General features: G+C 48.1%; 2 protein-coding genes across 2 annotated transcripts; one reads left to right on the forward strand and one right to left on the reverse strand.

Annotated features, from left to right (window-relative positions):
* Positions 1-3,941: 3,941 nt before the first annotated feature.
* On the reverse strand, positions 3,942-11,397 carry LOC142776813 (uncharacterized). Its single transcript, XM_075881168.1, has 2 exons — positions 11,095-11,397; positions 3,942-4,414 (listed from the first exon to the last, which is right to left on the reverse strand). The coding sequence occupies exons 1-2, from the start codon at positions 11,183-11,185 to the stop codon at positions 4,047-4,049; spliced, it is 459 nt and encodes a 152-aa protein (XP_075737283.1). The 5' UTR covers positions 11,186-11,397; the 3' UTR covers positions 3,942-4,046.
* A 2,617-nt stretch (positions 11,398-14,014) lies between these two features.
* On the forward strand, positions 14,015-114,442 carry LOC119175747 (max dimerization protein 1). Its single transcript, XM_037426702.2, has 6 exons — positions 14,015-14,194; positions 14,384-14,471; positions 15,272-15,301; positions 88,534-88,648; positions 104,186-104,369; positions 113,930-114,442. Exons 1-6 carry the CDS (start codon positions 14,140-14,142, stop codon positions 114,064-114,066), a joined length of 609 nt encoding a protein of 202 aa, XP_037282599.1. The 5' UTR covers positions 14,015-14,139; the 3' UTR covers positions 114,067-114,442.
* Positions 114,443-144,179: the final 29,737 nt, after the last annotated feature.

Genomic DNA, 144,179 nt, shown 5'->3' on the forward strand with positions numbered 1-144,179 from the left:
CACACACACACACAACCCCTGCGACTTTCCAAATATACCACGTATTCGCAGAATTTTTGCGGCAGCATGTTCACAAAGCAAAGGTGCACGTATTTATCTTGATAACAATTTTGGGACCTCAGGTTTGTTTACTGACCCTCTGACTTAGCTCCTCCCCGCTTTACCTGTTTTGCGCAACCTATAGACACCAAACAGAAAAATGATTTTTCGCGTGTTAGTAAAGTAAGTTGATGGTCCCCAAAACACCGTTCTTCGCGCGAAACGACGCTTGGTGAGGAATAAAATGCGCCTAAAGAAATTGCGGAACAGGACGTCACCTTAAGATTCCCGCATCAAACGCCGTGACGTCATAGATTTTGAGGGCGTCTACTAGGTCTTACGTAGTTTCTGATCAGTAAACATGAAGTACATCTGTGGTGCCATGCAGAGGAAATACCAAGTTTCAGAAAATGTCGTCGATCCCATGTCGCGAACTTACGTAAAATACATTTTGAAATGAGCGAGACGTCACGCATGGAGGTTTCAGAGGGAAATTTAAAATGAAATGGCATTAGAGTTCTCAGAGGACAGTTTATCAATCTAAATCAAGTCATTGTTTCTCTTTAGCGCCCCTTTAAAGAGCTACACAATTAAAAAACGAGAACTTTGTGACAGCATTCACTAATTATTCATTTCACTTGCAACTTGCTTAGTGCAGTTTTTTGGTATGGTGACATAGACACATTGGTGGGAAGAAATTAGATTTGGTTTGGCTGTAAAAAGTTTTCGATCAGCAGAAAAGCGAGGCAGCAGACATTGTTCTGGCCGGCGCTGGTTTACATTCGGTGCACTCAGTTCAAAAAAGACCGTATCGCTGTGTGGTGGCTGACGATTAAAAACCGCAGCCTGACACATGTGGCCACGACGGCCTCGTGGTATACTTAAGTCACTGCAACAGTGTTTGCGAATCAACGAATCTCTACACCCTTAAAAAATAGTACATGTTGCACATTTTGATAAGTACTTGCGTACTGCGTATGCGAATGCAAGATTTACTCTAGTCAGCTCCAGGTCCGGACAGAACTACAGTTGCTATGATAAAAATATTCTTCAAATTACAACCATGCGGCCTTTGGAACACTATGAATTATTCGTTAAATTACGCCAGGATTTAACATGACTTGAATTTAGCAAAAATAATTCTGATCACATAAAAAACAAGGATTAGGCTATAATATCGAAAACGAGTGAAATTTGGTAAAATGCGTGGAGACCGGGGGTATAAAATAATTACAATCTCGATGGCGGAAAATTTATTAAATTCCGATAAAATTGGCTTTAGAGTAGGCTTTGCGATGTGGTGTGCTCGCGCATATTTAGGAAGCCGCATTAAACTTGCTCGCAAAAGAAGGCAACATGCTATTCTGGTGAATTTGGACAAAGCCAAACATATAACAGTGTCGAACATTCAGTGTTATTGGAGATCCTACAGAGTCGGGATTTTCCAAAGTAGATTATTGCATGGGTGAGAGAATTTTCGAAGACAAGATTATTTTATCGTTTTAAGGATGACTGCGTATCGTCAAAGTTCAAACAAACTCCCCGTGTATAGTCTAAGGAGCCGCCTGGTATCTAATATTAATGAACATATTAATTGGTTCAATCCCCAACTGCCAGGACGTGCAAGTATATGTGCATACAGATGATAGTGTCTTCTTTGCAGCAGATAGTGACATAAATTCTTGATATAAAAAAAAACTACAGAGATATATGAACATTCTAGAACTATGGCTAGAGAGAATTTGCATACCCTTAAATGTAAATAAAAGTGAAGTGCTAATAGTCCCATTAGCAGACCCATTTCAATGATTTTATTTTATAAACAAGAGGTCATTCCACAAGTTGTGCCGCTTAAATATTTGGGAATCAGTGTTGCAGAGTTGCCACTCCGGAATCGGAATGGCTCTGGCATCATTCAACATTTTTATTACGTCGTGATGGTATCGGAATGGCATAGGGACAACGCTTGCAGGAATGGAATGGAATTAAGCGCCTCTTGCACTGAATTGAATGGGAATAGAATTACGTCTTTTCTTGAAAATAGAGCACGTTTTCCTGGACACTCTGTTTGTCAAACTTTGCACATTAGTAAGTCGGAGTCTCGAATTTAACAGTAAGTACCCCTAGGTGGGGGCGTAGAACCGGCAACATGGTAGAAGCACTCCCCGGTTTTCTACGCAGGCTGTCTGGGTGCATGGTTTCTAGGCAGCGGGTGTTGTGGTGTCGATTTGCGGCAACTGTGCGACACCGGGGTCTTTGTCGGATGACTGTTCAGTGGTGCCTCTGGGATCCGTTCCGGACGAGGTGTGCCTTGTGCCACCTTCGATAAATACACATACCTGACTTCTGTACGCCAACTCTTGAATAATAGATTTGGAATTTGACCTTTTCTGTACCTCAAGTAGACAACAATGTGCACCCGGTGACTCTGCCTGTCACCTGTTGCTACAAATAGTCCGCAAGGTCATTTTGACGGTGGGGCGTGGAACCGGCAGCATGGCGGAAGCGCTCGCTGGTTTTCTACTGCTTACGCAGGTTGGTGCTCTTGATATCTTTTCTAAGGAATCATGCACTGCCTTGCCGATTCCACCCCAAGTGCTGTTTTCTATGTTATCTTCTCGGTCACGATCGGGAAGAACGGAATCTAAACGTTAGTTCATCATTTTTCGCAGTTCAGCGCTTTATTTGTTGTTATTGTTTCTGTGTGGCGGATATATTGAAGTTAACCCAGGGTCGCCTGATGCGCAATTTTCTAAGCTTCTTGATGGGCAAAATAAAATGATGTTGAAGTTAAATTCTATCGAGGAAAAAAAGAACCAATTCACCCTACATGTCACAGACTTGCAGGCTCGTATTCTTTCACTGGAAGCTGAGATTGGCAAAGTCGATGACGTACGTGATACCGTTGGAAAAATAGCTGACCAGCAGCAGGATGACCAGGCGGCATTGACGGCTCTTACACGAGGAATTGACGATATCGAAAATAGGCAAAGAAGAAATAACCTGGTCTTTCGTGGCTTTGACAATTCAATCGCGAACGAGACTAACGCCAAATCTGAAGAACTCATTGTAGAACTGTGCAAATGTAGGCTTAGTGTCGTAAGCCTGAGTCTTGAGCTTACGCATCGCATAGGGACATACACGGCAAGTAAACTACGTCCAGTCGTAGTAAAATTCACCTCCGATAAATACAGCCCATATGTGCATGTATGATCACGAACGCTTACAAACTCAAAGGCACCAGTTACACTATATCTGAAAATTTTTCACACTCAATCTTGGAAAAAAAGAAAAAAGCTATGGGACTGTGCGAAATTGAATAAGCAGGAAATAAGCAGGAAGGCGAGAAGGTGGTTTTGAAGTATGACGCGCTTCATTTACGGTGAAGACGTTTTCAGTTCGATAATTCAACGGAAGAGGTAGTCCAGCTGTGACCTTTTGATAAGCGTACAGCAAGGCTGCCTTTAAAATGTTCTATAATAAATTGCAGGATAATTAAGAATAAGACAGATAATTTTCAATGCCTGCTGCGTCCTCTTCAGCCCACGGTTGCGCTGTTGGGCACCGAGTCATAGTTAGATTCTTCTGTTCTTGATTCTGAAATCTTCCCGGCAACCTAGCATTGCTTTCGACAAGATAGAAATTCTCATTGTGGAGGTGTTTTTACACTAGTTAAGAATAGCATACCTTGAGTTCATTTGCAGTGCACACTTCTTGATGTAGAGGCAGCCTTTTGTCGAATGCAGATGGAAAACGGAAAATGAATGGTGATTGGTTTTTACTGTCGTCCAACTAGCGTGTCTCATGAGTAGTTTATCGAGATGTCCGACTTTATGGAGTGTTTAAAAAACGACCATGTCTTGGTTGAACATGGTGGTGTACGAGCCAATGGCATGGTTCAAACGACAACTTTATTGCCGATAGTGACGGAAGAAGGCCAGGCGGGTGACGTCACGCTTACGGAAGAGCGACAGGTTGCGCTCGCTACCACGGCCGTGCCAACTCGGTCACATCTTTCTTTCCTTTGTGAAATATTGCTCTGGCATGGGGTACCGGCGAGGCTTGCGACGTTCCCGAGTACTTCTTCGTGGAAGTGGTGGCTCTGGAACTGCACCCGAGCCTGGCGAGCCTGGGGAAGGTGCTACGGTAGTGTCCGGGCTTGGTAGATCAGCAACCTCCCGGAGATTCTCCCGTGTGCGTCCCATCTCTCGCCCATCTACCAGTACGGAGCGTGGAGCTCCCGCCGACCCAGCAACACGACCAGTGATCCCGTCCGTGTGTGGGTGTCGTACAACAATGCCCTCGGACTGGGCTCGAGGGCGCGCAGGTCCCGAGCACCTCGACTGTCGTAAACCCTCTGCTTGTGGCGAATCTCCTGGAGGCGGGAGTGCACCTTCTTTCGTTTCATTTCATTTCATTTCATTTCATTTATTTACTCTCAAGGCCGAAGCATTACAGAGAGGAGCAGGTATACATCGTACAAAAAATCGGGAAATACAGCCAATCAAAATATATGCGCACAATGGCGATCTGAAAACCATAAAAGAAAAGATAGACTGCGTGATGTGAAGAAGAGGCAGGGTGGTTGTAACAACAATGTTCAACATGGTTGCGTCTTTGAATGACACGCGCACACAAAAAACTAATAAGAGAAAACACAGCGTGACTTAAGTGGCGAATTTACGCGAAATGGTTAGAGAGGGCGTTTTTAAACAAAGTGAGGTCAGTGATAGCAGCGATCTGGTCAATGGTGGCGGCTTCAGAGGGCAGGAGGAAACCGGGAGCTGTGTTCTCGTCTGTTGACCCATCAGCCTCTGCACAGGTGACATCAGAACAGCATCATGTGGAGTATTGCGCAACTCAGAGCTAAATGGAAGTCTGGGCTGTTATACGAACACTTCTTCAGCGGCGTTTTTGCTTCTTTAACTGCCCTTTCGCACATGCCATTTGCGCGAGGGCGATAAGGGCTTGACATCACGTGGGTGACTCCTAGTTCGTGCAAAAATTCACGGAACTCTTGGCTACTAAAAGGGGGCCCGTTGTCACTACAGAACTTCACTGGTAAGCCGTGGACAGAGGAAACCTTCGCGCACCTATCTTTCAAGTGCCCGGCTGTTGTGTATCTTTTATTCAAACTCCTTTATTTCAAAATAAAAGGAGTAGAACTCTACAATTGAGGCAAACTATTTACCACCGTGATAGAATAAGTTTGAATAATTGATTGATATATGGGGTTTAACGTCCCAAAACCACTATACCAAAGACGCCTTAGTGGAGGGCTCCGGAAATTGGAACACCTGGGGTTCTTTAACGCGCACCCAAATAGGAGCGCACGGGCCTACAACATTTCCGCCTGCATCGAAAATGCAGCCGCCGAAGCCGGGATTCGATCCCGCGACCTGCGGGTCAGCAGCCGAGTACCTTAGCCACTAGACCGCCGCGGCGGGGCGTGATGGGATGGGATGCTCTAACCACTGAGCTATCACAGCGGCCTTCCCTCCATCCACTTTTTTTTGGGTTTATATGTGGTTAGAGCATCGAACGCGTTATTCGAAGGTCGTAGGTTCGATTCCTGCTCACGGCTGGTTATTTTTTCACCCACCTTTCTTTCTTCTTATTTACATTTCATTTGTTCTAATAACTTCCCCTATACACTCCTTGGCATTACTGTCTGTTAGATCTCATATATATATATATATATATATATATATATATATATATATATATATATATATATATATATATATATATATATATATATATCTTCACAGGGATGGTCGGGCGATATCGTCCTTGTGCAATTTTGTTTAAACATGGAAGCAACAGAACGTCATTTTTTGTCATGCTGCCGTTACAGATTACTATACTAAGAAATTGACTGGTTGTTATTCCTTTCGCTAGCCTTGCGCTGAATGTCACAATTGGCAATATACTTGACTTTGGTGCTTCGTCTCTGGGGTTCAGCCACAGAAGCGCTATTGACGCCGTTTGCTTTCATGAAGCAAAACAAATGCGGCTTTAAATTCCTACGTGTATAGGTATCATTAGAAATGTAATGAGCTAACTAAAAAGAGAAGTTTCAATTTTACTGTAGTTAGTGTACTTTTTATTGAAGATAAAGATAAAGGCTATACTGTCTGATCAGAATGGTAAAAAAAACTATTGCACTCTTTTTGTGTTTAAGTGTGTTTTTTTTTCTTCGTTACCAATATCTTTTACTTGAAATCTCTAAAAAAATTCATATAATGAATTCTTAGCCAACCCTCTGAGTGACTGTGAGCCGTGATAGAGGCATCGTCATCATTATCATTCTTTAGAGAATTTCAATATAGCGGGTGTGAGCTATAGTAGGAGGAGAACAAGATGCCAAGACGCGGCCAGGATAGCGCGCCTGTTACTATAGGAACCACTGAAGAAACCTAGAAATCTCTATTACGGCTATATGCGACGGAGGATGGCACTACTGAAGCACACGTATTGTGATATTGTTCATGCGCTGCCATTTAGACTCAGTGTTAGCCACTTCAAGCCCTAATGAAATGTGAATAAGCCGACTACTGCAGGATACACAAGGCAACGGTCACGTACATTTTGGGCAACATACGCGTACGTAGTGAAATATATATATATATATATATATATATATATATATATATATATATATATATATATATATACATTAGCCCAGGTATATAAAAGAAGTTATTACACTATGGAGTGTTTCAAATCGAATATGTAGTAGTAGGAACTGACAGCTTCTTGTCTTGAGGGTCAGACGTTAAAAAATTGCGTATTTGTTTCGCAAACATTGGCAAAATTGACACTCTGCCTCTGATGTTTCTTTAAAAACTGGGGTTACATTGAAAGCCAGTGATTGTTAGGTTGCGGGCAATCATGGGGGTGACCATTTCTCGTGGCCTCTGGTTCGTCTAGTATAACCGATTTGTTCATTTTTAAACTGCAGTTACATCTTATAATGTTCTTAGGACTTTCATTTGAAAACAAATTGAAAAAAAAAACGAGTGCAATAGGCAGTGCTGATTAATAATCAAAGAGGCCTGATCAGAGAAAGAATGTCCAGCTATTGTCATTCCTATCCGATGTGCTGACGCACAGTGCGGAAGAAACGCGTTCTTCTTTGCTGATGTGCGTGTAGAGTTGTAAACAGCATGCACAGTACCGATGACCTCATGTATACAGAAAGTCAAATGCTGTAGAGGCGTTCTGTGCCGGAATCAAAAATGCCAACGGCGGAGTGTGTACGCGGCGGAGTTGAGGCAGTCAGTGACTCAGCCTCTCCGCGACCTTTTCGATTCGCCGAGCGGCTGTGCGATATTGGCATTTGAACTAGCACAGGCGGTAAGGGCGGAACGCACGTACCGTAAGTTTTTCGCGTAGTTGTACAAGCAACGATTTTAAAGATTTTCGCAGATACCCCGTACCATGCCAGAGAGAGAATGTAGGAAAGGTAGGGAGGTTAGACTATGTTCTGTTTGTTAACCTATACACGTTGAGAGTGAGGAATAAGGGAGTAAAATAGAGAGGTGGAGATGGACAATACACATCACACACGCACTGCAGAGTGTCACAAGGGGGTCGCTCAGTGATGTTGCCTTCAAAAATTGTAAAAGGCCTCGAGTGGCTTTCTCGGCTGAATGCGAGACCATGCACCCCGGATCTTTTCTCCCCGAGTAATATGACTATCATCCAATTTTCTCATGGCACACTGGAGAGTCCGGTGACCTTGTTCAAAGTCCGGAAAGTGGCACATGATAGAAACCATGGGAATCATTGCTGTGGAGGGCCGGTGGCTTTGGTGTTATTTTTTATTGAGCGAAACGTTACAAACTGATCCTAAAGATATGTACAAATGTATGCACTGACATATGTTGAACAGTCACATAAGCTTTATAGTAGCAGTTGTTTACAGTCGCATAACGATGCCAAACAGGATGAGTATTGCCAACATCAGAACCGGTAAGCTTATATGTATGTAGCTCTTGTGCTTGCGATGATACATACACACACACATATATATATATATATATATATATATATATATATATATATATATATATATATATATATATATATATATATATATATATATATATATATATATATATATATATATATATATATATATATATATATATATACCCCGGGATAGTGCTACGTAGACCAACTTCAGCTCATGACGCGTAAGTGTGCAAGTGACGTTAACACGATGTGACGCCCGTACCATAGGAGTTCATGCGTAATTGTATAAAACTAGGAGGTAGCCAGCACTGCAACCATGCACAACTGCCGTTTACCTACATTATTCGTGCCCCCGTTAAGTCACGGGATCGAATCCCGGCTGTGACGGCTGCATTTCCGATGGAGGCGGAAATGTTGTAGGCCCGTGTGCTCAGATTTGGGTGCACGTCAAAGAATCCCAGGTGGTCTCAATTTCTGGAGCCCTCCACTACGGCGTCTTTCGTAATCATATGGTGGTTTCGGCACATTAGACCACACGTATAATCATTACTCGTGCATAGGACCTTCTTCAAAAGAAATTTAAAAACCTGGCGTGGCTGTGTGTTAAATACTTCATTGCCACGTAGAATGCTTGGGATCGATTCCTGCTTGGACCCTGATATTTTTAGGGGCGAAGCTCCTTAGGGCGTGGGCTGTGCGTCCCCTGTAGCCTGTATGTAGTCACCTCTAGCACCTCTAGTTTAGTTCTTGCAGTGTTCACTAGATGGCGGTACCGTCTCCTGTATGTAGCCACCTCTCGTTTAGTTCTTGTAGTGTTTACTAGATGGTGGTACTTGTAGCTGATGATGAAAAGATGCAAGATGTTATAAACTAGAAAGCGGTACTTGTAGTTGATGAAAGACGCGAGATCTTATAAAATAGGAATGATGTCACATATGGCGCGTGTCATTGGTTGAAGGCAATCGTTCGACTTAGTGCGGCGACGTACGCTAGGGGGAGCGATGTAATAAAATCGAGTGGGCAAAATATACAGAGGATTCATGGTTTACCAGGTTTAGCTCCGGAGCTTCGCCCACTCATCATCATTCACTTCGTGGATATGGCGGAATTTTTTTCTTTGCATTCGTCACGTTAACGTTTCCGATATCAATTTTTCTTAAAGCTCTCGCATTTAAATTATCTGTTCTCACCGTTATACAGATAAACTTTCAATCACCTGGGCGCATAACCGGATACCGCGGCCAGACGGGCATGTGCCACACGTGTCTGCAGCAAAGGTTCTGACGACGTAAGCGATGGGCTTTTCACGTTATTCATATCATGACCATGCAGGTGAATTCTTCGAAACCCTCCCACACTAATTTTTGTCTACCCCGTGTTAAGCAGGCGATCACGAGGGCACCCTAACATAGGCGGCTAGATAGATAGATAGAAACGCTCAAAGTGACTGCAGTTTGCTGAAGAAACGCTTCGAATTCAAAAAATTTTGTAGCTATAGATAGATTGATTGATTGATATGTGGGGTTTAACGTCCCAAAACGACCGTATGATTATGAGAGACGCCGTAGTGGACGGCTCCGAAAATTTCGACCACCTGGGGTTCTTTAACGTGCACCCAAATCAGAGCACACGGGCCTACAACATTTCCGCCACCATCGAAAATGCAGCCGCCGCAGCCGGGATTCGATCCCGCGACCTGCGGGTCAGCAGCCGAGTACCTTAGCAACTAGACCAGCGTGGCGGGGCGTTTGGTAGCCATACAACTGAATAAAGTTATCGACGTATAATTTTCCGTCATGTGGCAGTTGCAGTATTTTGTTATATTGAATATGAGTGGTTGAACAAAATGAATTATGCGAAATTTTAAATATTGGCTTTAGATTCAAGTGCGCCTCGTTACGTGGTAGGGGGCATCCCAAGAAAGACGGATCCAACTTGTTGTGGTAACGTACTTGCATACTGCGTGGTGATTTTCTCCGGCGTTTAAGGAAATCCTGTGAGATATGAAATGATAAAACTGCGCAAGCGTATTGCAGCGTTCTCGCGCGTGCTTCGAGCCAGAGAACCGTGCGCGTAAAGCATCATGGGACAATGACGCTTCCCTGCCTTGTGACCGCCGTCAACAATGCTGATGCACTGGGAAGCCGATGCCTGGCCTCTCTTTTCGGCACGGCTGCTTCCGTCGAAGAACATTTGAGAGCTCTGCAGTGAATGTGCGCGGCCAAGCGGTTTTATTGTTTCATATCTAGAAGGATTTCTTTCATAGCTAACTGAAGAAAATCCCCAGCGCCCCGCCGCGGTGGTCTAGTGGCTAAGGTACTCGGCTGCTGACCCGCAGGTCGTGGGATCGAATCCCGGCTGCGACGGCTGCATTTCCGATGGAGGTGGAAATGTTGTAGGCCCGTGTGCTCAGATTTGGGTGCACGTTAAAGAACCCCAGGTGGTCGGAATTTCCGGAGGCTTCCACTACGGCGTCTCTCAATCTAATGGTGGTTTGGGGACGTTAAACCCCACATATCAGCAAGAAAATCACCAACGGTAACGTGTAGTAAGCTGAAAAAAAAGAGGGGGGGGGGGGGTCTAGAATGTCATCTAGAACGCCACGAAAATCACTTGGCGCTCAAGTGAATATTGAAAAAAAAATTACAGAATTCATCTCGGTTGATAGGCTAATAAAAAGCCATTTAAAGTATACCCTAACGAGTGTCATTTAATGACAATCCAGATATCACTCGTTTAATTCGTTTGCAGTTAACCATACACTAAATACTTGTTTCTAACGTGGAACACTCTTCATTTATTGTGCACTGTGGCAGGTTCGGTGAATAAAGCCAGTCGGGCTAGCTGAGAAACGTTATTCTCTGGAGAGAAAAGGAGGTGAGCGTTTCATTGCCTGAAAATATATATTTAAAGAAAAGGACACGAAAAGGGGGATTTTAAGATACACAAAAGGTAATCTTACAAACAGCGGCGGTTCTCGTTAACGAGGGGAAACCTCTACGAGTCTCAACAGTCTCTCGGGTGCTTGAGTCCAGACGCGCGAGGAGATAGATACGGCTCACCAGCGGTTCATACCTTTCGACAGTCCAGCGGTAAAGCTGTGGTTGTTGGAGTGCTCGGGCCCGTAGGCCGACGGCTCGCTCCCGCTCTCGGTAGATGACACCATCTGCTGCGCTGTCTTGAGCTGGAACACTAGGCCGTGCCAGGAACTAGCTTCGATGGCGGTCGAATGGTCAACTGGAGCCAGTGGTTCTCGTCGCCGGCTTGGCCTGGACACCTCGGTACCTGCACGCGATGAGCTCGTGCGCCGCAGCCGCGTTCTTTTTTTGTCTTTTTTATCCTGGCGCAACCCACTTGCGCCAGGAGTTCATCGGCCATGAAACGAACAATGTCTTGTTGTTCAAAAGCAAATGTTAATAATTGCGAAATGTTAACTTTTTTAATGAATATGCTCGATTTTGGAATTTTTTTCAATGATGAACTTACCATTCTATTCTTCGCGTCGAAGGAAACCCCCGTTCTTCCAAGCCCCAGCACGATTCTTCTTCTTTCTCCTTCTTCGATGCCGTCGCTCTGCTTACTTGCTTGATCCTTTCTTTTGTGGCTCTCACCCACCAAGGGGGATTGGCGAAGAAGCTGGTGGTTAATGCAAGTCACTACTTTTAGGTTATCCAGGCTAGGGGAATAGGATTACCTTGTTTTGACTTTGTGGGATTAATTTTGCACAATGTGAAAAAAAAATGGTAAGAAGAGAAATAAAAGAATTTGTTGAATATCTGAGGTGTATTCGTTATATAAAATTCTTCTGAAGGTTGAATCATTACAATGTAATAGCTAAATGGATCTTGCTTGCTTGTTCCTTTCTTTTGTGGCTCTCACCCACTAAGAGGAATTGGCCTAGAAGCCGGTGATTAATGCAAGTCAATACCTTTAGGTTTTCTAGACTAGCGGAATATGATTACTGTGTTTTGACTGTGAAATTATTTTGGCGCAATGTACAAAAAAGAAAAAAAGGGGGGGGGGGGAGAAATAATAAAATTTCTGCGATTTTGTGTTTTTCTTCTTTTTCAATGGACAGTGTTTGCCGCACTGGCGCACGTAACACATTGTCAGTAGTCCATCTTGCCGCGCCGAATTCGAAAATCACTTCACTCATAACATGCACACATACATTCTATTGCCGAGAGTATTATATATATATATATATATATATATATATATATATATATATATATATATATATATATATATATATATATATATATATATATATATATATATATATATATATAGAGTATTTATAACACATGTTCAGAAGTCAGGCAGAGCCTCGTGATTAAGAGCCATATAACTTTTTTTTCAACATACCTTTTTTGACGACGAGATCGCTTCTATCGTTCTTCAAGTCAGGATTGTCTAAGTGTGTATTTTGTTTATTTTTGATAGCTCCGAAGGTTCTTCGAGCGAAGAAGCATTCTTCGAGGTAGCAAAGAGCGCTGACCTTGTTATATTTTTCTGCTGTTGCTTAAAACACCGGCAGCATTTTATTTTCCCTTCGATTTACGCGTAAACAAACGCAGCTGTTCTCACAAAGTTCATTGGACGCCATTGATTTCCGCGTCATTGTTAGGCATGTTTCTTAAACCTGGCTATGTTTTCAGACGCGCATGTCCGACCCGCCTTGCATGGTGGCGTTCCCAAAGCGTTTCGAAGAGCCCGCGCGCGTGTCACGTGGTTTAGCTGAAACTGGCTGCGACCAACGGCAGCGGTTATTCAGCTAAGCATTCAAGCTGGTTATTTCGGGCGCGCGCCGGAGGGCTGCTCGAAAGGCAACCTTCCCAAGGTCGGCTTCCAGGCCTCGCGGCGTGCGAGCCTCGGCCGAGAATCCGAGCAGCGCGCGTAACGAGGAGCGGTCCGACTGTGCGATCGGCGAGCTTCTCCCGTAGCCGCGTCGTCCTGTATCCAGGGCCCTAGCACGCGGTACGTGGCGCTGGCATGACGACAAAGGCGCGCTCCTATTTGCGGAACCGCCGCCGCCGCCGATTGAGACTGCTTGGCGTCGACAGAGCGCCTGCTCTTCCAAGGTCGCCGCCGCGGATGACGTCGGGTGCGGCCGCAGCTGTAGCGCGATAACAACATGCAACCAAGGCGACAAAGCAGCGCGTCCCGACTGGAGGTGCGGTCACGCCGCCGGCCGCAGCGGTCGGAGAGGTGACTCCCTTGACGAGGTGTCATCGGGCCGTTGACAGCGGTGGTGCGTTCAACCTGGCGACCTTGAACAGTCGGGCCGCCGTATGGGCAGCATCCAAAGCGATCACTCGCAATGAATGTGAGGTTTTGCACTTGGGCGCATGTAATGCACACGCGCCCGCTTTACCTTCAAAAGTTTCAAGCAGCGCGAGAAATGTCGTAATATGAAGCACTGTTGTTAATTTTGCCAAGAAAGACACTGCTCCACACCACCTTCTTCCTGCTGTACCGAAGCGCCGATTGGATTATTGCGAAGGCTACTATCGCATGATTTCTAGACGAAACAAAACAAACAACAAGTAAAGCATTAGGTACTGTCAGTACGAACATGAAGCGAACTCGCTCAATTGTAGAGAGACGGATAGGTTGCGTGGTTATGTGTATTTTAACACTTAATGATCATCGACGACTGTGACAGTTCACGGGGCGCAGCAGCGCACCGCATCGATCGCGTCGAAGGTTGGCCGGGCGAGCTCGCGCCGGGACGCGGCAGCCATGGCCAAGTGTAGGAGCAGCTCCTATGCGAGACAGCTGTATTTCAGCTGAGGGCGTGGAAACCACGTGGCCATGCGAGCGTGGTGGTGCCTTATAAACACAGTCGCCCATTGGCCGCAGCGCTTCGGAAATGGCTCGGCGCGTGCGCGTGCGGCAAGAGTGTGTTCGGGAAAGCTCGGTAAAGTTCGGGCTCCGTCGGAGCGAATGGGTGAGCGCGTGACGTCTCGCGACGTCAGTTTGTTTGCGGGTGCGCTCGCAAGAGGGCTTCGTTCTCGCGCGTTCCAAACCGTCACCATCGCTGCGTCGGCCACGGAGGCTGCCTTCTTTCTCGCCCATATTTCTTCGCGAGTGTGATCGCTTTGGTTTGGATTAACTATGAGCATCCACACGTTGCTGCAAGCTGCTGAATATATCGAACGGCGAGAGCGGGGTAAGTATATCTTGTACAGCCCAGCCGATCTAATTTCTGCTTCGCTGCCGATCTCCGGAGGGCACACGTTAGCTTCCAACATGGACGCCAACCGTTTTTTGATCAGCTGATTTTGACACGGGGCGTGCGTGCTTACAAACTTGGTCTCCTGAGGGCCGCATTTTTTTCTTCTCTCAATTTTTCTTGCAGAAGCCGAGCATGGCTATGCGTCCACTATGCCGATTCCTGTCGATCTCCCGAAGAAGAAGCCGAAGGCGAAGAAGACTCAAGGGAACAGGTCAGCAGCGCACGGCGATGTTTACCTTCTCGCGGCGCAGCCTATCCTGGAGATCGCGTGACGGAACGCCTATCCCTTGCTTGTAGGCCCCTTCATTGCAATTTCTTAAGCGCGCCGTCGCATCTCCGGGCCCCAGGTAGCGAATCAATAACAGCGAGCCCGGCGCAACTGCTCTTACGATGCTATAGGCGCCTAGAGTGACGCTGGCGCCCGTAGCAACACGGTCGGAGTTGCAGCTGCCACCAGCAGGCTTCGAGTGGCTGTCACCTGAGCCTCGGTGTCGGAAAAGTGAGCGCTGGTCTCTGCTGTTCGCGCGGCCGTTCTATAGTAGCGTAAGCCTAAATGTCATTAGACCCCGATTACGCTAGGGTTAGCGGCTCAGCCGAAGTCGCTGATGCCGAGTCCGGGCCTCCAAAATGAGCGCGCGCCTCTGCTGCTCGGCGTCGAGCCCTGTCGCAATTCGCAGATGTACGCTTGGAGCGGCGCTGGTTGCCGACTGCTGGGTCACATGCCGTCGCACCAGCTGATCAGCCATTGCGGAATAAGCTCGGAATGCAGTCACGTGAGTGCAGTGCGCTTTTAGAAAGAACGGGATAGGCTGGGATCGACAACGTTACGACATTTGTGCACTTCGTAGTCGGTCCTTGCTAATGGTGTTGTGAGCCCTGCTCTGCGCTACATTTTTTTTTGTAATGCAAATAAAAAGCATGCACGATTAGACCCTGTAAAAACTTAGGCATTTATGTAATTTAGCGATGCGCACTTCAAACTCACACTTTCATATTCTTTTCCTTCCGCAGGACCACCCATAACGAGCTTGAGAAAAACAGGTGAGACCAAGTTTGTGCTCCTCGTATGCACGTGAACCGTTATACCCCTCTCGTAGGCGTACTGTACATAGTGCTATAAACTAGCTTTAAAGTGTGGCTTTGGCTCGCTGCCAAAAAAAAAAAAATTTTCTGCCAACAATTTGACAGCAAAAAAAGTTCGGTGACCTCCGGTTCGCAGCTCCCCTCTGACTCTGTCCAACTTGTGGTTTATGGGGCGAACTTGTGCGTGTCAATCTTCAGACGCGCTGCCGGTTTCAGATCGATTCAGAGTGCACTGGTGGTCGCATGTTGTTTTGATCGGCTCGGGGACTTGTTTTTATTGGCGCGCGCGTATTACGGATTCTGCGGTCGTTCCGAGGCTTGCTCCTTTGAATGACGAAGTCGTCGAGGAGGGAAGGTATCGCCGGCGGCTTGGTGTGGCGCCAAATGTGCACGAGCTCGAGAGCGTCCAGCATACTAAACCGATTTGGGCAGGCAGTGACCGCTGGAGTTGACCTTCAAGCTTTTGCGTCGGCGTGCTTGGGGGCGGGGAGGCGCGAGCTGGGAATGTAGCTCTATTTATACGGGCTCGCCTGCGGCGGACTGTGGCCATGCGAGCAGGTGTCGCAGCCTGGTGCCAGAAGCGGCCCGCGGTCGGGCGACGGCCACGCGCGTCTGACCTGGTCGCCAAACCGTGGGGCGCTCGTGGTCCAACCAGCTGCGCGTGGTTTTTGGCCGGCGTTGCGCGAAATGTGCTAGGCGACGAGCTCCATCGATCGGCGCTCTCCCTGCGCTGACGCTTCTTGCGACGCTCAAATGCACTCGGCGTGCACGCTGTAACGTGCTCGAGATCGATGCTATCAATTATTGCGGCATACGGGCTTTATGTGTGCTCCGCCAGCTGCCGTTTCAAGGGCGTCCCTGGCTGTGCATGCCGACGCGCAGGCGAGAATACTTTGCTCGGGCGACGGCGCGCGCTGTTCGTTTGCTTCCGCTGCATAGCCGAGGCCCTGCTGTAACAGGCTGAACGTCCTCTTTTTCTTTTTTTTTTTTTTTGCACGTTGGCGCCGTAGTGCGTCCGGTCGTTGCATGCGTTGGTGTTTGTACCGCGGCGAAAAATCTGCGCTCGGTGAGCAAGTCGGCGGAATGCCTTAGCACTGCAACAAGCCACTCTGCGCCAGATGGGATCTAGGCGCACTTCACAGTAGCTGTAACGCAAGAAACGATTACCGTTGAAATGTGCTAACCAAGATAATTGCCCAGCTACTTTTACGAGTGCTTACTCAACACCGCGTTTCTCATGTGGGTCTTTGTGGTACTCGCATGTGATTGGGTCCGCCAGATTATTTCGTAACAGAGCATGATGTACCTAAATTACGTACGGAATTTCCAGCCTTCTCTGGGCGCGCCACATTGAAGCAAGTCGTGTACATGTATTGGCCTGAACATTTGCACCGATTGTTTTTTTTTTTTCCTATTTGCAAACTTTGAGAGGTTATGGACCGCTGCTAATTTCTACTGCCTTTGTACTACGCGTGTTTGTGGCGCCTTCGCCATCAGGTATGTTTTCCCGGGGATGGGCGATTCACTTGCCACGGATCAGTGCGAAGGGTGCATACTTCTGCTAGCGGGATCGTGACGTCAGCCGTTCTTTGTTAATAACGCTGAATGCGTGACTGATTATGAAGGTAATACTCATCTCCGCTGTAGCGTGATCACTGGATGTTTTTTTTTTTTTTTGCAAGTCGACCACCCGTGCAGCATTGTTTTCCTTGGTAGCTGCAGCCTCTGCTCTTCAGCGTTGCCTCGGGATGTCGTGAGCTTAGCGTTAAGCTCAGTCACCCGATCTCTTGGTTGCTTCATGGAAACTTCTCGCGCCATGCTTAATTTTTTTTTCGTTGTTGTCGTTTCAGCTTCGTGCGCGTTGCGCTGTTACTGGCGTTGTACGCGGGCAATGCGGTTCACCGTTTGCTTGAGCACGCATCGTTTCCCGTGTACCGAAGTACGGAGGAGCAGGACGCGAGGTGAATGGCATTCTGGAAGGCGTACGACAGTCGAGCACTCAGACGTACCGCAGCGCCAAACTGAGGCTGAAAGCGGAAAGGCGGGTGCCGCGCCGCGGTGGTCTAATGGCTAAGGTACTCGGCTGCTGACCCGCAGGTCGCGGGTTCAAATCCCGCCTGCGGCGGTTGCATTTCCGATGGAGGCAGAAATGTTGCACGCCTGTGTGCTCAGATTTGGGTGCACGTTAAAGAACCCCAGGTGGTCGAAATTTCCGGAGCCCTCCACTACGGCGTCTCTCATAATCATATGGTGGTTTTGGGACGTTAAACCCCACATATCAATCAATCAATCTGCGGAAAGGCGGGTGTGGGATCGGTGCGCTGCGGCTTTCTATAGTGAGTGCGGCATATTCGCGTAAAGCGCCCGGAAATCAATCGGACCGTTAGCGTAGCCCGAAATTTCCTGGCTTTACACTCGGCCTCAGTTGAGCGTGCCGATGGGAACCCAATTCGAGTACGTCGCCGTGCCAATAACTTTCCAACTCGGATGAACCTCATATTGTCACATTGATGCGAAGCCACTTTGTTGGTAGATGCTCCGAATGCATAGCACAACTCGCTTGGTAATGATTAAAACAACAAATATTGTTTGGCTATTTCAGTAAAAACTTGTAGCTGGGCGAGTTGGTTCGTAATTCAGAGTAAACTGGTGTGCGTAAATACAGACGAGACAGTGCAGATGAGACAGGGACATCTTTAAAGTGTCGCTGTATTTGCGCACACCAGCTTACCCGGAATTTGGCTGCTTCCTTTACCAAAAATGACAGCGTTGATTGTTCCCTATATCTGCCTTCATGATCGCGTCCAGCTGGTCTCGGGTTCACAAGCTTATGTAAAACTGTCTGCATAATTGTTGTATAATTTTAGGGTTTATTTCTTTTGTTGTTTGTACTAAAATATGTACCCACTCTTGCTATGTCTTGAAATCGAGACAGCAGTATGTATAAAATAAAAGAAATTATGTAGAACTCTCACAAGCATATGTAGCTTGGTTTCTTAATTTGTGTTGCTTCAAATTGCAAAGGCCCTAGGCCCATAATCTCTAAGCTTTTTTTTTTTCCTTAAAAGACCTTCCTGCAGCAGTTGACGGCCTTTACTGTACTCATATGTAGTACAGTGTAAGGATTGCTTGAAGTTTTTTTTTATTTTGATCGCGGACATGGTCAAGGTGCGTTCAGTTTCTAATAGCTTTGCCTAATTACTCTGACCTTTCAATCAGGGTGCAGCTTTTGTAATTTCTGAGCTTCAATTGGGAGGACGTGTACAGGCGATGTTACCAGCTGTGCCCCCTTCACGCGGCAAAACATGGCGGCTCTTTGGCAGCTCGTGTCCGAGTTCTCAATCACGCCCTGACCGCGTGATTGGTGCCGATCACGAGGCGATCTCGCGTGCCGCCAGTGACCAGTCGCGCTCGGGTTCGTTGTAGTTTACGCTATCGATAAGGCCTAGGCCAATGGCAAAGCGCCTCAGGCCCGAAATTGTCTTTTTTTTTTGCGTGTCTTCATTCTCGTTAGTCGGCATTTACGTTCAGCTTCGGTATTGGCGAGAATTTACCGTCAGGTACGAATATAGCGTAATGATTTTTCTCAATGCGATCATGTTGCAGTCTTTGTGAGGTGGTGTTCACGACTGGGCTGCACGTCGCTGCTTTTCGGTTGCGCCTCGTGCTGCACAATGCTCGCTTGCTTTGTGCCGCCAGCGTCGAGAGAAGCGCTTTGATTAGTCGACGCCGGCGTTCCCTTCTTGTCGTGGTTGTGAACGCGTGCTTGGCATGATTCCAAGCGGCATCAGTTCAGCTATACTATGCGATGCCGTGTTTAAAGTGCTTGTTCCGCGTGGTTAGAGGGCGGGCGGCCACAACAGCCCGTTTCAACTACTACTGTCGCTGTATCGAAATGTATACGTATAGCTCGGCAGGCAGATTGAGTTCGCCGTCGTTGTTGTTACTTTTAATGCGACCACTTCTCGCTACCATGCTGGTCCATGGTCAGGCCGTAAATCTCGCCTCGATGTTTTGCGCCCCGAACGTGTCGTAACGCGTAAGAAAGTCCTCAGTATTGCGTCGAGCTGTACACAAGGCGACGCCTTTCATCACGTAGCCGCAGTGTCATAAAATTGCCTCAAACTCATCGTAAATTTCACGCTTCGATGACCTCTTTGTTTACTACGTCAATCTCTGCAGAGCCTTCCGCTGCTGTGAAAAGAGGCCTCTGTGGTCGCGTGTGCGCGAAGACTGCATTTTCCGAGATATTGCAACGCGTAATATGCATTCCTCTTTGATAGCACATATTGCGTCCGCAAGCATGTCAGTAAGGCATAGGGAAACATACTTACATAAAGAGTGGACACTTCCGTAGAGCCGTGCGGCCCAAGTACTGCGCTACTTTCAGCGCCACGAGTGGCTTGTCAGACCCGATAATGCCATTTGCATAAATAAAATGACAAAATTTTTTCTTTCCGATGCTGGGATTTGAACTCGTACCCTCATGTTCCGAAAACGAGTGTCTTTACCACTAGGCTACACACCCATTCGTGTACGAACGGAATACATCTACAGCACATCTAAACCACATGAATTTATACCCTATTGGCAAAATAAATGCAGAAAAACAACACTTTCTAGTCAAACTTTACTGATTTTTGTGTTAAGGCATTAAACGTCCTCAATGGGACACGTTGTAAACCGGATGTGGAAAATTGTACAAATCAGTAAAGTTTCTTCTTTGCAAAAATTTGATGCCAAACTTATGTTTTCATTGACCTCCCGAGGCGGCTATTATATGCCGGGACAGAAGAGTGCAAGCGAGCATGGGCGCGCTATCTAGCAGTTGGTCAGAGCCTATCTTGCTGGGCGCCCCGCCGCGGTGGTCTAGTGGCTAAGGTACTCGGCTGCTGTCCTGCAGGTTGCGGGATCGAATCCCGGCTGCGGCGGCTGCATTTCCGATGGAGGCGGAAATGTTGTAGGCTCGTGTGCTCAGATTTGGACGCACGTTAAAGAACCCCAGGTGGTCGAAATTTCCGGAGCCCTACCCTACGGCGTCTCTCATAATCATATGGTGGTTTTGGGACGCTAAACTACACAAATCAATCAATCATTTATCTTGCTGGGCCGCGAAGAGGCTCGAGTTGCCACTCTCCATATAGTATGTTTCTCTATGAGTAAGGTGCAGCCAAAAACGCCGTCTTTCAGTTGGCCATTTACTGCTATCAACTGTGACGTCGAGATATCCATCGTGAGCGACCTTCCGCAGTCGTTGAAGCAGTATACCAATCGTCAGGTATAGGTACCCTGACGCACAGCGTCTTCTTATCGTTTCCTTTATTGTTCTTTTTTTTTCGCTTCTCCGTTTTCCGCTGCAACTGTTTGCGCTTGTGCAACCGAAGTCATTAAATCTAGCCGCAAGGTAGAATGTCACCGATCGAGTCCAGTTTTCGGACCTCCAATAATTCTCGCGAATGCTCTGCGTGATGACTTTGGCGTGACTACCGCCACGTTTACAGTGGCGAGAGGAAGTCGTTGCTAGGTTGTGCTCCAGGGGCCCCTTGTTTACTTGCCCCACTAGTGGCTTTCGCGAACTGCAATCGCCCAAAGATCCCTCAAAAGAAAAATTGAGATTCTGTGAATGTTACTAGCCATTTTCCAGGAAAAAAAAATAGTTGCCGCATTCTATGTTTGCACAACATTCTATGTTTTATGTGGAAGTGCTTGACAAGGTGCAATGCAGTGACCATAGAATGGTAAGGTCTCGAATTCACCTATAGACTTGAAGAAGAAATGGCAGAAATTGATATGCAAGAAGTCAGTCAATGAGCTAGCACCGAGAGGGAAAGTACAGGAATCCATAATCTCGCTTCAGAACAGATACTGGGCTCTTGTCGAGGAAACTGGCTTTAGCGTTCATGTAATGAATGATAATTTGACGAGTATCATTACTGAGTGTGTAGTGGAAGTTGGAGGTACGGCAGCCAGACATGACACTATAGCAATCTGTCCCAGGAGGCGAAGAACGTCATTAAGAAAGGTCAAAGCATGAAAGCCTCAAAAACGTATAAAATAGAGCTTACAGAGACTTCAGAGTTGATTAATAAGCGTAAGGTGTTCGATGTAAGAAGGTACAACATGGAAAGAATTGAACATGCTCTAAAGAACAGAGGAAGCGTCAAAGCGGTGAAGAGGAAACTTGGGATAGGCAAAAACCATATGTATGTACTAAGGGACAAGGAAGGCAAAGTAACCATTTTTATGAATATGATAGTAGCGGAGGAGTTTTACGAACATTTGTACAGTAGCCGGGGCAATCCCGACCATAATCTAAAAACGTATAGTAACCCAGATGACATCCCACCTTTAATGACAGAAGTTAGAAAAAGCCTTGGAGGGAATGCAAAGAGGCAAATCTGCTGGTGAGGATCAGGTAACATCAGATCTGCTGAAACACGGAAGACAGATTGTGTTATAAAAACAAGCCATCTAGTTTACGAAGTGTCTCCTGAGGGGGAAGGTACCAGAATCTAAGAACAACGTGAACCTCATCTTAATCCATAAGAATGGAGACGACAAGGACTTGAAGAATTACAGGCCGATCAGCTTGCTCTCCATCTTATACAAGCTATTTACTAATGTAATTGCTAACAGAATTAATGCAACATTGCAATTCAATCAACAAAAGTAGGATTTCGAACGGGCTACTCAACAATCGACCACATTCATACTATCAGTCAGGTGATAGAGAAATGCTCAGAATACACCTAACCACTATACATAGCCTTCACAGATTACGAGAAGGCATTTGATTCAGTAGAGATATCAGCAGCCATGCAGACACTGCAGAATCATGGTGTCGACGAAACATATATAAACATCCTGGAAAAAAATCTGTAGGGGATCAACGGCTATTATATTGCTTCATAAAGAAAGCAACAGAATACCAATAAAGAAAGGTGTAAGACAAGGGGATACGATCTTCGCAATGCTATTTATCGCGTACTTACAGGAGGTATTCAGAGGCGTAGAATGGGAAGAGTTAGGGATAAGTGTAAATGGAGAGTAGTAACCTGCGCTTCGCCGATGACATTGAATTGCTGAGTAACTAGGGGGACGAATTACTATTCATGATTACTGAGTGAGACAAGAACAAGAAGGTAGGTCTTAAAATTAATCTCCAGAAAACGAAAGTAATGCACAACAACCCCGGAAGAGAACAGCGCTTCGAGATAGGTATAGCAGTGCACTTGAAGTTGTAAAAGAGTACGTCTACTTAGGACAGGTAACCGTGGCGCCGAACCTAAAAATGGGATGGAGTACATTTGGTAAAGATTCTCAAATCATCATTGGTAGATTACCACTATCCCTCAAGAGAAAGGTATAAAACAGCTGCATCCTGCCGGTACTTACCTATGGACCAGAAACCAGGGGGCTTACAAAGAGGGTTCAGCTTAAATTGACGACCACACAGCGAGCGATGGTAAGGAAAATGATAGTTATAAGCGTTAGAGAAAAAAGAGGGCAGAGTGGATCAGGGAATAAACGGGGGTTAAGGATATCATAAAGCTGAAATCAAGAAGATATGGACATGGGCCGGGCATGTAGAACGTAGGCAGGATTACCGCTGGCCATTAAGGGTAACTGTCTAGATTCCCAGAGAAGGCAACTGGGTGAGGGGGGAGACAGAAAGTTAGGTGGGCAGATGAGATTAGGAAGTTTGCAGGTATAAAGTGGCAGCAGCAAGCACAAGACCAAGTTAACTGGCGGAACATGGGAGAGGCCTTTGTCCTGCAGTGGACGTAGTCAGGCTGATGATGACGACGATGAGTTCGCGCACTTCCTAGCTGGTAGCGTTATCTTTTGGAACGTATACGGTGCTGTCTACGGTGCTGTCGTATGCAGATATTGAAGGCTTTATGGTCATTGTTCAGCGAAAAGACAGACCTTCGATTGACTGCTCGCACAACTAAATGCTGGAGTCAGCCTGGGGTGTCTGTGCTTGTTAAGATGTATGGGATGTATTTTCGACATTTTGTACCTTAATTTTCGCGGTGAAAGTTCTTCATCGTATGCACATTTTAACGACGAAGGGGCCAGCCGTGAAAGACATTGGTGTCTACGAGAAACTTCTTATATCGGCTCGCGCTGCTTGGCGACTGTTAATGCCACACCTGCTCCGCGAGATCAGCGGGCGCTTTGTTCTTCGTCTGCCTCGCTGTCTAAGCACATGCTCCTCTATATCCCGGCGCGGGTTGCAATAACTCTAATGGGCGCGACAATGGGTACAGAGACAGAGAGAGTGAAGAGAGAAATTCCAGGGGAAATAAATTCTTCGTGAGGGGTGATTCGAACTCGCGTACCTGTGATGTGAAGGCGAGCGTCTTGACCACTCGGCTCCCTTGGCACGTATAGTGTAGTACGATATAGACACAATGTTAGTGAGGATGCACTTCTTTCTTTCATTGTATAGTGTTGCAAGGAAGAGGGTTGTAGTAAGGCTTAGCACAGAAGGAGAGAGAAAAAAATGGAGCGATAGGAAGGTACAGAGAAACGACAAATGCACCGACCCACACACAGGGGAACTGAAAGTAGAGCAAGAGAAAGAGCTGGAGAGAAATCCGAGGAAATAGATGCCAAAACGACGTAATATATACTAAAGCAAAAAAGTAAAATAGAGGAAGAAAGAAAGTTCGCAATATGGCCAACAACACGTATGAAGGGCCCATCAGATTCGCTGTCTCTAGTACAAGGTACGCTTTTTTTAACGAAGTATTTATGCATTGAGGCACACCACTTGAAGGCCCGCGAGCTTCGAGACGCACATCAAACGAATTTTGACGGTAACAGTTGTTCGTTCCATTAGCTTTCACTAACTGCGTACTGTTGCGCCTTTGGGTAGCGTGGTGCGGACTCGGGCCATCCGAGTCCCCGGAGAGGACGAGTAGAGAAGCCGGAGAAGGAGAAAAAAATGTTTATATACAGTATTTACATGGTAGCGTGGTACAACATGAAAAGAGAATCACACACGAGCGCCTCTGCGCTAGCGTTTTTATACATCGTCCGCCTTCCCAAGATCCCTTGCAAAGAAAATTTATGCGCAGGATACTCCAATGAGATCGTCGTCTTCCTCTCCGTCCCCGAAGAGGGAAAACCAAACACCGCCTCCCTCTGAACCTAGGAAAGGGGCAAGACATGCCCAGTTCGCTGTTTGGTGAGGGAGACCCCACGCGGCAGCGTGGCACCACAGCGAGATGACGTGGAATCCCATGCGCAAAGTCGCTCCCTGATGCAGCCAGGTTGACTCAAGCAAGGCAGAATACCCCGTACAGCTGCTGGGTCGACGCTGCTTCGGAGTGTTGCTCTCGGCGGCTGACAAAAGCTTGGCCAACGACTTTTGTGTCAAGAGGAGCCGGCGACGTGGTTTTTCCAGATTGTCCGCGTCCGTCGCCGTCCCGGTGCAGGGTTGACTCATCAACAGCTGCCAGGTGCCAGCAGGTCGCGAAGACCACGTGGAACTTGGGCGAGGCACAACAGCACCCCCGCCGCCAGATGATACATCGGGAGGTCGAGTTGTTCCATGCAGCTCGGCCGGGTCGATGTCGGCGACGTTCCGGCAAGGCTCTTGCTTTCTCGAAGGGCCTGGTCAAACTGGAATGCTCCAAGAGCTGGCCTCTGCGCCCCGCTTCGGTGAAAAGTGGGTGACAAGCTCCAAGAAACGACCTTTGTCAGCCACACACAATGCGACAAGCACCGCGTGCACGCCACTCTCATCGCCAGGCCTCCGATTTTACAAAGCAAACATCTTATCTTAATAACTTAAGCTCAAGGAAACAATGTGCATACCAATCGGGACAAGTGTCCAGTAACTCTTTCATACGTAACTCCATTTGGAATCGAGATAACATTATAATCAAGCTAAACAAGCAAACTGTAGAGCTCGGGACAACGAGGGAGTCAGTGAAAAATTTCTCTACGCCCTCACTGTAACACATTGAAAAAAAAAGTACACATAAACTAGGTAAAGGTAAACAAAAAAATCAAACAAACCTTCCGCGTCTTTTGACGAGTCAAAACGCTCGACTTAGGGCGTCTGCATTTGTATGAAGGCCACCTCTCTTGTAGCGCACCTCGAAATTGTGCTGCTGCAGTGCTATGCTCCATCTGAGCAAACGACCATTCTTAGGTGACATTTGGTGTAACCAGGTTAGTGGAGAGTGATCAGTTTCTATAATAAACTTAGAGCCAGCAACATAGCAGCCTAGTTTTCGTACGGCCCAAACAATGCAAGCACATTCTTTTTCCGAAGTGCTATAAGCCTCTTCCCTGCTGCTCAATTTGCGACCCAAATACAAAACCGGCCGCTCCTCTCCGCTCTGGTCCGTCTGACATAGCACTGCTCCTAAACCGCGTTCGCTTGCATCACACTGAATAGTGAAAGGTTTTGCAAAATCCGGTGCCCTCAAGACGGGTTTCTCACTCAATGCGTGCTTCAGCTTCTGAAAAGCGTCTTCCTTTTTAGAGTCCCATTGAATGTTCACAGGTTCGGTCTTGCGTAAACTATCTGTCAAAGGGCTGGCAATCTCGGAGTAATTCGGGACGTAATGCTGATAGTAACCTGTGAGGCCGAGGAATGCTCTCATCTCGGTCTTAGTGCTGGGACGACGATAACCGACCACCGCGGCTACCTTGAGTTCGGACGGTCGACGACGCCCATTTCCTACAATGTGCCCTAAATAGCTTACTTCAGCACAGCCCAAATGACATTTCTCTCTCTTTACCGTAAGACCTGCATTTTTGACCCGTTCCAAAACCATCCGAAGGTGTTCAACATGGTCTTCCCATTTGTCCGAAAATATCGCCACATCGTCTAGGTAAGGCAGCGCAAATTTCTCGAGCCCGTGGAGAACCTTATCCATCAGGCGGCTGAAACAATACGGCGCGTTCTTGAGCCCAAAGCTCATCATCAAAGGACGAAAAGTGCCCAGGGGTGAGATAAAAGCAGCGTATCGACTCGCGCGCTCTGTCAAAGGGACCTGCCAATACCCCCTAACAAGGTCTAACGTAGAAATGTATTTCGCCTTAGACACTGTCTCTACCCTCTCTTCAATGTTAGGAATAGGGTAAGTCTGGTCGACTGTTACAGAGTTCAGGCGGCGATAGTCCACGCATGGCCTTGGATCACGGCCCGGAATCTCAACCAAAATCAAAGGCGAGGTGAAATCACTGTCTGCTTCGATGATAACACCTAGGTCGATCATGCGGCGAATTTCGGCCTCTAGTACCTCTCTCTGTCTAGGTGACACCCGATACGGCTTACAGCTGATCGGCTTGTTAACCGTCAGCTCAATGTCGTGCTTAATCACATCCGTTTTGCCTGGCTTCTCGGAGAAAACGGTAGCGAATTTCTGTACTAAAAGCTCTAAATCTTCCTCTTGAGCCTTACTTAGGGTGTTCCCTGTGTCTACCCTATCGGACAATGTGCTGCTGACCGTGCCATCGGAAAGACAAAGGATTTCCGCGCCCTCATCCTCAGGAACATTGAGTGCAAGGTTTACTACTGCTTTTCGTCGCATGTAGGGTTTCATTAGGTTACTGTGATACACTTTGGGGCATTTCCGGCCCCACTTTACCTCGTAGTTGGTGTCTGAAAGTACTGACAACACTGTCGCTGGTCCCTCCCATTGTACGTCCAGCTTGTTTTTTCTTGAAGGGCACAACAGCATCACCTCATCGCCCACTCTAAAGACTCGCTTTCGAGCTGACTTATCGTAACGGGCCTTGGAAAGCGCCTGTGCTGCGCGCATGTTGCTCTCCACCACTTCGCGTGTAGTCCCCAGTCGCCCCAATAAATCCAGTACATAGGAAACCACATTAGGGTCCTCCCCATATCCAGTCCATGACTCTCGTATTAAGTGCAGCGGACCTCTCAAGTTCCTGCCGTAGACAAGTTCAGCCGGACTAAAACCCGTACTCTCGTGTGGGGCCGACCTCAGAGAAAACATCGCAGCTGGTATACACCCCTCCCAGTCACTTTTATGCTCAAAGCACAAAGCTCGCAAAACGCGTTTCATGACCGAGTGCATGCGTTCCACAGGGTTCGATTGTGGATGGTGAATAGAGCTATGCGCGATTTTTATCCCGCAGCGTTCTAGGAATGTAGTCGTAAGGCAGCTTGTGAACACACTTCCGTTGTCACACTGTATCTCCGAGGGAAAACCCACCCGAGAAAAAATAGACAACAATGCGTCCACCACGCATACTGAACTCAACTCTTTCAGTGCGATTGCCTCCGGGAACTTGGTGGCAACGCACAGCGCGGTCAGGACGTACCGATATCCTGATTTAGATGGAGGCAGAGGCCCCACGATGTCAATCACGAGCCGACGGAAGGGTTCTGTGACTATTGGCACTAGTTTCATTGGTGCCTTCCATTTGTCTGTTGATTTTCCTATCCGCTGACAAGTGTCGCATCCACGGACAAACATCTCTACATCCTTCCAGCACCCGGGCCAGTAGAACTCCTGAGCCAGCTTAGCTTTCGTTTTCTTTATACCTAAGTGGCCCGCCCAGGCGTTGCTGTGGGCCAGGTCGAGAATGTTCCGCCGGTATTTTAGTGGAACTACCACTTGGTTGTAGACCCGCCCTTTAGCGTTCTCATACCTGCGATGCAACACCTCGTTTTGGGTGTAGAACGAAACGTTCTTCCTAGAGTTACCTTCCTTATGTATGGCATCTAGCAGCATAGAGAGTGCGAGATCCGCCTTTTGATCGACCACTAGCGTTGCACGGTCGGTTCTGGCTAGCTGACACCAACTGGTGGACGCGGGTGTTAACACCGAGCCTGTCACCAAGTCCTCGTTTTCGGGCGTTAGAGATATTTCCTCGCTGTTGTCGACCATAGCCCCAGTTTCCGTCTCGACAACTCGCATGGCAGACTCATTTTCCGTCGCAACTACCTCAGGTTTTCCTACACTGCCCTCGGACGTCTGTTCCCCAGAGGGTGAGCTGCTCAGCTGTTGCGTCAGCTCGCGCGCCTTCGAACGGGTAAGGGCCATGCAAGCTATTTCGGTGGCAAATGATTCTCCACGTGTTTTTAACATTTCCTCAGACTTATTTGAAAATAGGTAAGGGAAGTGCTCCGGAAGGTTGGCTGAAATTGCTGCTTCCGTACACAATTGGCCGAAAGGGCCCTCGATTACAACCCTCGCTATCGGTAGGCAGACGCTTTGCTTTTCTGCCACTTGCCGAATCCAGGCACACTCTCCTATATAGTCTTCGGAAGATACGCAACTTGGATGCGCTACATCCATTGTGGCCGCCGAGTCCCTCAATACCCTACACATTCGGCCGTTCACTGAGAGTGTCCTCATGTAAGGCTTCAACAGCTTTAAGCTATCCTCTGACTCCTGAATTGTGGCAAATGCCATGTGCCTCTTACAGCTCCTGGCCATGTGGCCCTTTTCTCCGCAGCTGTAGCAAACAACTGGCTTCCGCGCTTCTAACGCATGCGCTATGTCACCAGGCGCCTTTGAACCTGATGAAGGTGCCGCCTTAGTCCCCTCACTGTCCTTTCCCTGCTGATTGTCTAATAACTTGGAATTTTCGGGTTTCCAGTTATTTCTTGCAAACCTCTTGCGTCCCTGGTTTCCCGACCAGCTTTCTACCTTTTCATTTTTTTCCGAAGTTCGTGGTGTATTGCGGAGACTACGGCGTGAGCAGTAATCTTCGGCGAGTTCTGCTGCCCTGTTCATGTCTACGTCTTTCATCCTATCCTGCACCCAAAGCCTTACCTCCTCGGGAATTCCCCGGTAAAACTGCTCAAGTACCATCAACTCAATGACCTTGTCATGGTTGCCATAGACTTGCGCGCTTTTGAGCCACTCTTCAAAGTTGGCTCTAATTTGGTAGGCATAGTCTGAATGAGATTCGTTGCCCCTCTTAGAGTGCCTGAACCGCAGGCGGAAAGCCTCTGTCGATAGGCGACATTTTCGTAGCAATGCAGCCTTTACCCTGTCATACACCTCGGAGTCCTCTTTATTCATTCTTGCGATAACATCGGACACTTCGCCTGGTAGTACGCATATCAGTTTTTGTGGCCAAGTCTCCCTACTAAACCCTGCATTTTCGCATGCTCGCTCAAAATGCACGAGGTATAATGCAATGTCGTCACCCGCCTTGAAGGTGTGGATTAGATCCTTTATCTTTGATTCTCCACCCCCTGAATTTTGATTTCCCACGGACATACGGAGCTCCAGTTCTTTCAGACGGATTTCATGTTCTTTATCCTCGCGATCCCTCCTTATTTCCTCCTCTCTTTGTTCACGGGCTAAGCGCTCACGCTCCTCTTTCTTTGCCAAAATGGTTTCTCTGGCCTCAATGGCCTCTTCTAAACTCACTTCCTCTTTTCCCAAGTGCTCCAAAATTTGTTGTTTTCTTTTAACCGAGCCGACCGAAATATTCAGCTCCTGACAAATTTCGAGGAGTTCTTGGACCTTAAACTTCTCCATCTTAGATATGCACACCGTTTCTCTTCTAAGGTAATTTTGCCCACGAGCCACCCAATTCTTGGTCTGCGAATCAAAATTTACCAAAATCACCCTACCACGTTACCGACCATCTGCGCTAACGAGTCTGGCGAAAAGAAGAGCAAACACGCGGCACTCACCACTTCGATGCAGCCGACGCAGGCGAATCCCATAAGCTGCCAGCCACTGTTGCGCCTTTGGGTAGCGTGGTGCGGACTCGGGCCATCCGAGTCCCCGGAGAGGACGAGTAGAGAAGCCGGAGAAGGAGAAAAAAATGTTTATATACAGTATTTACATGGTAGCGTGGTACAACATGAAAAGAGAATCACACACGAGCGCCTCTGCGCTAGCGTTTTTATACATCGTCCGCCTTCCCAAGATCCCTTGCAAAGAAAATTTATGCGCAGGATACTCCAATGAGATCGTCGTCTTCCTCTCCGTCCCCGAAGAGGGAAAACCAAACACCGCCTCCCTCTGAACCTAGGAAAGGGGCAAGACATGCCCAGTTCGCTGTTTGGTGAGGGAGACCCCACGCGGCAGCGTGGCACCACAGCGAGATGACGTGGAATCCCATGCGCAAAGTCGCTCCCTGATGCAGCCAGGTTGACTCAAGCAAGGCAGAATACCCCGTACAGCTGCTGGGTCGACGCTGCTTCGGAGTGTTGCTCTCGGCGGCTGACAAAAGCTTGGCCAACGACTTTTGTGTCAAGAGGAGCCGGCGACGTGGTTTTTCCAGATTGTCCGCGTCCGTCGCCGTCCCGGTGCAGGGTTGACTCATCAACAGCTGCCAGGTGCCAGCAGGTCGCGAAGACCACGTGGAACTTGGGCGAGGCACAACAGTACATATCTCTCGGCTCTCACTCCGAAATGAATCGTAGTCTCTGGCGCGCGAGAGGTGTGGCTGTGCTCGTTTCCTTTCAGGTTTCATTTTCGTCAAGGCCTTACTTGCTGGCCACCATCACTATAGTCGCGCTGCCTTTTGTGTGGCGCGACTATAACTTTTGCACAACTTCCGCTACTGTGACCGATAGGCGGGTCACGTCGGGAGAGAAACCTGGCTTTCGCATTGCAAACTGCCGTGTCCCTGCCGAAGACCGCCCTGTGGCTTATAAAAAAAAAAGTAAGGCAGGGCGTTGTGTGCTAAATAAACGTACGATTACGAGTTCATGCCGCAATTAGAGACTGCCGGATAATTTTTTTTTTGCTTTGACTTCTCTATCGTGCATCCTAAGTGTAAGTGCAAGGGAGCTCTTGCGTGTTGTCCCAATCGAAATTTGACCACCGTGGCCGGAAATCTAACCCGCGACCTCGAACTTGGCAGCGCAACATTGGAGTAGCCAGGGAATTTCGGTTACGCCTCTTCAGCCCGCCGCCTTAGCCGCTAACCTTCGACCACGTCGGTTTCGGTGATCGAAAACATCAGCAAGGAGCATAGTGCTTTCACATAGACGCTTGACAAGTGCGTTAAATGCATTGTTAGATGGGGTAGTGGACGTTGTAAAGCTGGTGCGGAGCCAAGCAACCCTAGTGGACGTTGTAAAGCTGGTGCGGAGCCAAGCAACCCTATACACAAGTTGCCTTGCGAGACCGAAACTGTGACGTTGCCGTATTTACCGAGGGGGCGGTATTCCGTATGCAGTGCTTGCTTTTCTGGGTTCCGTTCTTGCTTTTTAGACGGGGAAACAACAAATTTCGTCCCGAGCATGTTTCAGAGGGCAGGCGCTCTCTTTTTAACACCATCGGCATCTTGCCATCGCGCTCCATTAGCGCGCACTGCAGAAACAGCTGTCCGGGGGAAAAAGGAAAGGACATGTATCGCCTGGGAGTGACCGTTCGATCTCGAGCAGCAGGGAAACAGCCCGGTGGAAGCGGTCTTGGTGACAGACGCTGGGCGACGACTGACAGCGGCCCAGATTCGAGCGAAGTCGTCCCGGGTCGACCTCTTGCGGCCGACCGTCCTTCCTCGTGGCCTGCTTCGATGTCAGTTTCCGGGTCTTCGCGGAGAAAGTCGTTCCCGGAACGAGGGCGCAGCAAGGACTCGGCGTCATACCCGTGGTTGTGGAGTGCGGTACTTCCGAGGCATCACAGCTCGGGGCCCGCCGCTCTCCCTCGTTTACCTACTTCTTCGGTGTACTTGAGCTATCTCGTCATTTTCTACCGCGCAGGGCGCACATAAGGAAACTTCGTGTTTTACTTGCGGCAGAAGATGTGACGTGCACATTTTCGCTCGATTGTACAGATCTGCGGTACGTACTGAGCTGCAACTTCTGTCGAAAGAAATGTAGCTTTTTGTCCGACCATGGTATGCCGGAGAGTACTTAGTCCTTGTAACTGCATCACCTCTCGAAGCTTTAGCGAGAAAATGAAGTAACTGCCGCGATTACGGGAACCACTTTGAACCGGGACGCCAGATGAGACGTTCTTATACGTAATATTGCGCGTTCTCCGCGAGCAGCACTTCTTCGCAGATGTTGTGTTCAGTTGGCTGCTCACTGCACGTAGCCAGGTGCAATAGTGCGCGAGGGAAACTCGATAAAATGCCGGCGCCAACGTGCCTTACCCAAAGCGACGGAGTTTACGAAAGACGAGCGTGCTACGTGTACGATTGCATGTCGCGCGCATTCCCACCCGACAGGCTTTTGACGCGCTGTGAGAAATGGCCATTCTTTCCCCGCTGTGGCTCTCGGCCCGGGAAGAGCGTCTCTTCTTTTTTGGCCCCCGCTGAGCTGTCGTTTAGCGCGCTGCTCCAATTGCTGCTGCCCTTTTCGTCGCGTGTGACGCAGGAAAAGAAAGAAGAAGCAGAAAAAAAAAAAAAACAGCGGTGCTTCGCTGCTGTGCACTTGACCCGAACTGACTTTTATTCGTTCGGCGGGAGCGTTGACTCCCGCCGAACGCGCTGCTGTCATTCACGGCGGGCGATTTACGGGTGCGTTGACACCCTCGCAGCTCGCTTCCTGCTCGTCGTTGCTGGATTCGGAGTATTCCAACAGCCGTCCACTGCCTTCGCGTGGTCGTGCACGTTGCATGTGTGCACGTTATGGGCGATTCTGCAGACGAGTCGCCGTTTTCCCTATAACGTCTACCGAGGAACCGTGCACATTTTTTTTTTTGGCGTGCAGTTCCGCGACAAAGCAGTGCGCCATGTTTGTCCTAGCTTTAGTCATTATATTAGGGCGTTACCCCCGTATTCAGGAACGCTGCTTGACTCGAACTTGACTTGCCGCCGACTTCAGTGGAGCACAAACGTGCTTCCAACGCGCTGTCTTTACGCGTTACCGAGGCAGCACAAACGCACAGACACGCTTCAAACGCGCTGCATCGAAGGCGGCTTCAAGTCAAGTTCAAGTCAAGGAGCGTTTCTGAATACGGGGATTAGTCAACCGTGGTGGTAGCTTACGTTCGAGGCATAGCGCATCCAGGACGGGACAGAGAAGAAGACACAGAACACATACACAGCGCTGTGTATGTGTTCTGTGTCTTCTTCTCTGTCCCGTCCTGGATGCGCTATACCTCGAACAATATGAATAACCAACAAGCCCGCCGTGCAACCTTGGTAGCTTACGGGTTGGCCCTGTTAGGCTTGAGGGCGTGGGTTCATTTCGCGGCCACGACTGTGGCGTTCCGATGGGGACGAAGTGCGGCGACACCCGCGTACTAAGGCGCTTAAAGAAAAAAAAAAAAAACTCCAGGTGGTCAAAATTAATCTCGAGTCTCACGCTGTAACTGTATACGGCGTGCCTCCAATCTATCGCGGTCTTGGCACCCCGCAATATTTGAAGTGTTTTGTTGCATGGTGGTACCCATTCGTTAACGGCGTCGCCGGAAAGACCCTTCTTGTATTACGCAGCCTTTACTGAGGGTGGAAGCGTAGCCACGCCACTGTATGCCTTCGAACGCGTCGAATGCGGACACATTAGGCTCGAGAAAAAAAAAAAGAAAATTCCAGCGAGTGCGAAGAATCGTCCGAGTTGCTTAGCCCGTGCATTGAGAGGAAGCGTCCCCGAAGAATCGGCCGGCCATTGTTCGTCCAGGGGCCGCGGAGGGAGAGGCCGTCACGGCCGCTGTGACCGAACCTGTTCTCCTCTGACGTCAGCGTGGCGAGCCTCCCTGGAGCGCGCGGGACCCGGCTTGCCGGCCTCTCTTCCTCGAGTGGCGACAGGTGTCTCGTTGACGTCACGAGATGTAGTGCTGGGAGAACGCTCTCCCCGCTATATTTCAAAACACTCGAGCCGTCGTCCTCGCTAGTAGCGCACTCTTTATTAGTGCCGTGTGGCCACGTCATTGTTGTGGTTCCATGAAAAAAAAAACAAAAAAAAAAACAAGCATCATGGGAACGTTCCGTAAAACCTCCTTTACGGCTAGTTCGAACCTTGTACTATGTTTCCCGGATGTCGAAAAAAGCACGGCGTCTTCTGATGCTGCTTTTGTCATTGTGGCGTTACTTAATCTGATTTTGTTTTTATTAGTAATTGCGTAAACAGGCTATTCAAACGTGTAGATTATCTTAGGATCCTAGAATGCCAGCATGCGCATCATTTCCAGGGGAAGTCCAGGATTATCTGGGATCAGGCGCTGACAAGCTATCGTTCCATCGAGGGATGAAATTGTGTAGTGCATATAGATAGGGTGTTTAGGACGCGCTCGCCATCAATCTGCAGCGCCATCGTACACGTTTCTAAAGAGTTCCCAATCCGTGCGAAGTCGACAAAACATTACCAAGGCTGGTCGCTGTACGCCACGCTGTGCTAAGGAAGCCTTTCGTTGAATCTTTCGGGTAATTTTCCCATATTAGGACATGTGCAGAAGTAACCTCAATTTTTAGTCCATAGTTCGACGGAACACCGTCTGGCGAGGGGCATACATTTTTTTGCAAATTAACGAACACTGGCGAAGGCGGCAACGAAATATAATTCACGATGTTTCGAGACCACTACGGGTGTGTTGTCCACATGCAAGCGAATCAAGTTGGCCCCTTCCGTTATATGCGTAGTGGATGGCGCAGTGACCTGGTATGGGGCGTCGACTGGATTAATGATGATTCCGAAAGAAGGCGGGATGACGATCGCTGTATTTTAATCAGTGTTGTGGGCTTTGTGAAAATGGTGTTCAGCTAGTATACGTTGGCGGTGGTATGTCCCTTAGTTGTGCTTTTGATGCTCCTTGATACGTTGTTTCAAGCTGCTTTCTCCAATGTATGATGCACGACAATAATAGTATCTGGGGTTTTAAGCTTAACCACCATATGATTACGAGAGACGCCGTAGTGGAGGGCTCCGGAAATTTCGACCACCAGGGGTTCTTTAAGGTGCACCCAAATCTGAGCACACGGGCCTATACAGCATTTTCGCCTCCATCGAAAATGCAGCCGTGGCAACTGGGATTTGATCCCGCGACCTGCGGGTCAGCAGCCGAGTGCCTTGGCCACTAGACCATCGCGGCGGGGGCATGATCCAGGGCAGTCTTGACAAGGTATACCTCATATACCACTCCGGGATAGCGCTCACGTTCTAATGGGACCTTAACGCGGAAGTGCTGGCTTCTTGACTTGTGCGAGGGCACGTGTGCCTTGTACGTCATTACTCTTAAAAAAAAAAAAAAAACTTTGCAAGGGTTTTGCTTACGCCGGGACCACATGAAATGGGTGCTGTTTTCTTGCATTCGGTCGATTTGCTTCCTGGAGGTTCTCTGGAACGGCGTTCGTGTTGATGTTGGCGAAGGTGTATACCTGTTTGTGAGGTCGTGCTTTACTTTAACTCATTCCCGCCTTCGTGCTTGAATCGTCTGAGCAAAGCCGGGGCGTGTTTAAAACATTAATTGAAATTCAGCGAATGTCATCGACACGTAAATATCAGTCATCCTCCCCCCTTATTTTTGAATCATTATTAATCCAGTCGGCGCCCCATACACTTAATTGGACACGTGGAAATCTACCCGATACCTATACCACATAATTGCGCCATCAGCTACCCACGTACATACATGGCCCAACTTCATTCACTTGTAGGTGAACAAGAGACCCGTCGTCATAAATTATTTTTTGTTGCAACTTTTATTTTGAAAAAAAAACGCCAATTTTGATGTAACTGTTCTACTTTATAATATACCCTTCTTTATTCTCGAATTCTGAAAAACTGTTGCCGCGTAGGAAACAGGATGACCACGAAACATTGATTACTGATTGGTTTCCTGATTATAGCTGCATGGTCATTTTTCGCCGATACTGGTGAGTTGGAGCTGTGACCTGGCAGGCATTACTTTTTTTTATTTTCTTTCTATAATTAACGCACGTAGCTGTTCCCTACGAATCGCATTGACAGCGTGCGAACTACCAGACATACGTTTGGTGTAAAACTGCATCATGAAACCGTGTTTGCTAGTGAATGACCTTTCCCCCTTTAAATATAGCCGAGATATGGCACGATAGGACAGGTTTAGCAGCTTAGACTGCTGAAGTGGCACTAAAGAAAAAAAAATGAGTGTTATGATAAAATGACCGTTCGCAGGACCAAACGAAGAGCTGTTCTTGTTCAATTTTCTAGTTTTTTATCCGCAACTAATGACAAATGTTACTAGTGTAGATTTGAAGTGGCCGCCGCAACCCTGGAGTGAGCACTCGTATTTCGCCAGAGCCAGATCCGTCAGTGGAACACGTGAAAGCCTCCGCGTGAGGTCGCTCCGGAAGTTGTTTACGCATATACGTCACTAAACTGGTACCGGAAACGACTCTTTTTCCCGCTCTCCACGTTTGCAAAGCGTGCATTTCGACCACGCAGTTCCGGAAAGCAGGGTGGATCGCTTTCACATTTTAGGAATGTAAACAAGTTCACGGGCTTTCTAGACACCGTCTCAAAAAACGCCGAAGAGCTGCCCGACTGCACCGGCACCCCGCCGTGGTGGTCTAGTGGCCAAGGTACTCGGCTGCTTACCCGCAGGTCGCGGGATCGAATCCCGGATGCGGCGGCTGCATTTCCGGTGGAGGCAAAAATGCTCTGTAGGTCCGTGTGCTCAGATTTGCGCGCCCCGTGAAAAAACCCAGATGGTTGAAATTTCCGGAGCCCTCCATTACGGCGTCTTCCATAATCATTTGGTGGTTTTGGGACGATAAACCCCACATATCTATCTACTGTACCTGAAAATGACGGCAACGAATTCTCGGAGTTGCGGCGAAATCCGTCTCTGCAAGAGGGAGCATGCGAATCGCTCCGTGGCCGAACGGGTTGCTCCGAATCTACCAGCGGAATGTAGATTCTCGGCCTCGGATGAAGAAAACTTGCTCCCGCTCGACGAGTGGAATTCGCCAAATGATTGACAGCAGGGGAGCGAGAAGTTGTTAGCTCCGAGAACTACATTTCAACCCGGTCGGTTACAAAGGAACACGTCGAAATCAACGACGCCACCCTGACGCACCGGCGTCAGGATGTCATCCCGAAATTGTCGAAACTAGAAGGAACCTCCGAACTTCATTTAGACGTATAATGAGGCTCTCACTTCAATGCGCAAGTTTTCGACGAATATACTTTGCTAGTTGGGGTATGCGGTGAATTCGCCGCATATCACAACTAGTCATTTTGTAACTATGACATACAGTCAATTGACAACCCAATCGTTCTACTGTGCAACAAGATTCATGAAGTAATTGAATATGCTAGGGAGACTAAAAACAATACAAAATTTAGGAAGCGAATCACGACTGTAATAATCTAAACCTACTCGTAGGGTGCGCATATTGAAAATGGGTAATGTAGGAAATATATTGAATAATCATTGTTTTTCATACTACACTCAACTTGTAAGTACTTCAATAATATAGGTTAATAGTGCTGATGATGCCTTTTGTATTTATCGCTAAGGAACAGCTTTGTTTGAACAACTGACTGACATTTCCCCGCTTATTGTAGTGTTCCTCGTTTATTTATTATTTATATGTTTGTGTTGAATATTTCTATGTAATGTAAATGTGAAGAAAGAAAAGTGTATGAAAAGATAACTTGCCGTGGGCAGGAACCGAACCTGCGACCTTCGAATAACGCGTTCGATGCTCTACCAACTGAGCTACCACGGCCGCTATCCCCCCCCCCCCCCCCCCCCCCAACCACTTTATATCTGTGTAGCGTGTCTATAAAACAAGAAACGTCATGTGGTGGTATGTTTAGGGTCTTGTTCTTGCTTATGGAGCTCGACTACCGACCCGAAGGTTCTGCATTTTTCACGGTGGCGACGATCCCCGAGGCCGTGTATTTATATATAATAGGTGCTCGTTAAAACAAAAACAAAAAAAACCCTGGGGGTCGAAATTTGCGGAGCACTCCACTATGGCATTCATCAAAAATCATATCGTGCTTTAAGCCCCAGTAACCATTATTATTATTATTATTATTATTATTATTATTATTATTATTATTATTATTATTATTATTATTATTAAAGAAGAAGGGATTTTATAAAAAAGTGCTACGTGTCTATGCAAGAGCTGCATACACATTCTATAGCGGTCCTCGGGCATCTTGTGCCATATGCGCAGCAGTGAAATATTTGATGCACGTGTGGCTGATGGGAGTCGCTCCGATTCATCTTAGTACCTGTATGGAGGAAATAAGTGCACACAATCTGTTCTACTCGAATGTAGGCCGTTTCAATGCGGGCACTGCAGTGTGCGTGTTTCCGTGTCGCTCGCTCCTTGCGCAACTTGAGCGGTGCCGTGTTTTCCGCTGATGACGCTTCTTCTCGACAGCAGTTTAAAGAGCTCTGGCTATTTGTTCAGGCGTACGCCTTCTTCAAGGCTGTTCATAGACCCCAGCGGTGCAACCGCCTTCGCGATACGTCTTGCATCCTCAAAGACTTTCCCAGCCGCTCAGTGACCTCCGAGCGGTTGAACTGAACCGACAAACATGTCGGACCAGCGTAGCATAACGTGACTCGCCTACCTTGCGCTCTGCTATCGGTGCCTGCAGGGTTTTTTTTCTGGCTTCCATCGAGCTTTCATTTGATTTTGTTGCTCGAGCGGAGTATAAACGATCCCCTTTGCAAGCTTCGGTGCGTGCTTCGTAATCGAAATGGTGCTAGGCTGAAGAAAAGACGACGGCCGATGGGGATGCCAATTTGAGTGCTGGACGGGTTACACGCGCAAAACAAAAATTTGATGATTATTTTGTTCAGCTGCTACGCCGACTTAAGTCAAGAAGGAATGAAATCTATACTGACGGACCTCTATTCTTGAATCTGGAGGCGGAAATGTTGTAGGCCCGTGTGCTCAGATTTGGGTGCACGTTAAAGAACCCCGGGTGGTCGAAATTTCCGGAGCCCTCCACTACGGCGTCTCTCATAATCATATGATGGTTTTGGGACGTTAAACCCCACATATCAATCTCTATTTGAATCTGCGTTGGATTCCCATCCACGTGGGCCGTGTTATGATGTGGGCGAAAGACAAAAAGCGTCCGTCTAGCCGTATATTATGGTGCACGTTGCGAAAGTGAATGCGGTGGCCCACACCACGGCTTGCCTCGTAACCGTACGGGAGAGGTTTGAAGCTACGAGTGAACAAATGGAGGTCGCGCAGCTCCAGCTGCGGCCACGGTCGCCCCTCGGCGCAGGTACAAGAACGAAGGCCTGCTCGCAGTGCCACCAGCAGTCGGGAGCTTTCGATAGCGCAGCTTCGCGTTACGTGGCATCGCGTCGTGTATGTTGCCTTTCCGGTGGTTGTCGAAAAGTGCGCGCTGCGGGATCACCAAGCCGACTGCGCTGCGATGATCGGCTCTGCGGGGGCCGTGCGGCCGGCAGTCGTTCCGCGGCGTGGGTTTCGCACGCGCCGCTGCCGGCGGGGCTCCTCGGCCTTGGCAGTGCGCGTGCGAGGCCCCGAAGCCGAGACCCGTCAAGGCCGATCCTAATTACGCCGAGCCCACGTCGCGGAAGCGCTCTCCTTGCTGTGCATTCGCTGCTGGCGCCGCCCACCCCCCGTACTCGCGCTGGCCAGCATGGCGTCGTTTCGGGGAGCTTGTACGGTGCAGCCTCCAGGAATAGCTGGTGCAGGCTGCCCAAGGACGACGTTTGCCGAGTCCCTTCTTCACGCCGTCATCGGTGGGCACGACCGGGGTGCGCGCGTTGATAATGCACCGACCTCCGTCACGGCGTGTTAACCTGTCACTAGAGAGAGAGACGCGCATTGCTTCGTGTCACAGTTCACCCAGAAAACAAAAGAAGCGGACTCTGCAATGGTTGCGCAGTTCTTGTGTACCGATGCTAGTTTGTCATGTCGTAGAGGGTTGACGCCGTTCCATGTGTGAGACGGATGTGCTCTTTAGGAACACTGTATACTGCGTACTACTTTCCCGTCGAGAACGGTCTGGTAGCGCCCGTTTCCTGATGTCATTTCGTAATCCCCCCATGGTTCGTCACCGCCAGCAATCTATGGCGGCAGACAATTGCGAAAAAAAAAAAAGATTTGTATTTCATAATTTGCTTATGCAGTCTCGTTAGCCAGAGCAGCTAGAGCGATTTCAGGTGGTTTTACTCTGCAAAGAAACTTCGATTCAAAGCGCTGGCAGAGCTGCGCGTGACATAGAAATGAATACAATCAGGCCATGCACCACAAGCCTACTGTGTCCGACTCTAGCGAAGCCCGTTGAGCGGCTTCTGTTGTGCATTGTGCCTCACCACCACCGGGCTCGCCAGAAGTCCTTTTTTTTTGGCAAAGTGATATGATTGATTGATTGATATGTGGGGTTTAACGTCCCAAAACCACCATATGATTATGAGAGACGCCGTAGTGGAGGGCTCCGGAAATTTTGACCACCTGGGGTTCTTTAACGTGCACTCAAATCTGAGCACACGGGCCTACACCATTTCCGCCTCCATCGGAAATGCAGCCGCCGCAGCCGGGATACGAGGCAAAGTGATATGTGCGCGTCCTACTTTTTTTCTTCTTTTTGCAATGCCATAGTCGAAGCTGCAGATTGGAGAAGAGGGTGCGTTTTGGCGCTGTACCTTCTTCGCGGTTGCATGTTTTGCCGTCGCGGTTTCCGGCAGATAACGATCGTCGCTATCTGGAGAAGCGTCTGTAGCGGGGGCACCGCGTGGCACGTGCTGTTCGGCGATGAGGGCGGCTTGCTTAGAAGGGAGACCGCTTGTACACCCACGGTGACTCTGCCGGGTGGCTACAGCCCCGGACGTTACCCTCCCTGGCTAAAAGTGGAGCCGATGCAGCCGCTGTGCGAACCCTCACTGGGTTTTCCCTGGCACCTCACGAATGGCCGTTGAATAATGCCACGATCGCTTTTTCGTGTGAATTTCTGTATAATGCCTATAGACCAGGTTGGAATGCGCTTGTAGTCAGCCACATTTGTGCAACATTGATTGATTGATTGATTGATATGTGGGGAAAACCATCGTATGATTATGAGAGACGCCGTATAGTGGAGGGCTCCGGAAATTTCGACCACCTGCGGTTCTTTAACGTGCACCCAAATCTGAGCACACGGGCCTACAACATTTCCGCCTCTCATTTGTGCAACAGCACTTGCGCATACATTTATTGAAATGCTGCTTCGTTTGGTGGACCAAGAGTACAACAGCGCTAAAGACGGGGCAAGAACTGATAACAACCAACCAAGCTCGATTGTTAGTTCATCGCCGTGTATGTGACCTCTTCTCGTCCGGTCTTTAGCGCTGTTGTATTCTCCGTGCAGCACAAGCCAGCCCAATCAAGCACGCTTTAAACCTTCACAACGAAATAGTCCTGCATCGGTCTCTTTCATTGTACAATCTTCATTCCTCATTACGCGTTGCGCCCAGCAATTCAACCCGGTGACATGGCAATCATGTTCAGGCAAAGATAATCGAAAATGAAGTTATGCGGTCTTTGTTTTTGGGAACCTAATGCAGGTGGAAGCACTTAATTGTAAACCGTCTGAAACTGCGTGGCTGTGTCCTAGAAGCAACCAAATCAAATCATTGGCTTAACGTCCGGAAGCGAGACGTTTGTGGAATTAGAGTTGGCGGATAATTTCGAGTGGGTTTCTCACGTCCATATTCGACCTTCATCGGCCGGGAATTGAGACGGCGATCTTCTGGCCGCACAACGTCGTATAGCGGTTGCTGCATGTATATGAGCGAGCACATCGGCGGTATATGTGCATATGTCTTCAACCAGGTGTGTTTTGAAGTCCCAGGTCAGCAGCATGGTCGGCGAGATTTGGTTGTTTCGAGCGCACCGCCATAGGAACTCATTTAGAGATTAACTTTGAGATGGGCCTTGTCACTCTCTGGGAAATCCCTGCAATCCTGCTCGTTCGGAAGCGTGTTTGCGGAGGGGCCTCGCAGGCGCCCCTTTCCCGGCCGCGTGGCCAACGACCGACCCCGGAGACGTGGCCGGACCTGTTCTTCCGGACGCTCCCTCGCCCCCGCCATTGTTCCGGCGGCCGCCCCTTCTCAGGCCTCGCGAAGAAAACACTGGAAATGGCTGGGGCACGCCGCTGCCTGATTACACGACAGTTTATAAGAGAGTGCTCTAGGCGGGCCGCCCGTTCTGGGAATGGCCTCACTGCAGCCGAGCTCTGGCCACCGAGGGGCCCCCGGAGAACGGCGAGGCGAACACAACAGTGTACATACGTCCGCAACGCGCTCCGTATATACACTACGCCAGGGCCTGTCATTGGTTTACGTTGCGCAGCGTTCGAAACGTGTACTGCACGTGAGCGGGAACAGGATTCGGCCTTTGAATGTTGCTTCGCGCCACCTAGTAGTGAAACAATGAGGTGCAATTAGCGATAGTGGTCGAAGCGACACTTGGTAAAAGCTTGAGACAAGCCGGTGCTTTTACGACGACGAGTTGTGGTTCGGGGTATTTGCGCTTGGTGAACTTCGATTTTTTTCTAAGGCGGTGCACACCGAAGCATCGTGAGGGACACAGACGATGAAGACGACCGTCTACTGCCAACTTAAAGTTTATTTGTTTGTGTTGTTTATCCTGTGCGCTGCTGCTTCAAACATGGCTCACCAACTTGCCGATCAATACATATTGAGGAACAAGAGAGAGAGAGAGAGAGAAATAACCGTACCATCCTAGTCGCTAAACTGTAATCACACACACACACACACACACACACACACACACACACACACACACACACACACACACACACACACACACACACACACACACACACACACACACACACACACACACACACACACACACACACACACACACACACACACACACACACACACACACACACACACACACACACACACACACACACACACACACACACACACACACACACACACACACACTTGCCGCTGGCGTTTCCAGGAACTTAACACTTCGCATGCTTTTGCGAGCGATCATTCAGACATCTGCCGGTTTGACACACGTAGCAACCACCACAGCTCAAAGCTATTGTACACACGACGGCCCACACACTATCCACTAACCCGTCGCGGTGCTCCATGTCGACGTCGGGTGTGCGGTCGTCCTACGTTGTGGTCTGGCTTAGCAGCGATTACAACCTCTTACAACCACTTTAGCTGCATTGATTATAACCTACTATACCTGATAGGCTTGTCTGTTTGGTTAAGCTCTAAATCGAGGGCAACGCAGAAATTCGCGCGAAGTGTTCGCTGCCACAACCACCGTGCGGCTGTCGGTCGCCGCCATCTTGTTTTGTTTTGCTCTCGGCAGGTCGAGATCTCGCGAGAAAGCCGTCGGTAAGGTACGCAACGCCCGTAGCGGCACACTGTAGTAGCGGGTGCAACGTAAGCGCAGCTGTGCGCATCCCCTGCGTGCATCTCTCCTGTTCTCTGCATGCCCAATCTTGCTCCCTCTCTCGTTGCATGCGCAGGACCGTTGCGCGCGCTAAACTAAAATTCTCGGTAATCAGCAGATGTAGCTTTGTAGGTTATGCGGACCAGGTAATTGGGTAAAATACTGTCCGGTAGAACGCACTCGGGTGGAGTCACTATTAAACACTGAACGCATAGTTTGTTGTGCTTAATTCTGCAGCAGAACAATGGCGTCGCCAGCACGTGGACAAAATGTTGCTCGTTTTCACGAAGTGGATATACAGTATATCCGTAAGATGAAATTACTTTTGTTCTCATCGAGAGAATGGAAGAAAATGGTTGAAAAACTGAACTGCAAAATGCCGCCATCATCGTACCTGCCTCAGCTTACACTCTTAGAAAAAAGTTGGTATATTCACTAAGTACTAGCCCGTCACTTGTCACAGAATCCACTAACCAGCTAGTAAATGCAGCTAGTAAAAGTAACCATAGTGAAAGGCACTACCTCGTTGGGCTCGTAACCAACAATAGTCCAAATACTGACAGGCTGGGTAAAAGCACTACGTCGTTGGGTAGTTAAAAGTACTACCTAGTTAGTAAGTGAATAGTGCTGACTCGAGTGCTTAGTTCATCACTAAATTGTTAGTAGCCCCCGCAAATAGATGTTTACGCCTATTTTGTTAAGCTTTCGTGTGCGTGGTCATATCAATATGATTTTATTACAAAAGTATAGGGAAAAATGAATTGGCATTGCCCTCGTAAATTATTAATGGCTTTTAATTACGTGATGTAACTATACTAGGGTAAGTGTACAGCACAGCAACATACTTATAGAGAATTGACGACATGATCATATGATCAAATCAGATTCACATATGTGTGATCATATAGGAATCCCATATGGGCTCGTATGAGCATATGATATGCTCATGTCCATATGATCATATAATTCTCATATGTGATTATATGCTCATATGAGTGTCATAACTCGTATGAGCGGATCACGAGAACACGCATGTAAATGCATGCACATGTAAATCTTTAGGACTTGGACATAGCAGAAATCTACTGTAGCAGCAGTTTGAAGACTATATATACCCATGCTTTGGAGCGCACACCGTGTACTGGTTAGCAGTCACAGAATGTTTAAGATAATTGTTGTTTTCTATGCGTCATCATGTCCCCTTCAGTTTACTTATGTGTGTGCCATAACGTATCATGAAACTTCTATTCCAAGGTAGTCAATAAAGTTAGAGCTTGCCTGACTTTTGCTTATGATGTCACTGTTACGGCAAAGTGTGCTGCGGCGTCTACGAACGATCCGGCAATGTAGGTGGTTTAGTAGTTGCTTAGCTCAAAACACCGAGAAAGGTTCCCTGGTTAGTAACGGCTAAAATTACTAGCTGTACTAGCTGGTAGCTACTAAAAGTACGCCGCGAAGGTAGTAAAATGTTCCGGAAACTAGTAAACACACGCGTTTACTAACTGATTACTAACTTTTTTTTTTCTAAGAGTTTAGAACTAGCGAGTGGCATCTTCACAGGGTGATGCGGCACAGAAAGCCAATGAGAAAGAGGAACGCGAGCCGTAACACGTCCGCGTCCAAACGCGCCGAGTGTTATGCTAGCCGAAAGGGAGGTGGGTGTGAAATATGGGAGGAAACATTTTTTGTTCCCTCTTAGCAAAAAACGTTGAAGCCACGATTAGGGAATTCGCAGCGGTCGTCGTGTACGAGGCCTTGGTCGTCGGCACGGCCGCAGAGGTCGCCTGCAGGTGCACGCCCGGCCCTCTCTCGTGTCGACTGGGAGGGAGGTCGAGTCAAAGAGGGTCGCCGTCCGCTTGGCCCTGCAGCTGTGCGGCGCAGAAGGGGCTTTGTTTTGTTTTCCTTTGGTTTTTCTTCTAGTACACTATACGTTTTTGTCTTTTTATGCGCAGGCGCGCTCTTCGGCGTTTGGTTTTGTGCGCTTTCGAGGGGGAGCGCCCGCCCTGAGACCCCCGCGTGTTTGCTTCAGAAGTGGCCCCACTGTTGTGTGCCGTTTTTTGCACGCGCACACATTGAACCAAATGTCCGATCAAGAGCTTTGGCGAACCTGAAGGACGCAGCTTAAGCACCTTGTGTTGTGCTTTATACATAGTTCACGCTTAACTGACTTTAAACAGAACAGGTCTTAAAAAAAGGGCCTGTTCTGGCGCCGCTGTGTGTGGCCCGGTTCGGCTATACACTCGCGTGTATATCGGCTGCCCCCGTTCGCTCGCTCGGTGCCGCGCTGTGCTTGGCTCTTCTCGCGAGAAAGTAGGTGGTGTCTACCGGTGTGCAGTATTTGCCTTTCTTGTTCGCGATAAGTGTTTCCAACTCTTATGAAAATATCTGCGGTTGCATGATTCTGACCGCCGACGACACCTTCACGCCAAATGTTTGACCTCGCGTGGCGACGCTCAAGTATTGGCGTGAAAGTAGGGTGGCTAGTGAGGGTAAACATAGGCGATGAGCCAGGTTATAAGACCTTGCGCATGGACCACTATACTGGATACTACAGCCTGCCTGCTGTACCCGTGTGTGTGCGCTATATTGGGGCGAATTCTATTACGCGTGGTGGCCACAGATAGGAATGCTGATGGTATCAGCACTTCCATGGACAACGGGGTGACATAGCCGTATAGCCGATGGCGTCCGCGGGGTGCGCAAGCCCATCTCTGCTAATTATGCTTCGAGGCCGACGACGCACGTGTTCGGTGGGATAGGAAAGGGAAAACGCGATGGAAACGAAAAAAAAAAAGAAAAAGCACGGCAGATCCCACGTACTCGGTAATCGATGTTATGCGAAGCATGAGTAGAAAAGGGGACTGTGTCGTAATATTTTTTTTTTATTGAGCGAAGCCTTACAACATGGCGCAAAACATATGCACAGATAAGTAGGCACATACGTATGTTGAACAGTTGCATATGTTTTATATAACCAGTTGTTTACAGTTGCTTAACGATGCCAACAGCAACGTAAGTATTAGCAACACTAGAAGCGCCCATGTAAGCTGACATGTAGCGTTTGCGGTTGCGAGGACGGTAGCCCTGGCTAGTGCTGCGTAGATCAAGTTCAGTGGGTAGGGCTTCAGAATGCAATTCACGTTAAGCCGACTTGACGCCTGTATCACAGGGGTACATATGTAATGTTTATAAAATTATCTAATTTTGTAAACCACCAAGTTTCATCATAATTACGAATGTTTGTGGTCGTTTTTCTATGTTCTTCCGAGACCAGGCGTGGCTCTCTGACAGAATACACGATTTCTACAAAAAATGCTTGGTTTCGATTCCTTCATGGACCCGGATGCTTATTATTTCCATTCGTCGCATCAACACAACCGATGCCAGCTTCTTTATTGTTTTTTGTAACTTGTCGCGTTAAAATTTCCTATGTCTGTTCTCGCAGTTTCTGGGTGCACATAAACTGTCAATCACCTGTGGCACATACGCGCAGTATACCTGTGGCACACCTGCCCGTGATATAGGGGTATGTGCCGCGAATCATATTCGCCAAACTCTCTTACCCTCCCACACCAATTTCGGTTTACCCCAAGTTAAGGGGAGGGGGGGGGGTCACAAGAGCACCCAGACGTAGGCGGCTAGATAGGTATATAGATACGTGGACGCACGCTTAAAGTGTCTGCAGTACGGAAAGAAATGCTTCGCATAAAAAAAAAAAAAGTTTAACTCTCGTGCGCCCGATCGCATGGGATCTATGGAATAATTTGTGCGCAGATACTATACACCGCTCTCTATTGATGGAGATCCTGAGTGACCCCTTGAACCGCATTTTTCGACCAGTGAAATATAGTTTAACGAAGCCTGAGTGAGCGTATTGTTACCACAGTGGTACTTTGAAAGGCGCGCGTGAACTGCGCATGTTGTGAAATCGATTTCCAGCCTCTTTGCCCAAATAAAACCGAGCTTTCCTGAAGCGGATGTGGCGCGTAGAACGACGAACTCTACGGGGTGCATTATACACTTCGCGGGGGACCGGTGGATTTCCTTGCTCCCGCATTTCAGCTCAAATCGAACTTTGAATACTTGGCCCGTGGATATGGCGTTGATATACTCGTGCGGGGTTCGGTTCGTTGCTCGTATGCAAGAGCTGTATACGCTGCAGCTTAAGCTCCTATAGGTGCATGAGCTGTGCGTTTGTATAATAAGAGATGAACACAACTCGCATCTCGGTCACGCAGTCCGAAACACTTGTAACTTGTGGGCGTAACCATTTATCTTACCCGTGGTAGCTCAGCAAGTGAGCTTGCCTCTGCTAAGGTCGTGTGTTTGATACTGGCCGCGTTTCGAACGCGCCAAACCGCAGGTGGCGAAAAGTAATCGTGGCTCTTCACATACACTGCCTCATTGCCTCATCGCGCTTTTCGACAAAAAAAAAAAAAAATGTTTTCTGAGAAGAAACAACGCTGAGCGTTTGCTACGTGAAAGGCTCATCGCATGCAGCGCCGAGCTCCGTGCGTTTGTAGACGTCTGCAAAAGCTCGCATATCGCGTTTCCTCCGAAAGCCGGTGCACGCTTGCTTTGGCGACAAAGTAAACTCCACTTATGAGATTGCGCCACCAGCGCCACCATTAGTCGTCGACTGCGACCTGCCATCGCCGCGATTTGAAAGCGAGCCTTCTGCTTACCACATGCGCCGTTGCACATGTTTCCGCGTTGTTTCTGCTGTCGATGCGGCGCCAGATTACATGGCGTCGAGTTCGTCGGTCGCCGAAAGGCTTATTCGCTCGCGGGGCGCTGCTCTCTCCCGCGGTGCGCTGCACCACGGAGCGCCTGTCGCACTACGTGCACATTTTATTCGCGGCGTCCACAGTGGCTTGGAAGTATTTCGTCGATCTAATCTTCTGGCTGGTTCCTCACCGCGGAGCACGACCACACAGCGCTGGGCCCTATACCGGCTCGGACATGTCGTTAACCGTCGCTGGACGAACGACGTCACGGTCGACGATCGCGGCGATTTTGCTCACCGTTGGCGAGGGAATGATGCGCGAAGCCCATACATAACCCGTGGCTTAGGCACTGAATCGAAAGGATCTTAGCCAGATGCGGTACTTTAAACCCTGCGTATTCCTGACCAACGTAAAGGACCAATGCTAAGTTGTCTCTCTCTCCATTTTGAGATCGCAAAGCTTTTTTTTTTGAGTTACGTAAGGCTATTTCGTGACAACGACATTATTGTCTTGGGGATAGCGAATCGTATAAATGTTACACACAGTTGAACCTATTCATAACGGAACACTGACATGGCGAACGCTCGTTTATAGCGAACTGATTGCGAACTTTGTTTGGTCGCGCCTCACTTCAGTGACATTTATTCTTTTTTATAACGAGTGCCGCTGTGGTGGTCTGGTGGCCAAAGTACTCGGCTGCTGACCCGCAGGTAGCGGGATCGAATCCCGGCTGTGGCGGCTGCATTTTCGGTGGAAGCGAAAATCCTGTAGGCGCGTGTGCTCAGATTTGGGTGCACGTTAAAGAACTACAGGTGGTCTAAATTTCCGGAACCCTCCACTACGGCGTCTTTCGTAATCGCATGGTTGTTTTGGGCCGTGGAACCCCACAGATCAATCATTATTCAATCTTTTTATAACGAATTAAAAACGCGGGTGTCGCTGCGATGTCGGCTTTCACTACGAAATATTTTATTCACACGAGGCTCATAACTTGAAAGTCGCATCTAAAAGAAAAACAAAATAAACGTTGTACCACAATTCATTACCACTTAAACAAACCTGGTGGTTACGACGAGTAATTAGTTTTAAAAAAAAGCAGCGCAAATTTTGCTCATCTATCCCAAGTGCCGAAGTAGGAAAAGCCCTCTCGTGTATGGACATTTATTCTGCGTGGTGCTGTGAGTGACCAGACAAAGGTCACATCCTTCTTGGAATAAATCTAAACGCAGGCCTGTGTTGACGAACGACTTTGTGTTGTAGCCATCGCACCTTTTCATGTTGTGGCCTATTTAGCTTGAAATGCCACTAGCCAACAGGTAAGGATTATCTCGTTTATAGTGAGCTTTAAAAAAAACAACAGCAAATTGCTTTGTGTCTAGTATTTTCGCGCGCGCCAGACTTGTTAGAGTTCATTTCTATCTCTATACAGTTTCACCGAATGTCGGATGTGACGAACCAATTTATAGTTCCGGTGCTACTTCGGTATAGCGAGATTCGACTTTACAAGAAAAGGTTTGTGACTTGGTGATCTGATTTCTAGAAATCTCGCACTATAGCGATAGTAAGTTGCTGGCATCGGCCGAACCTTCGCCCGCCTTCTTCTTCCGAAATTGATGGCCTGTCGGAGCAGTTGGTCGTAGCAGCCTCCAATGCAACGCGGTGGCTTTCTTTCTACATCCGGCTTCCCCCGAACGGAAGCACACTGCCGCCTTTTCAGCGGTGGTGCACCGACGGAACTGACACCGCCAGCGTACGTGACAAAAGACCCTCGTTAATGGACGGGAGCCCGGGAGTGACGAGAGAGACAGTTATGCGCGTTAATTAAAAAAAATTATTGGTTTTACTTGCCTCAACGGCGATATGATCATGAGATGCGCCATAGTGGGCGACTGCGGAACAACTTTCGCCACCAAGGGTTCCTTTAACGTTCACCTGAGCCTAACCCCCGTACTCACAAACGCTCCTTCACTCAAGGACTCTCCTCGACTCGAAAAAGTCGATGGGAGCGCCGTCTCTTGGCGGGTCAAGTCACTGCACATCGGCAGTATTCTGCAGCGATTCTTGAGAAGCGCGCCGCAGCGTCAATTTCAGTCGAGCAGCGGCGCAGTGCTCAATTCAGTCAAGTGAAGGATGGAATTAAAGTCTAGGAGCGTTTCTGAATACGGGGGCAAGTACACGCACTGCATGCATTTCGCCCATATCTGAAGGTGGCCCCTCGAGTTGGGCGCAGTGCTGCGACTTAGTTAACCGTCACTCCACCGCTGGTGAGTCGCATGTTTGCACGAAAGGACTGACCTTATAGAGAAACGTAATTGTCAGACATAACTTAACGCGTTTCAGTTCGCGCCTTCTTCGTCGTTGTGGGAGGTGCGACCCGCAAGCTTGAGCGCACGAGGGCGTGTTAATTAATACGAAAGCCTTAATAGCTTTCGAAAGCCTTAATAGTTAATAGCGGGCGGCCTTTCCACTGTATAGATACGTGGCCGATTGGAAATGCGCTGACAACGAATCACTCGAGCGGCTTGCTTTAAACCGTAGCGCGAAGTACTCTCGGTTCACCAGCAGTGAAACCAGGCTGTTCGATTCGCGTCTAATTCACAGGGGTGTGCGAATAGTCGAAAATTTTGAATGTCAAATCGAATAGCGTTGTATTCGATATGGTGTCGAATCGAATCGTGCACAAAAAGACCGAATAATTGTCGACTATATTTCTAATAATAAGCACCTATGAAAAAACCACAAATTAAATTTCGAACAGAGATGACTCTTGGTTTAATAAGCCGTTTACAAGGTGAACGTAGCCCAATGCGTTACGGGACCATAGACGACATATTAGCGGATTTTAGCTTTTATGTATACTTCTTTACGTTAACATGTTACCGGATGCCGGTTTGCGTTTTTCAACGCATGTTTTTCAACGTCTTAGCTACCATATGTATGGGAACTAAAACACTGGAAAACATGCGTTCCGGTAAGACGGCAAACGCAAACCGGTATCTGGTAACACGTGAACGTAAACAAGTATACGTACAAGCTAAAATCCCCCTTTGAGCACAGGAGGGATGGTGTTTTTGCTTAAAATTAATTCCAGTGTCGCTGATGCGAAACATTCATCAATCCACTTTATTCGTCATATCATCACGTTATTCATAATGATGCTGACTCATGGATATTCTTTAATATTTCTACATCAGTTTCATCTGACAGCTTTTGACAAAGTGCTGTGACTATAATAAGGTGGTGACTATAGTCACTGCTTTATCTTTACTTGCACTTAGAGGCTGTAGTTAATACTGTATACGAGCTTGCTTGAGCTTACATAATTGTGGTATTGCTTTCTGTCGGTTAGAATGAATCGCGATGTTTCCTTTGTTGAAGCTTCTGAATATCTGCTTTAAATAAAATTTGGCGGCATTCTCGGGCTGTTCAGAAAATGGCTAAATTGCCATTCTTGGGTTGCTTTGAAAACGGCTGCCTTACTGTTCGAACACAATTTCAATAGTATTCGACGTGGTGTCATGGTCATGTGACTTGTATTCGGTTCTAAAATTGACTCTACTCGCACACCAAATTCATCATCGGCCAGCTGCCTATAGATTCGTGCGACACCACTGCGGCGGCGACGGGCTGGTCAGCACTTTCGCGCGTTGTATTTGGCGGGTGGAACTGGGGCATCCCGATGGGCCGGAGCGTGGAAACCTGGCTTGTCGAGCTGTTTTTTTTTCCCGGTTGTGCGGCTCTCTGCCAGCGCGTCTGGTCTAGTTCGGGGGCTTTTTTGAGGCCGAGAGAGAGACGCGCCCGGAAGGTCGCACCTCTAGAGCCATGCTCGTTGCGTCATTTCCTCTTCGAACGTTGGGAAACTTCGCCCCGACCTGTATTCTCGAGCAGACTGAATATATATATATATATATATATATATATATATATATATATATATATATATATATATATATATATATATATATATATATATATATATAGTGGGAGTAATAATTCAATGGGCCAATTAATTTCGTGAAGGTATGGGATATGGCACAACGGGAGCGTTGTCAACAAGGATAAATATATTTATTTCCCAACAGTTTCGGGAGGGGTCCTCCCCCTTCATCAGGGGATGAGATATACTGACATGAAGGCGAGAGGGACGCGGCAGCAACGAAGTTTGGAAGTTCATGTCAGTATAACTCATCCCCTGATGAAGGAAGAAGCCCTCCCGAAACTGTTGGGAAATAAATATATTTATCCTTGTTGACAACGCTCCCGTTGTGCCATATCCCATACCTATATATATATATATATATATATATATATATATATATATATATATATATATATATATATAAGATTTATGGCGGCTATCTTTGGCAGTTAGACGCTGAAAGTGATTAAGCACGTTCGCAATCTTTGTGATTGCACTTTACGAAAACCATCATCAAATGCTTCAAGCGGCCTGGCTACTGGTGCTCAACGTGGCTTTGCTTATGCACGCGACAAGCGACCGGGTGCGATGGCTAGAATGGAACTATAGTATACACCGAGTTCGAACCTTATAAGCAAGACAACCGTTTGTTAGGTTCGGTGCCCTTCACGCGTGAAAGTGAGTTGAAATCCAAGAGAACAGACTTTCGGGCTAGTTCGGTCCTCATATACTTGGTCTGTTAACCGCGTTGGCTTCATCAAACCACAATTGTCTTCTTAAAGCGGCTCTCGGCTAAGGTGAAATAGCTGCCTTGGGTTGAGCAGCGATGCCAGAATCCCTGACGAAATATACCAGGACGTTAAAGTTTGGCCTAACACCAGCGACACACACTTGTGTCTGTGTAGGAACGTCAACTATCCGAGAGACATCGCGAAAACGAGTAAACGCTATTGGATGGCGCTTTTATGTAACCTCCCTTAGTGCGACAGCAGCGATTGCGGTGGCCTGAGCTGACATTTCTTCTTAATGTTGTAACGGGCCTCGTGGCCTATACGATAAGTCGCACCGAGCGGAATTGAAAGAGCCTGCTTATCACACGTGACTGACAGGACACAGGACAAACAACTTTATTTGGTCCTGAGAGGCAAGGCAGCGGGCCAACTATGTAGGTCCCCACCCAGCCTTTGGCTAGTCCCATGTCGGAACAGAGAGGCCATGCCTCTCCGCTCGTTCACGGGCCCTCTGGACAGCCTGAAGCTGGACGTCTTGTCTGGGGTCTGTGATTGCCGTCGTCCAGTCTTCTTCTGTTTTAAAATCCTGTAACGCAGGGCACTGCCAGAGCATGTGACTCAAAGAGCAAAATTCACCACAATCTGGGCAAAGTGGATCAATATCCGGATGAAGCATGCTCAGAAGACTGAGACATGCGGGAACGAACATGTGCACGTTCTGCTGCGCGGGAAGTGCACACGGCTGAACCGCCGTCAGCGCCGTCGGTGCTGCTACCGCACGCAACTTGACATTCGCATACCCTCCCCCCCCCCCCCCGCACCTTCCTTTTGTGAGATAAGTGGAACTTGGGGGGAGGGGGGGGGGTAGAGTGCATTGCGAAGTCAGGGTGTCCCTAAGGGAAGCGCGATCGCGTAGGCTGCCTTCGCAAGGCTATGACAGCGTCCTATCTAGCGTTGTCCTTGCCGGCGAGGTGTTGGTTAAGTTTGTCGGCGTTTGCAGTTTGGTTTGGCCAACCGCGAAACAGGTTTGCCTTGTGTACGCCGGTCACTGTTTATAAACAGAGATAGAGGGCGCTCTGCAGCGTGACCCGCTCCCGAAGGAGACTTCCTGAAGGACGCCGCCACCTCGATCCTTCGAGCTAGGTGTATACCTCGACGAAACTGATTGTGCGACCGCGTCGCGATAAAGCTTTTTTTTGCCTTCGTCAGGACCGCTGTGTTTTGCTTGCGGAAAAGGCAGCAGGAAGCGGCATGAGTGCCTGGCGCAATCCACCTGCGTATACCCAAAGGCCGTCTCCTTACAGCGCTGTGCGCGTTTCGCCTTGTGACATTATTCGTTTGATCTCATCGGGGTCGTGATCAGATAAGAAGCTACGTGTCTCTCACGTCAACTAAAAAGGAGAAAAAAAAGTCGTCACTTGACATTGAAATTATGGAGGCCTTCTTTATCGCTGGAAGTGACAAATGCGTAAGCACGCCTTTGCTGATACCGCTTCCCAAGGAGCTGCATTTTTTTAGATTGTTTTAGGTAATCGAACCTAGTCGTTTCTTTAACAGAGCACTGTTGTTTCAGTTTCCGGTCTGCGTGCACGCCTTTGCCGACATATGTTAGGTTTTTATCGTTATTTACTATCGAGAGGCGTCACGAAAATGAGTAAATGCTATTGGATGACCCTTTTATGTAACTTCCCTTAGCCCCGCCGCGGTGGTCTAGTGGCTATGGTACTCGGGTGCTGACCCGCTGGTTGCGGGTTCGAATCCCGGCTGCGGCGGCTGCATTTCCCATGAAGGCGGAAATGTTGTGGGCCTGTGTGCTCAGATTTGGGTGCACGTTAAAGAACCCCAGGTGGTCAAAATTTCTGTAGCCCTCCACTAAGGCGTCTCTCATCATATGGTGGTTTTGGGACGTTAAACCCCACATATCAATTAATCAACTTCCCTTAGTACGACAGCAGTGATTGCGGTGGCCTGAGCTGACACTGTACATTTTTATTCGTATGGGTTTCCTTCCTTATCTTTTGTTGTGATCTACAAACACGTGTAAGGCTGATGACTATTCATATTCAGCCGCTTTGTCCTTGCGTTTCACGGTTGAAGTTTTGCGCCTGTCGTGTGTACTCGCCTTCGTCCGTGTTTTCTCGCGCTACCCAAAGATGTGTTGAACATTGAACGGATCGTGTGGTTGCATGGGGTCGAGTGGATTAGGAAACTTGGCATTTTTGGGGGCGAAGCCCTTTAGGGCCTTGTGCGGCGATGTGTCGGCGTCCACACTCGTGTATCACAACACCTGCGCCGTCCGTCTGTCTGTACGTTCGTCCGTGTGCCCGTCCATCTGTCCGTCCTTAATACTAGTCGGCGAGCTCAGCGTAGACACTCTGCACCTTAAAGGGGTACTGACACAAAATTTCGGGGCCGAGATAGCTTGCGGGGTTGATTTTCGTGAACATTCGTATATCATCTGCAAGATATCAACGGCGAATATAGCTTGGAAGGTATTTTAAATTAATTTTGAAGTTTGCGTGAGCGACCGACTCCATAGCGCTATAGACACCCTCGCAGGTGACCCCGAGGTGACCCCCTACTTCCCACACGTCACCACCCTGCGGTCAACAAAACAAGTTATGATGACGTCATAGCCGCCATTTTTCTTTTGCCGCGTTAGTTCCTGAAGTCCATATTTCTCGGTGGCTGGTTGCGAATGCGTGGCCGTGGTGCACGCCTAGAAAGTTTTTTTGTTTGGCGACATTCCAGTCCCGTTTCCTATTCGAAGGTATTTCTTGATGCGGACCGTGCGGTCGTGCGTCACACTTCTGTGTGCTGACGTAGTCAAGTGTGTGCTGACGTAGTCAAGAGCTGCACACGCTAGGTGGCGACAGTTGCACCCAGTTTTTGGAGCTCTCTCAAACCGAAACTGAAATTGATTGATCATTAGGGGCTTGTAATTATCTGTCGCGTGCTGCAGCAAACGATGTGTCGTGTCATGACTAACAGGCTCCCAGCAACGCATTGCAGCACAAAACGCGAGGCCAAAGTTTTTGTGTCAGTACCCCTTTAAAACATATAGCTCCGCTCTCTCGTTATCATTCCCGTCATGGAGATGCGTGGAATTTTTACGGCGAAAGCTGTGTATAGCTGGGAGAAACGAAAATCCCTTCGGCAGCGGTGTCACGAGTGGTTTCCATAGGCTGTGTTATCAGTTACGTCGTATACAGCGTCGTACCCGAGCACGCGCGCCATTGGCTGCGTTGTGAGTGACGTCGTCCATCCAGTCGCAGCCGTGGCGCCGAGCGCATCACTTTCTTTTGAAACCGTCCACATGGGTATGCCACGGACAACCCGGAAGTGCGTCGGAAGTGGAAACGTGAGAGAGTGTGCATTCGCCGGGCCGAGTCTGGGCACAAAGAAAGGCCCACGAGGCCGAGTGCCGGCAGCAGCTGCGTATACCGATGATCCGGCAGCCTTCCAAGCCGCGCTAAATCGCGAATGCAAGCGATAGTGGTGGGTGATCTTGCACAGACCACACCGCCGAGTTACCTGGCGATGTCAAACGCTTGTGACGCTGTTGCGGCGTCAATGTGATGATGATTGCGGGAGCCAGCTTTTGGCGGAGCTTCTCCAGCGGCACATTGCATGGCTTCGGCTGCGACGTCTGGGACTGCCTGTGGTTCGAGAACGACCACTACGATTGATGTATTGCGGAAAGCATTGTACTCACCCATCACCGCGATCATGCGAGGCTGAATGTGCGGCACGTGAAATAATATGCCCAAGCCAAATGTGTGTTTAACCTCATGAAGGAACACGAACATGTAAGTAATAATTGTGAAAGGCTGCAGTGGCACGTCGGGTTGAACCCACTGCTCTAAACACAGGGGCCGCTATTTTCAGCTTTCGCTGGTTAAAGTGGTTCAGACACGACATTTTTTTCATTTGTTTTTGCGTCAAATGATAGACCGAGCACCTGAGAGCGTAGAAAACGTACCGGTATGTGCGAGTGTGCCCTGAAAAGTTAACTACGGCACGTTTTTAAAATCTAGTTTCTGTTCCTACTGTGCCCGGTCGTCACGATGTATGGATGGGTGGATGTGGCTGTACCCTTTAGATCGGGCGGTGGCTATAGCGCCACCTAGCCGTAATACTTAGTGAACTAACCATTAGATTTATCTTTTTATATATAAGCAGCACGACATAGTATGAGCAGCGCCACCAGGCGGTAGTGTATCTAGGCGCAAGTTTTCGTGACGTATACCCTCGTCAGCGCGTCGCTCCTTCGATCGTCTGCTGCGCGCCGCACGTGTGGCAACTGTCACGGCAGGGAGGCTCTACGTTTGTTTGGATGACGCCACTTTAGTGCCGGACACGTGGTGCAAATTCGGATGCGATTTGCCGTACGGCTGTGCGGACAGCCGCATCCGCGCGGGGGCGTGGCAAGGGACGCTATACTGGTGCGGTGCCAGTTGCAGGTTTGTTCCTCGCCGATCGCCCTGGTATTTGTGGATATCGCGGTTGCCACCGGCATGAAAAACGTCGGATAAACTGTTTATGACGTGAAATAACTCATGGTTGAATAAAATGATGCTTGAAGTGTGCTGTTTTTGCTATGAAACGTTCGTTTCCGAACCACCGACGACATATCGAACCGTGATGGCAAGCCGTTTCGCAGGTAAACAAACAGTGGCGCCGGCCGTCTCGGCGAAACCTTTGCTCTTTACATCGAGGTCGTCGAGAAAACTAGTTGCGCCCCGCCGCGGTGTTCTATAGTGGCTAAGGTACTCGGCTGCTGACCCGCAGGTAGCGGGATCGAATCCCGGCTGCGGCGGCTGCATTTCCGATGGAGGCGGAAATGTTGTATAGGCCCGTGTGCTCAGATTTGGGTGCACGTTAAAGAACCCCAGGAGATCGAAATTTCCGGAGCCCTCCACTACGACGTCTCTCATAATCATATGGTGGTTTTGGGACGGTATACCCCACATGTCAATCAATGTGTTTTTTTTGTGTTATTCGCGATTTCAGCTCTGTTTTGTTTGTTCCCTTATCAATCTGCGACGTAAGTAAGCAGTTGTGGTTGTGCGTCGGGACCCGTGGTGTTAGCTTTTCTGCATGGTGTACGCAAAATTGAAATTTTATTCCGCAACGAAACCATGTTACGAGGAGGGCAGGTAAGAGCTATGAGAACAGCTTGAGTAGCCCTGACCCACTACGTCAACTTGCGATGCGGGTTTCGGGCAGTTAAGTACGGGGCATTTGGTACGAACAGAACGAAAGGCGAGAAGTGAAGAAAGCTTTGCGTTTTGGAGAAACGAGTGAATAAAGTGGGAAGTGATGATGCTTGCTGCATAGGTTGGCGAAAATTGTGGAGCTTACTCAGCCTCACACATAAAATATATTTTGCCCTTAGCACTCTCTAGGAGTCAGACTCGCCGAAATTTTCGTGAGCCGGACTCGCTCGAACTCAAGCACACCAAAATATTACTCTCTCTGACTCACGACTTGGTCTGAGTGAGTCGACTGAGTGAGTTCGCTGACCTATGGTTTGATGTATGCATAGAATACTCGTATAACGGAGATGTGCGTGGAATCTGTTTTGCCGTAAATGGAATAGCGCACACTCACTTAAAAGGGGCGGAGTGAGCAAGACGACACAAGCGCTGGTGCTCTCTCGCTTACTTATTTGTCCCTGTCGAAGTCTGCGCTATGCCACTTACGTGTTGTGTACCAACAAATCCAATCCGCTCTGCTTGATTTTTATTTTCCTTCGTGCTATCCACTCCGGAGCAACGGTTCAGCGTTCTTATATTTCGAGGTCATACGATAGCTGAATGGTGCAATGTCCATGCAGCTGTTCAATGGGTGACCGAACGTGTTCGTTGGACGCTAATTCGAACGATATATATGTTGGGATAACGTGCCGAAATTGATTTGTGGGGTTTAACGTAAAAAAAAAAAAAAACGCTATATGATCATGAGGGACGCCGTAGTGGAGGGCTCCGGAAATTTCGACCACACTAATCGGAACATGGGCCTACAACAATTTTGGCTCCATCGAAAATGCAGCAGGCGCAGCCGGGATTCGATCCCGCGACCTGCGGGTCAGCAGCCGAGTACCTTAGACGACCGCGGTGGGGCGTGCTCGTCGTACCCAACGGTGCGGCTGAACGCTTCTGCGTGCCACTGTGCCGCCGCCGCCGCGACAATTTCACATTGGCGCTCTTGGCCAGAGCGTCCACGTGCACAGATGTCAGCGCCACGAGTCTCTGCGGGACCTAATGAGCCTGCTGCTCCTCTTGGGGCCTGAAGTTTGTTTCGGACAGTAGCTGCTTTCCCACGAGCACCGGAAGTACTTCTACTTACTTTTATAGTGCGTGTTTTCGACTGCGCAGGCAACTGTGGTTTAGGCGAACATATTAAGCAATAAATAAATAAATAAATAACGCTACTGTCTGCGAGTGCAGACCCGCGCTGTCTTCCGTTGCCTTTATACTGCGGTTGGTTTCCGGTGCTTGACACCTTCCGTTGGTCTTTTGTCGCGACTTGAAAGCTTGGTCTCTGTGTGGCCCCCTACTAAGTCCCCCCCCCCCCCCCCACTTTTTTTTTTCTTTTCGTTCGTATTTCTCGGGAGTCATTGTGTGCTTAGGAGCGCAAAAAGTTAAATAAAAAAAAGGCAGGAGTGGGGCTGGGGAAGTCTGCGCTGCTCGGAGGAAGGAAGGGGAGACATTATCCCCCCGCTCCATGCAAAAGAACTGACTGCTGCTTGGTGGATCGCGTTTTCGAAGTGTCTGCAGTGGCGCATTAACGGTTCGTCAAGGAAGTGTGGCAGCTTGTGCTAGTTGGTATGGCATGACGATAGTTATATAGCGCGAGAACAAAACGAGCTCGTGTCCTTCGTGTCCTTCTCGTCTCTGTGTCGTCGTTTTGTTCTCGCGCTATAACTATCGTCGTCAAGGAGCTTTTGCCACATGCATGTACGCATGCATTTACCTTAACCAATGGAGGATATCACGGCGTCGCATGTGGGTGAACAATGAAATAAAGAGAAATGTTGCTCTTGTCTGTCAATTTGTTGCAGCGATGATGCACGCCCGTTATCGGCAGTGAGCACTGTGCGTTGGTCAGTTTTACTAGTGCGCCGCCAACAAATCAATTGCGCTAGTGCATGTAGCACGTTTGTGTTGGCAAAGTGTGGGCAACCCCCGACAACTGACCGGTAAATTCGGGAAAAGTGAGCCCAAGGAAGGCCAATTTGGAAACTCTTTGGACAGCGAGACACGCAAGTAGAGGAGATAGGAAAGATGGACACGGTCGCAGGAGTCCGGCGAGAGCTGTTGTCGGCGTCAGGAGATGGCGTATAGGGAGAGCCCAGTCGGCCAGAGCTGCGCTGTCGTCGGAGATCGCTGGGGCACAACCGGTCGGTTCGGAATGGAACTTTGGAACTTCTTTCAACTTTGGAACTTAGGAATGCAGCGAACTTTTGAACATGCACACGAACTTGATGCGCTGCAGAAAGCGGACCACTGCCCCGGCGCCTACAGTGTATAGGCCGCGTCTTGCGAAAGTGATGGCCATTTCCCCTAAATGTCGAGCTGGAAATGAATGTCGCGTGCCCCGTGCGCGTCGATCATTGGCCCTAACGGTCTGCGCACGCGCGCCCCGCGTATAAGCTCCCTGCCTCATTGTCAAAACTGGCCGGCGCGTAGCTGTGCCATGTGCGCGCGTTGCTCCCCTCTTTGTGTCAGGATTCGCCGATGTGAGAACCGCTCCGACGGGACGAGCGCTCACCCGGGGGAGTTGTTCGGCTCCGTGACGTCAGCGGAGGGGGAAAACAAAATCGATCTGCTTGGCAAGCGGACGCTTCCATCGGTGCTCGGCTTTCTCGTCATCCCCCAAAAGCAGCCCGCGGTGTTCGCTTTTGAGTACCGCGCTGTGTGTCGCTCTTTGTCAGCGCGGGCTGCTTTTGACACGCGCGACTTGCGTCGGCGGCATCCCGTAGGAAATGGGGTTGGCCATTGCGCTAATTTGCATTCGCTACGGCTCTTCTGATGACTCTCGCGTGGTGCAAAAATACATAAATAAATATGTATAGTTGGCAACGCATATAGTTCATATAAGCAGAAGTTGCAGCAAGTGCTGCATCGTCAGTTCCCATATACGTAGTGGGTTGTGTGTGGTGCACCGACTCATCGGACGCATTTCTGCCCCCCTTTTTGGCATGGCCTTGTGCACCGACCAAAGGACATAAATACGGCAGGCCAGTTGTATACAGCGCAAACCGGATGTCGCAATAAAAAGTATTTCAATAGTGCAGTGGATGTGCTGATGCCGAGGAATTGTACATACTTAAAGAGTTTCGCGTGACAGCTGTTTCGCACGCCGTCAACTTCCGCCAGTTTTCTCCGAACTTCGGTCCTACCGACCGTCATGCCCCGAATCCGCGTTGACTTCTTTCGCTGTGCTGCAATCTAAACCTGTGCGCCGGTACTAAAATCGGTGGCGGCGGTGCGACCGGTGTTTCCACCTTAATGTCTTAATATTTACATATACTGCAGTCTCAGTTTTTGACAAATATCAGGAGTAAAAACACATGTTCAGCGCCTTGAAAAACGCAGTTTAACAAAGGGCACGTTTGTGCAATTTTATGAAATGCGAAGCGTTTCTCTCCCCACTGCAAGCACTATTCACGTCTACCTACCTACCTACCTACCTACCTACCTACCTACCTACCTACCTACCTACCCACCCACCCACCCACCCACCCACCCACCCACCCACCCACCTACCTACCTACCTACCTACCTACCTACCTACCTACCTACCTACCTACCTACCTACCTACCTACCTACCTACCTACCTACTTTGCTTCAGCAGTGTTCCTCGCTAGTGATCGCGAGATTTTATTCGTGGGAACAGCATGCAATGCGCGTACAAAAGTTATCGATTTGAACGTTATATGGAACATGACGGTGATGATGAAAGCCTGTTCATAGTCTCTATACAATTCTCGCAATCAAAAAGTACTAAAAAAGCTACGAAGAGGCTAGCCTTTTTTTTTTTCTGGAAAGCTGCATCTTCGCTCTAAAGGATTCGTCCGTTGGGAGAATGAAATAAGCCGGTGCCTCTTCCTTGGGTTGCGTTCTCCACTACACTCGTTTAACCACAGCTCTTGCAGGCTATATCTCCTCGACACGTATGTCTTCATAAAGAAAGCATGTGTGCAATGTGGACGCTAACTGTTTAGCGTATCAGGAGTTTGAGCTTGTCGGCCACACTCTTATTTTCGCCTGCGCAATCGGAAACTCCCAAAATGCAGCGAAATCGCAAGTTCATCACGCGCGATCATTGTGCGAGATGGGGAGGAGTTGGGGGCGAAGGCATGGCAAAGCAGGGTTGGAGACAATTCAGAACTTGTATTTCTCGTACATCGCTCCTTCGAGAGTATGTGCCCTAATCATGCCACGTGAATCGCCATTTGGGCATCACGAAGAGCGTCAAAAAAAAAAAAAGAAACACCAAGAGATAATAACGCGCTCAGTTATGTATCGTGCAAACACAGACACGAGAGAGTAGTCAAGACGCCGCAAACACCGCCTTCAAAATCTTAAAGCTGTGGTGAAGGAGGTGAACTGATTTATTTTATGCCCACGGTCCCCGTTCGGGTTAAAATATCACTAACGGCGGCGCGCTGCAATTATTGCGCGGCGGCGCGGTTTTTCTCGGCATTTCGGCGGCGGCGCGAACGGCGTGACCAAAAACGGCCGGCGCGGCCGCGCACAGCTCTATTGCCGAATAGCGTGAGCCTCTAGTGGATCTAACGCCTCTGGACTACTAGTCGCCGTCATATGCGATGCCTGAAGCTGTGTTCGAACTCGGCGCAGCTGCTTCGCGCAGCCGTGCTTTTAACGGCCGGATGAGCTGTTGGTTTGTACACCCTTTTCGAGGTGACTCTTTCGAGGTTTTTTCTGTGCTTTCTTCGACGCGGGGGCGCGACCCGTTTTACGCCGCGCAGCGCTTGTGGCTGCGTGTCTGTCGAAACGGGGCCGTCCAGAAGGGCCCGGGGTCGGCGGCACCATGTCGTTGGCGTCCGCGCCAAAGCAAACACGTCGGCTGCTTATGTAAGAAGTGGTGGTTTCGCTTTTCTGCCGCCGCGTGACCTGGAAACGGGGCTTCGGGATCTGCGCCAAGGCTGCGCGGCCCACGCCGGCTCTTTTCGCGTGCGAGGGGAGGGAGACGTGGCTGACGGCGAGCGCCGGCCTCCGGAAATGAACCGGTTGGCCCTGGCCTTCCCTGGCTGCTAGCAACGCCTGCGTCATCACCGCCAACAATCCTCTCCTAAAAGGCGCCTGGCAAAAGCTGTCTCAAGCCGGCCTCCGAATTCGAAAGGGCCTTTAGGAGCACTTCTCGATTGACGGGGTACTTCAGATGCTCTGTTGTGTATGACCGGCACGACGATATGTTCTCGTCGTTTGCCAGCACCATTCTATGGCTGACTAGCTGCTGCAAGCGTAATGCCGTCCGCTTTGCCAGGTGTTAATGTGGGCGCGTCACTCAGAAGACGTTGAATCTTTTACTGGAGCAGGACACGTCTACTGCGGGCCCGATTGTATCAGTGATACATCTATAATGTATTTCACAGAAATGCGGTTTTTTCAATAACTTATTGCCCTTACCATGACGCTGTACGACATATGTTGGCTCAGGTGGCTGGATCGAATCCCGGCTGCGGTGGCTGCATTTCCGATGGAGGCGGAAATGTTGTATGCCCGTGTGCTCAGATTTGGGTGCGTGTTGAAGAACCCCAGGTGGTCGAAATTTCCGGAGCCCTCCACTACGGCGTCTCTCAAAATCATATGGTGGTTTTGGGACGTTAAACTCCACATATCAATCAACGTTTGTTGGCTGTGCACGCATGCGCGGAATCGTCTTTGTTTTTCCGGTGCGTTTCTTAGACTGTCATTAAACAGTTGGTAGTTGGCGCTGGTCTTTCTTCTTTTCTGCTCTCCTCGTTTCACGATATGTTTTTTTTTTTTGCGCCTCATTCATCTGCAGCTGACATGGCTAGAACATTTTGTAGTCCAAGCTGGGACTTGTCCAACACGTGTTCTTGTCCAGCCGTTGGAGACTCGACCGTCCGTGCGACGGTTGGCGTGTGCACCCGAGGAATGCGGGAGCGGAAAGCGCATGTCATGCACGCTGCATCGGCGTTGCTATTGTGCCGAAGGATTTTTGGCGGACGCTCATTTGGCCCTTCCTAATGGCGGCTGCCGGATCTCGTGAAAGCGGCCCCGTGGGTTGGTTGACCTATGGTTTATCCTTCTTTTGTCGCGGGTTTCCGTCCGGACAACGATAAGGGTGGCTCCTTTGTGGCCGCTCGCTTTTTCCGGGCCGCCCGCATTGTTTCGACAGGAGCTCCGGCGAGAGCCCCGAGTGGGTCCACCGCAGGTGCCGTAAGACGTGGGTCGCTTGATTGCGGACGCAAACGAGCGTAACCGATGCCTCGACAAAAGCCTTATTTTTCACGTCGCTGGCAACCGGTTCTGGTCCATGGAGCAGCGGCGGCAGCGTGGGCCGTCGTCGGCCTGAGACGCGGTTCTCCGCCCCTGGGCGTCAGAGCCCTCGCCTTTGACCAACGGGATGTAGACCGATGGGCTCATTGCTTGTCCAAAAGTGTCCCCGCATTCCTTACTGTATATCTAGCTGCGCCACTAATGAGCGGAGTTGATTTATCCGCTGTACGTACGCCCTTGCAGGGAAGGATACCTAAAGCGTATTGATACGTCGTTGATGGTGCACTCGAAACATTTCGCATCGGTTACTCCCCCACAGCCAGTGCTTTCATGACGCCTGGCTGCGTAAGCGAAAAGCCTGTTACTGTTCCTCGCTGTGTGCCTCGCTGTCCATGCAATTAAATGCAAGGAGCAGCAAGGTCCTTCTTGGGCGCCTGCTCGCTAATTGAGCCGGTGGCAGCACGCCCCTGGGACTGGCCGTTGGATTATGTGAGTGGCTGGCGTCTCGGGGCCGCTCCGACCAGCCCGCCTAATCCCAGCCCCAGTTATTATGGCCTTGTCATTGAACAGCGAGGACGTCTTAGCAAAAGCCGACTTCTCTGCGGAGGCCGGGAAGACTTGCGCCCCGCAACTGTCGCACTCACCGCCGGCAACGTGCTTAATCTCTTCGTCCGAGCGTGCGTCTGCCGCGGAGCTCATCAGGGTGTCGCGGATCTACGTCTCGGCGCTGGCCGGTAGCGCTCAGAAATGGGATGATGCTTGCAGTGTGACGGGAGTGTGGATATTGGAGAGGTATTTCCCCATGTTTCTGGAGTTGTCGCGGTTGTTTGAAGCGTGACATTCGTAATAACGTTGTAAACGAACGTCTTTTCAACGGCTATAGAATGTTTACATGATAGAAATGAAACCCCGCGAACGAGGAGCACGGTTTGCGTATCCAAAGTGTCAATGTAAGACGAGCGATTCATAGCGTCGTTTATCTGGCCGTAAGACGGGGCTGCCAGAAGTAGCATACTAAACTTATTAGGCGCTGCGCACAAGGGGTGGTATATGAGACTCCCCTAAGCTGCTGCAAGTCCTACATCGGTCGAACGGGACGTTGGATCAATGACTCCAAGCCGAAATTCGGCTAAGTTGGACTAACTACAGTCGTTAAACCAAACAGTGACTAAATGCGCGATAGTGCGTGTCGTGCGCAAACGCGCGACAATTAAGGTACCAACGGGGAGGTAACTGCGCCGCGATTGCCTTCTGTCGATGCTGCACTGCAATGCTCGGCCCGGTCGGCTATAACGAAGGCGAGTTATATCGGCTATGCGCCTCCGTGAAAGCGAAAGACGTGTGTCTGTTTGTGTGTCCAATAAACTGCGTTCTTAAGTGCAAATTAAATTCAAATAAACAAAATATACTCCAACAATTTCAACAAAACAAAAATTTGAACAAGTGCAGGGTCGCCATTTTTTTTTCATTTGTCCTGACGGTTAAACTGTCAGTCCCACTGGATCATTCTATACGAGGACCAACATTTAAACCAAGTGGAGTAAGTGCAGTTGCCCTGAAGTTAGTCCAAAATTGGTTCAAAATCTGTGGCACCCCATTTAGTTCCCTAAAGAACTGTCACACACTTCCGGTGAGGCCCCGCCGATCTAACATCGACGTGCGGCAGACTCGCAGGCTTCCACTTTATGCTTCGGCCTGCGACGCCTGAAAGGCCTCGAAGTGGCACATTTCGAATTTATTTGCGGGTTGGTCGACCCGTGCGGGGTTGCACGTGTGGTGATGTGTGGGCCTGACCGACGCACTCATAGAGCAAACACAGAGTTTGATTACACCTAAACAAGCATTTAATCGAAACAAGGGCAAAGGCAAGAGTTATCAAAAACAACAAAGGAGGAAAACTGATACGCGCGATAGAAACAACAGCTATATATCAAAATATGCTCTAAAATAACACTACAACAGATACGGACTAAAGACAAATATGCGGAACATTAATAAAATAACAACAAGATGGAAATCAAAGGAGAGAGACACTAGAAATTAATTACAGAATGATCATGGTGGCGCTTTAGAATTTAAAAGTGCGACGCAGCGCACACTACAAATATTTAAAAAAAAAGGCTGGTTAAAACAAGTTTACGGTTTAACAAAAAAGTCACAATAAAAAGTTCCATACGGACCAAACCAGCCCTTGGTGCACGTAGGGGAGTTGACGGGTGCCGCTGAAGGTCTCGCCGGCTTGGTAGACGACGAGGGTGCCCGGAATTGCAGCCGTCTCAATACGTTGCGCGGGTCACTCCGTGCTCGCCGCCTACGCGAGACTCGCGACACCGACGACCGCACTTGTTGCTGGCTGTACGTCAACTGCTCTTCCGATGCAGTTCAAACCTCTTCAGCGGCGTCCACGTGCTCCCATCTCATCTGGGAGTAATTTTTCCTTGTTGAGACCGCCGGTTCCCCTTCCGGTCAGGGGCAGGGAAGACGAGCCGGCGCCACGCTGGGTCGTTATAGTCGCCGGATGTCGTCCCCCAACACAAAAGCGCCCTTCCTTGGTAGGTGGGGCCCGCGGATGCTCCGAAAATTGGAGTCGTTTGTGACAAGAACCAATGGCACACTTTAGTCCTTTTGGGCTTAGAGTGTATGGCGAAGCTTGCACTAATTAAGCCGCGCAAGGCTTAAAACTGCGAGAGTGGGTGATTCGCAAGTCTAATCTATAGGTGCTTGCTTTACATTAGCTAGGTGCTCGAGTCCCTTCTGAGCGAAGAGACGCTCGTGTCCACAGACCTGCAGTCATAGAGGCGACAGGGATGATGTCAGAACTCCGGGTATAGAAACTCGTGCCCAGACTGAGCGATCGCACCTTTGCGATTGGTCATTGAGGTTCTACCCCTCTTCGGTGCCTTTTCGCAGCCACCGTTGCTTCTCCCGTTCCCTGTCGTTGTGTACGCATCTTTGGCTCGCCGGGTCATCCATTTGTTGGCGGGCTGTTGGCTTCCCCCTTTTTTAGTGGTGAATCTACCCGATTTCTGTGTGTACCACATACCCGTTGATGACGCGTGTCTGCTTTAACGGCTTCGTTGTTAAAAAAATAAGAACTTAAAGGGGAACTATGTCGCAGCGTCAAACATTTCAACAATTTGTATGTTTGACGAAGACAGTTAGTGCACTCATGAGTCGCTGTCTCTTTTAAAGAATTTTTTTTCATCTCCTCAAGCCTCCATGATCTTCCCGTTAACTTGTGTGCTGTTTCCGTTTCAAGGTATTCACGGCTTTTACTGTCTGAATAACCACATCTGTAACTTCGTTCGCCGTTCTGTCGAGAGGCATATAGCGCGTGACAAAGGGTGCCGATCTCGTGACCGAGTCTCTTCAGTTGGTTTCAAATGGATTAAGCATATACAGTCCTGTCTCGTGATAGTCGCCCTTCCTCCCCCCCCCCCCCCCCGAAAGAAAGATCCAAGGAATAATTCGAATTAATATTGCCCCTTCGAACGCTCGTAGCTGACTCAAGGCAGGCGGCCGAAGCGAGCAGACAGCCTGCATGCACATTTTGAGTTTTTTACCATGCACTGAAACAAGTTCTCCTGCCGATCGCCAGTTCCTTCGCCGTATGCCCGCGACACGTCCAGAAGTGAAGTTCGCCGACTGGGCCTGTGTCGCTAACTGCCTGGCAATTCCCGCGTAGCGTTTTACAGCTCTACTAAAGCGCGCCGATATAAGCGCACTGCCGCCGTTCGAAAGCTGCGCGTTCGCGAAGCTGTTTTGGGTTTTTTTTCGGATGGGCGATGCCCGCGTCTGGGTGGCTCGAAGGAATCTCATCGACGAAAGGGGCGGCCACATGTCGTGTCCTAAAAATATCCCTGCGCACCCGCCAACTTTTAGGCTTATATAGCGTTACGAGCCATTTGCGCACCGCGGCCGGGAGCAGTAAACTCGGGAGGGTTGAATATGTGGCCTTTCATGTCCCGAATCGGTAGACGAACAGCGAAACGACGCTCAAGTGACAGGGCACTTATTTCATTTGGAGCACGGCTGGGGTTCACCGAGCCTTGGGCTGAAACCGGTTTCCAGGCACGATAGCCGCCATGCAGACAACAGCGCACTCTCTAGGTGCACAAGTCCATATAGCTGCGTCAAGCGTGGCGTGTAAGCAGTTTTTCAAAAGAAGCATTAAACATATTTTCTGGGTGTTTGACTATAAATATAGGTGTTTGACTGTCCGCCCACGCTATCAAAGGGACATCAGCGGTTTGTGTGTGGTGGATGATAAGACTTGAATAGAACAAAGCTTTACGCGTCGCTGTAAGCACAAATTCTGCCTCGATTCAAGCCTCGTCGTTTCATAGTCACGGGTGTAGTTTCTGTATTACGTAATCGACGTGCCGCCCTTCATGCGCGCCCGAAGCGCCCTGTTTGGACATCGGCTCGTCGAATTAATGACTATTCATTTTTTTGTACTTTAAGAAATGAGTTTGCTAAAAGTTTTTGACGTACGAACTTTCCGCATTATCGAATACCTTCAAACTGGTAATTAATAACTAATAAATTGGTTTTGGTTAGTCACTTTAATACAACTGTACTTGCGGCACGTTATTTCCGCTACGACGCAAAATTTACATGGCGAGGAAATTTGCCACAATGTTTAAAGAAATCTGTATTGCCCAAGAAAAAAAAAAAACTCTCTATAATCAATGCAAAAGTTTTATCGCTTCTAGTGGCAAGCCGGTTCTGCATGAATGATGTGAAAGTGATGTCACTTATGTGTGCCTGCTCGCCGCCTGGAAAATGTTGAGGGAAACGGCGAAGCACACTGTATATACCTGCAACCCAGCGTTTTACTGTTAACCGAGGAATGGCTGACATTATAATTGACACTGCATGACGACCGTGAAATTCTAATCTGCAGGCAAAAGTATGGTTCGAGAGTGCGGTTTGACCATTTTAAGGTCTGAACATAATAATAATAAAAGATAGCAGAGTGGGTCAGGGAACAAACCGGGGTTGAGGATATCATGGTTGAAATCAAGAAGAAGAAAATAATGGACATGTGCCGGGCACAAGACCGGGTTGATTGGCGGATCATGGAAGAGGCCTTTGCCCTGCAGTGGGCGTAGTCAGGCAATAAATAATAATAATCATCATATCTTGGTTTTTACGTCCCAAAACCACGATATGGTAGAGAGACATCTTAGAGTGGAGGGCTTCGACCAACTGGTGTTCTTGAACTTGCATTGACCATGTCGCCTCGATGGAAATACGACCGCCGCAAGGCAAGTGCTCGTGTAGGTCGATCAAGCGCTCGAAAGCATCCTTGTAAGCCGCCCGCGTGTGACGTTGTCTGACGTGCTGTTGGATCCTGTCAAGCGATTCGAATATCTGCTGTCCTGGTGCAAACGCTCCTTGCAGCTTTTTTTCAGTCCTATGTAAAGGCCTGAAGAATGGCCATTCAGCCCAGGCGATCGTGCCATATGCGAACGATCGAAGCAGCAGCGGCTTGTTCCCGAGGGAGCGTATAGCCAGTTTGCAAACAAGCCGGAACAGCCGACGGGCGTGGCTGTTCGCGTCGGTTACGAAAGCGGCGGACCGCGTCAACGTCGCGTGATTCGGTATCGGCGTGACTGCGCGCCTTCTCTGCTTTGTAGTCGGTTGCTCGGGCGGGGAGCGCACCACTTCGGTTTGTTTGTTTCGTCGGCTGCGTTTTGTGTTCTTCGCGTGTCATCTGGCGTCGCGCCAGGCTCGCTTGAGGCTTCGCCCTGCTCGCTACAGACTGCGTGTCAACGTCACGTAGTGGCCACGTGATCGGCGTGTGAACCCAAGTTACGCGGACGGCTGCCGCGTGTGAACACCATATCCCTTATCTCCAGCAGCCTATCGGCGAAGAGGGTGGCGTATAGTTAGCGTCGTGCAGTCTGCCCGGCGGGACAGGGAAGACCGGCTGCGGCGCTGGGGGCGCCTCATCTCGGGGGTCTTGGATCCTTGCCACGCTTTCCTGGGGAGCGCTATTCTCGCGGTGTCCGATTCTTGGACATGTCAGATTCGCCGGAGCGCTTTCAGTTACACACACAAAAAAGGGGCGATTTGTCACATCATGGCGTGCTTGACCACGTCGGCGTGAAGTCCCTTACGTCGGCGCACTGAACCTGTTAGCACAGCCCAGCGTAAAAAGAAACTAAGCGCATGAAACAGGACCTTTAAAATCTGACCGTGCGCATGAATGTGTTGAGATGTTTGAAGAGCGATGCAGGGAATGCGTACAGACCTTCTGGGGCGTCGGGTAGGCGGCCACGTTAAACCTAATTCAAGGGCTAACGTCTAACTAAACAGTCTATAATGCACGGCCTCCGAGAAGTGCGTCCAAAAGCGAATCTCGGGGGGCAGCATTCGTTGTGGCGAAACGCATTCCGTCATTATAATTATGAATTGTGCGTGGCTTAGAAATGACGTTGCTGAAGAAAGACCGGGAACAGGTAGCGCGCTCCAGCCACCCAGGGGAGGCCGAATGGGACGTCCAAGGATCGCTCACCGCGAGAATAGCTCCCCTGGTTGATAGTGCCTATATTTCCTTTTCATATCTATGTGTGCTATCTGCGTTATGATGTGCGGTATGCAGAACACTTTCGATTACGACGCCATTCGGATGCTGACGGTGGCATCGTCCTTGTTACAGCCTTTGTCGAGGTACTTCGCTGCGTCCCCACTTTATATTTTGGTTATGAAAATTGATTGGTCTGGTAGATGGTTGAAGCATAGAGTTTCCTAAATATACACTATATAGATGCAACTCTGGTGCTAGTGTCTATGAAGCTGCAACGCATGGCGCTTCAGTGAGTACGAGATTAATGGGTTGTGCGCGAACTTGTTTAATATTCGTGATTTCGGCTCTGCTTTTCTTTGCGTGGCTTGCAGCTGTTTTGTCACGAGAGGACAATCGGCAAAGGTTTAGCAGTCACGCTTCACTACCTTAGCATTTTAGGCTCACCAATTCAAATTGGGTCACGAAGTTCACAACGGTTTGTTCTTCTGCTCGAAACAAAACCAAAACACTGCAATAAACGAAGCCGCAAGTACGTTCGAAGCCCGCAAGCATGAAGACTAGGCCAATCTATCTACTGCCTATCATTACCATGATCGCTGGACGATTGTAGCGCCAGAGTCCTCTCTAGTTTTTTTATGAAACTGAGGCATGCGCCTCGTACATTTTCATTATTTAACTTTGGTGAGCCTTCGTCAGGACGAAACGTCGAAGAGTGGTTATCTGCTGCAAGCGCTGCAAAAGATCAACGGCGACTATGACGTCAGCATTGCTAGCTGGGCTATCTCGGAACGCGGCTGCAGTGTTGATGTCGCAGGAGGTTGGTGGTCCCCTAAAGCGACATCAGGGTTGCGAGGTGCGGCGTATAGCGCTCGATTGCTTGCGCCAAATCCTGCGGTCATGTAAGGGATTGTCATTCAGATATGGTGCATGCTATATGCGTGCTCAAGAAAATCGATCTCGCAGGCTGTCGCAGTCGCGGAATTTCGTGACACTGTCCAGGGAGGCTTTTTTATAGAAAATAATTTCCGATGAAATTTGGTCCCTCCTGAACACGACAGAATTGAGCTGCGTTGTACAGTGTCTGCAGCAGGCAAGCTTCAAGGGCCCCTAAACCACCGAGCTGGACGTCGAAACTAAATTGTGGTGGGGCAGTTGTGCGCGAGTGTACAATGAACACAGAGCCGTGATATTTTTTTTTTTCGAAGCTGTGCCGTAATAGCGGAGTTAGATGCTGTTGATTATGGAAACGCGGCGATCGCTGCCTCCGCTCTTTCCTTCGGTACCTTCTGCTGGTATCCTCTCTCGAAATGCTTTACCCTCTCGCCTAGCGCTCCTCAGCGTGTTTCTCCTCCGCCCATCACGCGGGTTTTTTTTTTTTTTTCTCCTTGACTTACCCTCCCGCGACACACACACACACACACACACACACACACACACACACACACACACACACACACACACACACACACACACACACACACACTTTTTATTCGTATTTTTTACTACTCCTATATCTTTCCTCTGTTTCCTTGCTTTCTTTTCACTCTCACTATCCTTCCGGTGCCCGTTCCTTGGCGCGTGTATCGGTAGAGGTGTCCTCAAATGACAGTGATTTATCGTGGATCCCACACCCCATTTCCTACCTTTCTATATTTTCCTAAACAACGACCCCTTCCCCTCGCGCGTGGCATGCAGGTGCACGTGCGAGGGGAAGGGGTGCATGCCGATGAGACCGTGTGCTGCAGGGAGCTGGCGCACGCGGGCAACGCGACGAACAACAAGGGGCGCCGACAGGGGCTCGCAGACTAACCGGTTGCTCGACCAATCGCAGCGCGAATGCTCTGCGCGTCACACGGAGGTCTGAAAGGCCCGTAGTGAAGGAGGGATTGTTTCTTCGAATTTGTGGCGCGCCGGCGGCTCGGGCGCCGTCAAGTGGGACGGCATTCTGTGCACGATGCGCGTATACTCACTAGAAACGTTTGAAAAAATATCGGAGGTGGTTTAGGGGCCCTTTCGCTGCTAAAGCTACGATTTCTCCCTTTGCCTCGGCTTTCATGAGCAAGCGCAGCGCGCTTTCAACTTCCATTGCCGATGGAATGAGTCATGATTGATTTGTGGGGTTTAACGTCCCAAAACCACCATATGATTATGAGAGAGGCTCCGGAAATTTCGACCACCTGGGGTTCTTTAACGTGCACCCAAATCTGAGCACACGGGCCTACAACATTTCCGCCTCCATCGGAAATGCAGCCGCCGCAGCCGGGATTTGAACCCGCGACCTGCGGGTCAGCAGCCGAGTACCCTAGCCACTAGACCACCGCGGCGGGGCGATGGAATGAGTCATGAATGAGTCATGACGTTTTTTTTTTTTTTTCGCTCTGTGAGCTCCGCATCGGATGCAGACTGGCCGCAGACAGCAAGGAGTGCCTGTGACGTACATATGCGCCTTCTACGTGGACACCTCCCCCGAAAAAAAGGACGCGTGGTATTCTCACATAGTGAAATAATTTTCACCTCGTGCGGGCGTGTCACCGTTTGCAAACATGGTCACCTTCAACCGGTCTATGCGGCATGCTTATTTGAAACGCTCGAACCTGCTAGTGGACTGCGGCACGGGATAACGGACGCCGTTGGTCTCGTATCTTTTCAGTTTACAAACTGCCCATAGGCAGTTTGTAAATACGCAATAGGTACTGCGTCGCTGTGTCTGTAAGTGTAGTAAGTCCTGCAAAACTGCGCTTTCAGGTGAACCTTAGAACTCTCAATTGCTAGAGATGGGAGTACGCACCGGTAACACGAGGCGAAGGTTGTTGCTGTAATGTCGATTTATGTGGGGAGCCACGTCCTGCGATATAAGCGCGGATGTGTTCGCTACCTGGCACTTATATTTATTAATCATTTACCACCGTGAAAGACGGGAAGCACACACTTTGCGCGAGTGTTTCCGTTTTGGTGAGCGCTGTCTACAGTGTGGTGGCGTGTCAACGATGGTATAGGGCCGCGGTAGTGGTATGCATTTTTTTTTGTGCGTGCCACCTGATAGAAATTCAGTCGGTAAGATTTAGTGCGCCGGCAGTCAAGTTATCCCGTGTCTGGCCGCCTGCGTTGCAAAGGGGGCATGGTTTTGAATGTGAGATAACTCGTTTGTGCGGATGGACGCAAAAAGAAGCATCGCGTACAATGTACGAGCGGCGAATATATTTAATATATAACGACCTAGAACAGGGGTTTCAGACACGGGGCCTGCGAACCTTTCGCTAGCGGTCCGGGCCACGCGTATACTTTCTCTCCGTCCCACAATTTTTTTTTTTTTTTTTTAGTGGCGGAACTGCTTACTTGATGCGTTCTGTACAAAACAATATCACCATGGAACGGCAGGCAGTCTATTCGTCTTCCAGAACACGTGCGCCGATTTCCCTATGAGGGATGGCATAACTCTGATGGGTGAGCCATCGAGTACAGAGAGGGTGATAGAAAGAAAGAAAGATGAAAAATTCTAGGGAAAATTTGTTTGCGAGGCGACATTTCAACCCGCGCACCCATGATACGAAGGCGAGAATCTTGAACACTTTGTTATCCACGCATGCTAGCAGAGCATATAGCATAGCCTTGTATAGCATACTCTAGCAAGGGGTTGGTAAATGGAAGTGAAGGTGAGGAGGCGAGAAAGAGGGAGGGAGAGAGAGAGTAGATCTGGAAAGAAACAGAAGTAAATAGAACTAAAGACAGAAAGAAAAAAAAAGGAGAAAGAGAGCGGCAAAAATTGAAGAGGGGGGAAGGAGTAGACAGCAAGACTTGGAAAGAGATGGACCGAAAAAAACATAGAAGGAAAAGGGGAAGATAAACTTGAACAAATTGAAATACTGCACAACGACGACGTGGACCAAGAGAAAAGAGGGACAAACCAAAGCGCAATATGTTCAAGAATTGTCAACAATTGGCCCGGCTTTCAATGTGCTTCTAAAGATAGAAAGAGCTGGAGAAAGACCGAGAAAGAGAACTAGAGAGAGCGAGAGAGAGGGAGAGAATTATTAACAGACAAGAAGAAAACTGTGCACAAGCTCGCAGAAAAGAGAAACAGTAATACAGAGGAAGACAGAAGAAATGAGCCTATAAGAGCTTAGATGCTCATCTCAGCTCTGCTGTCTGTTATGCATTGCGCCTCCATTGCAAGTTGCACTGTTTTTTTTTTTCATTGACTAGTATATTTGTGACTTATATATACACTGGCATGACCGGTCTTAGGTATTTTTTTCGTGAGGCACACTATTCACCATATGTTAGAACATAACCGGGGAAGAACAACAAGAAAACTATATTACAGAATCGGCGTCCAGATTTCAATGATTCTGCATTTGGGAGAACCTCATGTGGTCGAAATTTCCGGGAGCCTTCCCATACGGCGTCTCTCGTAATCATACGGTGGTTTTGGGACGTTGAACCCCACATATCAATCGATGATTCTGTAGATAGGTATCGTTGTTTTTCGAACCCTCACTCCGGATCCTCGTAAGGATTTACCCATTTATGAGATATGGGAAAGGTCTGTTTTCAAATAGCAATGTTATAGGTGACATCATGTTCAAGCCCTTGCTCTACCATGCATGTTTCACTCGCCTTACTAAGGTTCTTCATTGTACGCAGGCTGCCTATATGGTTTGCAACAGTCGGCTAATTGATCCGCCTATCATTAAACCAACTCACTTGAACGATACTTTTTATTGCTTCTTAAAGGAAGCGTTAAAAAAAAATCTGCGCCCTTCAACGTTCTCGTTGAAATGAAAGTGATGAATTAAAGGGCATTGTTTCGAAATGTCGGCGAGTTCGCGATCGGTCAACACTGAGTCGACAAGTAATTTCCTACAAGAAAGTCGCTCGCTGTGTCCGGCCAGTGAATTACGGCGTGCTTTCGCGCCCTACCAACAGCAGTATTTATCAACAGCAGTATTTATTTCCCGCTGCTCGCCGCACGCTGACGAACAGGCGGTTTGTTGATGGGAGGAGGTACTTGTACTAAAATTCATGTGCCAATAAACATCGTTCCTGATAGCGCTATTGCGAGGATCCATCTTCTGTGCCAAATAGGAAAAAAAAAATTGCGATGCTCAATTACGTGGGCGCACTCAGACGAACTGCTGTGATTGTTCGAACCGGGGTATACATGCAGCGCTTTGATTGCTTTGTTGCCCAAATGCGTTTATTTGATAACGGACAAAAATTAACCGGCCGCTGTGGCCAGTGTATGTTTCCGAAATGATCCGACCATACATTATTCTGGTTCTATTGGTAGACTACGTATAGGCTAATTGATTTTCTCTATGTGTGTGTGCGCAATGTTTGTAAAGCTTCTCACGAGGGCCCAGAAGTCCATATTTCGAAAAGTTAGTTCGAGTGCGAAAACTTGACACGATCACTCACACACGCATCAAACACACAAGTGCGTGTGTGAGTGATCATGTCAAGTTTTCGCGCTCGAATTAACTTTTCGAAATGCTCTACCAACTAGCCCAACAACAAGTTCTTGCAGAATTCTATAATCTGTGCGGTACATATGTTAACCCGAAGCATACGGTATATATCGCTCTTGTGTTGTACTTCATTGACTTTCCATCTGTAGACTTTCTCCCAAAACGCTCGCACTCAAGCGTAGGGTAGATTGCAACGTATAGACCAGACTCGGCCCATTTAAACTGTACCGCTGCGCCTTTAGAGCGAGCATGAAGGAGTCTGGTGCTACCAAGCAAGTTGCTCACTTTTGGAAGTCTGTTTTTCTTCATTATTTTGAGCCTTTCAGCGGCCCGATAGAGGATTCTGGTCTCAACTGGGCCAAACGCGATCCGCCGCTTGTGACCTCCGTAGGGAGCGCACTGGAAGGGCGACCAGCGATAACCATCGCTCCGGCGGCTGCCTTCTGGCGGCGGTGACAAACACCACCTCTCGGGTAGATGTCGTCAACCCCGAGGGGGGCACGCGGATAGTAGGCACTCCAAGAGCGGCTTCATTGTTGCTTTTAACTGCGCGTCTCCCTTGTCGCGAAGATTAGCGGCGCTCCAAATGTCGCTTGTGTGTTGTTTTCTCGGGCTGGCTGTCCTTTGAAGGTGTGTGTGTCGCAAAAAGCGACCTTGGGAGGGGGCAGCGTACTGTTTACATCCACTGTTGGAAGAGCTCGTACGGATATATTTGACACGGCCTTCGATATGGCTTGCTGAAATATGTTTCTCATTTCAAGAGTTACTGAAGGTGTTTCATGATCACGAATGTTTCGCCGAATAGCCTACGTGAGTGAGCAGGCCTGCGGCGAAATGAACACAGCGGATGAATGCGTTCGTTGTTGCCTACTGCCAAAAGCGGAGGCTGGGGCGCTCCGGAGAAGCGAGTCGAAAGGCGAAGCTGCGGAGGAGCTGCGCGAGGTTGCGGCGCGAATAATTGCTGGATTTGGTGTCACGTGACCAGCCCGCCTCGTGCAGAGCCACGGCTAGCGCGTGTCCCGGGGAACCCGGTTTTCCACGAAGCAGTTTCGGGAGGCACCACGCTTGGGAGCGGCGTGCATCACGTGACGTATGATGAAGGGTCGTGACCCCTTCCGACTGGCTGTCGTGACGGGCATCACGGCCGGACAGGCTTTGTCCGCGCGGGGATCGAAAGCGCGATAGAGGCCTGCCAGCCCCCAACGCGAGCCCCTCGGCTGTGCGCATCCGCTGCTGCACGCGGCCGCTCGCCTATCGCATTGTGTGTTCGGGGCGCCTCCACTTGGCGGACGCTGGAGGCCTTGTCCTCGTTCGCGAAAAAGGCTCTGGAATTAGCTGCGCCAACCTGGTTGGAGAAGCATGCACGACTGGTGGGACTGTCCTCGTTTGATGGGCGTCGGTGTATTTGGAAAACTTTGCCTACCGTTTGCCTGCAGTAGGCGCACCAGTTGCATCTGTCTCTGTGACTATCGCATTTTACAGCTTATGCCGTCCAACTCTGTAGGGGCCCGCCGATGGTACTCTGTGGCGCGTCGCATTGCCGGCGAAGGAAGCGAAGCGACAACCGAGCGAGAAGCGGCAGCATTGACCTGGGTCACTCACCCGCCGTCTCGCGTGTCCCCGTTGGCTTCTTCGCGAGTCCTTCGTCATGCATCACCGCCGATTCGCCGGCGGCCGCAGGCGTGCCTCTTCGCTGGAGGAAAGACGAAACCCCCATCGCGGCAGCTTTGCCTTTTTGCGAGACGCGGTCGTGCACGCGCCCCCCTCGAGCGTCGCTGGTCCGATGAGCAGCAGCGCCACGAAGGCAAACGCGTTGCAGTGTGACGCGCTGTCTGCCGCTCGCCCCGCGGCTCTTGCTGCTGGTCGGCCGGAGCAGCTTCATCGATCTCCACCGTTTTAGTACGCCTGTCAAGAGGAAAGAAAAAAAAAAAGGTGCGGCGGTGGTGTGGAGAAGCTGTGTCCAAAGCTGGATGTTTGGAAACTTCTTCCGAAGGTTGTCGACCAATGTGGACCGGTCATGGGAACTTCATCTTGTAGTTACCGAATCTGATTGCGTCAGTGCTGCCATTATGGCGAAGTATGCTGAAACTTAATTAACCTTTTTTCAATACTGATATCTCACTGCCGCGTCTATTTAAGCAGCCTCCCGTCTCATTCGATCCTGGTCGCGTGATCGAATCCCGGGCGTGTCTGCCACATTTTCGATGAAAGCGAGAATGCTTGAAGCCTTCCACTACAGCGTCCTTCATATGTGAGTTTGGGAGCATAGCAATTGTCTTTTTGGTTCTCTTATACCAAGGGGTGAAGGATGTCGCATAAGCAGCGGCAACAGTATTTGTGATGATGCGGAACACGTGATCACTTATCATATGACGCTGATATCATAATTCGCATACCGTGGAAGTAAATAGCTTGTATATATACATATGTAGGGCGGTACAAACCTCTGGGGTGTCGGGGTGTGCTACTTTGTAGTCCAATGTGCCCACCAAGCCATTTTTCGAGCGAGATTAGCTAGTTACACGGAGATGTAGAGAGACTCTCAAAACTGAATACATCATCGTCAAAAGTGTAAGGTCATGGCGCACTGAGTACGCTTAGTCTCAAGTTATTTGCTAATGAGAGGTAAAGAGAAGTGGGGCAAAAAGACGTCCTTGTTTCCCTTATTGTTGCAATCTTAGTTTTATAATCTGAGGGTGTTATGCATGTAAAACCACGATATAGGAAAGAAACGAAACTTAAGGGCTCGTTTATCTTTGTTAGACACAATATTAATGAGAACTAACAGACCATGATTCCGACGCAAGTATAGGGGATGTTACTAGAAGTAATTGTAATGTAAACGGGAAGGAAGAAAAGTGGGCGAAAAGACGTATAACTTGCCGCTGGCAGTGACCGAGCCTGCTACTTTTCGAATAACGCGTCCGATGCTCTATACCACTGAGCATGGCCTCCGAGATGGCGGCCGCGCGGCGTGTTTCTCTCTGGCCGCCCCAATCACCGCGCTCCTCAGCAAAACTAACTAGTATCGCCTCGCTCGGCTATTGTGGAAGAGCGCATTAAGTTTGAATTCAGGAGACCGCGGCAGAAAGAGCGCATGAGATGCCAGCATGCGCGAGTTTTTTTTTTCTTTTTTTTCGTGTGTATATGAGCAAGAATCACCGCCAGAATCGTCTGGCTGCTCTGAAGGCATTCTGTTACTGCATTTATTTGGTCGAGTTTACAAAGGAAAGCATGGGCAACTTCTCAATTTTTCCTGATATAGATCATGGTAAGGAGGTATGAATTCGTTTGCGGCAGTATTACTTTTTTTCATTACGGTCCGTTTTATCTCGGCACTAAGTACCTCTATTCGAGAAATATAGAGCTAGTCTAGGATTATTCCTATCTGGAGACGTGTATGGATGAAGACTGGGCTAATTATCATCGTTGAATCATATTACCCTCCTATCGTATCTTGCTGCCCTTCTACTTTATCGCGTACGGATATTTATCAGGTGGTCGACGGAAGCACAGTTATTCTCTAAATAAATCAGTGCCCTGGTCATCTGAAATAAGGCGATAAGTACTTTTGCCAGAACAAGGCGGAAGGTTTCGATTAGCTGATCTATGTTTACTCCCCACGACTCGCAGAGAAAGAGCCTGAGTTTTCATCGTCTCCTTTTTCGTCATCTGTATTTTGATTGTTTTGATAGCACAATGGCAATATCAGTATCCTGTTCATCTACTGTGCTCTAAACTGCATCCAAATCAAAGGGTTGAACATGCGGCAGAATGGCGTCTTTTTTAATAAAAAAAAAGTATTCGTCTTGGTAGTCTATTGAAGCAATAAAAAGTGCGAAATGTCGCTGCTATGTAACGCTCAGTGTTTCATAGCAGATTCACCAAACTCTGAACGCGTGCTGCGTTATTGTAGAACAAGCAAAAGATGTCGACGTTCCTTCTTGTATTGCCCAACATATACAATGCACATAGTAAAACTCGCAGCGCGAATGGGCGACCATTCGCTTTGTGACCGATGCTCCGCTGTGATTACATGAGCGTGTGTGCAAGCATACTTAAAACGGCGTTACTATGAAAAGCAGCGCAAGTTTCATGAAATGCAAAAACAGGGGAAATTATTTAATCGATTGAGTGTAACCCGTGAACGAAGAACGCGGAACTCTTGTGACTCGTGCACGTAGTGGCGGACCGGTGTTCCCCACTGGAACGTGCCAATCGCTGCTAATAGGGAACGAAAGACAGAAGACGAGTATTAGACACAAAGACCCGCAGTCCGCTTTCGGTTAATGCGCACGCGGCGAATTTTTATTGTTCGAAAACGCACAGGAGAAATATTCCACCGACACTACCTCGGAGGTCAAGATCCTGTGCCTATGTATACGGGGTGGCCATGAACGGCTGTGCATCGCGAGCAGCCCGTTTTAGGGGCGAAGCTCCTTATAGTGTCGAGCCATGTCCCCTAAATGTGAATATGGATATCCATGTGGACATCTCAACACATATGCTTATTAGGATTCATAAACAACTTCGTATATACTGCGAGCACGTGTCGTCACGTATTTTGCATGATGGAGTGGGCAATGTACGGGCCCGGGGTTAATGATCCCCGGAGCTTCGCCCACTCGTCATCATTCGCTTCGTCGATATGCTGCGATTTTTTTTCAATAATAAAAAAAACAAAAAAAAACTCGCAGATGCTGGTTGCGTCGGCGTTGGGCAGCATCGAAGACGAGAGGAGAGGGCGCGCATGCGCAGTGTGGGTGGAAACGCCGTGGAGAGGGATGCTGAGAGGAGAGAAAGCGAGCGTAGAATAGCAGACGCTGTCTGCTTAGGCGTTGCGAGGTGAAAATTGGGGGTAGGGTGGCTAGAACCCTAACGGGGGAGCGTAAGAAAGGAAGGGGCGCGCATGCGTATTGGTAGTGTAAAATTGTGGGGAGGTACGTTTAGAGGAGAGGGTGTGAGCGAGCGTAGACTACCAGACGCTGTCTGCGCTGGCGTTGCGAGGCGAGAGAGTGGGAAGCGTAGGAGAGAAGAGAAAGGGAGGGGACGCGGATGCGCTGCAATGGTGGTCACGCCGCACACTGGATAGAGCTCGATTCATTCTAAAACGCTTCGCATCTGAAAAAAAAAAAAAAAGCCATTTGAGAATTTATGCGCCTCATCATTGACTTTGCCTCTCGCACACCTTTACCCGACGTTCCCAAATAAGCGCGAGCTTATAGAAAAGTGCCAAACCATTTTTCTGTTCTCGTCACATGCAAGCTGCGCCAACAGCGTGGCAGCCTTTTCGATCCTATGTGGGAGCGCCGCGATGCAAAAAAGCGGGCCACCTCTTGGCGCGATTCGGACGGCCGGCGAGAAACACGCCGCGCGCCGGCCATCTCGGAGGCCATGCACTGAGCTACTGCGGTGGTCATCCACCCCCCCCCCCCTTTCCTTTTCACATTATATAGTATGCACATATGTGCATCTAAACGGGGGGGCAGCGTCTGTTATCGTCGGCGGTAGCTATTACGGCGAGCGTGCAACACTCTTTTTTTACCGGTTAGCCTAGCGTTTGGGTGTGTGTCACGAATTTAACGCCTCAAGGCAAAAAAGAGTTCCGATATGTCCGTATCGATTTCGCGTGACTGACTCGCTTGTGAACAAAGCATCTTGAAGCAGAAATGCCGTATTTGCGTAGTATACAACCGCCGGGTTCTATATACGATAGATGGCGGAAGCTAAGCGTAATGAAATAGTCGCTTTGCGTTCAGTGTGGCGGTTCATCTTACCAGACAATTTGGCTTCTCTAACAGACACACTTTCTATATGCGTCGACCGGTCGTACGGTAGAAGGTGTGGCTCACGTGCGGCCTGCAGGATGGTGACGCGTTCGTGCGGGCGTGGCGGCAATCTCGGTATGCGCCGCTTTTGCCGCCGGCCGGCTCTTCCGATCGGGCGCTTTTGCAAAGAGTGGACGAGGCTTTGGAGGTGTTTAAAGACGTGTCGCAACACTCTCCGTAACCTGAGTGCAGCGCCGGGTGTGACTCAGCGGCGCGCATCGCATTCCGGACAGGCCAAGGCCGCATCGGCGGCTGTTGGAGCACGGCCGTTCGGAGGCGTCATTTCCCGGCGCAGTGCATGACGTAGTACCCGTACGTACTCTTCTCCGCGTTGTATGTGTCGTACTACGTGCCTCGCATGCTGTTTCGCCGCTGTGCGCGCGTGGCCCACAAATGTATTACGTGCGCTCTTTAGCGAACACTTCTTCTGTGCGAGCTGCGTAAGCTTACTGCGCGATGTTTCCCGCGAACAGTTTTTTGCGCCTTTCTCAAGCTGTGAGCGACGTCTCCGTTAAAAGCGCCCGTTTCCTCTTCATTATCCTAAATTTGTGGGCTGTGATGACGTTCTTTCGACTCCTTGCAATTTAGGTGATATTCATGGCCGTTTACGCATTCCCACTTGGGACTCACTGTCAGGCGCGCCTGCGAAAATATTATTCCCTTTGGACAGGCTCGGTAGCGAACGTGCTCTGCGAGGGAAAGGCGCCTTGTTACAGCTGCCGCGGTCTCACCTCCAACCTCATCTCTCGGGCGAGCTTTGTAAGCGGGCCGAGGCGGGTGTCTCTGCATGCGCGTAATGATGACAGATGGCTGCGCTAACGCGCGCTCGTCCTTGCCTGACCGGCGGCGGTTTTCTTGCTCGGCCGCGTACGTCGTCGTCGCACCTCAGCCCAGCCCGGTTTGTTGCGTGCTCGCAGAATTAAGTCGTTCCTTTATTAGGCTAGACGACTGCAGTTGCGAGGATTGATGCTCGGGCAACAGCGCAGCACGGAAACTAGAATCCATAGGGCCGCGTGCGCGTATAATGGATGAGAGCGAGAAATGTTTTCCGTAGCGCGAGTGTAAAAAAAAAGACGAAAGTGGGCGAACAAGTACACGCACGGCCATAAGTTCCAGCAGTGCTTTATTCTCGAAAACCGGACTACGTTATGCCTCACGTGTCACATCCACGTTATGTCCAATAATTGAAGCGAAACTTTTGTAGTCACATCTCGTGCCATCAGTACCAATTCCGATTTTCTTTCACAGAGTATGCGAGTATACATTGTTGGAACATAGTGCCGTCTGTGTCCCTTTGTGTCTTATTTTCGTCTTCACTATGGATGACCAAATCAAGACGCGTTACCAATAAGCGCATAATGCACCTCTCGTGCCGTCTGGCTGCGTACGTCGCTGGCGCATGTCGCCGCTTCTCACAAAACAGCGGGACAAGGTGAGTTGCGTTGCCTGTGGCGCAAAGGACGGTCGCTTTGTTTTTCGTAGTCCGAATGAAACACGGGCGCTACGGCTGGAGTCGCGGCTGTGTTGTTGTGATTCCCATTGACGTTGATAAATGTGCAGTTAGCCGTAGCTTCGTCTATATGTGCTGCAAGTAAGCGTTGTCGGTTGTATACGTCCCAAAGTCACGACAGGATTGGGGGACGCCGTAACGGAGAGCTACGGAAATTTAGACCACCTGGGGCTCTCTTTAACGTGTGCTTCTATAACATTTAGCCTCCATGTAAATGCGGCCTCCGCAGAGTTGCAATTCGATCCCGCGACCCTCGAAACAGCAATCGAGCGTCAGAGCACCGTGGCTGGTTGTCTTTGCTGCAGACTTCCGCGAAAGCGGTGAGTTACTTTTTATGTAACTCATGCCAAAACACGTTGGTGGGCTAGTTGGTTTGAATCCATTAAGAGTGAGTAAGCGCAAAACAGACAAGGACGTAGACAAGGACTGTATGTGTCTGTCTCTTCTACGTCCTTGTCTGTTTTGCGCTTACTCACTCTTAATGTAACTCATGATGAAACGACTACATTCAGAAGGTCCCTCCCTAGTTGTGCGTGATCAAGTTCTGGCCACTTGAACGAAGTGAACGCCACTCGTTGTCCTCGAGTGTTTCTGCATCAACCTTTATAGAACAAGAAGCATTGCGATCTTTCTGAGCGGGGTGCTATATCCCTATGGCTTCAATGCTGCCGGAGGACCGTTGTTTCCGACATCTGGTGGCAGGCGAGAGGAGGGGGGGGGGCGCCCCAGGTGTCCGATGGGAGGCGCGGGAAGAGGCGCTCCTTCGAGGCACCCCGACCGCCCTCGCCATCCCGGGAATTTACCGTTACAAGCTTCCCTGCGGCGAAGCCATTAGAAGCGAGCCGAACGAAGGAAGCCAATTGCGCTCGTCGAAAAGGCGCGGATGGGTTTCTGCGAAAACAGACCGAAGAAGCGCGCCCGTGACTGTTCCTGCTCCCTGCAATAAAGCGGCGTTCGTCTCCGGGCGATCTTTGTTCTCTTTTATGTTCGGCGCGGGGAGGGAGAGGAAGCAACCTCTCGCTCTCTTTTTATTCGTGACATCAATTACGTATTGTCACGTCCCTTTAGAAGTCCAGGTGGTGATGTTTATTGGACGTAGGGGTAGAACAGCAGGACTCTTGCCAGACGCGTCGCTCGGCCGTGCACTCGAAGAGAGATGGAAAGCACGTGCACTTCTTTTTGTGTCGCCTGCATTAGCATGTCACCCACCATATACTACGGGTGACATTATTCCCTCCTCTGTGAGAAACAGCAACGCCTCGATGCGGCAAGGTATAGGTGTAAGACAAAAAAAGTAAACAGATTACGCAGCGCGATAGTATAAGCATGATGAAAGGTTAAACTCAAGCAGTCAATGAAAGTTTAGTTTAATGAAAAAAAGGAAAACGATTGGCAAGAGAAATTATGAACGCGCAAAATAGGGTTTCATGCGCATGAGATGAGCTTAATTGTCTTCCTTTCGTTTGAGTTGACGACCCACTGGCCGGAACTACCTCGTAGTTCACGTAACTCACGTGGCGCAGCATCTCACAGGGTCTACAGTACCAGCTTAGCAACTTTTCCGAGAGGTCACGACAATGAACAGGGGTGCACACCCAAACTTGGTCTGCTGAACTGCAAGGCACGTCTCAGTGGCGGGTGACAATATATATTACTTTTATTTCACCCTTAGTAAGCTTCTATATTGTGCACCGTCTTAATTGAGAGTATCACGATGGGATATTTGTAAATATCGCGTTGAGAAATTGCGATGCCGAGTCGGAAATGTACGACGCTTTGTAGTTGCGCTTTTTCTTACGTGTTGTCGAAAGAGCTCATAATTTTTGGCGTTCGGAAGCAGCCTTTGTGTGCTTTTTTTTTCTGGCTGCCACTTTCGTCGGGTTTGTCGCCTATACCGGTCGGTTCTGTATAGCGGCAGCTGCTTGCTATGCGGACTCCGAAATGGCCTTTGTAATCCGTCGATGGGGCTCGCGCGAGAGAAAGCACGCGACTCTGACGCGGGGTTCGGAGAACCGGGGTGAGAGGGGGGGGGGACGCTTTTGGTTGTATCTATTTATTTGCCGCTTTCCGTCTTTGTTAATTCTTTTTCCGTGCTTGCGCGCCTGCTGCGCGTGCTCGGAGAGTGACCCCGATCGCGACCAGCTGCCGAGTGAGTCGGCAGGCGGCGCGCACTGCAGCCTCTCACGCCTCGTCGCTTGTCCGAGCGGTGGATTAGCGAGCTAACCGAAGTGATGGCGGCGCGGAAGTCTATACCCGAAACGTGCGCCGGAGATCGGTTCGGTGCACAGCTGCATCTGGTCGGGACCCACCTCTGCAGTTGGCCTCTCGATGTACGCCGGAGTGTTTCGGGATACCGCTTTTTCGTTTGTCTATACGGCCACAGGTCAGCACCAAGACGTCCCGCATCTCAAACGCTATTTTTTTATGTTTGCGCGAACGACGGCGGCTCCGAATTGTGCTCCGCACTACACAGCGCGGTTAGTTTCTTCACTTCTAACAAAGAAAGTTGTGTAATGACCTTGTTCAAAACGCTCCGCCAACTTGATTGTCGTTCTTTGATTGCAAATGAGAAGTTCAAACTGAAACTACTCGTGATGGCGATATCTTTATGTAGTTAAACATTGTGAATCGAGTTCACTGCGTACAGACCGATCTTACATAAAGATAAGAGCCCACAGCAGTGTTGCCAATCAATTTTTTTTTAGAATACCCTACGCTAAGGTCAAAATTACTGTACCTTACCCTACACCTTTTGTAGTACCGCGACGTTTTATCTTACACCTCGAAACAGCGCCGTGTAAAGATGATAAAGTACAAATAACGTACAATTACGACGTTCAGACGGCATGGGGTGGATCGGCCCGCCTAAGACCGCGCGACAATGTCAAGTGATGATGCCATCGTTTGACGTCACATTGGTGGTATGTCATGCCACAGTGACGTCATGAGCCGGCCTCTGTCGTTACATCGTGACGATTGTTTGCAACCCTCGCGTTTTCGCCGACTGTCAGTTTTCGGGTATGACGTGGCATTTAAAGCTTTCGCTTTGATTACTGAAGCCGACCACCGTTGCCCCTCTGTGCAACCCACAGATGGGAATCGACAGAGATGAAAGACGACATCACCGAAGAGAGAGAGAGAAAAAAAAAAGCTCAAGGATGTTTGACGTACTACCTTTCGTCTTTTGTGCTGGTGACATTGGAATAGGTTTATAGCGAAATCGGGGCTCACGCAAAGGATTCTGGGCTATGGCGCCCATCTGCATCGACTTCCTGTTCGAAGTGTCGTGCCGCCGCACAGGCACTCTTGCCAGTGCCGCCGCTCTGTGTGTTCCACTCCACACTCGCGGTGCACTTTTGCCACAAATTTGGACAGCTATGTAGTTTAAATGAATAAGAAATGGTTAGTCACTACGAGATAGTTATAATCGTTCGAGCGGTCATATCTTCATTCAAGCGGCATGCACCTCCGGATGCATGTTTGTTGTTTTGCAGCAAAGGGTGTTATCCCGTATGTTTAGTCACACACAGAGGATTTTTTCTGCACTTTATAGCCTGACAAAATATCAGCACACTTGTATTCATGTAGGTCACTCGTAAAATTATTTATTTTTGTGTTGCAAAGATACCATCCCGGGTTCGATACAGTGAAGGACAATAGTAAACTGTTTCTAAGCAAATACTGAAATGCGCGCTTCTAGTTTTCCGGGCCTTTTTTTTTTCTTTTTTTACGCCTCTCCATCTCACGAGATGTCGTTCCTTCACACTCTCGAACATAGTGTTTCAATGCAGTGCACGCGAAATACCCGCACACAACATACATAACACAGCCTATGGGCACTTCCAGCCTGCAAGTCTGACATAATATATAGAAATGCCATTTTGTGCTATACTCGTTGGTTCACATGCGACTTCGGTCGTTTTACGTCTGATGATGTCATTAAGAGAGCGGCCATTTTGTCCCGTGGGCCTTTTACGCGCTCAGGTGTTTCCATGAATATTACGGACAGTTGGCGACGCAGAATATGCAATGCAAATACACTATATCGTCGTACTTGATTGGGCAGAGTATACGCGATAGCGTTTGTGGTTGAAAATGCTAAATCGAGACAGATCTGCAAAAGATTACAGCACGTTTCAAAGTATAACCGCATGCTGCGCTCGAAAGTCGCCTCTTACCGTTCTTCGCGTTTGCCCATTTCCACTACTCACTTCATTCTCCGAAATGGGCGAAAGATCATCTATTGATTCGCAAAAAGAAAATCACAAACGCAACCACTGCACAAGCGGTCACAAACTGGTCACAAAATTGCGCGTGTTTTCTCCCCGATTACACCGCGCAGCAGGCACATTGAAGCAGCGAAGGGATGGGCCTCGAACCGGAAGTGCTGTAGCAGGCGAGGCGCCGTTTTGCTATCCACCTATTAATATACAGTTCCAATCTGAATCTCTCCAGCAATGTTGTACATTCGGATATGTCGCGTGGATCTTCTACACTTTCACGGCCCAATGACGAGCTAAATTTTTAAATTACCCTATAACACCGCCCTATACTACGCTGGTTTAGGAATTCCGAAAATACCGTGTACAAGTAGGGTGACTACCCTCCGGTTGGCAACCCTTCCCCGCAGTTGTATAATTCGCGTAGTATGTTGTGTGACGCCGTTGCTCATGGCGGTCCTCGCTTCGTTGTGCGCAGGCGGGCCCACCTGCGCAACTGCCTGGAGAAGCTCAAGGAAATGGTGCCGTTGGGACCTGAGGCGAACCGCCACACTACGCTAGGCCTGCTGAACAAGGCCAAAGTCTTCATCAAGGTGAGCTGGCTACAGCAGCTGTGCGCTCTCCCTTCTGGTCGGAGAGGGGCGCTTCTCTGCCGACTGCCTTGTCGCGACCCTGGCGTCCTCTCGGTGACTGCCTGCAAATGCGCTCTTTCCGAACACTTCCCTTTGCGCTGTGTTACGCCTGCTGAAATGCGAATCTTGCTCGACTAGCATAGCGTTGGCGCCAAATGTGTGCACCCTGGGCGCCCGTATACGCCTGTAATAGAAGAAAAACCGCAGTAGCTGTCCTGATATTACGCCGCCATAGATGGCTTCTAGCCATTGTTCGTTGCAATACGGCACAAACAATGGCATTCACACCAGGGGCGTAACCAGGTGGTGGGACACCGGGCCTGTGGCACCCGCGAAATGTTTTTCACCATAGTATACAGAGAGCGTAAAATTACCATTTCGCGGAGGTATACATACCCCTTTCGAAATCGAAACCCTTTGCTCCGTGTTTGGCGGTGCCGAACGTGTGCGGCGAAAACCCTCAAAGGGTTAGAACTCCGTGAACCGGCCAACCGGTCGTTTCACATTTTCTGTCACGCTAATAAAGTTACCAGTTTTGTAGTTCTACTTTTTTTTTTAAGTAGTAAGTGTCAGAGAAGTGTGATGATAGCAAAGTAACTACCGTATTAACCCAATGCGCCCCCGATTCCAACGTGCACCTGATTTACATGACCCGAAAACAGAAATGCAGCTATGGGACAGGATAAACGTCTTTGCGCGAATGTATTGCGCATGCGATTTTAAGGTTTGTTTCTCCCGAAAAAAAAAAAAAAAGAGGTGCACGTAGTGATTGGGCAAATACGGTATCTTAGCAATTACTACTTGCAATTGCTACATAAGTTTTGAATGTTAATTGTGACAGCATTTAATACCAGAAATTTTGTAAATAGCGCATTATTTTCTGTCGAGAACAGTGTTTAGCTTGGTTTAGCCTCATTGCATATATAGGTTTTGTCTCGCATATTATTGGGCCTCTTTAGTATAGTAAACCGTGATCGGCACACCATCTTGGGTCCAGCTCTCAAAATCCCTAGACCACGATCGCACGCTTTGAATGGGTGCCTTGTCGCATAGCACCAGTGTCCGCGCGCATGCGGCAGTTTCCATGGATTTGTGCCAACTCTGGAATGGAACGTGCGAATCTCGCCACTGTCTTAGATCGCCTGCGTTACGTCGCATGTCATGCACCCGTTCGCTCGCTTCAAAGACCAACAGGCTGGTATAGTTTTTTTGCAATAGTTGGCTTGTGCTCCGCTGTTTTAGGCCGCGCCTCCTTTGATATCGGTGCTAGTATTAATGTAATAGTCGTAGAGTTTTTGCGAAATTCTGTCGTGACGCGCGTCTCTCTCACCGTGCCGGTCGACTGTCGTTCAAAGAACTCGTTTCGCCAAGTGCGCTCTTCGCATTGTTACACTTTGGGTCGCTTTCCGGCGAGGGTAAAAATAGTAGGATAAGGACATCGAAGGCGTGGACAGCGCTCGTGTGCGATAAGGCGTAATCACTGTGACCCCCGAGTAGTTGGATGACCGCTGCTGCGATTCAAGTGCGTGTCAGTTCTCTCTGGCGAGCGGTGTCCATCTGGTGGACATGTGTTAAGTGCGTTCAGTTATACTCGAAACAAAAAGTGGAGAGGCGTGACGTCACGGCACTCTTGACCACGTCGGCGCGCCGAACCCGCCAGCACATTCCCAGCTTAAACGTGGACGAAATGTACGTACTGTGATAGGACTCTTGAACATGACGAGTCAAAACTTGCGGCAGAACGTGTTGAGGGATGTTTGAAGAACGATGCGGGGAATGCGTACCGACCTTCTAGGTTCGTCACGTGGACGGTCCCGTTAAACCCAATTCAAGCGCTGACGTGATTACAGTTCATGCACGGCCTCTGAAATGGGCGTCTGAAAGCAGATCTCTGTGGGCAGCGTTCGTTGCGGTGAAACGCATTTCCTCTTTCTCGTTTGTGTCGAGAGTTGTGAAAGCTTCGTGACGTCAAAGTTACGTTGCGGAAGAGATACCGGTAACAGGCGGCGCGCTGCTCGTTCAGCCAATCAGTGGAGGCTGAAGTGGACACCACGAGAATTGTGCCCCCTGGTGACTCGACAACCCCTGTTTGGTGACTCGAGTATTGCGTCGTGATACGTTGCATCAGATCCAAAGCACCGTCGTCGCGATGTGATGAAGCACGCCGTAGTTCGAGAAAAAAAATTGTTGCCCACGACGTTTTCCTAACCTTCCACCCAATGAACCATGTAAGAAGGTTTTTGCGTTTCCGCTCCACAGTGATGCGGTCGAACGTATACACCCGTGTGCTCAGCTGAGGCATTACATAGCCACTGTACGGCTAAGGAGGATATGATGCAGTTTCACCTCGCACCACGCTACTGTGTGCGCGAATTGCTTAGTTGTGCCCAGTCACGCCCCTTAGCACGTAGAGCTCCCAAAAAAGTATGCTCCGGGACGCTTTCGAAAGGCAGCGCTGCACAACACGAAGCCCACTTCTAACGTCTGATATGTGATAGCGCTTTGTATATGACGCCTACAAACAGATTCTGTTGTTTCTAATGAGTTCGTTTTAACCTTGATATTTAAGCTGCTGCGCATCGTCCGTCAAGGTCATGACTAGGGCCAATCGAGGCGCTCGAAAGTTTCAATTATAACAGTCAGTCCATCGTCAACGCACACCTGTTGGGAAAGTGACCAAGGCGGTCTCGTGGTATGATTGCTTGGCACGCTGCTTGCTTCCACCGCTAAGTTGTTGGCTGCTCTCATTCAGCCTAACGCTGAAAGTCTTGGTTTTTCTGTCCTCACCGTAATTTAGAACCTACATGTAGAAAACGAGGCGTTTCTTTTTTTTTATTCGTAGTACTCGTGCCACACACTTTATCGACCTGCAGTGTTCGCCGGAGCCTAAAAGCGTGCGGGCAAACGAGCTCCCCCTGCTGTTTTTGTTTGTTATTATTATTTGGACCTTTATCGAAGCAATTACAGAAGCGCCAAAATAGGCATGAGCTACTCTTTTTGGAAGCCCTACGTTTTTGAGCTGGCGCTTTCTGTATAATTCTTATCAGGAACCGCCTTCGGTGTTCAACAATGACAACAATGACAACAATGACAACAATGACAACAACAATGACAACAACAATGACAACAATAATAATAGTAATAATAACAGGAAGAAGAAAAAAAAACAAATGACATTAAGCAGACTTCGTTTCGATATAACATGTCCAACTTTTTGCCTTTAAGTGCGACCTTCATTCTGAAGTTCTGTTAACATGTTGCTTTGTGGTGAATTTCTTTTGTGTTTAATTCACACTGTGCAATAAGACTGTGTTAATGTTGTATTTTCGTGCAATAATATATCCAAAATATTTGTTAGATATCGAGATGCTCTGTGGCCTGCGTGCCAAGCTGCATTTAGGAGCAGAGGCTCTTTGTAAAGCTCTAGAGACTTTAGTCTCTGCTGCTGTAAGTTTTTTTTTTTTTCAGGGCAAATAAATTTGGATTCCGTTTAAAATTTCCATTCACTTTTCGCTTTCGCTCTCGCTGCACTTAAGTTGTGTTGCACCCTTGCGTTCAGTGGAGGTGTTCTACACGAGATTCGTTACCTTGTCAGATCTTTACCATCGTCAGTCATATATGTGCACGACGCAGCCAAACCCGCGCAGAAACCGAGGCAATCTTCAGTGCATGTAGTATACGCATCTCGTCACCGCCGTCCTCACGTTTACTCTGTGACCTTCGAAAACAGGCGTATCAGTGACTTGTAGCACGTAGCCATATGGGATCCAAAAAAAGTTAACAAAGCTCTCCCTTTGCAATTGTGCAAGCGTCGGCCTTCTGAGGTCAGCGACCACGCACGGCACTGCATGTGCGGCGTGGATGACGCAACAGTGCAAGCAACAGTTCACCTCCAGAGAGGTGTTCGGGCTCTTTCGAGCCATGACAGCTTCTTCGTGCTGCGTTATTTGAAAGGTGTGCGTTCACCGGGTGCGTGCAGGTCCTTGAAATTTTCGAAAACCCTTTAATTGGAAAAATGTGTTATCAAAGCCCTTGAATTTTCAGAGCTCTGTACACTCATAACGACATTGTGGCATCTTTATTATGGTAGATCGTCGTGTCGACCTGACAGATTTCCCTTGCAAAAGCGGTGATGTTGCGCGGAAGCGCATAGTTCTATTTTGCAAAAGTTCACCGAAAAAAAAAAAAAAGCTTTCGTAACGAAACCAAAGCAGTCAATGCGATAGCAAGAAATAACAACATCGCACAAAACAAAACGGCAACTCTATACTTGCATCGTGCCACTCATTCATAAAGGACACACGAAAAGGACACACCATCGACGAGCGTAAACGAACACTCTTGCAGCGGGGACTCGCTCTCTGGATTTCGTGCCGACCGGTTCTGCCCCCGCGGTCTGCGACGACAGCGCAGCTCTGGCCGACTGGCTCGCCCTACGCCATCTCCTGACGCCGACAAGAGCTCTCTTCGAGTAGTGCCCCGTCCTCGGACTCTTGCGACCGTGTCCAACTTTCCTATCTTCTCCTCACTTCCGTATGTGGCTGTCCCTGGCCCTCTCTCTGTCTGTATACCTTTAATTCCACGCTATCCTTTTAATACCTTCTCTACCCCCATCCCTCGTGAGCTACTGTCGAGGTGTCCTCCCCCTGAGAGACAGTTACGAGGCTCACTTTTATCTTCTTTTCATTTAGGATCACTTCTCCCTTGCAGTGGGCTGCTTAAGCACAAACAAGGACCTTCAGAAAAAAAAAACAAGAAAAAAAAATACGCACGGGTATACATATACGTGAGTTGACTTTCTCAGTTGTTACTTTGTGTTTTCGCGGCGCTCTGAAAGTGTCGACTGGCAACCTAGTGCTCTAAGATCTGAGATGGTGTTTTCCATTTTCCTTGAAAAGTGCTACGCTTGGAGCATAGCACCCGATATTGTGCGCCTGCAGGTTTCTCTCTCCCAATCGATCGGAGACAGCGTTACTTCAGAGGTGCGCATGGCTGACTCCTCCTCCGCTGTGCCGAGGGGGGGGGGGGGGGGGGCATAGGGGTAAAATACTTAACTATGGGCCCGGAGCTAGAATGGGGGAGGTGTGGAAAGCGAGCCGCGTTTCCCTTGCCCGGAGGCGCCGTTCTGCGCGATTTCTCCGCTAGGCTAAAACATGGCGTTACAATCGGAGGCGCTGCCAGCTAACGTGAGGGAGAGGGCGGTGTAGGCCACTGCGACGGGAGAGAAGTGACTCTTAAAAAGAGAAAAGTAGGGAAAAGTGAGCCCCGTTATTGTCTGCTTCAGTGAGCGATACCGCCACAGTAGCTCACGAGGGATGGGGGTGAGGAGGGATAAAAAGGGATAGGAGTAAAGATGTAGGAAAGCCGAAGAAGGAGAAGAGAGGAAGAGACGTGAGGTGGTAAGCCAGAGCGAGAGACGACAAAATGAGGGGCTTTGTCAGCTTCGTTGGCGTTCCACGTGGTTTTACGAGTACTCAAATTGTGTTAGTGTGCACGAAGAGGAATTTCCATCTACGAAATGGAGAAAACTCGGGAACCGTGCTTTTTGTCTGGCGCTGCGGTTCGGAGTACGGAACATGCACGGCAAAGGTGTCGCTTAACCGTGTGCCGGCATGCTGACAGATTTGCAGTTTTGGACGCTTGCAATCCCCCAGGGAGGTAGAACTACAGATTTATTTTATTGTGGGGATGAAAAGGAAAAGAAAGGTATATGGAAGTACCCCAGATAGTACCACAAGTATAACAGCTAGGGGCAAAGTTTTACAGAAAAACTAGGTCATTAAAAAAATTGCCTCAAGTTAAGTATAGAGAACCCGAACAAGGGCTGCAAAAGCTTTTGCGCGCATGTATGACAACTACCAGCTGCTAAATTACTAAATGCTTTAATTGGAGAGCTTTTAAATATCTGAGCGATTGCTTAGTAAGTTATTCATTTGAATGTTCTATTTTCTTTTTCGGCTTTACAACATTATATTTTCATTGAGCAATGCAGCGAGGCTCACTTTGTGTAATAACGTCACCACGCTTATACTGAAGGAGAAATGTCAACCGCTGTTCTATCTATTATATTGTGTTGTGAACTTTCTTCTTTGTTCTTTTTTCACTGTTTAGGGCTTGCGAAGTGATGGAGGCTGTCATAATTAACGTCATTGTGATATTGTGTATAGAAAGTGCAATGAAATGAGTAATTTTTAAACATTTTAGAGTAAAAAGTTCTAACTTTGCGTGCCGCGTTGAGTGATTGAAAAACCTGCGACAGGTCCTGGAAAGTTTCTGAATATCCTTGAATATTTGCTTTGAAAACCTGTACGTATGCATCTGCATTCATTTGATATACTAGAAGCACGCTGATAAATTCATACAGCGGCGAGGCTCTAACTCGGGTCCGCTACGTCAATCACGGAGACTTCTTAGACACTATAATCCCCGCTGCTTTTAAAGCGTTCTATAGAGATATGTTTGGGGACAAGAGGAGGCAATCGTTTGATGGACTTTAAAAAGGCTGCTAATGACGGTGAAGACTTTATTTCAGTTGCGACGTATATGCGTTATATATATGTGACGCTATATGTGAGAGACGTGGCCTGGCTCATACGCCATGTTTATTCCAAAGCACTTCTTCTTCCTCTGCTTCTACCAACAATCTTGCGAACCTTCTTACGTCATTATTAGAGGCCGGTTTTTGAGACAAGAAAAAAGTGTGTTTTAGGCGCCGAAGACAGGCAGGTAAAACAGCGTCTTATGTTTTTAAAATCATAAATATAGACACAATAAGTTTCTACAAAGTTGAAATAATTTAAATCAGGCTACAGTCACTTGTATCTACGACATGAAGCAAAAAACAGATATATATTGTTTAAGGCAGCACACATGCACCAACGGTTAACGTAGGCATGCGTTTCCCGCGCGATTCGCAGATTACGGACTTTTCGTTGTATTGTCCCGCATTGTGAGTAAAGCGTCCACCGTCCAATCACCACTCTTCCTGGGTCTCTTTCTTTTCGTCGTGGCTGGAAAGGGCAGTGCAGGAGCAAGTAACCAGAACACTGATACTCCGTAAGGGAAGGATGCCAGGTCTAATCGCGTGATTTCTCCCCTGTCGGTGAATACCTTAGAGGGCCCCTCACAACGTTTGGGAATTTTGAGCTGAACATGCGTAATGAAAGCACTGGGCACTCAGCATCATGCCTGTTAAAATTTGGAGCTCAACGTGTCGCGTAAAACTCCTAGATTTCTACTGAATGCCACTTGCCCTTCTCGCGGGCGTGCGCCTTAATACGAAGAGAATGGCGTACAGCAAGGACTGGTTCTGCTTTTACGTCGCTCCTTTACGTTGACATTGGTTGCTCTGACATCGCTCACCGTACACTCTTCGTCAGATCTTGGTTAAATGCTGCCTATATTTAAAAAAAAAACCAGACGAAAAATGTCCTGTCTCCTGATTATATCCTGCGTTTTGCACGGTATACCTCATTAAGAGTGTTGCACGCGAATTATTCTAGTTGGCGTGCGTAATTTGTGTGCTCTGTTGTGTAGCATGAATGAAGAGTACTTTGATTTGGGCTAGCGGCGTTATATAATTTTGAAAGGGAAGCGCAAAGACAAAGGAACAGAAAGACAGTGCTCTTTTGTCTCTGTCTTTGTTTTCCCTGCGTGTTGGCGCTGCCCACTGTGGCATCACTCATAATCATATCGCGGTTTTTCAGAAAAAAACCACACATACTATACCAATACTGCTTCTACTATTATATACTACTACTGCTACTACCCCATTTCCCTTGCGTTCGTCTACTCGTCGTTCCTGCATCGTGCATTCGCCAACACTGACAACGCTTTGCTTGTGTTTGGTGCGTCGTCTCTGACCGCAGTTTCAGTATAGAAGTGTGGCAGCTTGGGCTAGTTGGTATGACATGACGATAGTTATAGCGCGAGAACAAAACGACGACACAGAGACAAGAAGGACACGAAAGACACGAGCGAGCTACGTCGTGTATCGCATTTACGGTATATGATCGTTCCTAGCCTCTCCAAAAGTACGCGCACTGACTGATCCATCCCACAGAAATGGGTAATACACTACAGAGAACGCCTAAACAACTCAACATCGATGGATGGCGTGCACTAGTAGGCTTGGGCACGTCATGCGCGCGTGACCTTGCTTACGCATGATGTTCTTGGTGTGTATACGCATAGTGTGATCATCCAGCCCCCGATACCGAAGAGAGCGTGGAAGGAATCAAGCTCTCAATGGCTACATGGGGCGAGAGGCAAAAGATTCAAGCTTGCCACTTCGCATCATGGTTTTTGTGGCTCGTAGCCAACAACTTTGAAAACATCAGCGTGATAGAACGCTTTTCATTGGGCACGCAAGAGCTTCTAGTGTCTAACTACAACTTCTTATGTCACCTATAGAGTGGCGCTTAATGAAGTAAATTACGAACAAAACAAAAGCCGTGTGTACATCCCGTTAATTCACGTGAAAGCGCTGCAGCTGATGGGTTAAAATGTCAAATGATACATGCCTTCATTCATACAGCACACTTGTTCTCTTTATGAGCCATTTCATTCAGTTAGGAAACTTAAAAAACGAATTAATATAAAAATTAGATTTGATATGACATTCTAAAATAATATGACAATTACCATTGCGCGAAGAGGTTTATCCGACACGATGATGACACTTCCCATTTCATTTTATTTTTCATATTGGTACAGCTGTAATTTTTTGAGTAATGGCTTAGGACAAACCTTGCAGCCCTGTTTTGTTTTTGTTTTTTCATGTTTGTCACTAAAGACATATGCCAAGGAATCTCATACAGCACAAGCGTATTCAGGCATAGGGTGAATGTCTGCTAAATACACCACTGATAGTAAACATGCCGGCGCCTTTCTCACGCTTCGCTGTATATAGTATATAATGATATGGCGGCCTTCCCCACCACTGAATGAACATGAGCATTCCATGAGTGGCCCACCGTGGTTTTTCATTCGTTCTCCACCTACCAGTGGCTGCTGTTCTTCAGTTCCTTCAGCACACTGGACAGCTGTCTGTATAGAAGACGGCCTCGGCCATGGACGCTACTCTTATTACTATCTTTAATTCTCTCTCCTCCTTTCCCTGCAGACGCTGCTTCCTTTTGGGGCTGCAAAAATAGCGTCGTTTCCACTCCTCTTGCTGCTCCTCCAATCGATCGCATAAGGTGGCGAGTGAGTGCCATGTCACTGCGGTTAGCGTTGTTTTGCGGAAGTTGCTAGTAGAGCACTTCATTGAACCTCATGGTGTTTGGAAATATCAATTTTGCCTTTTTTCGCATGAATAATGGTTTCAAACCGCGCTCGAAAACAAAATTTGGGCTTAAATAGCGATCACATAGCCGCTGATTTAGAAAATAAGCATTTATACGCACTATAAAATCACTATAAAAGTTCTTAACCTCTAGTTCATGCTCATATATCAAAATGACACAATAGGAACGCAAGGAACAAAATTGCCATTTGCCTATAATCTCGTATGTAGTCAATATATATATATATATATATATATATATATATATATATATATATATATATATATATATATATATATATATATATACGTTTGAAAGAGACCGGTAGAGGTTGAAAGGGGCCGTTTATTATGTCGTGAGGGGCAGCTAAGAAGCGGCAGACTGATTAGAGATCCTCCTGATCTTCTTTTTCCTTTCTCACTCCGGCCGACAAGTGCGTTCACCGTATACGCTTCATTGTCTTCGTGCATGTGCGCAACATTCGTCTGCGAGCAGACGAAGGCCAACGGACGAGTCAGTCTAGTTGTCGTGGCGCAACAATATCTTCGCCCACTTTAATTTGTGTCAATTTACGTCATAATTACACTACAGTGTTAACGGTAATAATTCTTGGCTCCTTTAGTCTTTCTGGCTTATGAAAAAGAAACGAGCTGGTCGAAAAAAAAAAACCTTTCATTGCTTAATTTGGCCCGTTGAGGTAACATACACAGGTACAAAAATTAATTCCTAGGGGTTTACATGTTGTAGTCATGGTATAATTGCTAGACATGTAATAGTTGGAGAACTCCGGGTTTGATAACCTGCCGTATAAGGCAAGTTCCCAAGTTGCACTTCGCCGTGGGCGCTGCAATTCTGTCAGTTATTTTTATGAATCTTTGTTCAAATCAATTCTGGAATTTTGAGCCCGAGTGAACTCAGAAGCTGTAAAGTCCGCTTATATTCTCATATCTCACAGCCGACGTGTTGGCAGTTATTAACGCGCAGCGGGTGAGGCACGGCTGCCTAAGCTAAAAATTACAGTGGCGACAGCGCACTGTAGAAGAAGCCATACCCGGTAGGATGTGGTCAAGGTTTCCGAAGGCCGAGTAATCGGCTAGCAATGCTCGTCGCCGCATTAGTGGGAGCCGTAATCCCGTTCTTTTCAGTATACAGTAGCGCGCGTTGTTTACTTGCAGGCCTTTCCTAATCAGCTGCTAGCGATGACATGTAATGCGGCTCTGAATGCGTGCAGGTGACCCGTCCCCCACCAGTCACGACGATAGCTGAAGGTATGCTTGTTTCTCGTATAGCATTCTTATCTGCTTTTACCAGCAGTGAGTGCGGCCGAATATTACGCATTCAAGCGGTCGTCGACGAAGTCATCGACCCGAACCTCGGTCGGCATGTTGCCGTCGCTGTAGAAATAAGCTTGCTCTATTTTCAGCTCTGTATATTGCCGCGAAGTGTTGTTTTACGGACCGTTACGAAGTTGTCCTGCGGTGGCTACTCGGGAGCGTGAAAGGCGGTACTTCAGAAGCTTTCGAGCAAGTTTATTTTGAGAGGTACCGTTTCTTTTTGAACTGGCCGCCCAACGGCGCTGTTTAGCCTCGTATATCATCCGTTTTTATCCCTCGTAAAATGGCTTCGTTCTCTTACGCAAGCGGCTGTTCACCGCGCTCGAAGGAATCGTGTATTGCGCATGAAGCGATGATGCTTCGCCTCAGAGCTCAACGTTAGCGCCGGCCGGGGCCCAAATCTTTGAACTCCGTCTATTTTATCTTTTACCACTGTAGCGATTATTTTGTCATCATTTATATAATCTCTTCTTAAATTTTATTTTTCTTAATACGCGTATCGATAGGATGTACCATTCACTATGACGCAATGCTGAAAGGCGTATCGGGAACAGCGCTGAATTTCTTAGGCCATGGACCATATAATGCGGCATTCACAACTGTTTTTTTTTCAGTGAAAATAAAATTTTTACTTTGGTGATGGTTATTTCTCTACCATCATTTGCACACGACTATTTAATCGTTCATTGCAATCTATGTGCGTGCTTGCAAAAGTAGTACAAAGTCACAGGATTGAAGCTGATGCACTCTTCTATGCGGCATTTCTGGAGTGGGCGTGTTGTGCGTCCGTTCCGTAACGTTAGATTGTTGGCGAGCTTGGTCCTCCTATACTGCTTGCGTTATAGCAGATTTCAGGGGACTCGTGTTCTTTAATTGTGGCCGCTTGTGTGTCATTCCGTGGCGCTTGTGGCAGCACCACCGGGAAATGGCCTTTCGAGAGCAGGCGCCCGAAGACGATGAAAATGTTGCCTGGTTTTGTGTTCGAGAGAGCTGTGCTTCCTCGAAGGCGTATGCCTTGCCGAGCGGAGTTTATTCTCCGCTCCTTGCGTCTTGGAAAGCGACCTTCTGCTGCCGCAGTGAAAGAACCCAAAGTACCCGTCGCCTGTAAACGACAGCTTGACGGTTTCTCTGTCGTCCCGGAGCTACAGCGTGCCGAGTCGTAAAGAAAGCATTCTTGTTCGGAGTTCCTACTTGGTCGTGAGTCGCGATCGTTCAATTGAGTTTCAACGCGCGTGGGCCTCACTTTGTACTTAGTCGCATCTGGTCTGATAACGGCTTTGGAGTCGGTTCGGAAGTGGACGTTCAGAGCTGTGACGCTTTTAATTTCTGATAGGTTGGTCCTGGTGCGTCCAAAGGAGCCGTTCGGTCTCTATGTATGCATATGGACGGGATATAAGACGTACTGGTCATAGATAACGCACGCGTGACAAGCGCCGCACAACGTCACTTTCAAGAAATGCGTCTTGTGGCGTTGGGATTCGTAGGTCGTGCAGGAAAGCAGCCTTCGAAGATTTTTTTTTCCACCCTACGAAAGCATGCAGTGGTCTTCGCCTGTGGAGGTGGGAATGGTATTGCAGGTGGATCCGGCTGATGGCACGGTGGCGTCACGCGCAATTGAATGTCTGATTCGCTGGCGTTTCATCCAGCGTGTTGGACGCGTCGTCATGACAAGCGGAGATAGCGTCGTTCTATAACGGGCCTGCCCCGACGTCATTCTCCAGCTTTCATTATTCCAAGACGATTCAACTTGCTCGGCGGACCGAGCTCGGCGGACACGCCCGGCAGCGTGTTGGTTGGCGAGGCTGCTTGCGGTGTTGCGTGCGTGGAAGTGTGCAGCTCCTCGGGCTACGGTCGGTGGCTTCTGCGGGAGCTTGGTCAAAATGTGGCGCGTGGTCGTGGAACCGCAATCGACTTTTGGATGTACCGGCTTCATGCGCCTAAACTCCCGCGAACTGTTAGAAAGCCACCAAATGCTGCAGCTTAGAAAAAGGGTTCCGAATCTGTGCGTATGTTCAAATGGCGTACGGTATGGGGGTGGGGGGGGGGTGCTTAGATGAAAAGGAAAAAAAAGGCACCTAATTTCTGTCAGCCATAAGGCGACATGGTGCAGTGCCTTTACTGTATGGTAGGGAAGTGTATTAGACATATCTGTACAGTGACAGGCGGTGTTTAGCACTTCGTTCTGGTCTCGCGAATGTTGGGTGAGTCTGATAATCAGCATCGATGCACTGGTTCGGAAGTGACGTGTTGAATTTTGGTGTGAACGCGCTGGACCTACGATCTTAAAGCGGATGAAACTTGGTGGAGCTCGAGACGTTCCTTCTCGCACTGCAGCGCCCGGCGAGTACAATGGAGGAGAAAGGAATTGGTCGCGTGCGTGCCTCCCCCGCCGCATCTATGCTGGCTCCACGTGCGCTGATGGAAAGTCGACGCGGAACCGGTTTGTGATCGGCGTGGGTGTGTTCGGGGGGGAGCTGTTGCCCCTTTTCGGACCCGGTTCGCGGTGTGTTCCCCGTTTTGTTTCTGCCTTGAAGGCAGAGTGCAGGAGCGGCTGCTTCTGACGCTAACCTCCTTTAGGAGTGTGGCAGCTTGGGCTAGTTGGTATGGCATGACGATAGTTATGGCGCGAGAACAAAACGACGACACTCCCTCTGGGTCTGGTAGGAAGACATGTGCGCCTCGGTGTTTAGGTGATCGTTACATCGGCACGCTATTTCTTTACGCGGTGCGCGTCTTCGCGTGCAAAAGTGTCGTGTTGGATACGTGAGGATACTGGTATATAAGCGTAGGCCCGAACCATTGGATGCCTTGTAATGTCTCGCCACACAGAATGATGTGTATATCGTTTTTAGTTTCGCCATTAGGACTTCGCGACGTCCGGATCTTAAATACCTTCTTCAGAAAACGCGCTAACCGTAAGTTAGCGCGTTTCTGAAGAAGGTATTTAAGAAGTATTCTGAAGAAGGTATTGCATTCCTTCTAGGGCTTTCCTCACTTTCCTCACAGAGGAAGTGAGGAAAGCCCTAGAAGGAATGCAAAGAGGCGAATCCACTGTTGAGGATAAAGTGACAATGGACCTCCTGAAAGATGGCGGAGAAATTGTGTTAGAAAAACTGGCCACCTTATATACGAAGTGTCTCTTGACGGGAAGGGTACCAGAATCTTGGAAGAACGCCAACATCATCTTAATCCATAAGAAAAGAGACGTCAAGGACATGAAAAATTACAGCTCCATCAGCCTACAGTCTGTTCTGTACAAACTATTTAGAAAACTAATAGATTTAAGGCAACATTAGAGTTCAATCAACCGAAGGACCAAGCATGATTTCGCACAGGATACTCCACAATACACCATATTCATATTATCAATGAGGTAATAGAGAAATGCGTGGAATGCAACCAACCCCTATACATAGCCTTCATAGATTACGAGAATTTGCTTGACTCAGCCTAGACATCAGCAGTAATGCAGGCACAATGGAATCGGGGCATCGAAGAACCCTACATAAACATACCGGAAGAAATCTGTTGTGGATCCACAGCCACCATAGTTCTCCATAAAGAAAGCGACAGAATCCCAATAAAGAAGGGTGTAAGGCAGGGAGACACGATCTCTCTAACGCTATTTACAGGCTGTTCACTGGAGCTTTTCTTAGGGATGAGAGTTATAGGAGAGTATCTTAGTAACCTACGATCTGCTGGTGACATCGCCTTGATGAGTAACTCAGGGGAAGAATTGCAGCTCATGATTACAGAACTCAACACGGAAAGCAAAAGAGTATGTCTGAAATTAATATGCGCAAAACTAAAGTAATGTAGAACAGTCTCTGCAGACTACAGCACTTTGCGATAGGTGGAGAGACGCTAGAAGTTGTAAAAGACTATGTTGACTTAGGGCAGGTAGTAACCGTGGAGCCGAACCATGAGAGTGAAATAACGAGAAGAATGAGAATGGGGTGGATCACATTATGCAAGCATTCTGAAATCATGAATGATAATCTGCCACTAATCCTCACGAGAAAGGTACATATAATTGCTGCATCTTGCCGCTACTTACCTATGACGCGGAAACCTGGAGGCTTTCAAAGAGGGTTCAGCTTGAATTGAGGTCGACGCACGGAGCGATGGAGAGGAAAATTATAGATGTAACCTTAAGAGACAAGAAGAGAGCAGAGTAGGTGAGAGAACAAACCGGGGTTAAGGATATCACATATTGAAATCAAGAAGAAGAAATGGACATGAGCCGGGCATGTAGCACGTAGGGAGGATAACCGCTGGTCATTGAGGGTGACTGACTAGATTCCCAGAGAAGGCAAGTGGGTGAGGGGGAGACAGAAAGTTAGGTTGGCAGATGAGATTAGGAAGTTTGCGGGTATAACCTGGCAATGGAAAGCACAAGACCAGATTGATTCGCGGATCACGGGAGCGGCCTTTGCCCTGCAGTGGGCGTAGTCAGGCTCATGATGATAATGATGAATGTCTCGCCTCGTATAGTGCTGTTGGGAAGTTGCACCAGTTGCTCAATCGAATTATGTCAAATGGGAGCATCCGGACGCCGTGCTGGCCAGAAATTGACGGAGGCTGGGTAAGTGGTGTCGATCAGGGGGCGCGATAACTATATCGTCGAATCTCTCGCAAGCGACATCACGCAAGAAAGGTCTCTCCGCCGCGCAGGGGCAGCCGCGTGTCCTCGCGAAATGCCAAGTGACCTGGGCACTTTGGTGAAAGTGCATACAGGCACTTGTCGATGCTCTTGCATATTGTATATGTCGGGGCCGTCCGAGGGACGCGTTTTGCCAGCTACGGAGCCAGTGCGCTTCCTTCAATCATTCGTCTCAAAGGAGGCCGACTAAATGATCCCATGTCTTTGTGCGCAGACGCTGGAGGAGAAGGACCGCAAGAGCCAGATGGTGAAAGAGCAGCTGATGCGGGAGCAGAGGTTTCTCAAGAGGAGGCTGCACCACCTGGACGGAGTCTCCTCCCCGCCCAGCCACAAGAGACGGAGCGTGAGCGAGTGCAGCTCCGGCTCGTCGTCGTCACGCTCGTCCACTTCGGAAACCGGTCAGTCGCTTGTTCCACACTGCACCTATAGGTCCGTTCGATTCACCTGCACCGGTCGGAACCGGTTCACGGCTGTGCACGCGAAGTTCAGAAATTGTGCAGCGTGAGTTCAGCGGTGCAGGCACAGCACGACACCCGAAACAAATGACGATGTGCCGACAAGGTGTTGGCCTTGTTTCTTTTCGGTTAATTTACACCATTCAGCAAACACTGACCTATGGCGAAACGCACATGCGGACAGTTTATGAGGCGCAAACATCTTGGCAAAACACACCGCATTTGTAGAGGCGGGTACGGCGCCTAAGCCACCTACACCAAGCCGGCACCGTCAGCGAAGGAGGTGCAGGAAAATCGTGAACCGGTGCTGCACCTCTTCTGCACCTTTCGAAACGAATGGCAGGGTTCAGCGGTCGTCAATGCTGCACCGCTGAAACGAATGGTAAGGTGCAGCACCTCGTGAACTGGTTCACTTGGTGCAGGTGAATCGAACGGACCTTATATAAGCTGGCGTGCATCGCGATCCCGACACTTCACTGCATAACATCGGCGCAGTTCTGTGTTGTTTGCCAGAAAGGGGCTTAAGTTTGTCTCATTGCCCGTTAACCTTCAAACTTTCGTCTAGCTGTTTGAGAAAAAGCAAGCCGCATTCCTGGAATGCGCCTCGTCGAACCATTAGCCCTTCCTAGCGAGATCAATTCCCTTTCGTTTCCTTAAGGTGTGAGAAGTCATAGTACCGCGTCAGTTATACTGACGTGGTACTGTGAACTGTTCAGTACATGGACGTTTTATTTTTTCGAATGTCCGCCTCAGTTCGCTCGCTTTCCATCTGCATGTTCCGTCGGGCGTGATTAGTATGCCACAGCAACGGTTCGACTTCGCGAAGCCGCAGATGTCTCAGTATAGCGATTCTCCATATATTCACGTCCGCGTAGGTTTTTTTTTTTTTTTTTTTGCTGCGGCCTGAAATCGCAAAAGGCCCCGCCGTGGTCTTCTCTGGAGTAGGTCTTAAACATTGGTGGAACTGTCGCCAACGCTCAGCACGTGGTTTTTTGCGACCTACCCAGTGACCCGATAAATTGGAAGCGGAATTATCTATTACGGAGCAGACATTCGTATTTGTTGCGGTACTTTTGTTCCGCTAACTTTTGCGGTCGACTGTATACGTCCTGTAATGGTGGACCTTAGAGTAATAGAGCGCCCAACATTTAACCCTTTTTACAAATGGCTGAGGAAAGAAAAAAAAAAGAAAAAGATACTAGCCTGATAAACCTATGTAGGAGGAAACGGTCATGTCGAAGAGCACACGATATATGTAGTACGCACATCGCGGTGCGCCGTTTCGACAGCATGCACCACTGCATGCGGTCAAAAGCAGTTTTTTTTTTCTGCTCATAGTGGACATTGTTAGCATAATACCCGTTTTCTGTAATTGGTGTGTGGAGACTTATGGTGGAAATCTGCTGATGCACGCTTGTGTGTTGTCTGCGCCTACATTCGTTTCGATCTCCTATATGTAAACTCTAGGCCACTGTTGCTATCGTTCTGGGTGCACTCGCTGTTAGTTCTGGTGTTGACCGAGCACTATTTATTTGGTCTGTTTGTCCGTTCTTGGGTCTGTGCTCAGTGAAGGACGGCCGTCACAAGGACGGCCATTCATATTCCGATGACAATATTAATAATAATACCTGCTATCTGCGACCCGAAACCGCGATATGATTACTAGAGACGCCGTAGCGGAGGGCTCCGGAAATTTCGTCCGTCCTTGTTTACCACTCATTGGTGTCGCAAATTACGCGGGTTCGTAGAGTTGTTCCTCCGATAAAATGCGCTGAAGCTCTTGGGTTTCGCTCGAATTTCGATGTAGATGAAACCTGTGTACTGTGCGATTCCAGTGGGATGTTCAACATCAGACAGTCGAAATTTTCGGTCCTCCCTCATGGCGTCTCTCCTAATGATATCGCGGTTTCGTGACGAAAAAATTCCAGATGGCATTATTATCTATCGAAATTCGACCGTTACGATTTGGATTCGTGGTCGCTTAGTGATGTGAGGAGCGCAGCCATTGAGCTGATTTCGCGATAAGGAACCCGGCGTGCGCGGGCGTATAGTTAATTAATGCGGATCATACTGCCGCCACGCCCTATTGAAACGATCCGTATGCGTTGCCCAATAATTCCGTACGTTTCCGTATGAATACATATGTTTCCTATATATTTTCCATATATTTCCGTAAGATTCTTACGGAAACATACGGAATTATTGGGCATCGCATACGGATCGTTTCAATAGGGTACGTCTGTCATCGCTCGTGTCTTGGCCGGTGTTTCGACATTCCGAATGTTGAAAGTAAACAAGGTTTCGAAGTTTCAACCCCCCGTCAATCTACAAATAAACGGCTGAAGCGATCATAAAACGTTGTGCTAATTCGGCGTTCCGTACGCCGGACACGCTCTTGGTTTGCGCCCTTTGAACTATAAGGTCGGTCCAACTCTCGGCATTAACTCCGCCACACTGTTGTGGTTGGAAGTATGGGACAGTTGGGCAGTAATGTGCTTATCTTGTTTGCCCACTGCATACCGCGGATAAGCGAGCCCTTTGTCCGCCATTGCACACACTGACCGTGCAGAGTAGCGATATGCACATCGGCATCTGCTGTCGACGGGGGTGAACACAGGGTTCAACCCTTGACGCCTGTCGGGCTCGCGCTGCCGTGTTTTTTCTACACAACGAACCACTTTGTGCAGTGACGTGCGTCGTGTTAAGCTGCTCGTGTGAGTCTATGCTGTGGACAACTCGTGAAACGAAGCTTTTCGGAGCTTACACGCACGCTCAGCCCTTCAAAAAATAGGGTTATTTGGCCAACATACCACCCGGAGGTTTATAATACGCCTTCTTGCACACCGCCGCTGCCAGAAGTGGCAGCGCTGGAACCTGTCTATTGTCAGGGGTTACGCGAGAAATAAACCTCGGTTCATACGGCAGTGAGCTTTTTGAGCATGCACACGACTCTCAGACGCTTTGCCCTCAGGCTGGAATGGCTGAAAGCATCGCCAGGATATCCTTTCACAGGGACCTCGTGTACGCTGTGGCCGTAGACCTTGTACACGAATGCGATTTTTTTGTATGAATGTTTTTCAGAGTATATGCGGCCGACTATAGAACAGGGATCCTTTAGGAGCTCCAGACGCTGCCTGGTGCTCGCGTCACACGAATGTAGCTGTCCCCTCACATTTTTTTTTTCAAGTACACAGGTGTTTAGCACGTAGGTGTTTGCCAGTGTGCTTGGAAGTAGGGCAGCAGTTAAGCGGGGCCTGAAGGGTACCGCACGAAGTCCGCGACGCACGCGGCCGAACAGGTGTTCGCTCGCTTGCGCTGAGCGTGGTTCGGCTTGTTTGTGGTGACATTTCATCGCGCCACACGTCTATTGTCTCGCGAACGAATCCGCGAGAATTCAGAAGTGCGTGATCCGACTGTTTTCCCACACCGGCCGACTCTGATCGCGGTTATTCACGCCCCGACGGGACTGCGATCGGTCGTGCAGTTTTGCTCCGTCTGTCCGTTTGTGGGTGATGGAGCCGTATCGCGTTGTCCTTACATCTTAACAAACGAGTATGACGTTCTAAATAAGAAAGAAAAAAAAAACCCCGCTGTATTCAGTATCTAACGATTGAGGCTAATGCCTCAATCAGCGCTGAGCAATTGCTCTCTGTCTCAGCATTTATGCGCTGTGTATAGCATAGCTATAGCTATAGCTATAGGTATAGCTATAACTAGATAGCTATAGCTACAGTATATAGTGTCGTCGTGTATACAATTACGTGATGCGCTGTCTTTCTCGTCTATCATGTGGCTACGAAGTACCGGCGAAATGGTGTCTGTATAGGCGGTCGGAACGTTTTTGACTCTCGTGGTGCCTACTCAGCTTCAATTGAAACGGTGGTCAAATTCACGGTGAGCGCAAACGTGATGCAAAGACTACGGCGCGAAAACGTTTGCATACTTCTTACACGTCGACTCCTCATCGTACCTCGGGGCGGGACGCCAGTTATGTAACTGTTGCCGGGTATGGCGTGCGTTGCTGGCGGGCTGCTACTGCAACCCAGCCTCCAATCTTTCCCGCAGCGGCGCTATTAAAAGTTCCCGGGCGTTGTGCCATCCGCGAGAGCGTCACGCTTGGCCGACTGACCTTGGTGCGCCGTTCGCAGTTTTGTACGTGCTCTCCACTGTGTCCGATCTGGAGAACGATATTCGGGAGCACTGCTCGGAGGGTTTCGGTGGCGCGAAATTATACTTCCAGGTTTTCGCGCGAGAGCATCGGAATTGCGCAAACTGTGGCACCTGGTTTAAAAAAAAAATGCGTTTGGGTTACGGATTTTGTCACTTAATCCTGTATGATGATTGCGAAGCCGCTGTGCACGACGATTCGAGATCGCGCTCGCCGGTTGTTCTACACATGCGCCTTTCTGGCGCCTCTGATTTGCTCGCATTGGTAGAAAAAAGGTGCTCCCCGAAAGTCGTCTGATCCTATTGTTCTCGATAAGTCACCGCAGTAAGAATGCATTTCAATCAAAAACCTTCGCGTAATAGGTTTTACGCATGTTTTGTATTCAGACGTTGTCGACCCTACGGCGCAGGAATGGGACTTGTGCACTTTTCCAAGGGCCGGTCGTAACACGATGCCCTGCCGGTTGGGCGCGTCAGTGCTGCGGTGACAAAGCCTCTAGTTGCGCGCGGGGGCAATGCACCGCCGTCGGCTCGAGGAAAAAAGAAAAAAAAAACACCCCGTGCCGCGTGGCGGTGGCTGAGTCACGTCGGGGAGCCGCTGCCCCCACCACTGAATGCACGACGGTGCTGCTCTTCGGCTTGGAGGGACGATCATGTAGGACAGAATTATTATTCTGTCCAAGCTGGCACCAAGTTCTTCCAATCGTGGCCACGAGTGTTCAGTGTCTCCTCCGAAAACAAAACAAAAGATTTTGCGAATACTGTGGCATCGTCACTCTCAAGGGCTTTGCTCACGCGTCTACTTTGTTCGCTCCCTGCGACGGTGGAAGTCCACGAATTGCAGAAGCTGCGCGTTTATCATCAATGCGTTTTGTGTGGTCGCCTTCGTTGGTGCTAGCCGCACGAGGCTATTCCAGCTGAGATGGAAGGGGATCGGAAAAACAGCGATCAACGTGTCTTCAGAGATCTTTGCGACTTCATTCCCTGTTGTGCGCCATAGTGTGTATAAACAAAAAGTTTTCCGGAGTAACTGCATAGTATAATCCGAAAAAGGTACTTTGCTCTTCCTTGGGACAAACCTTGTGCAAAATTTGGAAGGAAAACGCTCGTTTTCTGGAGTAACTGCAGCATTGTTTGCGCCGTGTGGAAGTGACCAGTCGGTGCGTACATAAACCCGTTTCCTCCCAGACAGTGTCGTAGCGTGGCGTGGTGTTGTGGTTAGTGTACGTTCAGGCTGACTCAGTGGCCGCGAGTTCAAATTCCGTGTGTTTGCTGTAAATTTTCTGAAACTTATTTCTGAATGTGATGCCTGTATATCGATTGTACATCTAATCACGTGCTTCCACTACCTTCAAGAGGCTGGTGAAGTCAACCAACTGATTTTTCTTTTGCGCCTGTTGCTCCCTTGAAATGTAACCGTGAGGGGGAAGAGTAACATTTCGTCCAGTTACCCCTAAAAGGGAGGAACGGTAGTGACGGGTTACTCACTCCCCTTAAGGGGCAGCCTTGGTATCCCTTCTCTTTTACTTCTTGGAGTAGGCCTTGTGAACACATTACCCCGAAGGCGGAAAATGTTCAACAATTCCTTTTGAGGCAATAGCTTGGAGGATTTCTAAGGGACTCGAGAAAAAGTTCAGAACTATGCGGTTTGCGATGGAACATGAAGTGGTGGGCGTAGTAACATGAAAGAATTGAAATACTGCAGAACGGACTGGAGAACACACCAGGGTAGCTGGTATTCTAGTTCGGATTAGGAGAAAAAAGTGGACACAGACAGGCCATATAATGCGAAGGACAGGTGACCTGTTGCCATAGAGCGACTAAATGGGTAACGGATCTGGATGGCAGAGGATTAGTTGGGTTGAAGAAACTACGAAATTTGCAAACTTGCAGGCATACAATCGAATGAGCTCGCACAGGACAGCCCAAATTGGAGATTGTTCGGAGGGTCCTACGTATTGGAGTGGGCGTTATGCGGGCTGAGAGTGATGATGAATAGCTCCGAAAATTGGCTGCAGGGAACACGAGATGTGTGCTGTGTAGAAGTGGGGCGTCGCAGGTGGAACAGTGCTTTCCAACGCGCGCCCATTTATCGAGGCCATCCCGGATGTTTTGCGGCGGGGGGCTTCCGCGCCGTGCCGGCGACCGCGTCATATGCAAAGACGTATCAACGCAGCCAGTCTAGCTGGCCTTGGGCATGGTAGCTTAGCTTTGTTAAAATACATGGTGGGCTACTTGACGTGTTCCATCCAGTAGACACTACCAGGACACAAAGAAAACAAACGCAGGTCTGTTTCCTTCGTCCTCATGAAGTCGCGCTTACTCTTTCTGCCAAGGGCCAGCTTGCTGCGTTTGGGGCTCTGGGCTGATGAGAGCAATGCTACTAAAACATGGCAAGGGTGCAGCTTAGAGCACAGCACGCGAGTGGCGAGAGCGTTGACCTTGTCCTGATGCGAGGAGTGCGTGTTGTTGATGAGCTCGCTTCAATCAAGCGGTGAGCGAATCCGAGCTGCAACAACACACACCGAACACACACACACGGTGGGGCGCGCCCCTGGCCGGCTTGTTTACGAGCCGCCAAGAGCACCGACCGGGCGGCGAGAGGCTCTGCGGCAGGGGGTCGTTCGCCCGCCATCCGGGCCCACTCGGTGGTACCGGCACTCTGCGGCCTCCGATTCCGGGATCTCGCGATTCCGTGATAACCGAGCGAAAGCTCTTGTTGGAGGAAGTCCACGAACATGTGCTGCTCGCCGTTTCCCTCGCGTCGCTTGGCGTCAGACTGAGTGCGATGACGCGCCGCTGTTTGTAGCGATGCATTATGCACCATTCTACGCTAGTCCGTTGCTCACAGCCGGCTGATCTCGTTGATAACGCTGCGTCCACTGCCAATCTCGGAAAGGCATTACCACCGGCAAATGCATCGCTGCACTGCCTTATATAAGCTTCGAAATGCAGCAAAAAGCGCTATAATGAGTTCATTTGGGAACAATGCCATCTTGGTGGCAGGATGTCCAAGAAAAGTGTGCACATCGTAATGTTTTTGAAAAGCAATCAAGCATGGCTGTAGTGATTTAACTGACTCCGCCCCTTTTCTATCTGGTCACTTCAAACGCTGCAGTTTTTTGTTGCCTATGCAGATATCAGAGCAGTGAAAACGATAGTTGGACCTTTTGTTATCCTTGAAGTCCCCCAGAGGTACAATATTTATTTATTTATATACTTCTTCATTGAAAATACACACAGGCCCAACTGGCCATTGCGGAAGGAGAGCACAAAAAATATATGCATAGCTATGTAGAACTTGGATATCAACAATAACAAATTAAGTAAATATTGTCGAAGATCATACAGTGTCTAACAGTGACAATGATAACAAAAATAAAGCGGCAATTAAACGGAGACGATGACACATGTGAGCTAGTGACGATACAAGCTACAAGAAGTGAATACGATTTCTAAAAACAAAAACGGAGTTATTCAAGTCAAAAGAAAGAAAAATGCTCAAAATTACAGATCGAAATGAAAGGCATGTTAGTATTCAAACCGGCCAAAATCACCTAAGAATTTTAAAAAAAAGAAAGTACCTATTGTTAAACGCGTAAGTACCAAACTTGACGTTAATAAAACGAGCCGTTAATCCCGGGAAGGTCTGTTGATGCGGTGCCGAAATTTTTTCTGCGTTCATCTACAATGTCACCTGAAAGGTCGTTCCACATGCGGATGACGCGTGGGAGGGCGGACGAGTTGAAGATACCTGCTTTGCCGTTGATGCGAGTGAAGGAAAGATGATTGTGCAATCTTTTGAACGTGAATGCGGATATTTGCAATGTTATTGGTAATGGCATTGCTTCGTACCTGTGTTTACGAAACAATGATTGGAGGGTTGTATGATCGATTCATTCATTGATATGTGGGGTTTAACGTCCCAAAACCACCATAAGATTATGAGAGACGCCTTAGTGGAGGGCACCGGAAATTTCGACCGCCTGGGGCTCTTTAACATGCACCCAAATCAGAGCACACGGGCCTACAGCATTTTCGCTTCCTTTGAAAATGCAGCTGCCGCAGCCGAGATTCGATCCCGCGACTTGCGGGTCAGTAGCGGAGTACCTTAGCCACGAGACCACCGCGGCGGGGCGCGTGTTTGCCGTTAAGAAGGTATACGAAAACTCGGAGTTATAGTGTTAGCGAGGGAAAAAGGCGTTGCTTTACATTTACTTGAATTAAGGGGCCCGACAATCGCACCAGTTGCTGATGAGGTGAGGTTATTTTGAATTATTACGTGCCCTTTAGTACTAGTGATTGCTCGGTAAATTATGCTGTTAGCAAAAATACGCACTTGTCATGATAAATTATTTCGTAAGTAAGAAAGAGTAGCTAGCTGACCGAGAACACTGTCGTGCGATACCCCTCAAGAAACGAAAGTGGAGAGGGAAAATCATTAACGATGATGAACAGCTGCCAGTTAGTATAAGAAAGTTTTATATCCATGACAGAGTTTAAAAAAAATCTAAACCCCAGGATGATAGTTTAGAGATTAGCCGACAGGGAGCAACGCGATCGAAGGCATTCGAAAAATCTAGAAAAAGGACAGTCAATTTGCTCGTTTGATCTTAGATCAAAGTTGTGATGTAGATCAGTTGTGAGCTAGGAAAGCTGTTTTTCGCACGATAGGGTCTTTCTAAATCAATGTTCGTTTGAAATTAATTAAGTTATTAAGTGATCGTAAATATGGGAGGCCATGGTATATGCTCGAGCGTCTTACAGCAGATAGAAATGGGCCTGGAATCCGGAGGCAGGTTTTGTGCCCAGTCCTAAAGAATGTCGCGTGATGTCGTATCCCCAGGCTGGGTAAGGCTACGAGAAGTCATTCGCGTCGTCTTATAACTTCCAGCACTTGTGCTTTTGCGCTTCATTAACGCCGCAGTAGTGTGAACCAAATCTCCCTTTATTTTCACGACTTCTATGATCCTGCCCGTTTCGTTGGTACAGGAAAACGTTACCTTTTGAATGATGGTGTTCTTTGTTCAATCACATTCCCATTTGCTCTTGCATTATTACTTCATCACATCCCTGTTTTACAGTGTCCTCTTCAAATGTATCGAGTAGTGAATACCGATGCACTGATGACAGCTTAAGTTTAAATGTGATAAAAATGGAACCTAATGAATTGAAGTGTTTTTTTACACCCCTTACCTTAATGGTGGTTGCCTCAGCGATGTTGTACGTATGTACCACACAGCCACTGCATGGGCACAATGTTCGAATCGTGTTTGTACGTCGTCTTTGGTGACTGACTGTCGTGGTGCCCTTTGTTCTTGTTTGCCCCGCTGCAGATGAAGTGGACATCATGGGCTACAACAGCAACCAAAGCGACACGGACGACCACAGCAGTATCCAGAGCATGACCAGCGACGGCGGCATGGCCATTTCGACCAAGAGGCTCTGTCTAGTGGAGGAGCACACCGTCTAGGCCTTCATCCACACCGAAGACTCCGGCCCGTTCCCCTTGGCACAAACCGACCCTTGGCCTCTTTCGCACCCGAGCACCATGACCAGCCGCCTGGTGCGCACCAGAAAGGGAACCAGCGCCACCCCCTCCTCCCGCCCTCGTCCGAAACCACCACCACGCTAGCGAACAGTAATAACGCCAGTGCAGCGGTCTGTCCGACGAGCCGCCGCTGCGAAGCAAGCAATATACCGTTTCTACCGTTGTCAAGCCTCCTCAGTAGGCATCGCGCTTCTTTCCAGGACGCCTGTTGTGCAAGAGAGTCGGTCGGGGTCTGTCCTCTTTCCGCGCGCGTGCTGTCTCCGAATTGCACATCCTTCCCCTTCTGTTTCCTCCTCCTTGGCGATGCAATATGTCAGCTTAGCACCACTGGCACATCCGAATTACAACTCCATTGTTGGCCGCATTTTCGGAAGGAAGGAAAAATCCATGGTTTCGGTAGCTGTGCTGACATCGAGGGGCGGCAGCAGTTTACTTTCTCTCTCTGTAGTAAATAAGAACTATTTATTTGCAATATTTCGTCTCGAAAAGGCACGCGAATGCATGTGCGTGTGTTTGTGTATACTCAATCGTGTGCATGTTTTTGTGTACGTCCGCGAATCGTGTATTTGTGCGAGGCAGTCATGCTTTCTTGTTCAGTAGAAACAAACAACAAAAAATGTTTATATGCGGACTTTATTATGTGAGCACCCCCAGTGTTTCGCGCACTCTTTAATCTTACTTTTCTTTGCATGTTTTTTGGAGGCTAGGCGAGTCATGTCTGATGTCGCATACACCTTCGTTCGTGTGACTGAGTGTGTGTGTCCAAAAGAGCAACAGGGTGTGAGTCGTTTAAATGGTTGTGTGGACGAGTCGATCTGGCTTCTGCACGTGGGGTCTGCAGTGGTTTTTTATTACTTTTTCCTGCACCTTCCGTCAGAGGCATCTAGCGACGATTTTATTGTACATTTTTCCTCGTTTTTATTCACGGCCTGGGGTTAGCACATCTCGCTTTTTTTTTGCCCATCACCATATTCATTGTACATTTTTATGTTCTACGCGCAAACACTAGAGGGTGGCGCTGGCTGACACCCCGAGAAAGCGCTGGTTGGGCGCGAAATAATGCAGGCGCTCTCAACACGTTCCAGCAATCGTCGATGCTCGTAGCTTAGGGGAAGAAGGTAATCGCTATCGCGCCCACCTTACGTCTGCACTCTCCACTGTAGCGGCCGTTGCAGCCTGAAGTTGCGCTTACGTCTTGCTACGGGCACAATAGGCTGATTTTCCGAGCGCTTCAAATAAGCAAGCAAAGTACTGACGCTCCTCGAGCGATGTGCAGGCCGGAGGGGGGGGGGGGAGTAACGGTCGGCTTGAGCGTCCATTTCCGTGATTTCATTCGTATGCTGGCGACTCTGCAGTGGTCCTGGCAACGAGCATAGTCCGCTGCGCTTTTTCGGGTGTCGTCCAGCGCCACCGCTCGAGAAGACTTGTGTACCTTGCCGGTGAAAGAGCGTCGTTTCCCGCGTCGAGAATGACGGCATGTTCGGTCATTCAAATGCATTTCCGGAGGCAGGTCTTGCATCCATCGCATTGCGGGATCTTTAGGGAACAACTGCATTCTCGCGGGCACGTCTCCCGCTGGCCGCCCCTGCCATCCCCGAGAATCAGTATTGCAGCGCCCAAACTGCGCGTCTGCCACCCTTGTACCTGGGACGCCTGGCGAGCGTCGCCTGAAGCTGCGTGCTCCGGCATGCATCTTCCCGTTCTGTTGTGCGGTTTTGTTGCCCAATCGGGATTTTCGCTGCGCGATTTTTTTTTTCTTTCTGCCCATTGCTGCGCTTCGAAGTGAAATAAGTCTCCTCGCATTTTGTCTGGAAGGGATCTTTCTCTGCCGGCGGTGCGAGTCGTTTTGACAGGAGTGCCCTCGGAGGCAATGCTCTTCCAATTTATTTTTTCGCTGCCACTCAGCCGCGCACGACAGTCTTCTGAGAACAAAGCGTAGTGCGTGTTTTTTTGTTTTGTTTTTGTTTATCCGGTGTTCGTTCTTGTTTCTTATCGTGCTTTCCTGGCCCTCTGCCGTTCAGCGAGTCGAAGCAGTCGTCTTGAAGTGTTGCCCTCCGGTAGGATCCTTTGCTCTCAGGCAAAACAGTCTCGTAGTTCTTCTGCGAGGTTTCACTATTTAATTCTTCTTACGCAGAAGGGCGCGTCCCAGTGAACGCTTTTTTGTGCGATGCTCGAGCAATTCGGCATCGCATTTCGGAAAACTCTCTTCCCGCCATTGAGAATCCCGATGTCGTCGACAGTTTTGTCGATGCAGAAGTGCGTGCGAACGTAACCTATGGGCATTATTCGCACCAAATCGCATACGCCGCCTCCGAAACGCCGAGCAGGCATTGTCAAGTGTTGCGCATCCGTCATTTCGTGCGACCCTGTGGTTTTGTTTGTTCGTTTCTTTTTTTTTTCTTGTGTTTGTACCGGTTGTAGACCCACAAGTTTCCCGTCCAAAGGTGAAAAAGAAAAGGTTAAAAAAAAGAGGAAAAGAGAAAGGGAACAAAAAAAAGTTTTTTTTTTTTTTTTTTTCGAGTGAAAGAGCAAGGACAAGCTTCTTATTCCAGTCGACTATGCGTCGGCAGGTTCTTGGACAGCCGGTTGGGATGAACGAAAGAGAGAATCTCGGCCTCCCGGCCTTCAGTACAAAGTCTGCCTGCTCTCGCGTGGAGGTTACCCCCCCCTCTTTTCTTCCCATCTTCTCCACACGCCCGCGCAGCTACGAGAGCAGCTGTGCTCTGCAGCAGCCCTTTCCGCGAGTGATTGACAGGCGGGGTCTCCTCGCCGTCGGGATCGGAGAGAGTGTCGTGTGCGCGCATCGCTCCGTTGAGCGACGACGCCGTGGGCCCCCCCTTCCGCATTTCTTCCGATACCGTTCAGATACTCCCGAGGAAGTGCTCTGTTACTATGGCCGTGTGTGGTCGGTGACGGAACTGAAACGCAGGTCCAAGACTGGTCCGTTTGCCGATCGCCGTTCGGGTCTCGTCGATTCCCGCTGATGCGCTATTGCAGGAGCGAAGCCAGCCGAAATGCTGTGTGCCAACTGCCGATGCAGCGGGCTCCCAGAACCGTCGTGGACGCGTTTCCGTTCTCTTTTTTTTCTATTTCTTGTGACTCACCGCAACCTAGAGTCCGTTGTGAGTGGAGGAGCGTCATCTGCGTGTGCTGTGCTTGCATGGCCTTTGCATGGCGCGTCACTCCAGACGCGAAGGTTTTCCTTCAAAGGGATGTGACGAGGAGCGAAGCAGTTCTGTTCGCTGAAGCGTTATCTGCTTTCGAGCCCTTCCTCTTAGCACCCAAGTTCCTTCTTGTCGTTGTACTGCTTTTTTGACACGGCGTTGAGCCTATTGCTGCGCTTTTATAGTAATTTTTTGTCGCTTTTTCTGGGAAAGTTCTGTGTTTTTTTTTCCCGCACGAATCGTTGGTCTGGCGATTGCTTTGGATGAGTTTTACAAAATGTCTGCTGCCATGGCTTCTCTGACATTCAAAACAAATAGTAGTCATTTTTCCAAGGATCTCGAGCACAGTTTTTGCGATGTTCCTGCAACAAAACAAAGTTATGTACACACACTGTCCACCTCTTCTGTCTCCCCTTCCGCGCGCCCATATGCTGTGTGTTTAGAATCTGACTGTAATAAATATGTAAATAAAATGGTAATATAATATATATACATAATATATATGTATGTATATATACGTACATATATATATATTTATAATGAATGTCTATAGAAGCAACTGTGAGGCAAGTACAATGAAAGAACGCAAGCGTCTTTTCGTTCTTTTTTTTTTCGTAACCTGCTTTGTGATGAGCATCTCTGTGTTTTGGGTGAGCTCTCCCGACCCCACAATCACGTTGTGCACGGGCGCATGCCGCCCGCCTTGGCTGCGTTTCGGGGTGACCACCCCTTCTCTAAAGAGTAGTGCGTCTTTCAGAATCAACTTTCCTGTACATACTTCATGTGTCTATACGATGTTATTCTGTTTCATTTTTCCTAAAATAAAACGTTATTTCACGTACAGTGCCTCCTGCGTCTTGCTGCTTCGCTACTTTCCCACGAGCAACGCCAGAGCGGCGCTGTTGGCTTCTCGCGTTGCTCGCTCCAGTATTCCCTGGTTCCTCCCAAATTACACGCTTTGCCCGCGCCGTGCAGCTGCGTAAACCTGGCACAAACCAGAAGTATGTGTGCTAATAACGTGTTCTTTTCTTCACGCCTAGGCTCGTCTCTTTTGGTGCCCTGATGTGACGCTCTAAAATTACCATTTGAAGTACTCTATGGGCGTGATATAGGACGCCCGTCTTTTCGTGTAGAGCACTGCGTAATGGCATCCACGTATCGGGTACGTGGGAATCGTCGAATGATTTGTCGAACACAAACGCCCTTTTGAGCCCATATGAACGAAATTACGCGTATCTCATCGCTCGCAGTTCGCTTAGGGCGTAATTTCTTGCCTGCGATACGTCAACAAACACGTCCACTTCGCCAGTCGTCGCTCTGTTCGGTTGGTTCCTCTAAAGTTCTTTTGTTTAAACGCCTTCAAAGTTCTCCGCTCGAGCAGCTTGCACATTTCTGCCGCAATATGCTTGTCTACAGCTCGCAGCATGCGCTCGGCGCACGATCTCCAGGAACCGTCTGAGCAGCTTGGGTCATCGCGCTCTCCGTTTCGCGATACCTTCGTGGTGGCCCAATTCCTGCCGCGCACGCGTTTTCGACTGCGGACCTCCTTTTTTTTATGGGGTTGGGGGGTTCGCCCCATTTCTGTGGCATACACCTGCACTTGGGGTATTGTTCACAGGGTCACAGGGTTTTGTTCACAGGTTGGTGAAGGTAACGACCCACATTGTTTTATCAGAGCTTCGCTGTAAGGGTGTCTGGGGTTTAGGGATGACATGTGGGGTTTAACGTCCCAAAATCACCATAAGATTACGGTGTTTAATGTCCCAAAACCGCGATATGAATGTGGTGTACGCTGCAGCTGAGGGCTTTGGAAATATCTACCACCAGATACTTTAACGTGCCCCTAAATGAAAGCAAACGGGCCTTTGGTGTTTCGCTCGTATCAAAATGGGATCACACCCGCGACATTTTAAGGCTATAGCAGCCGGGCGATGTACCACCGGGGCGGCTCTATATATAGCTTTGCTGTAGGAGTTTCCCGTCTCAATCGTGCAAGCTACTGAGCTTAGTGCAGACATCACAACTGCTGATATGCACGTTAAAAAACCCCGGAGCCCTCCACTACGGCGTCTCTCATAATCATATTGTGGCTTTGGGACGTTATACCCCACATATTAATCACAACTGCTGATACTTTCGTTTGCGATTGGGACTCGCTCGCTGGATTCCGTGCCGACCGGTTGTGCCCTGGCGATCTACGACGTCAGCGTAGCTCTGGCCGACTGGGCTGGCCCTACGCCATCTCCTGACGCCGGTCCCCTACGACGATGACAGCGCAGCTCTGGCCTATTGGATTAGCCCTGCGCCATCTCCTGTCGCCGACAAGAGCTTTCGCCAGTGGTGCCCCGTCCTCGGACTCCTGTGACCGTGTTTCTTTTTTCCTATCTTTTCTTTACTTCCGTCGTCGCTCGCTGTCCCTGCACATTTCTCTATATATACCTTTAATCCTATCCTTTTAATCCCTCCTTACCCCAATCCCTTGTGAGGTACTGTTGAGGTGTAGCACCAGATGCAGAAAGTTGCGGGGCTCACTTTTCTCTTCTTTTTCCCTTTTATAACCACCACAATCTCGTTTGCGATTTGTATCGCGTGGTTGGTTGCTGTGTGTTGTGGTAGCGCTTGCTAACCTTGATAAGCCGGAAAGCTTGTTAAGCTGTGTTGTGCTGGTGGGAAGAGCCTGGCAGAGGAGCCTTGCGGTTTGAGCGAACTCGGTAGCGCGCAGGCGCTGCTCTTGCTGATCCCGTCACTTGGCGCAGTTATGAGGGGGGGGGGGGGGTTGATTTTAAGTGAAAAGAAGAGAAAAGTGAGCCCCGTAACTGTCTCTCAGGGGGAGGACACCTCAACAGTAGCTCACGAGGGAGGAGGGTAGAGAAGTAATGAAAAGGATATGATTAAAAGGTAAAGAGATAGAGAGAGGAAGGAAAGAGCGAGGCGCAGGGACAGCGAACGAAGGAAGTGAGGAGAAGACAGGAAAGATGGACACGGTTGCAGGAGTCTGAGGATGGGGCACCACTGGCGAGAGCTCTTGTCGGCGTCAGGAGATTACGTAGGGCAAGTCCAGTAGGCCAGAACTACGCTGTCATCGAAGATCGGCGTCAGGAGATGGCGTAGGGCCAGCCCAGTTGGCTAGAGCTGCGCTGACGTCGGGGATGGCGAGGGCACAAACGGTCAGCACGAAATCCAGCGAGCGAGTCCCGCGCCGTTTGAAGGCGCTCTCCAGCCGGCAGTCTCTACAGGCCATTCAACGGTAAGCGGAGTGGAAAGTTGAGCAAGTTGGTAAAAGTTAATCACTTAGTTCGATCTGCGCGGCGAAATGATACACGAAGAAAGAAACATACAAGCGACTAACGAGCGCAGATTGACAACCGAGTTAAGTAAGGATGAATAGTCCTTTTTAGCAGTCTAAGCTCACATGACGCCACCCCTATGGGCCTACAAAGGAACCTATAAAAGCCATGAATATAGGAAGGAGCTAAAATGCTATCAAAAATGACACGTGACAGGCTATAAAAAAACATCTATATACGGTACCTCGATCGTTCTGCTAGGCAGTGCTGTTACAGAATCTGTCGTCCGTACAAGACTGTGTACACGCTATTCGTCACGCCTTTTCATCGCCGTCATAGAACGGAGGCAAGTTTATCAGCCATACCACACTTTATTTTAGTTCACTTTCATTTATGTACTACTTCCGTCTGGAATGAAATGGCTTCGTAACATTAGCTACTGGATTACACCGCAAGCAATACGCGAGGTTTACGCAACAGTCTGTTTTGATGTGAAGTCCTTGCCACCTGAATCTCGCCGTCGCCCATTGCGAACGCCTTTCTAGGCTATATAAACGAGGCAATTCGTATCTCAAACGGCATGTACGAACTGCGTCGCTGTCGAAGAGCAAGAGCGATCGGGAACATTTGCTCTTCGCAAAGGCTGGCGTTGTACGCACACACACACACACACACACACACACACACACACACACACACACACACACACACACACACACACACACACACACACACACACACACACACACACACACACACACACACACACACACACACACACACACACACACACACACACACACACACACACGCACGCACGCACGCACGCACACACACACACACACACACACACACACACACACACACAAAATGCCCACGCAAACTTGTACGAAATATTCACTCCCGCATTGTCCTTACAAAACACGACAAATTCGAATACAATGTCCCTCTATTGAAATCGTTGTATTTGCCACAGGAGCCTGAAACTTATGAACCTACATGATTTTATTTTGCCAAAGAACCAACGTGGCCAAGGGCGCACGAAAGAGAGCACTCAATGCATGCGCGACCATATCGGATCTTAAACAGCTGAAGCCCAAAAAAGAGTAGCAACAGACTAAGGGAACAACGAGGACAAGCGCTTGTCCTCGTTCTATTAGTGCGTTGTTACCCCCCCCCCCCCTCATTCCCCCCTTTTTTGCGCTTCAGCTGTTTAAGACATGAAATACCAACTAGTCCGCTCCCACACATTGCTTCATGTCGGATCAACTAGCACCTGCGCCCGGAAACGGCGCTAACAAGGCATGGCCTCCGAGATGGTGGGCGTACGGCGTGTTTTTCTACACTCGGCGACAACTTTTCTTGGCAGTGAAGGGAAAGCTATGGGGGCGGAGCTTCTGCACATGTAGCACTACGCAAAGTAGTTTGATATACGGTGCTCGTCTCGTCTCGTAACGCTACGGAAAGTGACGGGGGAGCACCAAAAGCGTTTCATGTAGACACAGACTCCGCTCAGCGTTTGAGGTACACGTAAAAAGGCGGGACTTTCTTGCGCGCTCAGAAACGTGAAGTTACAACGAGTAAAATAAAGGAAATACAAATATCTTACAGGTGTGAGCGGCGTGCTGTCTCAAATAGTTCCACGAAGAAAATAAAGGAGGAATTTTTATATTTCACATTCCAAATGCTGGCGCTCACGTGGAACTAGTTTCACTGGCGGTAGGATGCACGTGATTTGGCTCTGTAACCTTCGCTCCAATGCCAGAAAAAGTTGTCGCCGAGTTACATGGCCGTCCCAATCGCCGCCCTCCCCAGAAAAACGAGTATTGCGTCGCGCGCCTGGCTACCGCAAGAGAGCGCCGGTGGATTCCCGTGGTGGCTAGGTGGTGTGAGCCGCCGCCCAATCTAGAGGGCACAGCCGGATACATCCATCCATCCATCCATGGGCGGCGGAGACCGTGGCAGAAAGCGGAGCGCAAGGGAGCCCAGCGTGCGCCTATTATGTATATATATATATATATATATATATATATATATATATATATATATATATATATATATATATATATATATATATATAATGTTACACGCAAGAAGTACACGAAAAGGTTGAAAAACAGGCGAGCCTGGATGGTTCGCGTTTACTTCCACAAGGGGTCTCGAGACAGCACACCCAACGTCGTCTTCCTTCTTCACCTTTTGTCTGAATGTTCATTCGCGCTGTATGCGCCGTGCATTGCAACCGCTCTTGACATTTCCCCGTTGGCAGACGAAGCCCGCCGGGCGAGTCACTCAGTGGTTCGTGCATTGCATAGCTTCATGCGAGCGACGTGCGCCACTTCTGTTTTAGCCGAGCGCCGTCCAGTGCTTGTGAACCGTGCTATGCGGTAGTTGACCTCACTGAGGCGTTCGAGGATAACGTAGGGCCCGACATAGTGAGCGAGAAATTTCTGGTACAGGCCACGTTTCCGTAAAGGCGTCCAGAGCCACACCTGATCTCCAGGATTGAAGTGAACATGTCGGTGACGGTCGTCATAGCGGATCTTTGACCGGTCTTGCGAGGTGACGGTGCGTAGCCGAGCGAGGCGTCGCGCTTCTTCTGCTCTACAGAGAATCTCGTTGATCGGCTCACTGTGATGAGCAGAGTAGGGAAGCATAGTGTCAAGATTATAGCGTGGTGGACGGGCATAAAGGAGAAAGAAAGGTGAGTAACCAGTGGTCTCATGTCTTGCGGTGTTGAAAGCATAGGTGATGAAAGGCAAAATTGTGTCCCAGTTTTTGTGCGCGGAGTCGATGTACATGGACAGCATGTTGGCAAGCGTTCGGTTCGTGCGTTCCACTAGACCATTAGTCTGTGGATGGTATGGAGTGGAATGGCGGAAGCTTGATGAGCACAGACGAAGGGTCTCTTCGACAACATCCGCGGTAAATTGCCGCCCACGGTCGCTGATTACGATGCGAGGAGGTCCGTGTCTGAGGATAACTTGAAACAGCAAGGAGATGGAAACGTCTTTTGCTGTGGCCGACGGCAGTGCTGCCGTCTCACAATAACGGGTTAAGTGGTCTACGCAAACGATGACCCAACGATTGCCGTCTGTGGATCGCGGAAAAGGGCCCAGAAGATCTATACCAACTTGTTCAAAGGGGGTGCTAGGAGGCGAAACAGGCTGAAGGCGACCAGACGGCGCGTCAGTTGGTCGCTTGTAACGCTGACATTGGGTGCAGCTGGCGACGTACCGTTCGGTATCATTGCGCATCCGGGGCCAATAAAAGCGTTCCTGAGCACGGTAGAGTGTTCTTGTGCATCCAAGATGTCCGGAAGTTGGTTCGTCGTGCATGGCAGATAATACGTGACTGCGAAGGCTCTTGGGGACAACCAAAAGGTAGCGCGCACCGGTAGCCGAGAAGTTCGTCTTATATAGGGCGCCGTCACGTAAGCGAAAACGATTGTCTGCAGCGGACTCCCGCGCGGCCGCGAATAGCGGCTGTAAGCTGTCGTCTTTCCTCTGCTCTGATATGAAGGTATCCATATCCGGAAATCCCGTGGACACAAAAGCGATGTATTCATCAAAGTTGTCCGCGTCACATTCAGTCGTTGGGAGTGGCAGGCGAGAGAGACAATCAGCATCAGCGTGTCGCCGGCCGCTCTTGTAGGAAACAACGAAATCATACTCCTGCAGACGGAGCGCCCAGCGTGCTAGTCGACCAGAGGGATCCCGAAGATTCACAAGCCAGCATAGAGAGTGATGATCCGTGACGACAGTAAAGGGGCGCCCGTAGAGATACGATCGAAACCGTTGCACAGCGAAGACGACCGCCAGACACTCTTGTTCGGTGACAGTGTAGTTGCGCTCGGGGCGACTCAATGAGCGGCTAGCGTACGATATCACATGCTCGCTGTCGCCGACACGCTGAACTAGTACGGCGCCAATGCCAACACCACTAGCATCGGTATGAACTTCTGTCGGTGATGACGGATTGAAGTGGCGAAGAATAGGCTGGGACGTCAACAGTAGCTTTAGCTGCCGAAACGATGAGTCGCATTCCGAGCTCCACTCGAAAGGAACACCTTTTTGGAGAAGGCATGTGAGCGGATGAGCTATGTCAGCAAATTTGGGAATGAAACGGCGAAAGTAGGAGCATAACCCTAAAAAAACTTCGTAGCTGCTTCACAGAGCGAGGTGCCTCGAATGCCTCCACAGCTGTTGTCTTTTGTGGATCTGGTCGTATACCTTCTTTGTCGATCAGGTGTCCCAGCACAAGTGTCTGTCGTTCACCAAAATGGCACTTTTTAGAATTAAGCACAAGGCCGGCCTTCCTCAAGCAGTTCAGTACCAAGTCCAGGCGCTCGTTATGCTCACGAAATGTTCGGCCGAAGATCACAACGTCGTCTAGGTAGCACATACAAACTTCCCACTTCAAACCGCGAAGTATAGTGTCCATGAACCTTTCAAACGTTGCGGGGGCGTTACAAAGCCCGAAAGGCATCACGTTGAATTCAAATAGTCCATCGGGCGTTACAAAAGCGGTCTTCTCTCTGTCATCCGGGTGCATAGGGATTTGCCAGTAACCTGATCGTAAATCCACAGAAGAGAAGTAAGAAGCCGCAAAGAGGCAATCGATGGCGTCGTCAATTCGTGGGAGTGGGTATACGTCTTTCCTAGTAACGGCATTTAGGCGACGGTAATCGACACAGAATCGCCACGTGCCGTCTTTCTTCTTCACCAGTATCACTGGAGCTGCCCAAGGGCTAGACGATTCCCGAATTACTCCTTTACCCATCATTTCTTCGACCTGAGCGCTGATGATCTTTCGCTCCGCAGAGGACACACGATATGGTTTTTGACGAATCGGTTCAGCGGATCCTGTGTTGATGCGATGGCGAGTACGGGATGCAGGAATCGATGTGGGGCCGTCGTGCTGTGCAAAGTCGAATATTGAAGAGTGTTTCGAGAGCAGGGCCATCAAAACACGACGTTCATGGTCACTGAGCGATGTAGCTACCATTCCGAGCATGTGTTCGTTTGCGGTGTGCGAGACACTGGTTTGTGCTGTATCCGGTAGTTCTGTAAGCACTGCCATAGGTATAAATGACTCTCCCTGAAACGTAGCAAGTTTTAGGCCTTGAGACAGCACTACGGCTTCAGTGGAGCAATTTAGCGTCCATAGCCCTGCGCATCCATCGGTAACTGAAACCATACAGTACGGAACCAACACATTTTTCTTAAGACAGTTTCTATGGACCGGTTCCACCGCAACATCGAACGAAGTACTAACAGAAGACGAACAAACAACAGGAACGCGCATCGCGGATAAAGCGGGCACAACAGTGTCTTCAGAAACACAAAACACACTCTCTTGCTGGGATGATTCTTCTAAGAGCGCAGAGGACACACTTCCGCAAATACTGAGTTCTCCTGTTCGGCAGTCAACATTGGCGCCACACAATTTCAAAAAGTCAATGCCGAGAATTACATCGTGTGTGGAACGCGGAAGCACGGTAAACTCAGTGTTAAAGGTTTGACCACCCAAGGAGACATCCACGTTACACACACCAACCGGGTATAATGAGTCCCCACTCACTCCACGAAAGCTTGTGCTGTGGTCCCAATGAAACATAACCTTACGTCCCAGCAGATTTTTGAACACCACACTCATGACAGAAACAGTTGCTCCCGTGTCGACTAAAGCCATGGTAGAAACGCCATCAATAAGTACATTAACCTTATTCTTCAGCATGAAGATAGGTGGAGGTATCCGAGTCGGCAGCAAAGATTTTCCAGCGACCTCACCTCCATCGGCCGCGCTGGCTAGTTTCCCGGCGGTGGTGACGCGAAGCGGCGTCGAGGAGATGATGACGTCACACGCCGTCTGGGAGATGGAGATCGAGACGCTCGGAAAGCTGGTGGTGGTGTCAGAGTACGTTCGGAGGCAGGAGAGCGGTAACGGTTTCGATACCTTTCTTGTTCTCCAGAATAGCTGTCCAGAGGGAAGTGACGGCTTCTTTCTTCTCGGAAGTAGCCTTCAAAAGTGGTGTTTCCTGGCCACTCGTGACAATATATATATATATATATATATATATATATATATATATATATATATATATATATATATATATATATATATATATATATATATATATATATATCGAACGCGTTATTGGAAGGTCGTAGGTTCGATTCCTGCTCACGGCTGGTTATTTTTTCATCCACTTTTCTTTCTTCTTATTTACATTTCATTGGTTCTAATAACTTCCCCTGTACATTCCTTGGCATTACTGTCTGTTAGATCTCATTAATATTGTGTCAAAACACGGAAGAACGAGCCCTTAGGTATACACTTCTTTCCCTTATATATATATATATATATATATATATATATATATATATATATATATATATATATATATATATATATATATATATATATATATATATATATATATATATATATATATATATATATATATATATATATATATACACGTACCGCCAGAACTTGTCGTTGCTCTGAAGGCAAGTATTTTTATTGTGATAGCAATTATATGCATACTCTCGGCTGGATGCCGGCGTCGGCGTCGGCGTCATGAACCATATATGTATGCGTATCTATATATATATATAAACGCAAAAAAGAAAAAAATGCAGAAAAAGCAGACCCCGGCACGCGAAATTGAACGTGAGACATCCGCGTCATCAAAGCGAAGCGCTAACCACTGAGCCACCGAGGGGAACCACCTTCACACAAGCTATTCATCTACCACTTATCGCTGTTGGCGGGCATCTTGGGAGGGAACTATCGTGTTTTCAGCATTATCAGCAAGATGGCGCAATGAGCGCTCGGCGGCTCTCATCTTTCACGCGCACGTTGGTCCGCGGAGAGGAGGTGAGTGGATGATCTCTCGCGCGCCGTTATCTCCCGGTGGGGAAGAGAGGAGGATCGTATGTCTTGGCTGGCCTCGGGCTTGTACTGAAACAATTCTGTTGTAGTTACTGGGCGCACAAAGGTCACTGCAATCGTTGCATAACCTCCGTTTGCGAAAAGGGCGTGCTTTTCAGACACAGCGAAGTAACAACTGAGACGCTTATTCGCGGTCATCTGTACCCGTGAGTACGTTTCGTGCGTCATTTGTGCGTGGGAAACGCGGGGCACGTTTTGATTTGCTTGCCATTCTGCCTTTCCAGTTTGTTGCTTTGCCTTTGCGGCAGAGCTGTGCCTTTTTGTTTTGGTTACTGCATTCATTTGATCTAATTTACGAAAAAAAGCATGTCAACTGCTCAACGCTCCTGATATAGATCATTGTGAGGAGTAATTCGTTTGTGGTAGTATTACTTTTTTTTTCATTATGGCCTGTGTTATCTCCGTACTAAATGCCTCGATTTGAGAAATATAGAGGCATTCTAGCGTTCCTCCTTTCTGAAGACGTGTATGCGTGAAAACTGGGCTGATCATCGTTGTTTAATCATATTGCCCTTCTAATATGGCACATTTTTTTACTATTTTATCGCGCACGGATATTCATAAGGTGGTAAACTGAAGCACAGTTACGCTCTATATAAATGAGTGCCCTTGTCATGTCACTGAAGTAAGGTGATAACTGATAAGCACTTTTGCCGGAATATTGTAGAAGGCTTCGATTAGCCGACCTACAGTTACTCCCCATGACTTTCACAGAGATCGTGCCTGGGTTGTCATGGTCTCTTTTGTTATCTGTATTTTGATTATGATTTGTTATAGCACAATGACAATATTATTATCGTGTTCATTTACTGTACCTCGAGTGCATCCAAAAAAAGGGTCGCACATGCAGCAGAACGGCGCGTTTCTGAAAAAAAAAAACAAGTATTCGTCGAGGTAGACTACTGAAAAAAGAAAATGTGCAAATTGTTACTGCTGTGTAACGCACAGTGTTTCATACCAGGTAACCAAACTCTGAACAAGTATTGCGTTCTTCTTGAACAAGCAAAAGATTTCGATGTTCGCTCTTACATTGCCCAACGTATCCTTTCAGCACTGTAAAACTTGCAGTGAGAATGGGGGGCCATAAGCAACCAAAATCTGCCCATGGTCGTAGCAGAACCGGCAACGTTCGTTCTCAGATGTATCGCGACCGTCTGCACCCTCCTCCCTGTCTCCTTCTGGTGCGGCGCGATGGAAGGTATAGGGAAACTAGGGAAGCGTCGTGGTCGAGTGCGAATCGTTGTGCGCTTTGCGAGTGCAGCTTTCGCGCCAGCTGCGATTACACCAGCGAGTCTGCAAGAATTCTCGAAAAGTCGTTGCAATAAAAAGTAGCGCTAGTTCCATGAAAGGAAAAAGAAAAAGGGGAACCAATTTAATCGAGTGTAACCTGTGAGCGTAAAACGTGGCACTATTCTGACTTCACTTGTGGATTGGGCTGTCATATTTTTTTTTCCTATTCGCCAGTGCGGACTGCCCTTATGTCGCGTCCAATACAGTGGCCCAACACTGCGCGACTGTCACAAGCTATCAGATGAAGAGACGCCCGTGTTATTGCCAGGGAGAGAAATCGTGCCACACGGCTTTATCTGGAGTCCCTGATCATTCAAACCACGTCGCACACCATTAATGCTACGAGGGTAATCTTCCTGCGATGTACGCCAGGCGTGTTGGTCACGTGAGGCGCAGCACTTAAGGGGAAGGCGAACTGTTGTACCGATCTGGCTTTAGGGAATATGGTTCCCGTGGGGGCCCAAGCCGAATTGTCAAAATCAACTCTTTTTAAAATTATTTGATCGCTGTCCGGATCCATTCAACAAGCATGCTCTGCATACTTTACAGCCCGCAAACTTCGAAGCACAGTAAGTTTCCAGCACGTCTGGAGCAGAGGCGTCGCAATTATAGATGATCTATATGGGCGGCGCGAAAATTCAGCGAAAAAAAAAAAAGCCATTTGAGAATATATACGCCCCAGCATTGACTTTGCCTCTCAAACACTTTGACCTGACATTCCCAAATAAGCGCGAGCTTACAGAAAAGCGGAAATAATTTTTTTTTTATTCTCGCCGCATGCAAGCTGCGCAAACGGGGTGGCAGCCTTTTCAATCCTCTGTGGGAGCGCCGTGGTGCGGAGAAAAGAGCAGGCCACGCCCATCTCTGGAAACACGCTCTCTCCTTATGATCGGGTGGCCTAAGGAAACACGCCGCGCGCCCACCATCTTGGAGGCCATACACAGAGTCAACGTTGAGTAGCGGCTGCATATTTCATTTACTTTCACCATCCCGCACACGTGAGCACGAATAATAAGAAAGTGGTGTCTAAAAACCAGTGCTGAGTGCCACAATGGTCACGGTGGAAAGGCGCAAACGTATCGTTCTATCCCCTCCCGAAGGATACAGACGACGCGCGGCGGAGAACATTTAACGGAACTACGCCGTGGGTACACTCTTAAAAAAAAAAAGGTTGTAGCACTTACTAAGTACTTGTCAGATATGTCGTTAACCGGTTAGTAAGTGAAGTTAGTAACGGGGAGGCGAGTAATCGTTACTACCTACACCATTGCGAACGCAGTTAGTAATGGTTACCAACCTAGGTAGTAATGGTTGATATAAAAAAATTTACTAGATACGATCATTTTGCCCCACGAATAACTTGTTCTGTAACTGTCGTATTTGCAAGCCTCTGCATTTTGACATATCACTGAGTCATTGCGCACATATTCTCATAAAGGAGAACAGCTCACCTACACAAGTACATGCGAGTACAATTCTTAAGTGGTTCCCGGAGTATTTATATCCCTAAGCTTGGGGAATGCAGCTAGCGCCGGTGGGCGGCTATGCTGTACGGTGTATAAGTAAGTTAGGTGCCTTCATTTGTAAAACGTACAGTTTTTTTTAGATGAGTGAGGTAACGTAGTGTAGGACTTTCAATCGAACATATTAAGAGAAACAATTCGTTATGCCTATCTTGCATAATACCGCCTCAACACGGCCTAATATACAAGACATAAGATTGGGTAGGAAGCTTACACTTATTGCCTCAATGAACTTAAATGCACCCCCCTTGCTACTAAATAGGTTGTTAGACGCTCGTAGTAATAACCTTTAAAGTTTGTTAAACAAGTTCATTAAATAAGTTCATGACGAAAAGTTACTGACAGTGCGCGAAACGTAGTAGCCGTTGCAACCTTCAAGCTTTTGTTAACGTGGGCAGTAAAATGGTCGTAAAAGGTTAGTAACAGCTGCTGTTATTAACATTTTGCTCGTGGTTACAAGCTTTTTACAGTCTTTTTTTTTTTCGAGAGTATATTTTCCTTGATCAAAGAAACGTATATGCATAGGAAAGAAAGTGATGGACGTTATGGGGGTTTATTCTAGTCAATTCACTCTCGATGACTTTATTATCTCGGTGGGAATACCAGCAGCACCAAATAAAGCGGAAGAAACCGAGACAAGAAAAAAAAAAGGGGGACAGGAAAAGATAGGAAGGATGCTGGTTCATTCTCCTCGGCGTTTACACCACTATTTAGCGTGTGTGAATTCTTGTCAATATTCGGGCTTCTCAAAGGGCACCTTTGTATAAGCAAGCATTTTAGCAAATTTGAGCGTTATGTGTGTGAGCGTATTTTTCACGTATGTTTGTTACCTGCTCAAGTCGTAGTGCTACCTATTCTCAAATTAAGCGGCTCTAATCCTCTGACCCCCCCCCCCCCGCCCCATTTTTTTATTTCATGTCTGTGCATAACATGTGCACAAACACATGCATGAATACATAAATAATGGGCGTATACCTCAAGGGAAAAAATTCTCGCTACTTCCTTGTCACTGACAAACTACGTTTATTCCGGGTGAACTGTAGTGGTGAAACTTGAAATATATTTATAATGAACAACTGTACGCTCTTTGTGCCTGAGTTTGCTGTATACGGTGTCTACAGGTGGTACTGTGTTCTCGTCAAACGCGGCGCACTGGCAGTTTAGGTTCGTTAGCTCTCAAGGAATTTCCGGGGAACTGCGAAAAGTGATTGTTTCAGCCTTCGGAGCTTTCGACTCGTCGGCGCATCGCTTGGTTCCCTTCCGACAGAGTGCAGCACAACTTATGTTGAAACTGGCTTATTTTCGAGTGATGCATTTTTCACCATTCTACTGAATAACCGATGCCTAATTTCCGACAACCTAATGAGTTTTACTAAAATTACTTTACTTTGACTATTTATGAGGTTCTTATATTTACTTATACATTTACCAAGGTAGAACGGCTCAAGTTTTAGGGGGTGGGTAGGGAACTAACTTGCGGGCAAGTTAGCACGTCCTTAGCGTGCGTGTATATATGTTCGTACGTCCACATATCTAGTTTCAATATCAAGTACTGCCAACAGGAACAATAAAATGTTCGGAAGCACACGACCTTATTTATTAGAAACCTAATAACATGGATCACCGAACGAAAACAAAGGAGCACTTCTATTACAATCGAAACTGCGACATGTTTTATCTCAAGATACACTGGCCCAGGCACATTCATTCATTCATTCATTCATTCATTCATTCATTCATTCATTCATTCATTCATTCATTCATTCATTCACAAAAATTTATTTGTGTCCTGAAGCCCAGTCTTTTCAGACCGAGGCGGGTCGCGTCCACGTCGGTACCATCAGGCCGAGCCCTGTGGCGTCATCGTGGACCTTCTGGACTGCCCGTAGTTGATCTTCATAAGACGTGCTTCACACGATCGTCTGCCAGTAAAGCCGTTGTTCTTCGGGCAGCTCAGTTCTCTAATCAAGTGAACGTGCATGCGCTTTCGATGGAACAACGGCGCTCAATGGGATACATGCAGTCGCGAGCATGAAACGCAGTGCAGAGTTTGCTCGAAAATGGTTATGCCTCCTTCACACATCCGTCCACCGCTCTATCGCGTCACCGTCACAGCGCCGCTTTTCGTAAGGGGAGATGATTTCATAGTGGTTATGGTGACGACAGCGTAGAGCGGCGCTCAGTGCCCGTCATCAGTGCGAAGACGGGGCCCCGGCCGCGGGGCCCCGGCCGACTCTTTAAGATGGGCCAAATAGATATCTTCACTGAGTGCTATATACACCTGCACGTGTTTTAAAATTGTATATTTGTTCGTCGCCGAGCTTCGTGCGGTCGTCGCTTTGCTCGCTTGAAAAAAAAAACACACACACAACAGCCTATTTAAGCCGCTAAGCATCACAAAATCTAATGTTGTCATGGCAACCGGCCTGACGAAAATTCTTTCCTTGAATTTGGTGCATTGCAATGATGTCAACGTCGTGTTCGTGCATGGTGTACTAGTGTACTGCTCAAGATTTTATTCTTTGTTAACTCAAGCATTACACAGACATGGAAATTTAACTCGTTTGATGTGAAATTCTCATTTAGTCTCTCTATGTTTCGGCGACCACGGGATCAATCAGTGTACACTGCACAAAAGCGTGCTACTGTTGACGTTACTGCCTCGGTCACCTATTTGTACTCTGGTGCATCCCGCCGGCGGAACGTTTTCTTGACAGTTGTGTGAATGATGTCTTCAGGTCTTGCCTGTAGCAGCGCAGCACCGCAGTGCACAAGTGCTTGCACCTTTCGAAGAGGCCCGCTACACACGAGCAGTTGCCTTCTTAAACTTCATGCTCGCCATGGACAGGTTCTTCACCTTGAAATCTGATGCGGTTCGCCGATGAGGCCTGACGTAGGCAAGCACAACGCAACTATTTCTGCTGTTTCGCCAGTGAAATCCATTAGACCTATAAGAGGAGGAGGTGGTCCGCGAGCATCACCCTTTCGCTATAGTGCCTAGAATGATGCGTCGTCCCTGTTTTGCATAGTCATTATTGTTTTTTCGATCAGCGTAGCCAGCATATGGAACAATTTTATGGAGTGATCTAGTCCTGCTGCACCGCGGTAATCTTGAAATTTGACGTCAACTCGTGAGTATATAATATATCAAATTAGGCACTTCCCACTTTGTTTGCAAACAGCAACATAGCGTCTGTCCGCCTTGCGTTTAGGGAAAACGAAGCTGCGGTTCATCCATAACCAACATATTTAGGATGCTAAACTTTTCGCAGTCGCCATTCGTCGGAAAGGCCTCGCTTGCGTGGTGCGAGAGATAACATGATGTGCTGATCCTCATCACTTTGTAACTCTAAAGACAATTCAAGTGGGCTAGTATTTATGATCAAATATTTCAGGTAGCACGGTACTTTAGCAAGACAGACACCCAGATATGACGTTTTTGTTTTTCATATTTGCTTGGGGCTTGGCATATATCTCTGTGCCTGTCTTGGTAAAGTTTTGCGCTACCTAAAATGCTAGATTATATATGTTTGTCTAGTGGCCCTGCTGGACATTTATGCGAAAAATTACTTCCAAACAAAAGATTGATTGATTGATTGATTGATTTGTGGGGTTTAACGTCCCAAAACCACCATATGATTATGAGAGACGCCGTAGTGGAGGGCTCCGGAAATTTCGACCACCTGAGGTTCTTTAACGTGCACCCAAATCTTAGCACACGAGCCTACTACATTTCCGCCTCCATCGGAAATGCAGCGGCTGCAGCCGGGATTTGAACCCGCGACCTGCGGGTCAGCAGCCGAGTACCTTAGCCACTAGACCACCGCGGTGGGGCGTTCCAAATAAGGGAAGCTTTTCACTGTCAAAATATTTGAAAGCTTTGCTCTTATGCAAGAAGAAAGCACAGGGTTGTTTACAGACTCCACCTGTTACAAAACATATATCTATATATACATTTAGGAGCGTGAATTGTCCGCGTGGTTGCCGCAATGAAGAACTCCAAACTGGCTTTTCGCGTTGAGAGCGAAATATGCGACATACTCTCTTACCAAGGGTTGTCTATAAATGGGGCAAGAATGAAGCCTCAATGCAGTGATAACGTGCGGCCGAAGCATATGAGCGTTTAATTGTAGGCAAGCACCGTTGTCGTATGGACGGTATCAAAACTGTATTCAAAGTATACGTCACGGTGATGGTGGCACCGACTTTCCCGCTGGTGGATCTTCTTTTGCGTCGATGTAGTTAGAGCGCCTCGATGCCAGCCTTCCTGCTTCCAGGATACCGAAAGCGCCCACTCCTTGACCCAATACGCCAATTCGACACAACACGATAGTTCCCCTGTTTCACCCAATATGGCGGCGGTGTGATCAATGGGTGCCTGTGTGAAGTAACGTCATGGCATCGAGGCGCGCCCTAGCTGTACTGATCGTTCCCCTCCGGAAGCTTTATGCGTACCACTTTGCACATCCTTCAAGATCGGAGGCATTGCAAGCTTTCTACACTCCGCATAACTTTGCATTGCCTCCGTGATCAGTGCACCTTTGAACAAGTGTCGTTGTCATGTGATGACACTGCATGTTACGTCACAAACTGTGCCGTTATGTGACATAAATAGGATGTCATATGGTGACCCCATCACGTGGTGATAATTTCTTGCATCACTCGCGTGGTCGCCGATGCCACCAATGGTCAGCCTTCGTGCTTGATAAGGCATCTAAGGTTTTCGCCTTGAATGAAGCCGTAATTACGTTTAGAAGCATCGGAAGCGATAGCAACTTTAATCAGCGACGTCAGCATGGAAGGCAGCTAGGTGTGCCGTCATGTGGCTTAGGCCATCACATCAATCACCTAATTGAAATCTATAATGGCTGGCTTCTTATCGAGCTATAGCTGAATTAAGGCAATATTTTACATTCTACGTTATCTTGAACCCACTAAGTCAACACACGCTGTGATTGCCTGAAAATTCTCAAACCTCACCTATTTTTTCCTCTCTGGCCGAAGCAAACAAACAAAAAAACTGCCAGGCCTGCGCGAAACGTGCAGCACAGTCGCAGCGAAAACTGAAAGAGTGGCTTTACGGTCTTTTCTAAACACTCTTTGGCTAACTGCTAGAAGCATACTTGCTGGCTACCCACTACGCCATAAATATAAATAATTTTTTTTGTAGTTGGCCAGCATTCTCTATTATGCTATCCTTCGTCATTCTTCGGAGAATCGCGGTATCCGCCAAGCCCACTGTGTTCATTGCATAATTTTTATCGCATCAACATTGATGCTATTATAGAACCGGACCATGTTAACTCATTCATAAGTGGATATAATCCTATCATTCATTTTAATGCTAAGAGCCGCGTAAACACTTCGATGAAACCCATAATCTCGTTTTTTCCCCTATTGTAACTATTTTTCAATTATTGCCATAACGGAAACATGGTTATCAGTTGATGACACAAATCTCTATTGCTTCCAAATTACAACTCGGAATAGTGTAATAGACCAACTAGTAGTCATGATGGAGCGGTCATTTATACATCTCCTGGTCTTTTTTATAGGAGAAGACATTATTTGTAGTTGCCTGTAACTAATTACGAGTCAATTTGGATTGAAATTGCTAATTACTCTTCATATAGCGATCAGAGAGATTTAATATATGGGTGAATTTACCAATCCCCCTCATCCTCAGTTGGAGTTTTTTCCTAATCTTAAAAATGCCCTACATATAATTTATATTGTGAGTACAACAGTAATTTTACTGGGTTACATCAACATTAACTTACTAAATTACACTTCACCTGTTGTTAATTACACCAGTCTACTGCGTAGATGTGAATTTCAATCTTTAATTGATGTTAATACACGGCAAGTTCCCAGTGGCGCTGAGACGCTGATAGATACTTCCTCCAACTCGCCAACATGTCCACAGGTGAAAGTTCTCAACATTGACATTACTGATCATTATCTATTGCACCTACGCTTCAATCGCCAACTACGTCTTCGTACTCTTACGCATTCCAAATGTGTTCTGAATAAACAGTTTCACAACTGCCATAGCTGACTTAGACTGGACCGAAGTTAAATCTTGTAATGATCTCCAGAAAGCGTTTCCTATGTTTTTTTTCTTTATTTATATCGCATATTCGAAAATTTGCTTGCAAAATGAAATTTAAAAAAATCTTAGCATTTTCCCATAACCCATGGATGTCTCAAAGGCTATTGGCAGCTTCACGCAAGCGCGATAACCTCTGCAAAAAAAAAAGTCAGCCTTAAACACTAAATTATTTGCCCATTACAAAAATTACGTAACGCTGTACACACAACAAAAAGCTGCAAAACGTTCTTTTCTAGAAGAAAAAAAAATATTGAAGCGGGTAATAATCCTAAACTAAAATGGGACATTCTAAACTGCTTTATAAACAGGAATTCTCGACACCAAGTATCCCTAATTGTGAATGACAACATTGAACTTTCGCCTATCGACATAGCTGACGCTTTCTGTTCCAACTTTCTTTAGCGTTGACGCACCCTGTTCCACAGAAATCACACCACTTAGACGTCTCCCTCACTCTTTTTTTTCTTTCCCACCACTGCTGAAAAAATACATAATGTCATAAAACACCTCAAATTCACCGGTGCAAATGTTGATGAAGTCCTGCCTGCTCATAACAAATTGATTTCGCACCTAATTTCCGTTGTTTTATGTTTCATTACGAATTTAATATTCAAGACTGGCGTATTGCTAATGAACTTAAACGCGGTAAAATAATCGCAGATCATAAAAAAGGCGATAACACAATGAATAATTATTACCGATTAATTTGCACTGTGCCCTTTTTTGGCTAAGTTCTTGAGAAATTGATTGGAGTATGCCTATCTAATTACCTTGATGAATTTATTATTCTGTCCTCTTCCTAGTTCCGCTTTCGCAATTATTTCTCTACTGATCTGGCACTCATTCATCTAACTGATCAACTAAAAATGATTGATGAAGGTTTGTTTGCAGGATCAGTATTCATTGCTCTAACAATAGCATTCTACAGCTTAAATCATATTATTATCTTTACTAAACTTGAAGTGATAGGTGTATGTGGTCCTACATTAGCTCTAATAGAAAGCTACCTACATAACCGCATTCAACTTGTGTCAATTTCAAATGTTTATTCTGAAGAATTATTCACTTATATTGGAGTCCCTCAAGGATCTATTTTGGGACCACTCCTATTTGGTATTTATATTATTCATCTTCTTCATTGTCTGTCCTTCACTAATTCCATTTCGTATTCCGATAACACTACTATGTTTACTTCTGACAAAAGCGTTTCACTTCTCGTTGACAAGCTAAACCCTGACTTGAAAAATGTTTGAAGTTGGTACAGTGTTAACTTGTTAACTATTAACGCAACGGACCCTAAATTTGTAGTATTTTCATCACATCAAAAATATTCAGCATCCTTTTTTTCTTCGACTTTCGGCTCACACTCTATTTTTCCTAGTCCCTGCTCATGTTTTCTCAGAATTTCTCTTGACTCTAACTTGAAATACATAGATCATATCTCTCACATCAAAAAGCAAATAGTATAAGGCAACGGCGCTCTAAATACAGCTCGTCCATACTTCACACGTACCACATTACTGTTTCTTTACTACTCATTTGTTCATTCTCATAATAATTATGGCATAATGTGCTGGGGTAACACTTATAACACTCATTTGGCTTGCCTTCAAGTACTACAGAACCAATCAATAAAAATGATCACACGTTTTTATAACGGTAAATGCCTCGTTATACAATATCTTAACCATTTTCAGAGCTCCTTAATTACAACTTAAGTATCACATTCTATAAATACATAACGCAGGCACTACCTCTAATCTGCTTCTCATCTACTGACATTACTACTCATCTACTACATTACTAGATTTGCGCGTAACAATAGCGTTCTTTTGCCTAAGGTACGAACTAATGGGAAACTGACTGCTGAATGTTCATCTATATCATTTGGAACACACTACCAGCTTCTGTTAAAAGTGCAACTTGCATCACTTTAAGACAAAACTAAAATCAATCATTATGCATACTTAATATTACGTTTCATTGCCCACATTACATTTCATCTATTACAGCTTTTCTCGTATTCTTTTTCAGTTATACTATATATATATATATATATATATAGTATATATATATATATATATATATATATATATATATATATATATATATATATATATAGTATATATATATAAATATATATATATATATATATATATATATATATATATATATATATATATATATATATATATATATATATATATATATATATATATATATATATATATATATATATATATATATATATATATATATATATATATATATATATATATATATTGCGACCTCCTTCAGCATGCTTAACACATGTAACATTCTTGTATTCGTATCAATAAAAAATCTGGAATCTTAAAAAAAAGGACTTTTTGCAAATTTGTTATGCTGTGGCTGACGATGGTGAAGAATTACGCCTGAAGTGGGTATGTCCCACATCTAGTAGGGTGAACAAGAAAAGTTTTTTGTATGGGTTGGAGCGTTCGACAACCCACTCGTTATGCAATTCTCATTGTGTGAAACCTGGTTGTTACTTTGCTGTAATAAAACGTTGTTACTCATACTAACAGGATTCCTGTCCCTATACATCAAGCCTGCCTAAGGCAACTTTGCGATGCAGGTTCAACCACCGCCGTGCCTCTGCAGTTTAGTGCTTTGCTGCCACACAGGGAACCCTGGTTGGAATACCGCTGTGCCATTGGTGTTATCATTTAAGTTTTTTTTTACATCGCGTGATGATGGTTATGGACACTGGCGGCGGTGACGGACAACTATACGGCGCACGCGATTTTTGTGATTGTATAACAGCTTTTCCTGAAAAGAAGATGAGTTTCGGCGGGTTCATCTCACATAGAGGAGTTTTATGAATTCAGGTCATTATTATCGTCATCATCAGCCTGACTCCACTGACTGCATAATTAGCCAATCAAGCCGGTCCTGTGCTTTCCGCTGCCACGTCCTACCTGCGAACGTCTTAATCTCATCGGCCCACCTAACTTTCTGTCTCTCCGTCACCCTCTTGTCTTCTCAAAGAATTCAGTCAGTCAACCTTAATGGGGCCCTGCAGCGCTTTTTGAGCATGGCAAGAAAACGCTGCCGATCGGTAGTATAGGCTCTAGACAACATGCGAGGCAAATATTATAGCACAGCATGCGGCGTGGAATTCACAATAAATTATTGATTGATATTTGAACTTTACCGTCCCAAAACCACCACATGATTATGAGAGACGCCGTTGTGGAGGGCTCCGGAAATTTTGGCAACCTGAGGTTCTTTAACGTGCACCCAAATCTGAGCACACGGGCCTTCAACATTTCCGCCTTTATTGGAAATGCAGCCGCCGCAGCTGGGATTCGATCCCGCGACCTGCGGGTCAGCAGACTAGTACTAGACTACCGCGGCGGGGCCACAATAAATGATCGAAGTCAGCTAAAAATTACTTTCTCTTCTCTCGACAAATCGCGTCGTATGCCCAAAAATCACGTGCCAACGACCCATCTATCAGCCATTGACTGATTTTGAACATGGCGTGCTCGCTCGTTACAGAGATTGCCGCGGGAGGCCGCTACGTGTCCCCGCGTTGATCTGCAGGGATTGATAGACATCACTCGTAATGAGGGAGATAGATTAAATTTAAAGTTCAGCAGGGAAAAATCGGCAATGATGATTTTTAATGATAAAAAAGGCAGGGAGCATAAGATACAGGAAGTCACGCTAAAAATAGTGGATAAATACAAATAGTTTGGCGTATGGGTAAATAACGGGGCTGTACCTAAGGGAGCACCAAAGGTACGTAATGACGAAGGGTAACAGGAATACAGCTGTAATGGAAAATAGGGCACTGTGGAGCTGCTATAGTATGACGTTGTGAGAGAGATTTGGAAAGGTGTCATGGTCCCGGGTTTAACATTCGGCAATGTGGTTTTGTGCATGAAATCAGAGGTTCACACAAGATTGGAAATTAAACAAAGTGGCATAGATAGACTTGCTTTTGGAGCACACGGGCATACCCCAAATCAGGGGTACAGGATGACATGGGATGGAGATCGTTTGAGTGCAGGGAAGCTAGCAGCAAGGTAGAATTTGAGGAGCCATTGAGAACAATGGGAGGGGAGCGTTTGGCTAGGAAAGTTTTCAGCTAATTGTACATGAATAATGTTGATACTAAATGGAGGAAGTGAACTGGAGAATTATCAAGCAAGTATTTAGACAACAGCAGAATACCACACCAAAAGGAAACATCGGTCAAGAAGAAGGTGAAGGAAACCGAGAGAGACATGTGGGGAATTGGAATGCTTATGAAATCATCACTGGAGACGTACCGAACTTTCAAGCAGGAAATCGCAAAAGAAAAGATGTGCGATGATTTTCGGGGGCATTCTCTACTGTTCCTGGCCAGAACAAGAGTATTGCGGACCTACCGAGCAAAATACGAAGGCACCGACACGGTGTGTAGTGCGTGTGGAGATGAGGAGGAAACGGCTGAACATTTGATAATGTTCTGTAAAGGACCCCACCCTATATTCGAAGATAATGGCGCGGAATTTTTCAAAGCATTGGGGTTTAGGGACAGTGAAGGCAAGGTAGCCTTTCAGCGGTTAAAATTAACCAGGAGGAGGCTAACTAATTGGTGGCTATCAAGGCGCGAGTGAAATTTAATCCATAAACATATAGTGATAATACTTAACTTTATGGCTAGGTGCCGTGAGCCACCGCCCGTTCTAAAGGGCACACCCGGATCCATCCATCCATCCATCCATCCATCCATCCATCCATCCATCCATCCATCCATCCATCCATCCATCCATCCATCCTTCCATCCATCCATCCATCCATCCATCCATCCATCCATCCATCCATCCATCCATCCATCCATCCATCCATCCATCCATCCATCCATCCATCCATCCATCCATCCATCCATCCATCCATCCATCCGGTAAAGTTACTGTGTATGCTACAGGTAGCATATACATTAACTATACATGTCGGAAGCGGAGGAAGTGAACCAGAAGGCGTAAATATTTAGAAAACAAGAGGGGGCCAAACCAAAACGAATTATCGGTTAAGAAGAAGGTGAAGGAAGCGGAGCCTGACATCTGGAGAACAGGCATGATTAAAAAGTCGGCACTAGAGATCTATCGAACTTTTAAGCAGGAAATTACCAAGGAAAGGATCTATGATAAATCTCGGGGTAGTTATCTACTGTATGAGGCAACGTTACTTTGAGGCCAGGACGGAAGTATTGCGAACCAAGACGTATCGGGCCAAATACAAAGGAGTAGACACGGTATAACAGTGCGTGTGCACAGGAGGAGAAAACTGCTAAACAATTGATAATGTTGTGTAAAGAACTCGGCACAGAGTTTTTCAAAGCACTGGGGTTTAGGGACATGGCGGGCAGAATAGACTTTAAGCGGGTAGAAAAAACTAGGAGACTAGGAGGAGGCTATCTGAATGGTGGCTACAATCAAGGCACGGGGGAAGATCAAATTCTTTACTGCAAAGTGCCAGTCCTTAAGTTCACCATTTAAAGGCCACCATAACCAGGCAGAAACCTGTCCAACTGGACAAAATTATGGGAATGAGAGAGATATAACCGGGTTGTATTTTACTCCTTTCTTTTCTTTTTTTGAAACCAGGCTTGGCGGGGAATTCATTTCATTCTAAACTCCAGTAAACAAACTAGGTATTTCTATTCAATTTAAACACAGAACAGGTATTCTGAACACCACAGGGGGAAAAAGATTAAGTTAGTTTTTGTTCACTAAGTATTACGGCTAGGTAGCGATAGCCGCCGCCTGATGTACAGTCATATCAATCCATACATCCATCCGTGCGCGCGCGATCACACTAAAAAAGCCGCGCATTCGAAGAAAGAAAAGTAAAAAGTGCTCAAGGTCGCGAAGCATGCTTGACGTTTTTCTGTGGCCCTGCCATCTCTCCCTGCTTAGTTTCCAGCGCTTTCGTCGGGACCAGATAAGAGAAAATGCAATTGCAGCATGTGGCAAACCTTTGTAACTCCACACGTAGTGAACGGATTCTTAAAATTTTTGTGGCGTTGAATTTGGGAGGCAATGAGCTCTTCCCGTGAATTCATTTCATGGGTACTTGAAAAAGTGTTTCAGGGATCTTTTAATGACCAGTGCTTATTCTGCCTATGTGCTATGTGCCCGGCTCATGTCCATTTCTTCTTCCTAATTTAAACTATGATACCTTTAATGCCGGTTTGTTCCCTGACCTACTCTGCCCTCTTTCATGTCTCTTAAGGTTACACCCATCATTTTCCTTTTCATCGCTCGCTCCGTCGTCCTCAATTTAAGCTGAACCTTCTTTGTAACCCTCCAGGTTTCTGCTCCGTAGGTAATCACCGGCAAGATGCAGCTGTTGAATTGAGGTAATCAGTGGTTAACGAAAAAGAAACGTTGTCGTGGGCCCACTATCGTTACTGCGACCACTTCCTCGGCTTTTAGTATCATGTTGAGCATACAACTAGCATCACCAGCCATTTACGACAGAAGTCAGCTACAACTGCACTTTGGCTACACCCTTGCATTTCTTTTTACCAATATCACGCGAACGCTAATCCAATACCACCAGATTCGGGTGCACGTTAAAGTACCCCTGGTGGTCAAAATTTCCGGAGCCCTCCACTACGGCGTCTCTCATATTCATACGGTGGTTTTGGGACTTTAAACCCCCTATATCAATCATATCAATCAATAAGTCAATGCCACCTAGTTGATTTCAGGCCTGGTCACTGTTTCTCGGCATTGGCTCTGACGTCACTCAGTTTATACCTGTGTGTTTCGTTACACAGACATGCCGGAGCTTGCTCTCGTTGCTCAAAAGATACGGATTGCCAAGCCTGACCAACGTTCTCGCGGCGTGCAACATAGTGTGCTTGTTGGCCGCTCGAGAAGACCGTGTTTTTCTGTGCCCCTGAATAACTGCATCGTGGACATGTGATGCGCTTTGGGCACTGGAACATTCGCAATCTGAACGGCTGCTAATCCGAACGGTTGGGCGATGCTGTGTGGTGAATTGTCGCGGCAAATGAACTGAGGTTGCGAATGTTCTCGTTTAATTCCCAAAAATAACCAAAGAACAAAATGGGAGCATGTCGTTCGTCAAACTGACGTCGACATCCGTTTTCTTCGCGACCCGAAGGTACGTGTGTACAACCTCCATATTTCTTTTCTAAATGAGGGTTTCATGTGTGCTTCTGACTTGTTAGCGTAAGCCCTGACATCCAAATAATATAGGCGTGTGGCAGTACGTTTTCAGAACAGGTGTTTTTCCTTCAGGGTCGGCAAACTTTTTGTTATTGGCAATTAGCGCAGCGGACTTCTTGTATTACTTCTGTTTACTCGGTTGAGAAAAATAGGAGGAATGCTGTTGCATTGCTTAGTGTATCGGTTTTGTGCATAGTATTTTCTTGCCGGTGTTCCAACCACGGCATTGCGGTAGTATAATTTTGCGCCAGTCTTGCCAGCACCTTAGTCTAATATGTTTCCATGAAATTTATATGTGTGTAGACACTTACGGTAAAGCGCTTTCTTAATTGGTTTTCAGGAGATTTCTACTTCGTTAGAATATCTAAGAACCACTACTAAATATACTAATACAAAAACCAGCAGTTCAGTAGAAGCACCAACGGGGCTACACTGTTTAATCATGATCCACTATAACCATTTTTCTC

Source organism: Rhipicephalus microplus, chromosome X (assembly GCF_043290135.1).
Source record: "Rhipicephalus microplus isolate Deutch F79 chromosome X, USDA_Rmic, whole genome shotgun sequence".
NCBI classification, from domain to species: domain Eukaryota; kingdom Metazoa; phylum Arthropoda; class Arachnida; order Ixodida; family Ixodidae; genus Rhipicephalus; species Rhipicephalus microplus.

Coding starts and splice junctions, on each gene's coding strand:
- LOC142776813 (XM_075881168.1), bottom strand. CDS start 11,185: ATGGTGTCATCTACCGAGAGCGGGAGCGAGCCGTCGGCCTACGGGCCC. Junction 4,415..11,094: donor TACCGCTGGACTGTCGAAAG/GTATGAACCGCT, acceptor TCCCGCCTCCAG/GAGATTCGCCACAAGCAGAG.
- LOC119175747 (XM_037426702.2), top strand. CDS start 14,140: ATGAGCATCCACACGTTGCTGCAAGCTGCTGAATATATCGAACGGCGA. Junction 14,472..15,271: donor AAGAAGACTCAAGGGAACAG/GTCAGCAGCGCA, acceptor TTCCTTCCGCAG/GACCACCCATAACGAGCTTG. Junction 104,370..113,929: donor CTCGTCCACTTCGGAAACCG/GTCAGTCGCTTG, acceptor GCCCCGCTGCAG/ATGAAGTGGACATCATGGGC.